The 144,179-nt window shown below is 36.4% G+C and overlaps 1 pseudogene; it reads left to right on the top strand.

Moving 5' to 3' along the window:
• Window positions 1-33,894: 33,894 nt before the first annotated feature.
• On the top strand, window positions 33,895-102,869 carry LOC121325651 (annotated as a pseudogene).
• Window positions 102,870-144,179: the final 41,310 nt, after the last annotated feature.

A 144,179-nucleotide genomic window follows, 5' to 3' on the forward strand; every position in this document is an offset into this window, starting at 1 on the left:
GTGGATCGGTATTACGTTTGCAATTTTCCAGTCTGTCGGTACCACCCCTGTGTCAAGAGACTGCTGCATGATCTTGGTTAGCGGTTTGTAAATTACTTCTTTCATTTCTTTGAGTACTACTGGGAGGATCTCATCCGGCCCAGAGGATTTGTTTATTTTAAGAGCTCCTAGTCCCTTTAACACTTCTGCCTCAGTTATGCTAAAGTTATTTAAAACTCGATAGGAACTGGATAACATGTTGGGCATGTTGTCAGTATCTTCCTTTGTAAAAACTTGTGAAAAGTAATCATTTAATATATTTGCTATTTTTTTTTCTTCATCTACGATTTTGCCATTTGTATCTCTTAAACATTTAATCTCCTCTTTGAAGTTCTCTTGCTGTTGTAATATTGGAAAAACATTTTGGAATTGGTTTTAGCCCCCTTAGCAATGTTCATTTCTATTTCTCTCTTGGCCTTTCTAACTTCCTTTTTGACTTGCGTTTGCAGTTCCGTGTACTCTTTCTGCGTACTTTCTTTTTGGTCCTTTTTTAATGCTCTGTAAAGTGCCTTTTTTCGCTGAATATTTTTTTTTAATTGATCTATTAAACCATTTTGGCAATTTAGTTTTACATTTAGATTTGTCTACTTTAGGGATGTAATTGTTTTGCGCCTCTAGTACTACATTTTTGAAGAACAACCATCCTTCTTCTGTGGGTGTTTTCTCTATTTTACTCCAATCTACTTCTGTTAGTCTCTGTTTCATACCTTCATAGTTTGCTTTTCTAAAATTGTAAACCTTAGCTTTAGTCTTTACTTTTGGGGTTTTAAAAAACACTTCAAATGAGACCATGTTGTGGTCTGAGTTTGCCAGTGGTTCTCTGACCTCTGTTTTAGTTATTCTGTCTTCGTTATTTGAAAAGACTAAATCAAGGCATGCCTCCCCTCTAGTCGGTGCCTTGACAAATTGTGTTAGGAAGCAGTCATTTGTCATTTCCACCATTTCTATTTCATCCTTCGTGCTACCCACCGGGTTTTCCCATTTTATATGGGGGAAGTTGAAATCCCCCATTAGTATGGCTTCTCCTTTGCTACATGCATTTCTAATGTCATTGTATAACAGATTATTTTGCTCACCGTCTGAATCTGGCGGTCTATAGCATGCTCCTATTATTATGCCCTTTGAATTTGTGTTTGTTATTCTGACCCATATTGATTCGGCTTTATTTTCTTTGTCCAGGTTTAACACCTGGGCTTCAAGACTGTTTCTTATGTATAGCACTACCCCTCCTCCTCTTCTGTCCTGCCTGTCTTTCCTATACAGTGTATACCCACAAATATTATATTCGTCCCCATCACTCTCAGACAACCAAGTTTCAGTAACACCTATCACATCATAGTTACTTGTTAGTGCAGTAGCTTCAAGTTCTAGAATTTTGTTTCTGATACTTCTAGCATTTAGATAAATACATTTAATGGTTGTCTTACCCGAGTTGTTGTTCTTGTTTTGATGCAGTCTCCCTTCTGTTTTTTTGTTGATTTCTCCCCCCTTCCTTTCTAGTTTAAATGCTTCTGAACCTGCTCGAGGATCTTTTCTCCAAGTAGACTGGTTCCCTTGTTATTTAAGTGCAGTCCGTCCCGTCTATACAGATAGTCCTCGTTGTAGAATGTGGTCCAATGATCAAGATAGGTGAAGCCTTCCCGTGTGCACCACATCTTCAGCCATGCATTTTGATTAATTAATTCCAGCTGTCCATATGGTCCTTTGCAAGGTGCCGGTAGTATACCAGAAAATACCACAGTTTGGGTTTTCTCTTTTAATTTCCTTCCTAGCTCTCTGAATTTGTTTTGCAGGGATTTTGGTCTGTCTCTTCCAATGTTGTTTGTTCCGATGTGGACGACTACTACCGGGTCGTCTCCTGTTCGTACTAGGAGCCTATCCACGTTCTCAGTGATGTGGTTGACCGAGGCTCCTGGAAGGCAGCACACTGTTGTAGTAAGGGGGTCCAAACTGCGAATTGAACTTGCTGTGTTTCTCAATATGGAGTCCCCAACAATCATGACCTCCCTTCTTTTTGCTGTCTGGTCACCACTGTCAATAGGGTCCTGGATGTTGTTCCTTTCATTCTCTTGTTGTTGGTTTTGCTCATCAAAATTCTGAAGTGACTCAGATCTGTTGGTTGTTTTGATTTCTGGTGGTAGTGTTTGACGAAGTTTCTTTTTTTCCCTGCTTCTGCCTAACTGAACACAGCTGTTCTGATCTTCTATCTCCCTGGTGGCTTTCAGTCTGTTAGGGGTGATGCAGACTTCCATGAATTGTGGGTATCCCAGTTCCTCAAGATCCTGTTGCTGTCTCACTTCTTCCAGCTCCATTTCTAGCATATTTACTAGTTTATGCAAATCCTGGATCACACGGCACTTTACGCACACTTGGTTTAGCTCCGCTGGGTTTTCTCGGATTTCCCACATCAAGCAAGTGTCACAGATTACTGGCTTGAAGACCATGTTGAGGGTTTTTTTTTTTGAAGTTTAGTTTCTTCTGCAGCTGTCAACCTGCTTTCAAACTGCTCTGTACTTTTCCACGCCTGTACTTCTCCCACTTGCTGTCGCTGGGAAGACTGCCTCGTTTAACTGTGTTGTTCTGCTGTGCTGTTGGCTCCTCCCCTCTCCAGTGCTGAATTTGAATCAGCTGCTCTGAGTTTCAGCTTGTTTGTTATCAGAAAAACACACGTGGCTGTTTGACTTTGAGCTGCTGCTGTGTTTCCCCAATGTCCTGTGTTTTCTGATTAAAGCAATTAAAGATGCAATTTCTCCTTACTGCTTCTAAACTGCTCTGTACTTTTCCACGCCTGTACTTCTCCCACTTGCTGTTGCTTCCACTCGCTGTCACTAGTGTCCCTGTGGTTGGAGCACTGGTCACAATGGTGAAATGGAGATCCTCCTTCTCTGCTTTGGCTTTGGGAATACCGGTCATATTGACCAGGTAAGTAACCCCATACATATCCATATCTGTCAGGGGAGTGTGGATAGCTGGGTGGGTGTCTTATTACTGTTATTTGCATAACCATAGTCTCTTGAACCATGTCTAGAAGGTGAGGGAGATTCTCTTTTCTTCCTTAAGTCAAGGCTTTGAATTAGCCGTTCCGTCCTCTGAGGGTCGAACCCGTCACTAACTTGAACCCAGTCATGAGGCTGAGCCTATAACGACTCAGAGAAGTCAGAGAACTTTATTTTCAGGTGTCTGGAGGCCCATAGGGCCAGCCTCAACTCCATAGGGAAGGCTCTTGATTGGAGTCCGGCCAAGGCTCGAATCCTAAGTTGCAAAACACTACCTTCCTCTCACAGCTCTGCTTCCCGTTTTGTCGTTTTTCGTCTTAGGTTCTATTTTCTTTTCTTTTACTTTTCTTTCTTTGATTTCCTCTTTCTATGTCAGTCAGTTCTTAAAGTTTCTGATTGCGCCTCTAAATAAACATGGTTTTAACGGGTCTTAACGCAGTATTCAATTGTCTATTTGCACTGTCATCATAATTCCTTAGGAGAATATCTTAATGATGCCACACCCCAAAATTTATGCTGACATGTGGCGATGGTGCAGGCGATATATAACGGCGCAGGACATGTCTTCAGAATACCATTTCAATGCAGTGGGTTTTTTTTTTATATCTCAGCTTCATTTTTGCACCACAGAATTGGGGGCAAGCGTCGTTTGTGCTTGCCCTCGCATTTGCGCTGTGATCAGAATACAGCCCTATAACCTAAGTTGTGAGGGTAAGTGCTGGTGTAACAGGGTGAGGTTGGGCGTGAACTGGTAACCACACGCATTTCCCCTATGGAAAAGAACCATGCTCATCTGCATGTGTAGTTATACATCTTAGGCTCATCACAGCAAGAGGGGTCATAATCCACACAGCACTGTAGCTGTTAAAAGCACAGTGACAATGTTTTAGGTTTTAAAAATAGATTCCCTACACAACTGACTTTCTCTCTCTCTTGTTCCCCAGTTGTTTTATTGTTAGAATACAGGTATCACTGTGTGTATCTGCTTTAGTGAAGATGTGGGGCAGGGGACTTATCATTTGACTGCCAGGCTAATAGAACATTGACACCCCTGCTGTTCCACAGTAAAAACAAAAATTGACTTTAATTTTTATTAAAATCTTTGTTTTTCATGCCCAGTTTCTTTTTCTATTATTATTATATTATTATTATTATTATTATTATTATTATTATTATTATTATTATTATTATTATTTTTTTTTTATTATTATTATTATTATTATTATTACAACCTTACTTGATTCAATGCTGAGGAAAAAAATAATTTTCTTAAAATAATAAAACTACTGTATATAAAATAATTGTTATTTTTCATCAAATCATGCAATGGAATTTAAATTTAACAGTTTACCCTGCAACCAGGAAATATATGTTTTTATAAAACACTTGATGGAAAGATTGAACATTCTTAAAGAGGAATGTTATCTGATAAATGATGCCAGTACAAATATAAAGTTAATGCGTCTCAGTTCTAGATCAACTTAATCAGACTGCGTTTTGCAAAAAGTCTGCTTTTTAAATTAAACTTGATTGTTTTCCAGCCGTTTGGAAGGAGGTTTGATAATTGCAGAGTGATGGTATTCTGATCACATTACTGTCAAAACATTTGGCAAATTCTTGGCTAAAACCATTATAATGATGGAAGGAATTAAAGGAACCCTCACATCCTTCCTCCTATAAATGAAAGGGTGACAGCGACTTATCTGAATTATGAGATACAAAACTTGGAACAAATAACAAATCCAATTGAAAAGTATGATTAGAAACTTAAGTTCAAACTGTCCTTGAACATAACAGCTGTACAATCTGGATTAGTTCAGAAATTAGGAGAGTATTTCGCTGGCTTGGCTCAAAACATATTAGCTAATTAAAAACTCGCAAGTGAATTGGATTGTACAAATTCATACGTTAATATTATTGACTGACAAAGAAAGCCAAATATCAACAACATTGCTGCCTCTATAATCATAATGTGCAATTTATTGAGGTAGGGATGCATTTAAACCATTTACTGTTGACTTACGACTTATCTGAGCCAACGTGGCTTTTTTCTGGCAACAAATATTTTTTTGATTAAAGGAAAGTAGGAATTGAATTAAAGACACAGTTTAAAGGCTAGTAATTACCGTTGTTGCTTTCATTGAATATTGTGTCATTGCAGAACGTCTTGTACTATTATGCTAAATAAAAAAATAAGCTTGCAAAAGTATGAGTGTAGACTTTCTGTTTTAGCTAACCCAGTTAGTTCTGTGTACCAAGCATATTTGTCTGTTTATTGATGGAAACAGATGAATACTATACAGGTAGTGCAGAGTACACTGAATTATAGCATTTAGCTGCTTACTGTCTTATTAATATAAATAATACATTTAACTGCATGGTAATGTTTTTTGGTTAAACACATGAAACATACTGTACCATTTTTATAGCAGCTATTAAACTACATTAAAAATATGGTTGCAGGACTGGAAACTTATTTCATATAAAGAGAACATCATTAACAAACCGCATCGGTTTCAGATTTGAGAACAATAATTCATTTCTATTATGTGTTTCCAATCCATACTTAAATAATTCTTGGTAACAAAAAAATAGTTTTACAAACTCTTTACATTTGTCTTAACATTTTCCACCTGCTTCAGCCTTTCACTGTAATTAGTACAGTATCCCCAGTCAGCAATGTGTTACGCATTCACTTTAGGGACTAATTAGAACAAATGAAGAAAAAAAAAACCCATAAATCATTTCATTACATCATCGCAGGCTTTTTTTAATCTTGGATTTTATTTGACCAAACTGTATGTCATTATGATCTTTTACATTGTGTTGATTAGTAATACACTCATATTATTAAATAAAACCAATGCAATGGCATAAGACTGTATGTCTATGCCAACACATACATAGTATGCCAGTATGATGTTGAGCAACTTCTTGAACCAATTAAAATAACTAAACCTTCAGAAATGTAGTTTGTGATAAACATTTTTAACCAGAAATGTCACCAAACTATCACAACACAAGTTTCATTTGATTTTAAACACTTAGTTTTTAACTTTTAACCAATATGAATATAGGTTACTTACACAAAATTATGTTAATTCCCCTCCCTATGAAACCAAACTGTCCCCCCCCCAAAGTAATCAAAATATACAAAGTCATTGTGTGACCTTTTGCTTGGTGTTGCTCTCAGTGAAGTAGTCCTTGTCTGTGTGACCGCTGAAGAACTAAAGAACTGGTGCCTGCTTGCTGCTTTGAGAATGGTGCACCCTCTTGCATCATGAAACATGCAACTTATTAGACTGAAGATGAGATTGCCGCCTTTTTTTGTGCAAACACCTCTATTAAAGAAGGCTATCGCATCTGATTGTCTAGCTCGTTCATACTCTATGCTTAAGGTTGACAGTCCTGTCAGTCTCTCCTAGGTCATGGAACTTCTAAGGTAGTTTTTGATCAATTTCAGCTTTGAAAGGGACCTTTCTGCACTTGCCACAGTAACTGGTATAGTCAAAACAAGTTTCAGCACTGTTGCAACAGCCAAAACACTAGCCAAAATAGCGTTATGTTTAAAAAATAAAAGATCAGTTAGATCTTTAATTGTATTGGTCCTTCATTGCGGCTCTGAATGACAGTAGCTGTGCAGGAAAGTCCGAAGATAAATTCTCTTTATACTGAGCTACCAGGGATTTGGCTGATTTAAATAGTGTATCATCATGAGTACTAAGAAGTGCAGAAGGAGACATAAAATGAAACCGCTGTGCTATAGTGTTCATTCCACAGAATAGGGTTTTCAGCTGAGTAACAACAGTGTCAATGTTGGCGTAGAACACAGCTATCTTAAAATTTCCCTCAGGGTTAGATAATCTTTGGTCTTCGCAGAGTTTATTAAAATGTTTTTTTGTATGTCGTAAGCGTTTTTCGGAAAACTTTGGTGCAATGCCCCAACCAGCTGCAAGTGAAGATTTGGTAGCTTTAGTTTCTCCAAACTGCTTCCTAAAACTTGTAAAGGTCTCGGTTACACTATTTAACATTCTAGCAGCTAGAACTTGCTTTTGACCCTTTGCAGTCATATGTCGGACCAGGTCCGGCATTACAATTTTCCCTTTCCAGTCCGATGTCGGACCCTGTCCAACATCAACAAAAAGATGTAAAGCACAGGTCTCTAGTCGTATTTTCTCTGGAAAAAGCAGAGAAAACCTTTCAATGGCCAAGTGAGACCGATAGGAACTGAATGAAGCCGAAGAAAGGGGCGCTTAAAGAATATCACAGACATTTGCAGAGCTTTTTGAGAAGTTCAAGATCTTCAGTTCATCAAAAATGCTGGGGTCTGAGCAGCACGGTTACAGCGTATTGCCAAGTAGTTGTTTTGCACTATTTTTTGAAAAATGCGACCACATACCTAAAAAAATAATTAGTGTTAGACTCCACACTCCATCTTCATTGTTATTTATCTTGCTAGTAGGCTATTTTATTTCTCACCAATACTTGTAATGTTTAATGTTCCTGACGCATGTTTTCATTTAATGTCCTGACGCATGTTTTACTTGTACTGTGTCTGCGTGTGCTCTCTGGCTAAACAGTAGCCTACTGAAATTGACAAGTGGCACTGGTTTTTAAAGGGCAATTACATTTTAATTTTGTAAAAGAATGTTGTCACATAACATGTTTTGATTCAGTTATGACATTTCTAAAATAAACTAAGTAAAATTAGTACAACAGCTGACCTTGTTTTTCCTTCCAAAACTGACAAACTAAACACACAACAGACACTGCCTTTCTCATTGATCCTGCAATCCTAGCAAGACCTCTCGACTTGCTGAAAATAATTGTGAACGTTTAGAAAATTATTTAATGTCATATCAGCGTTTACAAATACACACCACACCTGCTTTGGGATACTATATTGTACGTAAAAAAGGGCACAAGTGTAAGGCTAATATTGTCCATTTATTTATGCTTTCGTTTTTATTTGCACCCTGCAAGTTAGTGTGTATGCTATAGTGTCATTTTGAGGACTTGTCTTATTTGAAAGAACTGAAAGAGTTCCATTGCTATATTGTATTGTGACTGACTGTGCTGTGTCAAAGGATAGTGTGTCATTTTGAGAGATGTCCTGCAGTGTTGATATCAAGCTTTTTCTATTATGTGGGCAGAATATTCTCCAGTTTTAAATAATCATTGTCTAATCCTAAACATTTTTAAACCAGACATTTCGTGTATGCAAAATAGTTGTTTAAAAAAAAAAAAAAAAAAAAAAAAACCCAAAAAACAACAACATTGGGACCAGTTAGAAGTGAATAGTCAGATTGTTTTCCAAATGGTTTCATGTGGATACATCCGGCATTAACATTTTTGAAAATCCAGTATGGCACTGAATGTAGCCTTGCAGCCTAATAATATTTCACAAGACCAGGCAAGGACATCCCTCCTAATTTAGAGAGTGAAGTCATTTTCTTTATTCTGGGCTGGAAACCTTCCAGAGACATTCTACCCAACAGAGAGACTGCCAGCATTTTCCAGTTCAGCATCTTGTACTATTAATTGTAATTAGTATGCTGATTATCTGTAACCTAAAACTTAGTTCCAATCTTCACATAATATAATTCTTTACATGCAAATAAGCATTTTCCCATCCAACTAACAGAATGATTTCTCAAGCAGGTAGGTAATTAAGTTCACTAACAATCCAACAGAGTTTCAGAAAGCTGAAATTTACTTTTGCTATATGTTTTTGTGTGTTTATTAGTAATCTACAGTAGGGCCAAGAATAAGACACAGTGAGCCTCATTCACTAAAGAGCTAACGTGTTTTGCACACAGTATATGGGGTGCCATGTGTAAAAAAAAAAGTGTTAATATTTTAGCATGTCTTTTTTTCCAGATTTAACTTAAATCTGGAGTTGTATGCAAAAGAGCTCCGCCCATTTTGTGCTTTCACACAATTTGATTGGCCTTGTAATACTGAAATCTACATGTTCCCCTGAATAACATTACAAGGGCCAATCAAATCATGTGAAAGCACAAAACATACTGAGCTCATTTGCATACAAACTGCAGATTTAGGTAGCTAAATGTTAAATCTTGTAATTAGCTTTATAAATTATATCTGAATGTATACATATATATATATATATATATATATATATATATATATATATATATATATATATATATATATATATATATATATATATATATATATATATATATATATATATTTTCACAACATTTATAAATCTGGGGAAAAAATATAAGATTTTAGTTAAATCTGGAAAAAAAGACATGTTAAAATAGTAACGCTTTTTTTTTTTTTTTTTTACACATGGAGCCCCACAGCAGTAAGCCCCTTTACTGCGTGCTTTGTACACCTGCTGTATTCGCTTACCAAATACCAGCTTCATGACTGGTGAATTCTTCACACTGTGCAATGACCTAACATGCGAGTCAGAGGCGGGAAGTTTAAAATGGTTGTTTAGATGTTGTTGTTATATTAGCTTGCAGTGTTTGATTAACATTAAAAATGCAGACAGCTGACAAATTAAAAAAAAAAAAAGCTAAATTAATTTCAACAGAAGACTGCGTTCAGAGCTACAAAAAGGTGACGTTGCATGCAGATGGTGGAATTCTGTTTTTCTCAGCTTCTAATGTGTCTTTGGATCATCTAAGAAAAGGTACTATTCACAAGCATCTTGACAGCGCAGTACACAAACACAAGAAAATCAAACTTTATGTTCAGGCTAAACAATTACCAACAAGCAGGTCATCATCACACGATTGTTTAAAAAGAGAGCATAAAGTGGAGAAACACATAATGTCAACACGTTTGAATTAGTGGAAGCCTTTGTGCAGCGAACATACCGATACAGCAGCTGGTCTCTGAAATATTACAAAATGATTTTTAATGAAAAAAATCCCAAATTGTGGCGCCGTGCCTAATAGTGACCCACTCAGATGAGAGTATCTCCCTGAAGTGAATGTTTCAAGTGTCGGAATGTATTTCTGACGTTTGTTTGTTTTTTCACTTATTGTTTTGATTTTTGTTTCCACTTTTATATGGTGTTATGTGTTGGAGGTTTTTTTTTTTTTTTTTTTTGTGTGTTTTTGCACAGAACAGCTTCACTAAAACACTGTTAGTTTTTTTTAACACTTGATTGCTGTGAGTAGTTTAGCACATTCACTTGTGAGCTTTCGACTGTGACCCCACTCCAACAATTGATCAGATGCTGTTCATTGGATACTGCAGCAGGATTATAGAATAAAGGTTGGGGATTGTGAACATGGAAGCAGAGGGGGGGCCAGACAGTTGGAATGACTGTTTGTGAAGAGCAGCAGCAGCAGCTACATGGCGGATTCAGGAACTGGGGTTTTACAGACAGCAAGGTAGACAGTTGGACTTGTTTTTTTTTTTATTCCTTTTTTGTTGAGATATTATTGTTGTGTTGCTGGTTGATGGTTGTACCCTGCAATTGAGAAGTAAGAAAAAAATGAAACGGGACATTGAGAACTGTATTGTATTTTACTCTGGAACTTTTTTTATTTATTTTTTAATTGTTTTATGTTACAAAATACTTTGGTTTAACAGGAACTGGATTGCTCAGCAAGTCTGGTCATATTCGATTTGACAATAATAACCAAAAAGTGGTGGGCGGATTGTATTGTTCCGGGCTGGGGAATTGTCTGCCAGTCTTGAGTTGCAGTGCGGCATAGGGTGGATACCTAAGGAGAAAGAAGTGGGTGTTCAGACAAGAAGTGTTTTGACCAGCCTGGTTAAACTACTTACTGAGTGACAGAGGCCCAGCATAGAAGGAGAGCAAGGGAAATATACATGGGTTAAAGACAGTGAAAAGGGAGGTGACCCAGCCTAACTGGGAGCGTGTGTGTGAAATAATGAATAACCCACCTACCTGTGTATGTCCTGGATCCTGAAGGTCTTTACTGGTTTGCTCCATCCCAGGTTTCCTGGGCTCTCCCACTCCAGCTTCAGCACTAGAGGAGGCCTTCATCCCCGGTGACATCACTCCATGACTTCGCCCTCGGATGACAACCATATCAGAAGCATCAATACAAACATTTATGACACTACGTCCTCAATTCTACCATTTAAGCAGAGACTTTCGAGAAGGACTTTTTTTAAATAGTATTTTAAAAACTCTTAGTGTATTTCCTTGTTGAGTAATTCCTACTTATTTCTGGCTTGTTTAACCTAATAAAAATTGTAACTTTGATTGAACTTACCTCTGTGTTTGTTTTGTGGTGGGTCCTTGGAATCTAAAGAACCTGCTAAGAGAAGGAACGATCTGATTAGTGCTAGGAGGACCTTGCTCTCAAAAGAAAAAAAACAAAGTGACGTGGCCAGCTACAAATATAGAAATAGTTGTTAAATTCATCATTAGTGGTTGCCTATCATTTAACCAGTGACACGTGTGGCATGTATGCCAATTAAGAATATTTAAACGATTGTGAATCTGTTTGTGTGTATGCGACAAGGACACTGATGATCATGGCAACTGTGTATTGTATTATTATGTTCATCCCACAGAGCTTTGCTACTGCTAATTCAGAGGAACCTACTGTTTATTTAGTAGATGCGCTGCATCTTGACTCTAACCACACAACAGTAGTAGGTCAGGATATCATTAAGATGCATGTGGAGAATGGGATTGCTTTCAATTGTGTGTCTACCTTTGTAATAATAGACAAAGTAACAGAGAAACACTAGTCCAATTTATTTTCACATGTGCTGTTTATTTTTCACGCTTTTTTCAGAGTAAAACAGGTTTAAAAATACCTGCATAGCAAAAGGACATCAGTACTGCATCTCCAACCAAGCCCCACCCCTTGTTCGCTGTATTTTTCACAAACCTCTTTACAGACATGCATACTGATAAATCCACACCTGATCCCTTGTTTTATCACCAAACTCCTCAATAATGCGATCCCAGTCATTGTGTTATTACTATAACATCTCAAAAAGCTCTGCAAATGTTCGTGATATTCTTTGAGCACTTGGATGCAGAAGCACCTATATTTTTTTGTGACCGTGTTATCTCTGTGGTGCAAGGGCTATGTGTATTGCTCAGATCCCCCCCCCCCCCCCCCCCCCCCCTTTTTTTTTTGGCTTCATTCGGCTTCCATCGGTCTCATTCGGCCATTGAAAGGTTTTCTCTGCTTTTTCCGGCGAAAAAAACGACTAGAGACCTGTACTTTACGTCTTTTTGATGATGTTGGCAGGGTCCAACATCAGACTGGGAAAGGAAAATTGTAATGTCGGACCTGGTTGGACATAGGACCTCAAAGGGTTAAAACTTCATAAAAATGGTTTCTGTTTTTATAAAGAAAAACACAAAAGCTTTGGTTTTGTCATTTCAGGTTTGCAGTTATCGTTTCTCCCGTGTTTAATATTTTGGGATTAAAGGCAGCAAAAGAGGATATGGGAATTACACGACTGTTTTAATTAATGTGTCAACATACGTTTTAAAGATTTACAAAACTCAAAAAATGTTGCTGAATATGTCATTCAAGGTGGCTTTTAAAAAATCTATTTTGTCTGCTTGTTACTTTTTTTGCAGCCAACACATACCATTTTACATGACTCTTTTTCCAGCAAAAGTTTGTTTAATTTTTAAAGATGGTTTCAATAGTGACTCGAGTTTCAATGATACAATGTACTCTTACATCCTCGACAATCCGGGATATGTGAAGATTATGAGGCAGGTGTACATGCAACTGTAGCGGGGCGAGGTCTGTACTGGCTATCTGATGCATGCATGATTCTGCAGGGGAAGTTGGGAACCCCGTAAGATCCGCCTGTCAATCATGGCAGTGACACGAAGAGGTTGGGTGAGGGTGTGTTGTCTCGCCTGCTCTCTGAGTGGCTGGGAGGCAAGCCTTGGGGGGTAGTTTGACCTATACAATGATGATGTGCTATTCACTCTGTCTTGCCCTTATAGCCAGTGTAAACACCGGGCAAAGAAAAGAACACCAAGGTGGAGCGAAGAGGAAGGCACCCTTCTGGAAAGATCATTTGTAGAAATATGCTACGTGTACTAGATCAGCTGGGGAACGCTTGGGCAACCCGAAAGTATACAGAGTGGGTAACAGAACATAGGTTGAAAACCCGAACCGTATGGATAATGACAATGGGGGACAGTTCTTCTTGAGTACTTAAAGAAATCTTTCAAAAACACAATATTTCACTCTACAACCTTCTCCCAGGTAATCTCCCCCCTGAAATGGATTCAAGGCTGGCTTTATACAGCCAGAACCCCACCCTAACAAGACACAGCTGTGTCCTGTTACACAATTAACTTTGGCCATTTTGACTATGGCCTTCTGGGAAATGTAGTCTTTATAGTCGGCAGCCATATTACCCCACTACACACAGTACCCAGTATACAGACAGTCATTTATTGTGAAAACAGGATTGTTTCATTCTGTTACTTATGTATGCTTTCTTACATACTTTACCATGCACCGGGGTGTTTGGTGAGACAGTAATATATATATATATATATATATATATCTATATAATATATATATATATATAGAGAGAGAGAGAGAGAGAGAGAGAGAGAGAGAGAGAGAGAGAGAGAGTTTGTGTAAACCTCATTCATAATTCCACATGTTGAATTATGTGTGCTGAATTCCTTGCGTTGTGACAACTTGCAAATGAATCATTTAGCACGCTTTATGTGTGCACATAATTAGCTTTGTGAATAGAGCTACCACTGGTTCATTTTTGCATGCAATGTGGCTTCCCCGTGCCATGCGGTAATTCTGGTCATTTACCGCCATTTAGGTTATAAGGCCCAGTACGTATCATCTAAAGCTGCGGGGAAAGGAAAATGTAGTCCTAAAGTTTAAATGGGGAAGTCAGGACTACATTCCCCAAGATGCATTGGGCTTGTTACCTACTGAGCTGGAATGAGTGTCACCTGACAACAATTAGAAAATGGGTATTTAAGATGTCTAATAATGAGTGCGGGTTGGCTTAGTCCTGTGGATAGACCCGGTGATGACCAACAAGCTAATCTAGCATTGTGTGTGCTATTATTACATTGTGAATAAGTGTTTTTTTATAAATTGCCTATTCACACTGGACACAATCCGCCAAGTGACTCTGTTGTACGACACACGCTCCATGACAAAACCCCTCCCAAAAATAGAAAATGTAGTTTTGATAGGAACCATTCATACTGCCTGGTATCTATTTTTTTTGTGCGACAGTTCCAGGGAAGTGACCTATAAGAGGCATGTGCGCCTGTCACCACTGGTGTGAGGGGTAGCGTTGCATCAAAAGTATTACTTTATTGCTTTTGTAATAAATATAACTGGTCTGTAATTTAAAAAAAATACATTTACTGTCTGACACTGGTATTTGCGTTAATGCTGTGGAGCTAAAAGTATACAGTGCATGCCATTTATTGATATAACCAATAAAAACATATAATTATGCATGAAAAAGGCATAGCAGGGAGACACTGAAATAAAACTATATGCCAGCTGGCAGCATTTCTTTACAGCCCTGTACTGTATAATAAAACTAAGTGTATTAGGGTAAATTAAAAAATAATAATAATAATAATATATATATATATATATATATATATATATATATATATATATATATATATATATATATATATATATAATATTTTGTAATTTTGCATTCCGATGTAAGGCGTTAAAGTATACATAAGTAATCTATATTGTATAAAATTCAGTTTTGATCAGTTTTTATTGATAGAGCTACCCAAGAGGACCACTACCCACCTATTCATACGTTTCTGTCTAGAATAGCCAGACTGAGATGTCCCAGTAGGGGTTGTGCTTTTACTTTTTACAGATGCATGGACTGAGGCTCAAATAGGCAATGTGTAAAACCTGAGATCACCTTGAAGCAGTCCTTCTGGGGACAATATGCAAAACTGCCCTGTGCATTTTTTCCTACAAATTTATTGGCTGTAAATTTGAACACACATGTTTAAAACAAACACAAAAATATGCCATGTTTATAAAATTTGTTAGCTTAAAAATTACTTTTTCTTAGGCTCTCCTTTACTTGCCTTCTGCAATCTGAGGTGCTCTTATTTCAGTTACAGCGATGCTGAGTTTTTTTTTTAAATTTTGTGTTAAGGTGCTTTCAACAGAGTGGCTTTGTAGAAGTCACTGGGTTGGATAACAAACGTTTTGTAATCACAAAAAATAACTCTCATCTCTCATTTTCCGAAGATCATTTAGTTTTCCATATATTCATTTACTTTGTACACTGGTATGGAGACTTCACCTGACGCCGTATACGATATTTGGACTGAGTATGATGCTCAGGTCGTCTTATCAGCTGCTGCACAGAAAGGGATTTTATAGTATAAATTGGCTTCACATGAGTGAATGAAAATAAAGTCTGGAAATGAATTTGTGATTTGTTACATGTTGTTTAATTGCTTTAATGCTTTATAAGGAACAAGTAAGTAATGCACCTAGTGTACAGCTATGCAGTAGTATGTTATCTGCATCCTGGCAACAGAATTAATGATAGTTACCATCCATTTATTTTGTGAACTAAAACAAAACATCATCATATTATTTGTGATTGTTGAGTAGATCACATACCAAAAGCTTGTCCAATCTCAAATCCTCATCAGACATCTGGCAAGCAAGTTTATATGAAGACAGCTCTAAGCACATACAATATCCCTTTGAATGCTTTTGATTGTAACAGGGCGGAGACAGGGCAATCCTACAAATCACAAGCAAGGGCTGGGCTCTTCTGTATTTGTAGTTTTAGAGTTTTTAACCTCATCTCACTGACAGGGTCACAACAGAATCTGTAACAGAGTGTATCACACAACACTGCTAGTTACACCTGTGCATTGCATTGCCTCATTGCAACCCTAAGCATAAACTATAATAGCGCACACTTAATAGGGCATTTGTAAGAAATTAACATCTGACCGCCAGTATTTTATAAATGGATCCTCTGGTTAGGTCACTGATGATGAGTGGGATGAATTGGTAAAAATGGATCCATACTGTTTATGAAAAGTTGATGGGTTAGAAATTCACCTTGAAGAAATGCTGGTTTGTACATTATATTTAATTTCTGGAAGCAAGCTCATTATCTAGCCTGTTTTACAATAAAAAAAAAAAAATACTGTAATAAAAGGTAATAGACCCTTTGTTTTGAGTGTTATTGTGAATGGGTTACTGGCAGGAGGCTCAGACACACAGAGCTGCAATTAAAGCGTGGAGTCATAAGTTATTTGCAAAAAAACACACAAAAACACAGGAACACATAAACAAGGTACAAGGACCAAAATAAAGGGCTAAACAATACACAACAAATCATAAGGCAAATCAAACACCAAGCAGTGCTCTCATGGTGTGTCTTACTTGCTTGCTTTGTTCAGGCTGGGCGTTAGCCTTCACTGAACTCTCCTTTTTGTAAACTCCCCAAACAAAAGATTTAGTTCCCTTTTTATACATGTGGCCATTCTCAGTTATCACCTTATCTGGGACTGGCCACATTCTACACATGGCTTTTGGCAGAATGGAATTAACCTCATCCCTGCCAAACTTAAATTCAAAATAAATAATGAATGAATAATAAATCTGTATTTATACATGCAGTCAAACAAAACACTATTTACAGACAGGGCTTCCACCCTGTTACAGTTATACAGTGATGTTTATTTTTCCTTTGAATACTGTAATCATTCTGTGTCAGCTTTACCAAACAGGATGTTTAGTTAGTTTGACTAAAATGGTGTAAGAAAAATATGTTCAGGTTCTGTAATACCAGTGGGGGTGGTATAAAAGCACATGAAAGGAAACAACATGTTTCCAAATGAATAGTATTGCAAACAGTTATTGAGATCTGTCATGACAGTGATATGATAATTACTCCAATGTACGAGACAAAAAACATGTGAAAAAGTAGAACTTCTCTCACAAGTGAAACTTGTCACACTAATTAGCCACTTTTCTTTTAGTATTGGTAAGTATGTGAGGGCTGTCAGGATGGTACTGTAAAGGTTGATTCATAATGCCACATTTTCACCTACCACTGGGGCTGAATTGAAAGAGATTTGAAAAATGGTTTGTTTCCATCAGCAGCAGGTCAAGAATTTTTTTTTTTTCACTTTAGACTATGGTCAGCTCCAAATAGAATTGCAGGCTGGCAGAACCTAATCTCTAAACCCGCACTGCCTTATTTTGATTTGTCACCGGGATTGAGTGAAAAGTTATTCAGAATCTGTGTGGTTCCTTTCCAGCAGCAGGAGAAGGGTATCAGTGCAGATTGAACAGGGACTCTGACAGTACGAGAATGGAATTCGCTCTGACCCCGTTATTCTGGTGAGGAACTGACACAACGAGCGTCCATGTCCAAATCACCGTGACTCAGGGCAAACTCAGAGGTTTCCATGGCAAAGAGTACATGTCTGAATATAACTATTAAATATACAGCTATGGTCAAAAATGTTGCTTCATAAAGTCAAATGAAACTTGTTGAATAATGTTACTTTAACATATTGAATTACATACCTCTTTGTACTTTTCCATATACTTAAAAAACTGACAACGATGGAAAGATTTGACATTTCTAAATCAAACATGAAATTCTGTACTACTATTATGGCTTCCGGTAGACTTTTGCATATATCAACAAACAAAATAACTGATAAAACAGAAAAACACCAACAAGCAGGCTTCAACAATGATCTATCCCACAACAGGGTCAATTAAACCGAGAATTACAGCTCTTAATGGTGGTGCTACATTTAACAGTACCTACTGAGCAATCGGATACCATGCACTTCTCTTTCTTTGCTTCCACAAGACCTCTAGCAGCTGTAGCTCGAGATTGACAATCATTAACTGTCCACTCTGTAGTGCAGAGGTTACCAAACCTTCAGAGATAAGTTTTTTTTAGTTTTGCCCCCCTTCTGAGATGCACTCCCCCTTCTAATAAACAGTACAGTATTTATAAAAAATATGTTTTTCCCAACATAACATTTTTATGAAGATAGAAAGCAATATAAGTAGCACAGTACCACTATTCAAGTATTTAATAAAGTTGAATATAATGTTAGTTGCTTGCTAGTGCACGGTTCATGGTATATCAGCTTGATTTCAGAGAGTTTCAACCTCAGATCTGTCTCTACATTCAAGCAATTTCCGTACTTGTTCTTGATGTAAATAAGCAAAACAAACAAACAAAAAAAACATATATGTTGAGGCAAAGTGAGCAAGTATTTCGAAGGCAGGGACAATTCAGGGAACTGTTTTCACCAGCAATGTCAACCAACTTATTTTTTACAGTTACAGCAATCTTGGTTTGCTCAAAGTTTTCTGCAAACGGGTTTGTGACGGAAACATGAGTTCTGGTGATGAATCTTCCTCCCGACCTGTGAGGGCGCTAAAGAACGAGAGGAGAAGTATCTGGAAGAGCTGGCCTGACAGTTCGTTTCCGGGTCAGGGAAGTGGGTCAGCCTGGAAAGAAGCGCGACTCTGTTGTAAGACCGTATTGATTTGAAAGGTAAACGAGAGGCAGCTGCAAGTAATAAGGCAGCTGCAACCGTTTACCTAGATATCATGCGGGATTACATATAGGAGCCAGGGTAAGGCTGATCTTTTCCTTTGTTTGGGTAACGTGAGGAGAGAAAGACTGAGAGAGGAGCTCTCAGAGTGTATTGCGTGTTGTGTGTTGTCTTTGTTTGTTTATAATTGTCTGTCTTTTTCGCACCACTAGACAGTTAACGCACACCTCCGGAGCTGTCACCACATAAAGCACTATCCGGAGCACCACTCCACAGAGCACCTGCACGTTTGAATATCACCCAGGACTGGTGACCATGCCTTTGTTTGTGTGTGAGACTGTACTGTGTTCACCATCCCCGCGCTTTACACATTGTTGTGTACTGCCAGGGATTTATTATTTGACGGTCGCCAGACCTGGAAACAGCACAAATAAACACTTGTTCACTGAATCACTGTTGTCTGTTCATCACTCCTGCATTGCATCACCGCTACACCTGTTCCCCTTACCAACCACTTTGCCACAGGGTTTCATCAGCTCAAAATAATTTTTATTGTGAAACAACAGTAAAATAAAAATAAAAAAACTGAAATGTCTTGGTTATGTTCACCAACTTCCTGCAGCTATTGATAAGTCTCTCACAGCGCTATGGAGGAATTTTGGCCCATTCCTTCATGCAGAACTGCTTCAATTCAATGACATTTTTGGGTTTTCGAGCTTAAACTGCTTATTTCAGGTCCTGCCACAACATCTCAATAGGTTTTAGGTCTGGACTTTGACTAGGCCATTCCAAAACTTTTAATTTCTTGTTCTTCAACCATTCTGATGTAGACTTGCTTGTGTGTTTTGGATCATTGTCTTGCTACATGACCCAGCTGCGCTTCAGCTTTAGTTCACGGATGGATGGCCTGACATTCTCCTGTAGAATTCTCTGATACAGAGCAGAATTCATGGTTCCATCAATGATGGCAAGTCGTCCAGGTCCTGATGCAGCAAAGCAACCCCAAATCATGACACTACAACCACCATGCTTGACCGTTGGTATGAGGTTCTTGCTGTGGAAGGCAGTGTTTGGTTTTCGCCAGACATAAGTCCCATGTTGGCCAAAAAGTTCCACTTTTGACTCATCTGTCCATAGAACATTGTTCCAGAACTCTTGAGGATCATCCAGGTGCTTTTTGGCAAGCTTTAAAAAAGCAGTGATTTTCGCCTTGCTACTTTACCATGAATCCCATTTTTGCCCAGTGTCTTTCTGATGGTGGAGTCATGAACACTGACCTTAGCCAAGGTGAGAGAGGCCTGCAGATGTTGTTCTAGGGTTCTTTATGACTTCCTGGATGATTCTACGCCTTGCTCTTGGAGAGATTTTGGCAGGACGGCCACTCCTGGGAAGATTCATTACTGTCCCAAACTTTCTCCATTTGGACAATATGGCTCTGACTGTGGTTTGATGGAGCCCCAGAGCCTTAGAAATGGCTTTGTAACACTTTCCAGACTGATAGGCATCAACAACTCTTTTCCGGAGGTCTTCAGGAATTTCTTTTGTGCATGGCATGATGTGCCTCTAGAACAGGGCTTCACAAACTCGGTCCTGGGGACCCCCTGTGGCTGCTGGTTTTCATTCCAACCGAGCTCTCAATTACTTAACTAGACCTTTAATTAAACTGAAAATGTGCTTAATTAGACCTTTTTACTTTTTTTCACATATTTTACATATATCAAACTTAAAACGTTATTAGATTTTAATCTAAGCCCTAATAATAGATAAAGATAAAGTAATTAAACAAATTACGTTTGTTACATTTGTTACATGATACTTTTTCAACATTTATTTATCCACAAATAATTCAACATTCAATATCCATGTGTGAAAAAGTATGTGAACCTTTAGATTCAATAACTGGTGACACCCCCTTGAGCAGCAATGATGTCAACTAAGAGTTTCCTATAACTTTTGGTCAGTCTCTCACATTGGTTTTGAGGAATTTTGGCCCATTCCTACTTACAGAACTGTTTAAACTCTGTGACATTTGAGGGCTTCCTTGCATGTACAGCTTGCTTCAGGTCCTGCCACAACATTTCGATGGGTTTAGGTTCTGGACTTTGACCAGGCCATTCTAAAATGCAGAATTTATTCTTCTGCAGCTATTCTTTTGTAGATCTGCTTGTATGTTTAGAATTATTGTCTTGCTACATGACCCACTTTCGGTTCAGCTTCAGTTCACGGACGGATGACCTGAAATTCTCCTTTAGAATCTTCTGATACAATGCAGAATTCATGGTTGTGTCAATGATGGCAAGCCCTCTAGGTCCTGAGGCAGCCCCAAACCATCACACTCCCACCACCATGCTTGATGGTTGGGATGAGGGTCTTCTGTTTGGATGCAGTGTTTGGTTTTCTCCAAACATAACATTTCTCATTGAGGCCAAAAAGATCTATCTTTGACTCGTTTGTCCAGAGAACATTGTTCCAGAAGTCTTGTGGATCATCTATGTGCTCTTTGGCGAACTTCAGAAACAGGCAGCAATGTTCTCTTTAGAGAGCAATGGTTTTCTTCTGGCTGTCCTTCCATGAACACCATTCTTGTTCAGTCTTTTTCTGATAGTTGAGTCATGAACACTCATATTAGCCAAGGTGGCCTACAGATCCTTGGATGTTACTCTGGGGTTCTTTGTGACTTCCTTGATGATTTTCCGGTTTCTTCTTGGAGAGATTTTGGTAGGATGACTGCTCCTGGGTAGAGTGACTGTGGTCTTGAACTTTCTCCATTTGTAGACTGTCTGACAGTGGATTGGTGGAGCCCCAAATCCTTAGAAATGGTTTTGTAACCATTTCTAGACTGATGAGCATGAATAGGTGTTTTTCTGAGGTCCTCAGAGATTTCTTTTGATCGTGGCATGATGTGTTTTTACACACCTGTATGGTGAAGACCAAACTCACAAAGTGTCTATTCTTTATATAGGGTGGGGTCTCCCAAAATCACCCCTGAAGATCTACCTAATTATTTAAACACCTGATTCTAATCTGGATGGATGGAGATGCAGATGGATCACATTAGTTTACTATAAAGCTACGTCTTAGTTGGTACTTATCTTGGTGAGAGCCGAGTTCAAATCAGCATGAAGTTTTAACATCTACTCGCGTGTAATGGAAATCATAATTTTTTTAAGAAAATACTGGTTTTGATTCAAGAAGGCTATCATTGTAAAACTATGGAATTTCCATAATTATCATTGGGGTTCACAAACTTTTTCTCGGCACTGTACTGTTGAGTTACTATACATATTGTAACAGAAAAAAAACAAGCATTTTGGAAAGTAACAGAAAACAATAATTGCATACAGTACATAAAAAGTGACCCCCCCCCCCCCCCCCCCCCCCAAAAAAAAAAACAATTTACATAAGACTCAAAAATAGCTAAAAATAAGCACTGAAAAATGAAATAAATAAAAACAGAGAAACAGAAGCCCTAATTATAAAGCATGTATGTATCCAGAAGGCAGTACAGTCTGAATAAATACTTCCCACAAAAGAAGCATGTTAAACTTCTTGTTTGATTAGGTAGTAAATTTCCACTTTAGAAACATCTGGAAAACAAATGGCATTCTTCATAGATCAGTTATATCATGCATGATGTATGGATGCCATCAAAGATTAATAGAAATGGAAATGCACAAGCTGAGCAAAGTCATAAAAGTGTCATGACTAGAACTGATCAAATGAGCCACGATCAGAAGGTTGGCAATAGAAAAAATGATGCACAGATTTACAGTTTAAATGTCAAAATAAAATAAAAAAGACATGGTGAGAAATCTAAAAGAAAGTCTGTGCTTTAAAATAAACTTCAGCAACTCGCTAGTAACTGATTGGGTCCTTGTAAATTATATGTGCACCTGTTCATTACCAAACAAAAAATAGTTACAGTGGTAGTATCAGAACTAACTCTTATCTTTTATAACAATTTGCTATTTTATGTTTACAATGTTTATCACAAACAACAGTATTAAAAAGATAATCTTTGGGATAAGAACATAAGAAAGGTTACAAACATCTTGCTTGTTTGGTTGTTAGTAGCATATTAATCCCAGAATCTCATCAAGCAGCTTCTTGAAGGATCCCAGGGTGTCAGCTTCACCAACATTACTGGGGAGCTGGTTCCAGACTCCCACAAGTCTCTTTGTAAAAAAGTGCCTCCTATTTTCTGTTCTGAATGCCTCTTTATCTAATCTCCATTTGTGACCCCTGGTCCTTATGTCTTTTTTCAAGTCGAAAAAGTCCCCTAGGTCGACATTGTCAATATCTTTTAGAATTTTGAATACTTGAGTCAGATTGTCGCCTATTTTTCTTTGTTCAAGAGATTCAGTTATTTTAGCCTGTCTGCATATAACATGCCTTTTAAACAAGGAATAATTCTGGTTGCTCTTCTTTGCATTCTTTCTAGAGCAGCAATACCATTTTTGTAGCGAGGTGACAAGAACTGAACACAATATTCTAGATGAGGCCTTACTAATGTATTGTAAAGTTTTAACATTACTTCCCTTGATTTAAATTCAACACTTTTTACTATATATCTGAGCATCTTGTTGGCCTTTTTTCCTTCTCCTCTCCCAGTTCCATTAAATTTGTCTATTGACTTTAATGACTGTTCTTTTTGGAGACCAAATGGCTGAGACGCTATTGGATTATTTACAACGCAGAAGACACTTTACTTAATATGAACAGGCAACTAAGAAACTCTACACACATTGAAGAAATTATCCTTTTTTAAGGCCGGGTATACATTAGCAAATTTTTAAGCCGTATTTTCTTGGCAACTCAAGTTGACATTAAAAATTGACCATGTGCCATTAATTGACAACTCGAGTTGTCAACAAATTTTCAATTTGCAATTGAGTTGCGAGAATAGACCACTGCTCTATTTTCAGCAATTCATTTGACAATATTTCTATGTGCCTATGTGTGTATTCTCGCTTTGTATTAGTGCTGCACTATTCAGATGTACCTGTGCTGGCCCTGTGGGCACAAAGTGAATAAGCTAAACTAAAACTACATTTTCTAATCACTAGATTTCACTCTCACTTTTGTTAAAAAGGAAGTATGGCTACAGACAAGTGGACACGGGGCAACTTTGCAATTCATCAATTCTTTTCATGACAGAAAATGTTTATGGGATTTTATATGTACGTAATAAAAGAACAAGACAAATATAAGGACATATTTTCAGGAAATCACCAGCAGAGGTAAAAGACAAACTGAAGAACTGCCAAATTCAGGAGTAGATGTACTAAAGTGTTGCCCCTGTCACAATAGTTGCAAACCAGTTACAAATGACTTGGAAGCCCAGGGTGAAATGTACTAAACAAGCGCAATGCTATTAGCGACATGAGATGTACTAAAGCTGCCTTTAATTGTGACACTTGCAATTGCATCAATTTGTTAAGAACTTTTGAAATCATGTTTTAAATAGTTGCAATTTGCAAAACTTTAAAACACAGTGTAACAGGACCCTACATGTAGATATGTGACAGGGCAGAGCCCTGCTGGTAAAATGTGTTATGATTTATATGTACTCTTTGGTGTTTATTTAAAAGAATGGTTTATTGTTATGATTTGAATGTATTGCTGGTGTTTATTTAAAATAAATGCATTTTTATAGTTTAATGTAGGTTGGCAGGGGCGATGTTTGCATCTCGTCTCTGCCAGACTATATCCCATGAGAATGTGCGGTCGGCAGCTAATGACTTATTACAAATTGGCTGTCATCCACGATGTTAAAAATGTTGTGCAGAATGTGGCCATCTCTGGATTGAATGATTACTAATTGGGAGATGGCCACATGTATACAAGCACAGCAAACACTCATAGCGGGGTAGGTGTTCAGAGAGGAGATACGTGAGAGACACAAAAGAAAAAGATTAGGAAAAAAAAACAATTGCAGCACAGTACTTGTTTTGGTGAAGGGATTTTTGTGTTTGTGATTTGTTTTTGTTTACACTTTTATTTTGCTCTGTGAACATTGTTTTTGTAAAATTGTTTTTGCTTCTTTAAAATGAATAAATATGCATGCAGCACTTCAACCCACAATACTTGTCTGGGGCATGGGGATGTGGTGTCTATATGTGGGATCTTGCAACAGCGCCTCCACCTACCCAGGCCAGTACAGGTACTATGGGTACAAATTTTTATTTTTTTTTTGAAGAAGTTTTGTTGAAAAAAAAACAAAAAAAACATGGAGAAATGTGAGAGCTGGCTGAGGGACACCAGCACCCCCCTGTGGCTGAGAATGGATGGGAGACATCTAGTGGGGGACCGCCATCTGGATATCCTTATGGATTTCATGGGCCTGAAATTGAGGTCCAGCTGAAGGGGATAAGCAGAGGAAGAAAATGACAGGTAGAGCAGTCCCAGTTAGCCCAGGCCGTTGTCCCAGAGTGCTCCTTTTTCTTGTGCTGTGGGTGTGAGGAGGAAATCTGCCAGGAGGCCAACTAGGACATGGACACTGACCTGGAATGGGAGGAGCCCGAACTTCCAATGGCGAAAAGGGGAGAGCGTGAGTGTCCAGTTCCTGCAGTCGCCTCCTGAGGGAGTTCCTACCATCACCTCCCGAGGGTCTGCTCCTGCCATTGCCTCCCGAGGCACCACTCTTCCCAGGTTCTGTGCCACCTGGGGATGCCAAATCTGCACTGTCTGAGGTTGCCTGTCCCACGCCGATGGGGTTGCCTGTCCAGCGCCTCCCAGAGTTGCTTGTCCCACGCTTCCTAGGGATGTCAGTTCGTCACCACCTGGGGATTCCAGCTCGTCACCGCCCAGGGATGCCTGTTCGTCATCGCCCAGGGATTCCAGTTCGTCACCGCCCGGGGATGCATGTTCGCCACCACCAGGGGATGCCTATTCTTCACGGCCCCAACCCCAATGTATACAATGCAGCACCATGGTTTATTTTGTGTTATCGGTAGCCTACAGCAGGCTAAAGTAAAAAGAAAGTGTGCTAGGTGTTCATTTGATTTTACTACTGTACTGTATACTGTATAGGCCTACTGTACAGATTTGTATTTTTTACACAATGTAATGTGTAGCTTACCCAAAACACATTAGTGTTATTTCAGCGTAATGATTTTTACATTTTAAATACATTGAGTACTATGTATGTGTGAGATTTTATTTAAACCCAACACCTCCTTATGTCAGGCAAACATGTCCGGTTTAGCGAGTGGTACTGTATGATTATGATTTTTGATAGAAACACATTTATTATTTGGGGGTGAAGGTGGGGGCCCCACTGTAGAATCTGATGGGAAAAAAATTAGGTCTTGCTAAGATGACGCAACAAATATTTTAATTAGTATATTGCGGCTCTCTTCTTTAACATATTTTCTCTTAGTACATGTGACAAAATGTATACTTTGCAAATTTTGTTGCAACGAAAATGCAAATTGTGGTATATTGGCCAATCTCCTCATTTCCGCTGCGGGCAGGGGCTGGTGCTAGCTGGCCTTGACCAGCCCAGGCTAACAGACGTGTTTCTTTGTTTTTTTCTAACGTGGCCAGATTAGGAAGTTCTTGCATCATCAGGTCACTGGGGGATTGTGGGAATGTATTGTGCTGTGTTTTAAAGAAACATGTAGTTATAGAAGTTCAGGAAAAAAACTGTTCGAGCCACGAATGCTGCAATCGAAAAAGGTTTTGTTTTTATTTTCATTCCTTACACCATTGTAGACAGCATTCTCAAGACCCAATTTTCCAAACCAAAAAGAAGACGGATTGACAGTGAATTTGATAGCTCCCGTGTTAAATACAATACATAAATCTAGCACCAGTAGCAAGGAGCGCATCTTTAAACATGCAGGATTTACAAGCAGGTAACATTTGTGTTTTATCTATGCCAAACACAGATAAAACATTCTCAACATTAGCTCAATGCAAATAAAATATTCCAAAAGGGGGCAGACAGCAGCCAAAACAAACAGCTGAGTTCTGTCATTTTTGCGTTTAGCCTGGGCAAAAAAGAATCCTGATCTCTCCGATAAACCTGTCACAACCCCCAAGACACATTTACACTAGAATCACGGTAGTGCACTGAATGTTTACCGAAGCATGATTACTGCTAGCAGACACAGTTTCCTGCTTTCAGAGAAAACAATAAAGTTCATATACCTGTAGAGTGTTGTTCCATCGTTCCAAAACACTGTCCAGTTGTTCATAAAAATAAAAAAATCCAGCTTTTCCCACTCTGATTGCTGCCGTCTTTAATTTTTCTGTAGACAGCCTGCAGTTTTTTTTTAAATTTTCCCAGCACTGATGTGGTGTTCGTATGAATCCGTTATAAATTAGCTTTCGCAATTTTTTCATAGACTCAATTGTTCCGCACAGTGCCCTTTAAATGTTTGGTATAAGCTATAGCAGCTGCTGAAACATGTTTACTGCAAACAGACGTGTGACATGGATGGCTGTGTGGTGATATCAGGCCAGATGTAGGAACATAAACAAGCAGACAGGTACTGAGGGGAGCCATGTTTATTTAAGCACAAAAATAAAATAAAAGGTTTGAATAAAAACACTGCTCACAGAGCAAATAAAACAGATAAACAAAACAAAGTCTCAAACACAAAGTAATTGTAACTAAACAAATACGGTGCTGGAGCTTCCAGCTGTCATAGCAATTGTTTTTACTTTTCTTTTTACACACATACACACAAACACGCACACATGCACGCACGCACGCTCCTCCTCCGAACAACCCACCCGGTACACAGAGCACTGCAGGCTTTTATGCAGGTGACCATCTCCCGATTACCAACAATTAATCAATGAATTAATGGGGCTTCCCCCACCCACGCTTCTAAACAATAACAAAACGGCGTGTTTTTAACTAAACACGAAATACCTTTAACTCATAACACATTAAAATCCCACGTTCAAATCACTCACCAAACAATACATTTGTTTTAAATAACAATAGAGTCATTAATTAAATCACCCATTCTAAAATAAACAAAATACAATACATTTAAACAGCAGGGCTTTGCCCTGCCCCCTTTTCATGTGCAGGGATCCTAGTTCTGTCACAAGACGCCATCTTAAAATAGCTTCAGATAATTGTGAATTTTTCCAGTGTATGTGCGGCACATTTAGGAGGAGCAATTGGGCTATCGATTGTTTGTTGTCAACTAGAATTGTCAATAAAAATTGCTTGTGTATCTCTGGCCTAAAGATTCAGAATTGCAGCAGGACATTGCTGCCTTGCAGTTCTTTAAAACATATGCTGAAAAAATGCAGGGCTATTTGATTTGTATATTACTTTTCTGCCTCTTTTTAGCCTGGAAAGTTCTAAAAGTAGAACATCATGTTTCATGCATACATTTTTTTGTTTTAGATTGGATAATCTATTTTAATATCTTAATTAATCTACTTGGATGGCCTTTTCATAAACTATCTGTAATGTTGCCAATTCATGGTAAAGGTTTATAGAACAAATTGTTTTTTTTAGGTTTAATGTACTGGAACGAAGAATTAATGAAGGCTTTGAAGCTCACTTGTTTTAAAAGTCGAAGGCCACACTTATTTATGATGATGTAATATTTTAAACACAATGAAAAGGTTCTCATAACAGAAGTTGAGGTTGTTTTATTTTATTATCAGGATTTCTCAGACTGTTTGAATGAGAGGTCAACTGACATCAGAACTTACAGTAAATAAAGTGTCAAATATTTTTCCATTACAAAACATCTTTTGGAACGGGAACAGTGCCAGAGGCTTTTCACACTCACACTCACACTCAACATTTTACCCACTCCACTCCACGCTCCCAACAAAATAGTTCTGCTCCACTCCACTCACATGCTGGTAAAATATAATGGTTAGGAATTGAATTTTGATCCGGGATGACATTTTAAGAATGGTTAAAATGCACTAAAGAAACACCACAGCTTGCAATTAATTAGCCTTTACACCTATTAAGTAGCCTTTTGTTCGATTGTATTGCAATATATTTTGATGAAATCCAAAATATATTTTATTATTCTGCCATCTATAAAATATATCTTGTATTCTTGTAGGAATGTACTGCAACATATTTGGAATGTTTTCTGAAATGTATTAGGCTATATTTAAAAACACACATCACTATACAGCATATAATTAGGAAAGAGATGACAATATATTACCATGTATTTTAAATGTATTTCTATTCCTTTGACATATACTGCAATATATTATTTTTCTTTATATGTTAGAAATAAAATGTTTGGTTCTCCTAGAATTCCCCTAGATTAAAAACTAGATTATTGGGGGGGAAACTGGCTGTGTAAGATACAGTAATAATGACACCATCATAAAAAGGGTTTACAGTTTATGGGAGAGAAATACCACCCTAGGAAAATACATAGAGAACATAAAACTACCACAGTTAAAATCATTGTACCATTACACTGTAAAAAACAAATATAGCTACATTATCCTCAGACTGACTTCGAATAAATGCACCTTCATGACCAACATGAGTAAAATATAAATACCACTAATGACCAAATGCCAACATGATGTTGTCCCTTCGGAAAATGAACAGTAGAATTTCACTCGTAAATCTGGCATGCTTAAACTCCAGTTATAGGACAAAACAAAGAATTCTTTGCATCTAGGGTGAGTCTGATTCTAATTATTCGTAGTCTTGTAACCTAATACACCCATGCAGTAAAATGAAGTTTTAATGAAAAATAACATAAATAATTTAAAGAAATTAAAAGTGCCTGAAATGTGATACCTGGCTAGACACTCTGGTGTAGGAAACCAGCTTTTTCAGAGGACTAAAATGAATACACACTTTCTGACTAACAAGGCAATCTGCTTGTCAATCCCCTGGGGGCATTTATAGTGCAGGGACAAGTGTAAATGCAGGCGGTCCTTCTAAAGCTGTATGTTTGGTGGTCAAGTTTGGTGATACATCTTTTTGGGTTCTGCTACGCTGTCTTCTATTTCTGTTATTACTCCTCTTCCCCAACCACAGACTTGCTCTTCCCAAGAATGCCAATTTGAACACAATTAAAAGAACATAAGAACATAAGAAAGTTTACAAACGAGAGAAAGCCATTCGGCCCATCTTGCTCGTTTGGTTGTTAGTAGCTTATTGATCCCAAAATCTCATCAAGCAGCTTCTTGAAGGATCCCAGGGTGTCAGCTTCAACAACATTACTGGGGAGTTGGTTCCAAACCCTCACAATTCTCTGTGTAAAAAAGTGCCTCCTATTTTCTGTTCTGAATGCCCCTTTGTCTAATCTCCATTTGTGACCCCTGGTCCTTGTTTCTTTTTTCAGGTCGAAAAAGTCCCTTGGGTCGACATTGTCAATACCTTTTAGAATTTTTCTATTTCAAGACTGAATAGATTCAATTCTTTTAGCCTGTCTGCATATGACATGCCTTTTAAACCCAGAATAATTCTGGTCACTCTTCTTTGCACTCTTTCCAGAGCAGCAATATCCTTTTTGTAGTGAGGTGACAGTTTTAACATTACTTCCCTTGATTTAAATTCAACACTTTTCACAATATATCCGAGCATCTTTTTTATTGCTTCCCCACATTGTCTAGATGAAGACATTTCTGAGTCAACAAAAACTCCTAGGTCTTTTTCATAGATTCCTTCTTCAATTTCAGTATCTCCCATATGATATTTATAATGCACATTTTTATTTCCTGCGTGCAGTACCATACACTTTTCCCTATTAAATGGCATTTGCCATGTGTCTGCCCAGTTCTGAACCTTGTCTAGATCATTTTGAATGACCTTTACTGTTGCAAAAGTTTTTGCCACTCCTCCTATTTTTGTGTTGTCTGCAAATTTAACAAGTTTGCTTACTATATCAGAATCTAAATCATTAATGTAGATTAGGAATAGCAGGATGCTGCATACTGAAAACCAAGGTACGTATAAAGTATTCACAGGTGTTAGGGTGGTAAACTGCAAAATTAATTATCATGGAAATTTAACATTAACACACACACAAATAACCGTCCTCCTTTCTGCAGCATCAGACCTGTTCCAATCAAAAGAACTCACACTTTCTGCACTGTTTTGTATAGCCTTACCACTGTGGTGTTGTTATACATTTTTAATCTATCTACTGTATAGGCAGTAATACTGGTGGAATATACCTCCCTTCCACTTATTAAGGTATTACTGAGAGGGAAAACATTTTCTAACCATGTTGCAAATTGCCTATCCTTTGGAAAACAGGTGCTGTTGTATTCTGACCTCAGCATACTCATTTCAGTCTGTGTGTTTAGGCCACAGGCACTATGATGCCCCAATCAAAAGAAGATGTCTGATCTCCAGGGACCTGATTCCACTAAACTTCTGTAACAAACTAACTGAACAGGTAATTGATCTTTGTGGCTCAATTAATTTACTTTTTTGTTGTTGTTTGTTACTAATAGGCATAAATCACATACTGCTCCCAATGCTTAAACTGTTTCTGTATAACAAAAGAGAACTATAGCTTACTGTAAGTTCTGTATAGTTTTCACACATCAACACTAGAACTGTATATGCATATGCATATATAAATTAGTGCCAAATTACCAACTGGTTGTCACCACTGAAAATGTCACCTTCTATCCTTTTTCTGTAATTTCACCCAGGTATTCAGCAGAAGCAGCCTTCCTGAATTAAAAACCAATATTTTAAGTCACAAGTTGCCAGAAAGCAAAACTTAGAAAGGCTTACTACTGCAGTTAAAATCTCAGATTAAGAAAAGATTATTTGAAGCTGAAGTACAAGTACAGTCCTCTAAAACAAATCCACACCTGTATTTAATGTTATTGAAAACACAAGCATAATAAGATTCCAACCCTCTGGCTATCAACATTGAGAATGAATAATGGTAGGCCAAGCAGGCTTCTCAGTGTCAATGTGTGCTAATCTTTCAGCAACCGAAGTGCAGTATGGTAACATGTTAGGAAAACAGTTTGTCTCTGTACTGGCACTCCATCCCTAGTGGACTCAGATTACTAACCAAACCAGGCTTTTAATAACAGTCATCTTCTACAGTACCTTGTGCCAGTGAAACCCAATAAACAGAATAGCAATTTGGCTTATTCTTGAATTTCACTGAAATAAAATAAAATAAAAAAAAAAACTTTACATAACCTGATATGATCAATTTGAAGTTGATAATCTTTAAATAGTGAAGTCACAAAATATTTCACTATACACTGCTTTGGAACCAGTTTCTGTACTCCTGACACTACGTGTGTCTGGAATGCAGTTGCATTGATGCAATGCATTTATTCCAAATTCAATTTCTAAATATCTACTTTATGAAAATATGTTTTAATTAAATTTAACTGGTGGAATTAACAGTGGCTCTAAAAGGTCACCCTCCACTTAATTTGAACACTCTTCTAAAAGACTCAAGACTGTGCCTAGACCGAGATGCAATAGAAATAGTAAGAAAGATGCAATAGAAAGACATTTGGTCCACACATTTCATTTAGAATTTCCTCCATGTTGTTGAAAAAACAGGTACAACCTTGTAAATCTACTTATGTATTTCCACAACATACATACTGAACTTCCTGTTGTAACTAAACCGTTATTTTGACATGGATGTTGCTGATTATATTGTCTGCATGATATGTTGATATACAGTATTTATTTGTAACTGCTGCTGTCAACCACCTTTTAACATGCAAAAAAATTAATCATATCACATGTTCATGCGAAAACTATAGGACACAACATTTTGTAGAGTGGATGAGGTTAAAATGATCCCAACACCCTTGTGATGACATGCACATTATAAGTCGTCATTAAGGTTATGCTTGAACCCACAAACAGCCTTCCAGAGAGTTTGCCAAAAAGCAAAATTCACTCAAAATGTTTAATGGCTAAGAATCTTCCCAATTCTTCCGCGCTCATCGTTTTGTGCATCCTGATTAAAAACGACTCAATCTAGAGGCCAAGGATGAAGTACTAAACTACACAATCTAATAGTTTAGTGGAGGAAAACTGCATCCAAGACAGGAAGCACATAGTACACACGCCAGCACTTATAACTTCAACAGTCAGTATATTCTTCCTAACAAAAACAGAGTAATTACTACAAAAATGTTGTGGATTTTATCTATGCACCAGAGGTTGCCTTCCATTCAAAGTAATACAAATAATGTCAGGATTCTGAGATTATAAAGTTAGTGTGAGTTCATGTAATTCCACAAGTTTAAGTTTTGGATGAGTTGAAGGATATTGCAGTATGAAGACGAATGAACTGTAAATTTCTTCTCGAAATATGCAATCAAATTTAGTGGATTACCACATTATACATTATATGTTTATTACTGCTGACTTTAATGACTAGTTATACACTTCAAGAACATAATGCCATTCTACTCAGCGTTCAGTTCAACTGGACACCAAGATTGTATTCTTTGAAAATTTTATTAGGTATCAAGGCAAAGTGTTATTATAATAATGGTGACAGGATGCAGAAGAAATTTGTCGTAAGGGGACATAAGTGTTGCTTGAAGCCCGAGTCATTTGCTAATAAAACTGCCTAAATAATGAAATAATTGATGATTAACTAGGCTCCACCCACAGGTGTATACAAAGGGTAATCATGATGGTGTTAATATCAGAGTTCATGTTGGTGAAGGTTGTTGTTATTGTTAATGTTAGTTAGTGTTAGTTTTGGTTTTGGTGTGTGCTGTGTTTTGTTTGTTTTTTTTTTAGATTGAAGGGTACAGTCGTTTTTGTTGTTTGTTTGAACCCTTTGTTTATTTGTTTGTTTAGTGTGTCTTTGTCTATTTTTTTGTAAATAAACATGTGCAATAGCGCTTAAACCTGCAGCTTCTAGTGTATTCTAGCAGCCAATATGAAGTGTTGTAGTAGCTAATCCATCACATTTACCAATCAGATTTAATTGATGACTCATTGCCAGGTGTTCCTCATTATTAACATCATTTGTTCCTCTCTACACAGCCATAAAGTTAACGGGTACTTTTTGTACTGCAAAATGCAGGTCTATCAGGATTAACTGTTAGCTTTAAACAAAATGGCTAAATTTTCAGTAGAAGCTAGCCATACAATTGTGTTTTGGTATAAAGAAGGAAAAACATTGTGTGAAGAGAGTAGATAAATGCAAAATGTACAATGCAAAAGGACTTTTGCACAGTAGTGTATTTATGGCATAAGCACCCATGAGTATACATTTTATGTTGTTGAAAATTGCACATGGAGCACCCTATCATCCTTATTTTTGTAAATCTAATTTCAGTGCTTCACACACATTACTGACGAGATGTGTAGTGCCTTAGAGAAATGCAGGAAGTGCCATGCCCCGTTTACACCTAAGATATGGTCTGGAGCATGATGTACAGGTGAGTATTGAGTTTTTGCAGGATTTATAGTGAATTTCATGTCATAAATCAAATGTAGAAATTGTAAAATCTTCTGATTTTCTACTGTGTATTCTTCGGTGTATTGCATACAGTGTTAATCTGTATTCCCTGATGCAAGTGAATTTGTGTGTGACAATTTGAAGGATGACCGCTTTTGGATTAAATTATGCCTCAATACAACTTTAAAGGCGAAGAATTTGATCAGCAAAGTTAAAACTACATGTTAGAAATAAATAATCAATAACATCTCAATGACATTCATGTGTAACTGGAAACTTTAAAACACTTCAGTTGTAGTCAGCACTGTTATGTCACCAAATAACTGATCAGTTGACACTATTTCTTTTAGCTTGTTTGGCACAAGTCCTGCTTTTCAAGAGTCCAAGAAGCCGAGAAGAGGGTAAATATTAGGGCTTCTGGTTTTTGGTTCTAACTGATAAACCACCCCCAATTAAAAAAAAAAAAAAAAAAAAAGGTGTTTATCCAGTATACACTGGAAAAACACCACAAAAGGGTTATTCAATTTACAGTGAGTACACTCCTTTCCCAGAGCAATTTTAAAGGAAACTGTTCACCCCTGTGAAAATACTTCTACCTGATCTATATAGAATATAGCATAGATATTTCTGGTGGGGCATCTGGAACCATCTGAGTCAACCTTTCAGCCTTCTGTTAAAGGTACTAATCATATATTTTACGTTGCTCTCATAATAGTTTTCTTTTCTTCAAGACTGTTACTTGTTTTGAGTGCTAACAGAACCTTGTTGTATAAACTAGAGGTTTACTCTTTTTTAATATGTATATGTTATATGGGGACAAAATATCCTAAATTATTTTTTGGTACTATTATTTTCTAATATAGCAGTGTATTCTCATCTGCTTAAAACTAACATTGCAGATATGATACAATTAAATATATTCTGGAAATGACAATGTAGATTTAATTAGTATCTCTCTTTGTATTGATGTATTGACAAACTTGAAGACTAAAAATTGTGATTCATATTTTTTGTCAGGCACAAAGGAAGGACATGAATGACACTAGTGTTGAAGAAGACACTTCCTCTGAAGATTCTGACTTTGATGCTGAATCAGATTGTCATTCAGATTCTGATAAAGAAATCACATGGAAGGCTACCACAGAAGCCCCCACCAAGGCCAAAATTCCAGCATCAACAAGAGTAAGAGATTATTTGGGAAACACATCTAACACTGAGCATGTGCATGCATCTGGTGTGGAACATGAATCAAACTCTTTAGACCTGGGTGAGAAGTATTTTTCTTCTATAAGAAAATATTAAATTGAAGAGGAAGCCACGAAGTACTGAGACTTGTCTTATGCAAACGACCAAATGGAAGTTGAGAGTGAACATTCTTAGACATCTGAACAGCAATGCAGCTAACAAAGTCATTCACCTGCCAGTGTTAACAGAAGCAGGATGCAAAATTATTGCTATGTTTGTGGAAAACCACAATCAAAACTTGCAAGGCATCTGGCAATCCATACAAAACAGGAAATTGATATTAGCTAAGACACTGAGTTACCCAAAGGGATCCATACAAAGAAATGAAATGCTAGAAAAACTGAGGAATAAAGGACATTTCCAGCATAATTCAGAGGTCTTGAAGAATGGAGAAGGATCTCAAAGTAAAAAGAGACCAAGGAAGAATCAGATTTTAAAAATCACCAGCATTGGGTTTACTGCAAAGGGCTATTTGTATGTAAGGAACTTTGGAGGCACATGAGAAGATGCAAGTGCTCCCACAAACCTGCTTCAGATGAAGAGCATAAAGGAGAGTCTTGAAATTAGCAACATTTGCAGAATCTGTATTGTCACCTCAGATGTCTGAAGGAGTGTTGAAAAATGATGCGTGTATACTTAAGATAGCACAGTCTTTGTACAGCACACATGGACTTGACCAGACCAAGTACAAGTACATTAGGCAAAAAATGAGAGAAGTTGGGAGGTTCTTGGAAACAATTCCCAAAAAGTCATCAATCTGAAACTTAGAGAAGGCTGTTCTACCAGCTAATTTTAATCATGTCATCAATGCTGTCAAGGAATTGACTGGATTTGATGAAGAAAAAAACAGTTACAAGATACCAAGCCTGGCACTGAAAATAGGCCACTCATTGCTTAAGGTATTTGACATTGTACAGTGCATAGCTCTTATGACCGAAGCTCACAAACTTAATAAAAGCTACAGAATCTTTTCAAAAGCTTTACAACGCCAAATGGTCTGAGTACATTTCACACAGTGCTCTGTATACTCTCAGTGTTTGAAAGTACAACAAGTCAACTACACAACCATTTACAACAGATGTTCAGAAGCTTCACAGACTTCTGGAAAACATTTCAGGATCATCCATTAAAGAAATTAAGAATATTCTATCACCACAAGTCTATGCCAGCCTTGCGAAAGTAACCCTGGCACATGTCATATTATTTAAGAGGAGACGTGCAGGAGAAGTCTCTAAAATAAAATCTAAAACTTTTCAGAACAGAAATAAATTAGAACTACATGGAGGCGTTGCTGTGATCAGCTCAGCAGGATTGAAATTATGGGAAAAAGGGGACGCAAGGTAGCCATGCTACTAACTCCAAGCATGGTAGAGACATTGACACTGCTAGAAGAGAAGGGAGCAGAATGTGTTGTGGATGACACAAATTAGTTTGGGAGACCAAACTGTGACAGTTGCTATAGTGGACAAGACTGTCTGAGAATATAGTCCAGTCATTGTGGAGCAAATCATTCAGAACATCTGAGATCAACACAATTGCGCAAGCAAATTACAACAGTTTCTCAAGTCCTCAACCTCAAGAACAATGAACTGGACCAGCTACCAGATTTCCTAGGCCATGATGTTAGAGTCCACAAAGATTATTACTGTCTTCCAGAAGCAACGCTACAGTTGGCAAAAGTTTCAAAACTCCTTATAGCCATGGAAAGGAGTTACCTACCAGATCTCCGAGGCAAATCTCTAGATGAGATTGAAATCGAAGGTGTACATCTTCTTTTTATACATAAGGAATAGATCTTTGGTGCTAAGAAAACTATATAAAAAACCATCTATATTGATATTGTGTCTGTATTTTAATTAAATTAGTTTTCTCTGAGATATACTGGTATTGCATTTAATTAAAAAAAGAGAGATAGTACTGAATCTAAGCCTTCATTGGGTGGGTAGAAAAATGAGGCACAAATACAGCTTCTAACAGGTCTTAAGTGCAGCAATTGCTCGCTTTATTTGACAGAGAACACAAAAAACAATCCTAGCTTAGTAAGAGTGGTAACAGCAGACACACAGAAAGCTGGTTCCCTAAACACAAGCAGACTACCTCCTAACTACTCAGCACTGATGCTCTGCCAGGAGGGCACCAAAAAGGGGATGCTGCAGCCACCCACGGCAAATGCAGACAACCGCTTGTCCTCCACTCTACCAAGTGCCGGACTCCCCAAACCCATGCAGGGCTCAAATATTTATTCTCCTTGGGGGCTGTGACGCTTGGAGGAGGGGCACAACAACGGCACTGAATAATTATGTTTGTAGACTCAGGGAATACAAGCTTTTTAGTGCACCTGTCAACATTTTTGGAAGATGTATACTTTTACTTATTTTTAAAGCTGAACTTGCTGCTTGTTCACTTTAGGCGATGTATCACGTTTCACTCGGATTTCTCCGTTTTCGCTCTCTGCTCCTTCGTTCTACTCTCCAGTCCTATTCTCCCTTCGCTAGTGTTGTTGGGATATTGAGTTTTTTAATATAATGTGACATCTGTTTTACATTTTTATTATGTGCAATATTAAAACTATTGTACCATTTACATACCTCTCCTGTGCCACAATATACTTATAGCAGATAAAAGTGAACATTAAGATAATTTCATTTTAACAAGGCAGCAAGATTAATTTAGCTATATTAACAGAGATTGTCAAAAGGTTTATCATAGATAAATTTGAGTGCAGACATATATTTTAAGTAGTTATGTCAGTGCATTACATTTGTTCACATTATGTAAACCAGATGCCACTGACAAGCTTGTGACCAATAAATGATACATGAGTAATTTCCTTTTGAAAATTAACAAACTAGTCATAAGCAACTGTAAACACTTCAAAAGTTCCATTTATTTACACAACGCCAGAACACACAGTACCATCTTTGTTTTTTTGTTACATATACAAACATCAGAAGTTAACTTTACTTTTTTTCCAATAATTAACTATAAAAGGTGTATATACCACCTTTCAACAATCTGTGTTTAACAAGCATGTCAAATGTAAAACTATCTAATAGAAAAAAGCAAGTCATTTCAGTCAAAATCAAATACAAATCTAAATAAGTTTCAATGTAATCATTACCAGAGTTTGTTATAAAAGACAATGACGTACTAGGGAGCTAGCAGCACTTAAAATAAACAAATCCCTTGGGCCTGGTGGAATCTGTCCAGGAGCCCTCAGGAAAACTAGAGAACAGATTTTTAAACCAATATGTTATATATTCAACTAATATATAAATAAAGGAGCCATCGCACCGGACTGGAAAATTGGCAATGTTGTTCCTATATTTAAAAAGGGAGATACATTTGATGCTGGAAACTACAGACCTATAAGTTTAACATCAATCATATGTAAGATTATGGAAACTATAATAAGGACCAAAATGGAGGAATATTTATATAGTAAAAACATTGTAGCAGACAGCCAACATGGCTTTAGGAAGGGTAGATCTTGTTTAACTAATTTACTAGATTTCTTTCAGAAGGTGACTACCAGACTGGACAAGGATAATGTGTATGATAGAATCTACTTAGATTTTCAAAATGCATTTGACAAAGTAGCGCATGAATGAATAGGAATAAATAGGAAAGTAGCAGCATGGATTCTGGTTACTGGTTACAAGATAGAAAACAGAGTTATAATTAGAGGCCAGGCAACAAACTGGAGTAACGTAACAAGTGGGGTACCACAGGGATCAGTATATAAAGGCTATATAAATGACTTGGACCAAGACATAATCCAGTAAATTATGCAAATTTGCAGATGACACAAAAATGGGACGGGTAGCCAACTCCCAATCAACAAATTTAATGATACAAAGATATTTAGACAAGATTCAAGCTTGGGATGACACATGGCAGATGACATTTAATGTGAATAAATGCAAAGTCTTGCACATAGGATACAAAAACATTAGAGGCAAGTACAGCATGAATAGTAACGGAATAGAGGAAGCTATGTACAAAAAGGACTTGGGTGTAGAAGTGGATGCGCTAGACAGTGCAGAGAAGTTATAAAAAAGCAAATACAATGCTAGGTTATATAGCCAAGACAGCTGAATTCAAATCTGGAGAAGTTATATTAAAATTATACAATGAACTGGCATGACCACACCTAGAATATTGTGTAATATTAATTCCAGGTTTTAAAAGGCATGTCACATGAAAATAGACTGAGAGCTGAATCTATATAGCCTAGAAAGAAGGATGGTCATAGGCAACCTAATCGAGGTATTTCAAATTGTCAAGGGGTTTAACAAAGTAAGTGCTGAGAAATCTTTTTCACAGGTCACAGAGAACAGAAGCACAGGCCATGGGTGGAAGCTAAAGAAGGGCATATTCAGAACTGAGGGGAGGAGCTTTCTCACAGAAAGGGTGATGAACCATTGGAACAGGCTGCTGTACAGAGTTGTTGAAGCAGAGACTATTGGATCTTTCAAGAAAAGATGATGCTGTCGTGAACAATATTGTATAACTCTCTCTGTGACCACAATAAGACCTTTAGCTAGCCGTCTGGAGGAAGGGCGGTCCGTCTAGCCACAGATTCCGAGAGGTTTCATTTCCCCTACTAATCTGGTTGTGCTAATGGACACACTGGCACTAAAGCGAGTGAGCATAGGTGGGTCAAATGTTCTGGAATTTGTTATGTTCTTATGTTCTGTAATTAAGTTAATGTGCATAATGTTTTGTGGCTTGGCATCTAAAGGTATGCTGTCATGATAATTCATTTTCTGCAATCTAACTCATATAGTTCTTCAACAAGTTAAAACCTGCATTATCTCACATAACTTCCTCCTTGCTGTAAAACTGTTGGTATTGTAATACAAGAACATTAAAAATCTAAATTAAACTAGACATAAGTTTCCTAAAAATGATTAGACGTTTTTGTATACAATATTAACCCGCAACTACTATCCACCAAGAAAACCCTTTGTTTATTTGGTCTAAGACAAATAAATCCATTTAACAAAAAATGTCACTATAGCAAAAGAAAACAACACTATTTAAATATTTCAGAGCAGCTTCATTGCTCAGATGCAATTTGGACACATGTGATGGGCACTGTAACAGGGTGAGGTTACATACGTTGGTTGTCACTGAATAATACTGAGGCAGACACAGAGCATTGGGTGTTAATACACCGCACAGGTGCAGATTTAATAACAACACAAGTGCTGCCACTAGGGTACCAGCAGTGTCAGATTTAATAAAGAAAAGAAAACAAAGCTAAAAATAAAAGTTTGCCACACATGACAAGCGCTAGTCCCACTAAAAGGAATGTCCCACTACAGGAACCTACTACTCTACATAAACCCTTTCTATACTGTTTGGGATCAACCTCCCCTAAACTAACCTACTTCTGGGCTCTCGTAGTCCCAGCATCCTCACGACGACTCCGGCCTCTTCAAATGGCCTCGGCTGAGCAATGCCTTCACGAGCAACATCTTGCAGTTGAAAGGTTCCGTAGTAGTTATCCTGCAGAGCGGACACTGTCTTCCATGTTGTAAATAAAGCGTCCCACTATGTAACATGACGGTGTAGCAGATATTTACTACATTAGGTTAGTATATACATTAATTATAGCATCTCAAATTAAAATATTATATAAATTATCAGTCAATGTAAATAAATTCAGTTAAAATACAAAGCTCTATCTTAAATATATAATTTTTCTTTTCATAATATATTGCTAATTTAGTATTTTAAACAATATTCCCTGTTAACTTAACACGTATTAACAGTACTTAACAGTACTTTTAACATCCAAAAATAAAACCAGATAAGTTAGTTAAAAAGTAAAATTACTTTTGAATATTCCAATGCTACAAAAGTTATTTGCTCCAAGAAATTCAATAAATGGTCATATAGTTACCAAACTTTTGTTCAAAAATAGGCTTAAAAGAGTCTTGTAACAAAGTTGTTCACTACTTGCGGTTCCAAGCGCATGAGAACTTGAAGCACATTATATGGAAGCTACTGTAAATCAAGGGCAGTGGAATATGGTATAAGAAATGCTGTCCCGCTTCCTTAATTAGAAGAATCTGTAACTTTTGGTTTACAAATTAACTCCTGCATGTATGGGTGTCGATAACTGACAAGCTTAGTGGCTTTAAATTAATGCTTATTCCAAATGTAGGCTATCATCTCCAATAAATACTTATCATAACTTTGTAGCTTTTTTGTCCGATACATCGTAATCAAGGACGATATATATATATATATATATATATATATATATATATATATATATATATATATATATATATATATATATATATATATAATATATATGATCATAATCTTGTTAAATTTTAATATTAATGTTTTAGTAAATTATTTGTAAACGATAATGTACATATCAATTATATATCAAGTTCAAGTGTTACATACTAGCATAACAAGGTATTTCACTCAGCGTATGTAGTTGTAGTTTTTTTTTATTTTTAAATAATAATAATAATAATAATAATAATAATAATAATAATTAGTATAAATATATACATAATTTATGTAGTACTGTCTATCGTGTTGTTAAGTAAGGTGTAATCAGTGATGCATACCAAGGTTCTTATGTTTTACGTTATTGCAAAGTGGTTGTACCCAAGGTGACTGGGCACACTTTGTGTAGTATTCTTTGTACCCACACTTATCTTCTCTGTCTCCTATGCCTTGTGTTGGTCTAATCAATATACTATAGTATTTCTTTATATTCCTCAACACTGTCCCTCATCTTACTGGAAATAAAAGTGGGCGTGTACTAAAAAAGTTGATTGGCATTTGCTGTACAGTATATCAGAGCCCTTTTTCATTCTGGTGTGAACGCTCCATAAAAGATTTATGGTTATCATTATCGTTATCATTCCAGGTGTGACCGGGACTTTTGTTGCACGTTTTTCTTAGAAATTCAGTGTTATCCCAATACACATTGCAAACAGATCTTTGAAAAAGCAGGACAGAATAGAGTGTTTGGAATTACTACATATTTTACCAAACAAGATTCTGATGCAGCAAAGATGGACAATGTGGTAAGTGCACTGCCTATTGAAAAGCTCAGGTTCTGTGTGATTTGTGCAGCACTTAGACTTTGTAAATGATTGTAAATGAAGCCCACTCTGTTCAAATGTTCATTTATTCATGTAATTCTGATTATAGTATGTTTGTGTATAAATGCATAGATTCGGTTGCACTTTGACATTTAAGTAATATAAACCCATTTATTAAAAATTATTTACATCGTTTCAGATGTACAGTTTTTTTTATGATAGCCAAAAGCCAGCAAGAAGAAAGTTACAATAGTCCAATTTGAAAAGTACAAGAGCTTGGACCAGGAGTTGAGTGAAATAAGTAGTGAGAAAAGGACAAATTCTATAGATGTTGCTAAGAAAGAAGTGGCAAGTGAGTGATAGGGAGATGTGTTGAGAGTAGGAGAGGGAGGGGTCAGGAGTAACATCTACATTTTTAGCAGAAGGAGATGCAGAAAGAGTAATAGTCAAGTGAGACTGTCAGAGGAGAGAGAGAAATCTGAAGGAAAGTAGAGGAAACCAGATTTACAGGTTGAGTTTGAGGTGATGTGAATGCATACAAGTTGAGATTGCTGAGAGATTTCTTCCATCTCTGCGCAGCAAATTACAGGACGAGCAGAGTGTAGAGGATAGCTAGGGCTGGGGAGATGAGTCGCGAGCAGGGCAGGAGACGATAGGACAGACAGAGTCAAGAGTTGTGGTAAGAGCAGAAGAAAGAGTCGTGGTGGCTGAGTCTGCTGAAAGCTGGGAGAATGTGTAGGGGGAAGGTAGGAGAGAACAAAGGAAGTAAAGGTGGTTGGGGAAAGGAAGCAGAGATTGTGGTGAAAAAAGGGGGGAGAAATAGATGGGAGAGAGGGTAGAAGAAGTAAAAAGGAGATTAATAATTCATCTGAGGAGAGGGGGGTGACAGTAGGGGAAGGACAGTAGTTTCTGGAAAGGAATCAGGTCCTGTTGGCGGCCAGCTTTGTGAGTAGGAGGTGAGGGGAGAGTTGAAGAGAGAACAAATCAAGAAGAGAGCGGAAGCCAGCAGAATGAGTAGAGTTGGAGACATGAAGCTTCCCCTAAAAGAGTGCTAGGAATACAGTAGTGATACAAGAGAGTAAAAAGTCAAGTATGTCAAAAAAGTGAGCAGGGGGCATGAAACTCAAAAGTGCTGACATTGGGAGGGGAAAGCAGAGGGGGTCGAGAAGTTCTAGTTTTTAAATGTTCAGACAGAAACACTGCAATTTGTAATTTTACAGCTTTTTGATATTTACTAGGTATAATATGTTGTATGTGTACACCATAGAGCAGAATATAGTATAGCACTCTGCCCTTAATGCACTTTAACTTGCATTTATCTGCTCTCTATTTTATTGTATTTAATCCTGCACTTAATCCAATCTGTAGTGTTTTGTATTTCACTTGCACTCATATATAACCCTGTCTAACCATCAACACTGTTACCTGCTCTTGAACTGCCCCGATATCAAATCGCACTGTGTTTTGTATTTCTTCTATTAGGACTGAAGTCATTGTATTTTGTATCTTGCTCTTAATTATACTGTATTTCTTGATATTTATTTTTTGTATACAACTGTAAGTTGCCCTGGGCAAGGGCGCCTGCTAATAAATAAATAAATTAATAATAATAATAATAATAATAATAATAATAATAATAATAATAATAATAATGACTGCTGTTTTTTAAAACAAGAGTTGATCCAATTTAAATGCAGTATCCTGCCCCAGAACCTTTTTTCTGTATGCAAACAAGAACTTTGGTGATAATGAGGGCGCCGTTTCATGCATTGTTTTTGTTGTTTATCCTTTTCCATGTTTCTACCATAGTTTGTTTTCTCCATTAAATACTTTACATCTTATCTTATACGCCATTTCAACCTGATCCACACTAAACCTGAGCTACAGGGCTACTGCAGACTCACGACAAAAAAGAGGTAACACAGCAAGACTAGAGTTGCTAGCAACTCTAAAGGCTTCCAATAAAAACATGGTTCCTATAATTAGTTAATGGGCTACTTAAGTTGTATTGTGAACAGAGCATAATCTTACACTGAAGTTTAAGTGCAATGATCTGTGTTAGATACAGCTGACTTTGTCAATTTTGGTAAAAATCTTGGAATTGTGGGTTAGTAGCCAATTAAAATGTTGTTTTGATAGAAACAGTATTATAACTAATCTGTAGTCTGGCTGAAGACAGAGACATAGTACTGTGACAGCAACTTTGAAAGCAATGGATGAAATAAGGCTGACATGGTTTAAAGGTTACTGTTATAAACAATTACTGACATAGTGATTACTTGATAGTGTATAATGAAATGGTGAAGTTTAAGAACATTGATCTGTTGCCATCCATTGCTTTCTATAGGGATGTATCACAATAAACATTTGAAAGTAATGGGGATATAATTTTCATAGAGCACGTATGACTTCCTATACGTGTTCTATATGAACAATGACCCTAACTGCGTTCCCTGAGGAGCTATAGGCCAATGCGTGGGTTTTGAACCTTAGCAGTGGTCAAAGTTTATGGGTGATGACATTTTTTTATAGAGCACATATAACTTCCTATATGTGTTCCATATGAACCATGACTCTATCTGTGATCCCTGAGGCACATGGAGCCAGTTTTTAGTTTGATCTTTTGGAGAAGTCAAAGGTCGCGGGGGATGACATTTTTTTCATAGAGCACATATGACTTCCTATACGTGTTACATTATAACTATGATCCTATTGGCACATCCTAGGAGATAAAATGTAAATGTTAATTCCAATATGGCTGCCATACCAAGTGACCAATCTGCTTTCGATTTTAGTGGTTATTACTTTATTATGGGCTGCACAACTGTGCCAACATTGAAGAGCATACGTGCAACACTATTTTTGTTATGGGTCATAAGTCGTTTTTCAATTATCAATATGGCCGCCAAAACATGTGACCAAAACATGGCATTTTGAAATCGACAGTGCTTCACGTTACCCTCTACTATCATACTCAGTTTCATGTCTCTGGTGTATTGCAGTATGGATTTAAATTTTAATATATGTGAATATAGCACTTGTGAAATTGTTGTTTTGCTTGCTGCATCCATGTTTTTTAACGAAAAAACAGGGATTTTACAAAACGTAGAAAGGACCTTGTCCTGAGCAAATGCGATAGTTTTGGTGCTGCTCAACATTGTGGTTTCAGACAAGAAGATCTTTGAATATTTTACGCAAATCCAACGCGACGGGCAAACCAACCACATTTTGTGTCAACGTTTTGTTTTTATAGGCCATTCGTGCGCTATATGCTAACATTGTCAGCTCTCCATCTTAAGTTGTTTTTGTCCACAACAGTTTTGAAAATTGTCCAATATTTTCACAAGATCTATCCTTGTGGCCAAACTCTGATCTTTTTCGCCAAAGGACCACCAGTTTGGTACTCTGCCCATAGGCATCTACCTCCGTATGCATTTTCATAATTCTGCGACAAACTTTTGGTGGAATAATAATAATAATAATAATAATAAATAAAAACAATAATAACAATAGGCTTCCCCAGCCTTTGGCTTGGAAGCCTAATAACATAAATTGTCACTTCACATGTTTAAACATGTATTTATAAATATAAATGTACTTTTTAAATCTGTCACACCAGCTATTTAACCAAACAGTTGAAAATGTCAGGGTTTTGGCCAGATGATTACAAATTGTATGTAGTAATTTGCACAACTGACTAAAATTAGCTTGTCTAACAGAAATACTGACATATAATGCAATACCAGACCTGTTCTCTGTGTAGCACAACTGATAAAGGCTTTGAATCCTGCTATGGGGATGGTAGTATTTCTTTAAAATTGCATTTGTTTAGAGTTAAGAGTCATCAATATTTTGCCAGACTTTTTTTTTTTTTTTTTAACTATATATTACTCAAGCAACACAAAAGCTTTGATGCTGGTGGCAAGCACATCGGCTGAGGGAGATCCAAAAGTGTTCTTCAATTAAAAATCTAATGGAATTAGTAGTATTGGCACAACTTCAGAACAGCACATTAACAATTATTTTCTGCTATGAAGTAATCTTAAGGGAAACATTTAACAATTATATTTAAACATTCTGAGAGAGACAGAATAAAACGGGAGAGGTTGAATGCATGAATCACATCTGTTATAAACCTAGCTGTGCAGAATTTGGTAAGTACATTTTTTAAATCTTTTTTGTATGGTCCACTTAAAACCTGGAGTGAATGTGCCAGATATAACTTTACGGTATATTCATTTATAAGGTCTATTTTGGTCTTAAAAAAATATCTTACAAAATCTTACAAAGTAATTGTTAACACCTTTTTTTTATAGCAATGTGCATTTAACTAATAGGTTCTTAAGATGTGTAACATCCAACATATTAAAGTTGTTGTAAACCTAGGATTTTCAATAATAATAGCACCACTATCAAATTGTGCTCTCTCTATTTTTATTGTAAATATATTCAAATTCTGTTCCCTAGATGAGACAAGAATGATTGGAGGAAGAGTAAAATGTACTGTATTACATGTTGTTTTATGTAACTGTTTTTTTAAGACCCATTACTCATCAGATTTTCGTATTACATAATTAACTAATGTAATTTAATATCCCAATAAGACCTCCTGTAGTTTCCTTGTATGTACCCATATTGGAATATGTTAATAGTCTTGTTATTAATGATATATTTTAGAAACAATAAAAGGCACAGTTTGCTTTCCCTATGCTGAGCGTGGGAAGAATAACTAATTGGCTACAATTCGATACCCATTGGATTAACATTTAAATATACTGTAAATGTAATTAGTGCTTTAAAAAGTGATCATTTACAGTCTTCATTCTCAAGCCCAGCTAAGATATTGAGCTGGTGACAAAACATATAATAGTTGTAATCATTCTCAGCTGTTAAAGTAGCAAACACAATGACCTTTGAATCGTTACTGCTTTAGACAGTTTTCTCCATGAAAACTTTGGGCATTGCTCTGTTGTGATGAATGTATAGAAGTGGGAACAAAAGATCCTTTCCATTCTCTTTCCAGCCTCACTGGCTTTAAAAGGCAATAATGGCTAAACTTGGTTTATGTTTGTTATGGTTTGCTGCCTATATACCACGGTTATTCATACCAATGCAAAATAATGGGGTACACATGATTATTTACAATGTGTATCTCTTTTTTCGTTCTTTTTGTTACATATGAAACCTAGCAGCTGCCGTTAATATATATTTAGGAAAGTATGAACTGTCAGTTCATAAAAGCTTTTCAAAGCATGTTAGGTGTGGCGGACTGTTGTTATGTTTTCAATTAATATTATAGGGTTTGTTAACAAAAGATCGGTTCTAAAAGCTGTGGAAAGGGGTAACTAATGTATTTGATTTGATTTTTTAACAAAAAGTAGGACAGAGATCTTTGAAACGTTTGATAAAAAAAGTGTTTTGCCAAAAAGTCCGGTGGGATATAACCCTATTATTATTATTATTATTATTATTATTATTATTATTATTATTATTATTATTATTATTTTGACTGGGAATTGAAGCTTGCGCGAGTAATCATAGCTCAAAAGTAAAAATGAATTTCACCATGAGCTGAAAGGGGTTCTAAGGTTATGTCATCGGCAATAAGGATGTTATGCACATGGCCAAGTCATGCAGTTAGGATTAGGGTTATCATTCATTTTACAGACATTTTGCGGACCTGTTTGAAGATAATAATTCTTAGTACTAGATAATATTTCATAGTACTATAAAAGCCTAAGAATTGTGGTACTTGCTTCTTTACTAAAACAGAGTGCTGTCATTTGTTAAAAGGCAAGCTTGCAATATCTTCCAACAGTTGCTGCTGACATTCTCTGTCTGGTGTGGATTTACCCTACATTGAGACTACACGCCTGCATCCACTGAATTGGCTGGAAGCGTTACACCCCGTTCACACTCGCGGTTTATCTCATGTGTGAACGCATGAAAAATTTAATGAAAAACCAATGCCGCCTCAGGGCCGTCCTATCTGCATGTGTGAACCCAACGCAGGCCCTGGGCCGGCCTTAACACGTCAGTGCGGTGACGTCACTCAAACCACTCCCCTACTAGGTCGAGCGTAGTAGATCAAAACAACGTCGGTTTTAAGGGGTAGCACCTGGGACGATGCAGAAATGAACCCTTAGTAGTCCGTTTATTCAACGCTTGTCAGGCGCGTCGGGTCCAATTTATTTTCACACGTGCTGTTTAAATTTTTTTTTTTTCCCCCAGAGTAAAGCAGGTTTAAAAGGTATTGAATCGCAAATGGGCAGTCCTGCGTCTCCAGTCAAGCCCCACCCCTTGTTCGCTGTATTTTTCACATACCTCTTTATAGACGTAGATACTCTCCCGATCACTCGTTTTATAACCAAACTCCTCAATAACGCAATCCAAGTCATGCTATAACATCTCAAAAAATCTCTGCAAATGTCCAGAATATTCTTTGATAGCTGGATGCAGAAGCAGCTGTCTCCTTTATGTCTGCGTTATCTTTGCTGAAAACCTGCAATATTGCATATTGTCACCATTAGTATAATAATCTGTGTTGTGACTAATGTAATGTACACATCCTTGTTTGCTGCATTTACGCATGATCTAACACGATCGATTCTTTCCATAGTAACTAACTGCACTATCAACACACGCCTTTATCGTATCTTATGCAATAAGTACAGTACCATCAGTGTTGCAAAAAATAAGATGTCCATATTTACGTCTGCAAATTTCCGAGCTCAATCTCCGATTTTGACTTCCGGGAATGCAGTGTTTATGCCACTGTTTACATTCCCGACAAGCACTTCGCCGCAATTTAGGCTTTCTTTTCAGCCACATATGTGAATGCACTTAGGCCCCCTAAAACCTCAACTGTGAACGGAAATTTTGAGGCGGCCCAAGGTCGACTCAGTAAGTGTGAACGGGGTGTAAGGCAAAGTTATACAGATGTGGAAATCAATTAGAAACTCGGCTACCCAAAAGCATCTGGTATTCTTGAATAAAGTCCATATATGCAGCACATTCATTGTCATGTTATTTGTCCCATCCAGGAATTTATTTTAGCTGTACTGAGTCAAAACAAGAAAATGTGTCTATTCGGGTCTAAAATTCTAACTGCGTTTAAAAAGTAAACAACAGGTTGTTTGAACCGAGGTAGCTGAGCTTGATTGTATCTGTAGTGCTGATTTAACTTGGGTACAACCAACACAGGAATACTTTTTTTGTCTGCACTGACTCCAGTTTGTTTTCTGAAAGCTGGTGTTTGTTTTTCGTTCTGTTCAGCAGGCTCTGTAGTAGCCTTTTGTTTAATGTGTAATTCTGAAGCTAAATCGATCGATCGTATTTTCTTTGTCACAAGATGTACAAAACAATTACCTCCATCTGCGTACAGTTTATTTGGGAAATATCGTGACACGATCCTCAGCTGAAATATACTTTGTTTGTTTTGCTTTGTTGTCCATTTTTTGGTATTTCGTTGTCATCTGAACAGTAAACAAGAAAGTTAAATGCTTTGGAGTTTAAAACAAACATTGTATTTCTCTAACTTTTTGTTTTTGCCTAAGTGCAATGCACACAGGAAGACGAAGGAATAAAAAAGCCTATCTACAGAAGAAAGATACGTAGTTTGCGTGAATTGCATTGTGCACTGTTTCATTTAAACAAGGTTTCTTCCCTTGCGTACCAACTGAAAGTGTCCTGATTTTTCACTCTGCTATCTGGTCACCCTAACTATACACAAAATGAATCATTTTGTAGTGCGCGAAAAAAGGTCCCCTTTTCAAACACTGATCGGGCCTTGCACTGGGGCTCGATCAGTGTTTTTTGCAATACCAAGCAATAAAACATCTCAGTATGGTCATCTGTTTTGCTTGTTCAAGGGAAGTTGCTACTGTGAAAATCATAGCAGCCATGCTGGATGACATCATCTGCATACGCCACTGCCTATAACATTTAAATGACTGGAGATAAGGGTGTGGTTGTTATGTAACATGTATAGTAACCCATATATGCCATATAAAAAGTGTCATTGCCTATGACCTCTGACCTCTGCTAAAGGTCAAATTTAAAACTGGCTGTAAAACTGCCTATAACTTCCTATTGACTGCAGATGGTTGTTATTTTACATACAGAGTTCTGAGACTCACTACACATGTTAAGGAATAGTCCAAGATTGGGGCACATGCATCAGAAGCTGATCGGTTGCGTGGTATTGCAGCCATGTTGCGTAACATAAATAACAAACAAACATCTTTTCAGAAACTGCTTATCCGATTGAAGCAAAAATGAGCATACATGATCTAAGTATGATTATCTTTTACTCTTGTTCAAGGGAAGTTGCTACTGTAAAAAACATGGCTGCTGTGGGCCAAATATATTTCAGCATTCTTCCTTTTGCACATTGTGACAGGCTATGGCTGAGAGGTGACGTCAGGCCAGAAGCAGAAACTGAAAACACGGGCGTAACTGCAGTTCAAAGACGCGTGGTGTGCCGTTTATTTTCAATAATAAAAAAAATTAGTTCAATATTTTAACAAAATATACTGCTCACCGAGCAGAAAATAAAGGTTTTAAATAAACAAATCACAAACACAACACAAAAATACAAATATAGGTCAGGCTGGGCGATTGCCTTCACTGTAGGAAACTGTACTCACTGACACCTTGGCTTTCTTTATAATTTCTCTAAAGGAAAGACCTACACTTTTAAGGGTTATAATGATCTGTCTGTCCTCCTTTGTTAATTGCCTTTTTCTCGCCATTATGATAGCAATATGCTACTTCCTGCAGTACACTACTGTTCAAATAATGCTTAAGAGAGTGTAGTAACACAGTCTGTTCCAACACTGCTTTTATACAGACAGAGGGTTTTTAAGTAATCAACAAAAGTTGGGACACCTGTAGGAATTGTTAGCATCAACTTTCAAGGGTTAATTTACTTCCATTGCTGCAGAACAGCTGTAAGTTGTTAACCCATTACTTGTTCCCTGAAAAAGGCCTTTTTGTATAACTCTGAAATGTACATTATTTTTCAGTTTTTGGTAACCTAAACTTTTTTTTTTAACCTCTGGCAGTTTACCGCTTACCTTTGTACCATTTCAGGTTATTCACTGGACTTGAACTGCTTAAATTTCAATAAAAACTGGAAAAATGGGGGTGTTCTAAAACTTTTGACCAGTAGTGAATACAAATACATTCATAAATAAATCATAATTAACAAATACGACACAGGGGCGGAGGGGGAGGCCCTGTTCTAAAAATAAACAAATACGTTTAAACAGCAGGGCTTTCCTACCACCCTGCTACACACATATTGCAGTATATGTCAGTGGTACAATGCAGTAGACTTATGAAACTTTGTATAATAGTAGAGGACTATGAGAAGTAATGTCAGTAACATAATGAAGCTGATTGGTTACATGGTTTGGCAATAACAGCTTGGAAGCCGTAAAGTTGCTTGCAACTCTAGTGTATATTGTAACGCTCCATGAAAATAAACAGGTTCACACAGGCAGTGTTCGTCCAAACTGTTTATTGTGAACACAGGCAAAAGAAATATAAACAAAAGGACTGCTGTCATTTTCCTTCATATAAAGCTACAGATATGTCAAACTGTAACAGAGCAAGTGGAGTAATAAAATATGTCTAAAAAAATTGTCTGCCGAGGATGTCATTAGTTTAGACTTGACTGCAGAAAGTGTTCAATAACGATATATATATATATATATATATATATATATATATATATATATATATATATATATATATATATATATATTTTTTTTTTTTTTTACTTAATTGCACTCCACCTTGGGTGCCCACCCAGCAACTTCAATTTAGGATGCATTACTTATTACTACTGCTCCCAACATATTCACAAGACTGTGCACTTAAACACAATTTACATAGGAACCAACAACACTAATTATTACAAAATGGTATTTTTCAAACCACATACATAACACCATTTCTCCAAAGTCACGCTATTTCACCCCAAACATACAATAACACTACTGCCCATAGGAGTCAGACAGCCCCAACCCCAGAAATACCACATAAGAATGCCCTTTGCTTTTTTTTTTAAAACAGTGTGGACAAGAAACATAAGGCAGTAAAATATTTGGCACATGAACATTAATACAGTATAAATAACATATAAAAATCTAACAAGGAATTTACCTTCTTAGCTTTGTTCAGATTTATATTGGATTACAAATGGGTTGGGTCACTAGGGTTGGATTTTATGGAATCGCTTTGCAGAGGTTTTTAAAGTCTATAGATATGATTACCTTAAATAGTTCCTTAATTAAATATGATATACTGTACAGAATGTGAGTGATATGTCAAATAAATGTCAAATGTGTTTATGGTCCCTTTGTATAAAATGTCTGTCAAACATATCAAATTACCTGCCAAAGGAAAAAGATCTTTGCCCAATTTAGGGGTAGAATATTGGGTTTTATGACAGTCAGTAAAAGCTACGGTACATATTTACTAGTAATAGGTTCTACAGTACATCCCGAGTAAGTTGAATTTTCAGTCTATAACTGTTACCATATGGTTGATATAAAATGCAATCTACTGTATTGAAATACATTATCATGCAGCAGTGAAACAAAATTGGGTTGACACATCATTACAAATGTTAAGGAGACCGAAGTTCACTGCACACTAAAAAACCAAAACTGACAAATACATGCGACAAGCTGGTTTGGAAAATATGGTCCACTAGAAATACCTCACCATGTAATCCGTGACTATCCCAATTGTTTAAATGCTTATGTTTCTTCACAGATCAAGACAGATAATAATAATAATAATAATAATAATAATAATAATAATAATAATAATAATAATAATAATAATAATAATCTCACTTTAGCCTAGAACAGAAATGTAAAAGAATAACTTACATTATGCGAGCTTGGATTCCATCTGTCTCTACAGTCATAATAAACATTGCCTTCTCTGCAAGTATTACATATCTTCTAAAATGACAACTTTGACCATATGCAACCATTTACATGGAAGATCATTTAGGGTATGTTGGGAAGAACCTTATTCCCTCTATTCTGACTACCAGAGGTAATGAGTTTGAATGACACTTTTATATTACACTCCCAGAGCTCTGGATAGTGTATGGCAGCCATGACTACAGGTGTTTGATATAAATCTGTTGCTATAAAAATTGATGGTAAATGTATTAATATTTTAAACTTTATTTATCATTGATATGATGGGAGCTGTGTTTCCAACATAGAGTTAGTAACATGTGATGTATTACTTGATATTGCCAGGGGATACTACTATAGAAAGGAAAAGATTGCCATATTGTGCATAAAAATGATGAGACATGGTAGTTGTTTGAGAAGTTTAATGTCTTGAAACACATCCCAGCTAACGTGTACAGTATATAACAAGTCTGTTTGCCACTTTCAAATAAAACAACAATGCTGTGGGCTGTATAATTCCAGTGTGTTTTCTTAATAATACTTGAAAGGTAATGCAGTTTTTTCATTGCTTCTTCCTCATAACACCATCTGTAAAATTCATTACAAGCTTAAAAATACCAGGTACATCATTCACACGTGTTGTATACATCACCCTAAATGTAATGAACTTCTCTGCCAATATGTCCATCTGTTGTAAGGTGAAGTACGATATACTATGGCTTAGTGCACCAGTTTGGAACTGCACCTGGTCACAACATAGGTTTGATAAAAAAAAAAAAACTGACTAGAACTATTTGAAACAAACCTCTATCTAACCTAAAAATCTATGGTATTATACTGAACATGTATGTGCTACTGAGCTTCTCGCAGCATTCACTCTTCCACAAATAAACAATAGTTGGTGGTTCCTCCTTTCAGCAGCTGAAACCACCTTTTACAAGCCAAACAACACCATCGTCTTTCCTCAGTGTCCCCTCCAATTCAAGATTTAAGTATAACAATCATAGAAAAATGTGATTCAGCGTTATTCTACCGTTAAACATGCCTTTCAGCTGGTTGTACTAAATATCACATTTCCTGCCCTGAAGGCTACAGATTGCTTTGAACATTCGGTTGCTGCTTCCTGTTATTCAGAACTTACCTACTGCTTTCATTTCAAACAATAGGTTGGCTAGATGGCAAAAACTGAAAACCATTTTACTACAAGTCTGATGTCTAATCTTTTAGGTGGTACCTCAGAATTAACGATTTAGGAAATATAATTCTTCTGATTTGCTAGACAAATAACATAAGCCAGTGAAGGATTAGATCTTTTGACAAAGGCTTATAACATTTTTCCAATTACTGTATTCATGTTTGTATTTTTAAATGGGATTTTATTGTTGAAAACTGCAGACAGCTTTTGGAACTACTACATGATTACTGACAATTTCTGACAACAAGGCGGGGCTGGAGCATGATGGTAGGTATGATTATGCCGAGGGGTTCCTCTCTATCCCAAAGATGAAGAGGTGAGAGTGGGTTTGAGCCTCCAAAGCTGGAAGAATGGGACATTACTCCAAGATGGGGAACACTTGTTGCACATGTGGAAGGGGGAGGCAGAGGAATCAAAGGAACACAACAAAACATGGGCAAGATCAGATTTAATGAAATAGAGCTGATGTTTAGGTGTTATAAATATATGGTGTCTCAACAAATTAATATGTGGCCGATAAAGTTATCCCATTGACCAAAGAAATTACAAGGGGTTTATGTAGGTATGTACTGGCAGAGCTTTCCCCCTGCCAAATTCCTCCCCTCATGTGCGCAATGCCCCCCCCCCCCAAAACACCAACCCCCACCCTCATGTCCATCTTTCCCCAGATGGATTCTTGTGGACAGGTTGGTGATTGGAGCTGTGGTGGTGGGGGCCTCACCTCCTCCTTTTGCAGGGGTGGCCATAACGCTAACAGCGATGCGAGGCATTGTGGCAGTGGAATTGCTGAAAAGGGCACCACTAACAGCGACAATGCTGGCAGTGGCGGGAGGCACTCTGGCAGCGGAAATGCTACTAGTGACAATGCTGGCAGTGGCAACGCTAACAGCGGAACACTCCGGCAGTAGTGGTGGAGCTGGGCACAAAGTGCCCCAACTCACCACAGATAGGGCACAAACATGTGGCCTCAAGAGCGGTAAGGCAGCTGTCTTTCTTTTTGGTGCTGGAGATCCTTTGTCCTCCTCCTGATATGGCCACTCCCCCCCCCCCCCCCTTCATCTTCAGGGCAGGTAGCTGGGGTTGGATTTCTCCCTGGAGGAGCCATTCCCACCAGAGGGGGTCTTCATAATGCACACGTCCGGGAGGTGCCCATACTCCAGACAGACGAATAAACCTACAGTTCTGTCTCTGAGTCTCCAGGGCCGCTATCTCATGCTGACTCCATATGTGACCAGGTAGCATTAGCAATGAGACTCAGAGACCAAAATGCTGCAGTTTAAGTGCTCTTGCGTGTTTATTTACAAATCACACAACTACAAAAACAACAAACACAGTCCAGCACTGCACTGTACCTTCCCCCATCACAATTCTCAACTAAAACCTGTGATCACCCCTTTATACACTAATAATTTAATGTGGCTACAGCCACATTCCCACATGGTTTTGCAGGGAGGCACTGACAGGGCTTTCTCTCTGACACAGGGTCTTTAATTACTTTAATTATATGCAAATGTATTACACAATGTTGCTTTGAAAATATGCCCCAAGACATTATGAACAGAAAACATATTTTGTGCACAGAAACTCAAGTACAGTAGCTTTATTTACCTGATGATTTTCTTTTTAAATTGCTTTGCTGTAGTTCTTTAAACGTAGTGTTACAAGGTGGATGTACCCAGTCTATGTTTTAATGTTGTGTCCCCAATCTTGGCAGAGTGAGTATTAAGGCTAATTTTGTAAATGTTGTGGTTGTACTGAATGTGGGAAACACTCTGTTCTTTAATTGGCAGATAAGCTGTCCAGCAGGTTGAACCTGAGGTTACTTTTGAGATTTCAGGCACCTGCGATCCTCACCAATGAATTGCCTCATTAATTAGGTGCTGTATGAAAAGTCACCTGAAGCCACGATCCAGGGATTTAAGCCAGGAGACTGCTTTCCTGCCTACATTGAGAATGTTACATTCCTGCCTACATTAAGAATTCCGTTTCATTTCAATCAGTGCTTGAAAGAAAACAACTATTTAAACAAAATATTTAGTTTTCCGAATGGATTACATTTTTCTCGACTCCTATAAAAGAAAGACTCATTGTTTGAAGCAGAAAATATTGTTTTCATACTGCTCTCAGGAAAATTATGATTATTATTTTTTTTTCTATGACCATTGATGCTTGATTTGGGGTATTTCAACAACAAATCTGAAAATAACATATAAAAGGCTTTCACTTGATATTCCAGCTGCATTAGCTTTTTAGGCTACTTTGCATGTTTAGATTGTCAGGTCTTCTAGGATTTATTCATTACTTTTTTATACTTTTGGGGATCTGTGATGGCCCACCCCACCCTATTATTATTATTATTATTATTATTATATTATTATTATTATTATTATTATTAGTAGTAGTATTAATAAAATGTATTTTGTGTTAAAAACAATGTATTATTATTGTTAATGTGGGTTTTGGATTGGCAGGGAAGCAGACAATTATCTTCCCTGCCAACAATAACACGTGCAGAATGTGGCCATCTTCAAATTGGTTCATCGTTTGCCAATTTGAGGATGGCCATATGTATAAGAAGTAAAGCAGCTAAGCGCTGCGGTGCATGAGAGTGGAGAGAGAGGAGAGAAAGAGGAATGTAAATAACTAAAAAGACAATTGCTACCCGCGCTGGATTTGCACAGGCATGGTACTTATTTTACTTTTCATTGTTTTTGTTTTGGGCAACAGGCCTTTTGTTTAGTGCACAAGTCTCTTGTTTGTTTGTTTGTTTTATTTATTTAATTTAATAAAGGAAGAGCACACTGGTGACTCACCCTGCAGTCCTTTCTAAATAAGTCTAAAATATGAAAACATTTGTTGCCATTATGGAAGCACCTTAAATTATGTATGTTGTGAAAAAAGAACACACACACCTGCACATTACTGGCTTACACACATTACACAAACAACAACTTTTAGATCAAACTTTAAATGCATATTGAATGCAACTTGTTCCATATTAAAAGTACAGTACTATGCAGTATGTTTCAGATTACACAATCTTTGGTCTGCCAAAGGTATTACTGAAAATACCTTTAAATCACCAGTCTTCAGGCATCTGAATGATCTTTTCTAGACTCATAATTTATAATAAAAAAAGAAGTGAAAGCCAGTACCATTAATAAATTCCGATACCATGTTGTTGTCAAGAGCAACAAAACATTTGAGTCTGGCCAAGAGAAGTAGAAAGTTTGCTGCTATTACAGTGGTGTCTGTTCTTTACTCCAAATTATTCATGGCTTGGAGGACTGTAGCCAGACTTGAGGTACATGGGAGCTCAGCTGAAATCACAAGGTCATCTGCATAAAACACAGGGAACACACAGTGGAAGTGGCCTGTAGTCTACAGCGAGGCTCAGTTTAGACCGATTCTGAATACATACATGTTTTACTACAAATAATTGCACAGCTTCTCAAGAGGTTGGTACATATAATGCTCCCTTACTTCATGCTTCTTTCGTAGTTGGAATAGATTTTTTTTTCCTTTTTTCTTAGTCAATTAGTTATTGCTTTTGCATGTTAAGCACAGGTGTTTCTCCACATTCTCACATACTTAGAACAAATAATGCACACGTGTACTAGTGTTACATGCTTGTTTAGGGTCCTCATTCAACAAGTGGGGGCCCTTATGCGCTGATAATGTCCATCTGTATGTCACACTATGCTGAGGGAACACAATAACTGCCTCGATTTTGCACCAAACTTTACAATGTTTTTGTCATACACTCCTGGCCTCATATAGATGTTTCAGATTGCACTTAGCTATAAGCTGAGCTAATGCACACTCACAAAACATACGGCACAGAATAGAGAACACTCTGAAGATATTCAAGTTACTTTGGGGTCTACACTAGACCCTAGTATTTATTACACAAGCAATATACATAGTCGGCTACTTCCCAAAGTAAACACCCAGGGGAAACCAGTTATCCCCCAATCATTGCAATCATAAAAATATCCCAAGATGCATTGCAGACAGTGTAAACATCACGTCCACTAATCTTTTTTTTTTTTTTTTGCAAATTGTAATGTGAACATAAATGAACTCAATCCTGAGAAAACACAGAAATGAACCAAAAGATACACTCCATTTTACACCCAAACAATCAGTACATTTGCTTCAAGGTACGTTTATTGCAGAACTGTTTGTGTCTGCACTGGTTTTATGTTGCATATGTTGTGTCTCAAAATGAAACCAAAATCCAGTTCATAACAAACTTCTCCTAAGGAAAAAAGTTGAAATTATATGTAATCAGTGGACCAGTTACACATAGTACCTGCTGTCAGTTTCAGTGTAGCCCGAGTGGGTCTCTGATTCATAGAAATATTACATGTATCCCATGACCTGGCTGTATACTGAAAGAGTGTTGCAAACAACACAAGGTATCATTAAAGAATCTTTAGCAATCCTGATGGAACACATTCACAGTTTTAGTTCCTTTTTTTTATTTGAGAGTTCCTGAATGATTACACTTGTATTTTTCATTTCATGTCTCCACATAAAACTGAATATATTTATACAAATTTAAACACACCGAACCCTAATGAGCACATACTACCTGAGAGTGACTCAACAACTGACAATTTTAAGTGCAGTAGATTATTGAAGCTGCTTGAAGAATGACTTGCATTATATGCTAACCCCCCCCCCCCCCCCAAAACAAAAAAAAAACTGCAGAATTTTATTCACATAATAACATTCTGAACTCATTGATGATTTAACAACATCTATTAGGAGAGCTAATAAGATGAGATGGGTGTGGATGCCTCATTCTGAGCAAAACCAACAACTCCAGGTCTGGCTGCCAAATTAAACCATGGGTAGCAAATCATCCACTAGATGGCAGCAATGTCCATGTCAGAACTGTCTGTACTGTGCACAGATTAATAACTGAGGCTACTACAGTCACCATAGTTCGGGGCTACTACAGTCACCATAGTGTACTGTGTCCACTTTTATTAATTTGAAGCATAGACCACATTTAAAAGAAAAAAATGCTCAGGAGAAAAAAAACATTTCACACATACTGGGCCCACTGTGCTTGGATGAATTTATAACAGTTTTGTGAGTGTTCTAGGCTGTTAGCTTTCTCTCTTTTACCTTCTTTGGTATACCAAAGGAGATGTTGAATATAAGTGTTCATAGGGTAGCACACAGCTCTGGAGTTGGTATAATCAGGGTATTTCTCAGTCACTTTTAATTATAGCATAAGTACTGGTAGTAACTGTTTGTTTCTCTGCAATGTGTTATATATATATATATATATATATATATATATATATATATATATATATATATATATATACACACACATTCCATGTTCATTTAGCTGTATTAAATTACAATTTTGTGTACAGTAAGCAAATACTGTAATTACTGAAATATTTTGAGTAATTCTGGGGGTTTCCTCAAGTTTGTGTGGTTTAATCAATATCCTGTGAAAGCTGAAAGATGTTTGGACTGATTTTGTTTTTAAATGCTGCATTTGCATTACATATTCGGGCAAAAATAAGAAAACATTCCCTGATTGTATTAGTGGTTGCAGGCAGTGAGTAATGGTCACATACTGTATTCCTAAAGAACACCTGGCAGGCTTGACACCCCAATTTGGTGCTTTAATAGCTGCCCATGGTGGCCCCACACTTCCTACTGTGTTACAGCAGGTGTTTCAATTGTATTGGCTCATTATGATATGTTATATATGGTTCACAAGTACACCCAGTAAAGCAACATGAAAGTCCAGGGGGAACTTTTTTGTTCATCAACTGTTAACAGCAACCATACTAATATTTGTGGTTGGTTGATTAATATATAGTAGCTATTTACCAATTCCTTAACTTGAAGAAAAGGGCGAGTTAAAACTGTTCAGCAAATATCAGAACCCTACTTTCAGACTTTCAACTTGACAGTGATCGTGTAGTTGAAATGGGGTTATATGTGTTTAAAGATATTACTTTAACAATGGTTAGTATCTTTTAAGTTTGTAAACTTAAAACATAATGGACATCACTTGTTAATATGTTAGCTAGTTTTTAACAGTTAATAATAAACAAAAACATATTGCCTGGTTTACTCCACATAAATATTCTTTAACTACTATATACTTGTGATACAGTACTTGTTGGCTTTGCAGAAGGGTGAGATTGTGTGTTTTTTAAAACCAGTAGGATTTATGTGCATACATTTTTATTTCCTAGCTGACAGCCTTTGATTGCATAACTTTTCATTTTGAGCTTATATGTGCACTATTTCTTTAGTTTAATGCTCCTACTGCTAGTTGGTAATATGCCCTGTCACATATTCAATGGGTCTACAGACTTTTCAGGCCTTAAGACCTAGTAGGTCTAGTGGAAGATCACTTCTTCCCTCCAGAGACTGATTACAACTGCATATAAATAATATATGACACCAATATTCATTACATTCTTACACAGTTGTTGTATTATTAAATTGAAATGGTTCAGCGAAACATTCTGTAAAAAATAAGGATTGGAAACTGATGACAAAGTGAAATGTGCAGTTATTGTCACATAACAAACTTCCAAGTTCCAAGCTGGTTGCTGCTGGTCTAGAGCCGGTCAAGTTAAATTGGAGAGGGTCATGCTGGTGACTTTGTTTTACATTATGTGTGTTTAACTGCTGTGGCATTGCACTGTAATAACATGACCATTACACCTGGTTGTGTAATTACAATGCAACAACATGTTTAATTACAGTATGAACAATGAGGCAGTTGCTACCATCCTTCCTACCATCTTTGTAAACTAAAAAAAAAAAAAAATAACTGTACGTTATTAAATATTCAGGATAACTAGGAAGATATTTTTTACATGCATCTTTCTCTCACAAGGCAAACCATTTTGAATGTGAACTAACAGGATTTTCGTTCAGTAGACAAGCACAAGCCAGCCAACACTATCACTAACTGTACCTCTAATTAAACACAGCTAAACAGCACATGTATAAAACGTGAAATGTATGTCAGAATACATTTAAAACAAGCTGCGACAAAAGTTTTAACCCAGGTCTGAAAGAGGTGTTGGAGTCCACTGTGAGAGAGTGAGTGAGAGAGACAGAGGGATTGCAATTGACAACGTTACACAGACACACAGGTTTTATTTACAATATTTACAGGGATTACAATACAATTGCAGTTGGCTGCCTCTATGATACCAGCAAAGGTAATATCTAGGGTGGGGTTGTGGAGGAGACTACCTGATTTTACGAATAATGTTATTACACACAACGTGTGATAGAAATATTAAGTACACAATTCCAAAAATGAAACAATAAAAAAACTCAAAGTTGACCAAAAGTGGTTGAGTGCTGCTTCCATTGTAAGGAACCTTCTGCACTGACACACCTCTCTTTACTGTTGCATGGAAATTACCCTAAACTAAATCTAAATGACTGTATCCTGGTCCACATACGGTTATAATGCTAACAGTAATTGTGTGTGTGTTGTGTCCCCCCCTCCCCCCTCCCCCTCCCCCTCCCCAATACAGTTGCGCACTCTGGTTTAGGCACAAAGTGCTGAGGATTCACAACCAATCCCTCGCAGACTTGCAGAACAAAGGAACTGGCTTTCCAGCTCCTTTTCATAGCATGGGGCCAGGGCTAATTGATAATCAATTAGTGCCTAGTCACAGTCCACATATGTTTTAGAGGGAAGGGGATTCCAACCCAAGACCTGCCATATTTCACCAAAACTTTTTACAAAAATGAAAGCAAAACAAATCAAATACGCTATTGACATGTGCAGGGCCGCAACCCTGTCATTAAGAATATTTGATATGCACCCAGGCTAATTTAGTAGCTTGATTGCAGCTGCAGTGTTCAATTTCAAACGCACAACTGACAGTTAAACCCACAGACTCTGAATGGGAAGCCTCACTGTAACATATCAGCTTATCACTTCGCTTTCTCCTGGTACCAAACAAGTCTCCATTACTAACTGTGGTAATGTATATGTTAAAGAATATATATATATATATATATATATATATATATATATATATATATATATATATATATATATATATATATATATAAAAGCAAAATTAATTCAAAAGTTGTGCATGCTGATGCGCTGGGGAGACCATATCAAGGCTGATCCTCAGAGCCAGCATTGCATGATAATATAAATATAAGTTTATATAAAATAATGTTAATTAGAATTAATATAGATTTAAAGATATAAGTAAAAGTGATGTCACATATAGAACACTATTACATCATGTAAGAATAAATCATGGATTTGTATATAAACAATAACAAGTAGTTGTCATGCCGTCAAACACCTAGAAATACCTCCAATGTTTTGATTCAAACACAGGCTCCCTTGAGAAAGATATGTACAGCATATTGAAACGTTGGGCAGATGGCTCTTTGAGCTAATCTATATATACATGCAATAGAAACAGAATACATTCCACTTTGTAGTTTTCCATATAATTCAAGAAAAACTGACAAAAATTTAAAAAAATTGTCAAAATCTGACATGAAATACTGTACTACTATTATACAATATTATTTTGTATTTTCTTTGATTACATGATTATTTTGATTTTCTTTGATTACATGATTGTAAGTAAAACATCAAAATTCTGTTCAATATATAATATATATATATATATATATATATATATATATATATATATATATATATATATATATATATATATATATATATAATATTCAAATTGAGTCAGGAGGCCAAATAACCGGTTTACCCCAGTATGGGGTTTATGAATTAAAATTCAGTGTTCATAGTTTAACTTTCATAGTATTTACAGCCTTTTTTTTAAACTATTTTACCTTACCAGAAATCATTTTTGTGCTGTGTTTTGCTGTGAATGGATAAATTACCTATGCAGAATGCCTGAGTGACAGTTTGGAATGACTAGGCTTCTGGTTAGGTAAAGGGCACGACATAATAACTGAACACTGGGACCTCAGCTCAGAACCAGAGTGGTCTTAGTATTTAATTTACTGTATACAACTACTGTTGTAGTAGACATGTTTAGAACATTTTCAAATGTCGTTTTAAAGTTGCATACTAATATTTAAAAAATTATGTCTAAAACAGATAGCCCATTGAGTTCATGGAAGTAAACTATATCTTAGCAACCTGAGGAGCTACTGTCTGTAAAAAGTTAGCTCGGGGGAAATCTAGGTGCATCAACTGACTTATATACGACCTAACCAGAAAGAATGAAGACACTAATTCCGGTACTGCAGCTAAAAATGTAAACATACCACCAAGTTTCTGGATAGACAGGAGTTGCCTGAAGCTTTTTTTTTTTTTAACTGCAATGCTAAATTCTCCTGGGACCTGACCTATTTGACTCTAGGGCTCTTATTCTTCAAAAATGCTGTGTTGTCTTGCTTAGTTGGATTTTCTGAGTTTACTAAATGCTTCCATATGTTTGCTTTCTCACTCTATTAGAAAGTAGACCTTGTTAAAAGTACAATTTGTTTACAGCTCCCAACTTTTTCTATGTAGGAACAAAATCCACCCATGCTGTACAGTAGTAGATTCCCATTTACTCAGTGAGTCAAAGAGTATTGAAATTGAAAGATTATTGCGTTTTTTAACTTTTCAGGTACTTTCGAGTTTAACACCCATGCTCTATATTGCTTATTTTTCCTAAATGTTTAACAACCTTTTCTGTAGCTTCCTTATAAGAAATGGTACAAATGACACAACCACATACATAAAGAGACATCTAACCAATGATAGTCAATTGCAACAAACTTGAGAATGTAGTCTTTAGTTCTGTACTTTAAGTTGAGTACTAGCTAGTACGGTACTATCTGGGGATCATTCCCAGCTCTGTACTATCTTAGTACCAATTGCAACAAAAACAAAATACAAGGAACAAAGTTTGGGATTAGCTGATCCCCATCTTTAGTACAGACCCCCGGTTAAATGTATTATTTCTACTTTGAGTATGAATAATGGTGATGAGTGGGGTGGGGCCAGGAGAGTAAGAGGAGTGCTGTATTCTCCTTGAGAATCTTTCAACTATAATTTTAAAGTTTTAAAGCACTTTTTTCATTCTATATTTGTGTATAATACATTGAGAGGAATGGTAGTTCCTCGTGCCAAGTTATCAGCGAAGTACAAGAACTGCCAGACTCGCTGTACAGCAAGGATAGTTTATGTGTTTTCAGGGTATTGGTGCAGCAAAAGAAAATCAGCCAAAAGCACCATTTCACTTTTAATTTGTAGTTCCCAACATTCTTTTTGGAGATTTTTCAAGTCATCATTCATCTTCATCTTCATCAACATCATTCTGAGATTCTGATCTTGAGCTCTGAAAAATTCTGGTTTCCTGTTAGTGTAACGCTCATTGTGGTCCCTATTGGTGCAAGGAAGTATGGTTCCTCACTTTTGAAAACGTTACAGTATCAGTGCAACCAATATAACATTGTATGCTGTGTGTGTTTGCATTTTAATATTACCTCCAAGAACGCCTCCACCCAATCTAATTTGTTGCATGATGTCCATAAATAAGTCAACTTCATGTTTCACTTGGGTGCTTTTCAAATTGCAGCTCTGATTCACAAGTCAATTGACAGCTAAGCAAGCCTGACAGCAAAACAAGTCTGGATTCAATTTAATTAAATACCCTGTTGCAAAAACTAGATTGTTTACTGACTAAAAGTTTAAAAATGTTTTTTTTTTTTTTTTTTTTTTTATCTATGAAGGGATGGACAGTATGTTTAATAAGAATAAGCAGAAAGGCACTGACAGTTACATAGTGTAGAAATAATTCAGCTGTCATCCCTAATGATCCTTTAAACAGTGTCTTATTTCACAGATGTTAATACTGTTTGTTGTTTATTCTTCATTTAAATACATCTCTCCTGCATTATAAACATTACCAGCCAATGTACTTACTTAGTATCTGGCTACTATTAAACTAGACTGGAAGATGAATATTTCCTATTGTTGTAACTATCTTGTATAGCTGACTGCTAATGTCTTTGGAGATGTCAACTACACTTGAATTAAGAGCTGTATGTATGCATTACAGTATATTTAAAAGGAACAAAAAGTTATGAGTGAAGAAATGAGCAAGGAGAAAAGATTCCCTCACATAAACAAATAGAGATATTGAATTCAGTTCCAAGGGAGGATTGTAGATATGTCAATGTTTGGACTGGCACATGGCAGCATTTTCACTGGCAAGTACTTGGAATGTTATGTCAAAGACTGATTGACACATGTCATAAACCTAGAGCTATACTGTAGCTATAAATTAGTTAATACATAAATAAATAAATAATTTGTGAATATCTCAGTAGGGGTGCATAAACAAATGTGTGATCCAGCAAAGCAAAATGAATAAAATGACACTAGATAGATATATAAAGATTGAATTAGTGTCATCAAGTTAATTTGGTTAAAATCTTTGTTATCATTTTTTTTTTAGTGAGAGCTCAAGTCTTTGTTTCAGTTCCTTGCTCAGTGTAATTCAGTGAATTACATATGCTAAACACTACATTGCTCCTACCGTTTCTGTCATGCCTGAGGCTCACATCTCTGCTAAAAGTGGAGAAAAATCAGTGCATGAATCTTAATAAATAAAATGTGACTATTAAAAATAGTTTTAGCCCAATTAATATGCAACTGTGATCTTTCTTCTGCACGATTTAAATTACATATAACTGACAATAGGACTCAAACTATAGATTGGTTGACATAATATTGCAACAGAAAAAAAAAAAAAACACTTTTACCAAATTGCCTTGACTGAAATCATATGACAAAAGCATATAAACCAGTCATGAATGGCCATCTTGTATTTGCACAGATATTGCATGTTATATGTTCCAAAATAATTGGAAACATAGTTGTATTTCTAAAAAGAGTACATGCTCCTTAATCAAATATGTAATCATTGAACCATATATATATATATATATATATATATATATATATATATATATATATATATATATATATATATATACCTCATCTATGGCCCTTATCGTAAGTCATTTGTTTGGTCACTTGCCACTTGTCCTGCCCACTGTCATTAGATATTAATCTAATTCATTAATATTTCATTCATCAGTTTGCCAGCATAAGGGTGGCATCAATGGGCAAGGCCATGGGCCAACCTGTTTCATTCCATTGGTGGTGTCTCCTTTCTGAACTAATAATGGTACTCTGTTTATACCACATGTGTATATTATAGTTTATTTTCCTTAAGAATTCAATTGAAGTATAAATTACCTTTGTTGGCAAAGGGGACTTTTTTGCTTCTTAGAGGAAGCAGAGTGATAAGCTGTGATGTCACAGTAATTGTATTTGTATATGCTCACAGGACCCATTTTGCAAGCTACAACATGTTGGCTTACGTATGAGACCGCTACATCAGTCAGTCAGTCTAATCCACAAATAGTATTACCATAGTGTATGGTCATTTCATTTGGTAGGGCTGACCTGTGACTGACTTATAGCTCAAAACATATATGTCACACTCACTGTGTGAACTGGGCTCTTTTTAAAAGATGCTGAATGGAATGGCAGCTGTGAGCCCTGGATTTCACTGTTTGATTTGCAATTTCAGGCAGAATAAAAGAAAGGAGATTCACCAGAACAATGAATTATGCTGAAATAAGGACTAATCCCGATGAGTAATGATGCCCTTTATCATGTGCCATCATCAGCAATCCTGTTTTCTCTTTTCCTGCTGTTCTGGCAAATTGTAAGTAGTAGATGACTGGTTGTTTTTGCTCCAACAACATGGTTGAATACTTTATGAAAAATGGCATTTCAGATTGTGTTGAAAAAACATTTTCCATAGTAACAATGTAAATATATCATGATACCCGAAGGGTTTACCCAAACTTCCCACCTCTCAGATGGGCTCTAAATTCTCATATCACACGCTACCCCATGCATATTCTCTATATAGTACATTGATAGTAACTATATTAGCACTGGCCCATGCTAAAAAAAAGTCTTGAAAAAGTAATCATGTAATGCGACTTTCTCTGTCAATCAAGACACTCAACATGTTGTTCCATTTTCAACACCCAGACGACACCGATGCTCGAAAAACTTTTATTCATCAACAAGAAAGCAAACCTTATCTAACTGTGATCGAAGTCCGAGCTTGACACACACCTGGCAAATTACATTTTCTGCGTAACGTAAAATGACGGCAGTGAGTATGAGCTCTGTGTTGTAAAAGCCTACTCTTACTCCTTGCATCGCTGTTCCCTGTTAGCAACATTGCTTTCAAGGGGCAGGCAAGATCTTCCACAGAGGCTGTGGTCAGACTGTAAGGCTACAGATTGCTGTCTAATAAAGAGTTACATTTCCGTGATTACTAATAAATAATAGTTTTTCTTTATAGACCCGGTAAGTGTCATCTTTTTAAAGATTGCTGCAATACTACAGGTATTCCAAATTCTACACTTATTATTGTCATTTATGCACTGCAAAACGATATTTGATCATATTTTTTTAAATCCATGTAATATAAAAAATAACATATGGCCTTCATTGCATTGAGAAAATATTCCATCTCAGGGTTCTGCGCTTTGCCCTTGTGGTTTATGATGTCACATATCCCCTAGATTAAATATGTTCTCGGAATGCACTACAGCCCTTTGTCTTTTATCTCTCAGTGTCCAACTTGGTCCTAGTGTCTGTGCTGTGCTTAAAGTGTTTGCTTGGATTTTGTCAATGGAATAGAGTTAAAGATTGGAGGTATTTCGATTCACTACTGTTTAAATTATTAACGTAGACTCCTGTGTCTTTTAGGTCCAATGTTCAATAATTCTTGTGACTTCATTTTAGATTCGCTGTAGAGCAGGATGAGCCAGTTTAGGAATGAATAAACCAAGACAAAAGGTAATTTACAACAACAATCTTTTCCAATCCATCCTCCTATAGTGATGCCCTGATTACATTGTATTGTCATTTGTTGTTATCAAAGTGATTAAACAATCAAAATAGGTTATGGACCATGACCAAAAATAAGACAGTAAGGAGTATGTCTTAATTTAAGTCAAAACACATTTTCAAAAAATGTGCAATTAAGAAGCAGCCAACTTCCCATCTCCACTTTCTGAAAAACTTGTTAAACAAAATGTCTAGGGAAGCTCAACCTTGTATCCAAAACACACAAGTTCCTATCCAGCTTCCTGTCTGAAGATAATGCTTCAGTCATTTTGGATTACTTAAAAAAGGTTTCAAAATTAAAACCAGATTTACTCTAGTTTACACAAAGCTCTGCAAAAATATATACATTTTTGAATCAGAACATGGGATTCAAAATCATACTGAAACAGTGCATATTTAACTAATGCAAGCCTACATGACTATATTTACATTAAACTGCCAGATGCCAGAGACTAAGCTACAAAACATTGATGTTGAGAGACAGTTAACTTCTGCTGCTTTTAGAGAAGCATAATTCTGGTCACTGAAAATATTTAGAAAATCTTGGTGCCTAGCGGAAGTCCATATATTACATCTTCGGTTGCAGAATAACAGTGGCACCTGGTAAAATTTATATTGGCTGTGATTTTACCCCACTTAAACTGCTAAGTTAAAGCCCAAAATGCTGCCAGTGAAAAGTAGGGTAAAAGACGATAAAGACATGTTAAATAAAAGTAGAGCTGACCCTCTTGCATAACAACAGATTACAACATTTTGTCTGAAGAAACTGAAAACTCACATTGTCCAACAGAAGGTACATTAAAATTGAAAACGTGTCTATATCAACATCACAGGGTCAAACTCTTTCAAAACAGTGTTTTCATAATGATAAATAACCTGCGATGTTCAGCACAGAAACCTACAGTAACTGTTCATTGCTAAAGGCTACCTTGGTGCCCTGCCTCTGGAGGAGTAAATTAAGTGTAAAGCTCATTGGGAGTCTGCTGGCAATGGGTTCTGACATAAATAAATATATACTTATGGTTAACAATTAATGTGGTTGCAGCACTAGTGGATTGGTTTTGTTGGTCTAGGCTTTTGGAAGCATAATTGGATGGAAGGTGTTAAAAGCTTTCTAAAGTGCTACTTCATAATCTGTAGCAGGTTTTTAGCTTACATTGGTTTCTTTTCCCCCCATACTTTCCTGCCTGATCCATTTAAAAAAGGTGCAATGATTTCAATACAATAAAATTTGGAACATTATTTGTTAAAACAAACTTCATGTAGTTACTGTACATTTTTTTTAACTGTATAGAACAATTTTCCAGTTCTTTGGAAGCACTTTTTGGGTTTCAACTTTACAATACTAGTGAATGCCAGTTCTGTCAGACATGTTCTTGAGAATGTTACTATGAATGTAATACTGCACTGGTGGTGACTAGTGGTTGAGAAGAAAAAAGGTAAAACAGGACCCAAAGACTTAACTGTTACACACTGCCAACGTATGTTTAAAATACAACATTAATATAGGATTTAGACTTCAAGACCACATCACTTTAACATACTTTACATAAAATATTTTCTAAATAAAGTTGTTAAAGCAGGAGAAAGGCAGACAAAAATAAAGCACACCCCATCGACTTAATTTGTGAAAATAAATGGCCAACAAAATAATTAGATACCGTTCTGTACAGTAATATAAAATAAGCAAATAAGACAAACTTTAGTTCTGGAGCAATGTACGTTACTCAGCTGTATCTCTTGAAGCAAAGATGGCTGAATGGAAAACCTACCACAAGTAATTAAAAAAACAGAAACAGTAATTTAAATTATAATTAAAAATATAAGTACCACATTGTTCATTACAACCCGCGCCTCTCTTCCTTCAGTGTTAGCATTTGAGGTTATCAATGTGGGATAGCACATGTCTGGTGATTGGCTAAAACAGGCAAAAGAGGATGGGAAACATGCTGCCTTTGGCTATTGTTTTAGATGGCTTTACTCATGTGTTCCATGCTAGCCATCTGAATAAATGGAAGAACATGATTGGCTAATAGACGTGCTAATCACAACTATAGAGGAGGCAAAACTGCGTCTGCCTGTGCCTGCCTCCTCCAAATATACAGAGGTGACTGAGTGGAGAATTTGGATCGGGTAATTGTACTAGTTGAATAGTAGAAGCCATTTTATAGTAATTTTATCATCCAATTTATTCAAATTATACAAGAAAATGTGACCAGTACAGTCCATGGGGATACAGATGTAGCATGGTACTCTACCACTTGTTAAACATGCTGTATTATGCAACATTCATATTCCACCTGGAATTTGGGAGTGGAGTATTTCAACAAATATTGTCTGTAATGTCCCCTCTTGACCAGATATATAGGTAGCATTACATTCAGAAGCAATCTTGAGGGCTGCCTGTTTCATATTTTAGTTTCATGCTACTTCAAGCTGCGTAGTGGATTTCGCAATAGTGACTTCTGCAGTGAAAGTTTTTGTAGGAAAAAAAAAGGTTCAAACTTAATCCTGCCCTATTTTCAACTGTTGCACTACAGTAACTCTCACCATAACAGTAACCCCCATACCAAAGTTTCTAGAAGAATAAACATCTACTGTAGTGGTTGCCAGATGTTCTACTGAAGGAAATTATTTAAAAAGTAGGTAATTAGCATTCCCTGAGGTAATTCGATCTAACTTTATAATAACTATTTATTAAATTACTGAATAGCAGCTGGGGGCAGTGAGGGAGCTTTTTCTTTAATAATGATTTCATTTCTTTCTTTTCAATTTTTTTAGGTAGAGCCCTGATTTTAAATGGATACCACTTGGCTCTGCAGCTAATGTGCAGAAGCCAACAGTATAGAAATCAAATGAAAACACTTTAGTCTTCATAGTAGTTTAGTTATATAACTGAAAAAAATGCTAGATAAAAATGGAGTGTTAGAGAAAAAAATGTAAATTGTTTATTGCCAATCAAGGTCACTGAAAGTCAAGTTCTCTGTTGAACATATCAAGGGAGGTAACATGAGGTCGTATACAATTGTCCAAATGCTCTGGCGTGACACTGCATTCAATCTGAGCCCCGCAGTAAAGTGCATTGTAGTTTTGGAGACAATCCAGTGAAGAGCTACTAAAGTAATCGCATGGCTAAAAGGCATGAGTTATTACGACTCAGGGAACTGAATAACTTTTAACAAAAAGTGGTCAGGAGAGTTTTTAGAAATCCTTAAAAAAAAAAAAAAAATCAGCATAGATACCAGGACCAAAGGACACAGCTGGAAATTGAGAATGTTCAGAATGAGACTGAGACGGCTTTTATGGTGAGTGGTGAGTTCATGAAATACTGCAGGTTGTCGTGCCATGTTGCTGCTGAGTCATTGGATCCTTAAAGAGACGACTAGACAAAGTTCTGGGATCAGTTAGCTACTAGGATCTGATACTTGGATGAGCATTTAATGGGCCGAAATATCCTCCTCATATTTGTAGCTTTTCTTATGTTCTTGCACGTCATTCAAGTAAAAACTTCCTGGTTTGAAGGACCATACAATTCTCGCTATAGTTCTTAAAGAAAAGGTCTAAAGAAAAATTTTCCAGAAAGTGCTTTAGATTTGTACAAATAGAAACTTCTTTGAAGTCAAACAGTTTGCAGATTTTACTGAGCTGGTATTTACAGCCTAAACCAAGATTGGGTTCTATTATCGGGCATAATTAAAGGTTTAGTAGATTCCAGCAGACTTTTTACAGTGTGTGAAACTGAAAAATGTCACATTTTGTGTCATGGGTACAATTATACACAAGCAATACTGTAAATATTGAAAAACAAATGTGTTTTGGTATGACACTTATGGAAGGTAAATGTTGATAGATCCTCTAGATCTAGGATTTAGTCAACTGTGGCAAAGAAATCTGTGATCCCATTTGTGTTTTAAATCAGTGCCACAGTGGAGTTTCTTTAGCCTATTAAGGCCACAAGAGCCACAGGAAAGGAAGCTCTAAATTGAGACCAATGGTGAAGTATCTACTGTATATAATTGTGTCCTTGCTTGAGCAACATCAGGGCTTTGGTTCCTGCATGAAAGATGACATGTCATCAACAACTGACACGAACATATGCAGTCCAAGTCACATGATCGTACTTTTACGTAATTGGTAACTTTAATGGGTGGGGTTCAGTAACTAGTAACTATTAATAAGAGTATACATACTAGATTTGAAGTCAATTATTCTCATATGTCTGATGGTAAACTGTCATCTGGAATGGTTGTGTGACGATGTGAGGTGACCTTAAAACACACTACTCTACAATTTTGACTTTACCACCGAAACAATTACATGGACGGCTGCCAAAATTTTTAATAGTCGATACCCAGAATCCAACTCTCTAAGAGATTCGTACCTCAAAATGACTGATATGAGGTGTTGAAGGTCTTCGTGGAAGCACCTTTACTAAAACACAAGTGCAAAATAGAAAAGTGTTCTTTTTATGTATTTCATTATAGAACTCACCATGTGTAATTTTGTCTATAAGGTCCCACAGATATTAATAAGACATTGTTTTTTTTGTTTTTTTATCTTCAAAAGAATCTACTGGGCAAACCATGTTCAGGAGTGTGGGCCCCATGAGAAATACACCAGATCTTGAAATCTGCAGATGTAGCATACAAATTGTTTTTGCCCCCTTTTTCATCATTTAATATCTCACCACTGTGGTAACAACATGTCTTTTTTTTATTGTATTTTTTTAAAGTCTGGAACAGTCACAGAAGATTTTCAGAATTCTGGAGGAAGGATCTTTCAATGTAATTTTCTATGCAGATTTCTCCCACGTATAGTTGAGTGTGTTCTCATCTCCAGCTGAGTCAGACTGGTGTGAAAACCTTAACCAAAAAGTGCTCCTACCTCATCCTTTCTGATCCAAGTGCAACATTCAGTGCTGGTTCTCAGATTAAAAATAAACGAAAACACTGCAGTGCAAGTTTAATTCTCCACCCCATTGAATAGCATGTGCACATATTCTTGTGAAGCATTACCCTTCACTTGTGACCTGGGACAAAGCTCCAGTGTTATGGCTTCACTGTTTTAGATTATCTAGTTTAAATTATGGCGTAAGAAAAATTAACCCTTGTCAGTTATTTTATAAAGCTGCCATTGCCACAGTGGTAACGCCTCATATCCTAGAAACCACTGACATTATATTTTCAAGTTTATATAAACCCTCCATGCTAAATTTGTTGGTGATCATGACATTGACATCTAAACTAATATGGCTGCATATTGAAATCATATGACATATATGCATAGAGAAAGGGAGGTTTAAGGGAGTTATAAGAGAGATATTTTTAAACGCTGCCAATTTGACAGAACAACAATGTGGTGTGCTGTTGTTGTGTATTTAAACCAGTTACATTATTTTTGTTATATTAAGTGAATAACAAAATCCTGAAACACTTTAAGTTTGCAACAATTTATGCCAGGTTCTGGTAATGTATTATGCATGTCATAATTCCCAGCAAGGAATGGAATAAGTTGGGAAACATAAGTACCAGAACGTACACAAGGGACATAGATGCCTGCCAGGCCAGGAATTTATGCCTAAGATTTATTTTTGCAAGCCACACATTTATAATGGAGTTCTTCACATCAGGTTGTGACAAGAACAACTTGATCACTATAGAGGTTGAAACCAGTTTTCTCAACATGACGGACTTTATGAAAAAAGGTACTATTTTTTGGTAGTGAAAGGACACACTAAGTAGTGGGGAGTGACATTAACAATTCATAAGATTAGGTTAAAAAAATAAATAAACAGAAGATCTGTTATGTTGCTGAAAGGGAAAAAACATCCAGAGTAAAGATTGATCAGTTCATGCATAGTGTTGTAGATGTTTTCAATTTCAATGTTGATACTCTTGGAGCCACGGATGTTACTTTTTCAGTGGAATGTAAGAACTCAACCTCAGACTCAACCACCGACACATATATATGAATAAGAAATAATTTACAACACTTTGTCTGATCAGCGAGATTGCCGTAATGAATGTGAAATTTATCATATAAATTTATTAAAGCTCTGACAGGCAAGGGAGGTCTTATTTATAGCCCCAGACAATCTAAAGGATTAGTTAAGCCCCTGTCTATAGACTCCTAGCACTAAAAATGGGGGAACAATTGGTTCCAGATCAGCAACGGGAACTGCATAAGTTTATTGAGTTCAGATATGTTTTTTCTGATGTGCCTGGCAGGACTAACTTGGCTGAATATGACTCTGTCTTTCCCACAGGCGTCACAGTACGAGAGAGACCTTACCAGATCCCGGAAAGTCGACAAAGTGGCGTTCGCAAAGAGGTATGGGATATACTCGAACTTGGGGTGATTGAGCATTCCAGGAGCGAGTGGTGCAGTCCATTTGTCATCGTGGCCAAGAAAGACGGCACCAATCGCTTGTGTGTGGACTTCTGGAAGGTAAACGCTATTGTCAAGTTCAATGCATACCCTATGCCTCGGGTCGACAAACTTCTAGATAGACAGGGAAAGACAAAGTTTATCTCTACTCTGGACTTGCCAAGGGACACTGGCAGATCCCCTTAACCCACAGTTCTAGAGAGAAAACCACATTTTCAACACCAGAAGGTCTGTTTCACTTTAAAACCATGCTGTTTGGGCTACATGGTGTGCCCGCTATCTTTCAGAGACAGATGGACCAGGTTTTACACCAATATCATGAATATGCAGCAGCGTATATTGATGACATGGTTATTTACAGCTCCACCTGGCGAGAGCATTTGGCTAGGGTTACAGCCGTCCTTTGCTTAACTTGAGAAAATGTGCGTTTGGAAGATATAAGCTCAATATTTGGCATTTTTTATGGTAAATGGAAGGGTGAGACCCGTGGTCACCAAAATCCAGGCTTTGGTCGATGTGGCGATCCCAAAAACAAGACTCAGGTGAGGTCACTACTGGGATTAGCCCGTTATTACTGCCGTTTTATCCCCGAGTATGCCACAGTAGTTAACCCTTTAGTTGACCGGGATATGTGTCAGAAAGCAGTGAGAACAGAGTTCCTTGGACGGGCTGGCCTGACAGTTCTTTCCCAGGGTTCAAGGAAAGTCGGCCAGCCAGGACTGGAGAGGCGGTTGCACTTGTTTACCAAGGATTCATGTGTGACAGCATAAAAAGGGATGGAGAACGATAATCTGTTCCTTCGCTTTGGTTTAAAAAAACAACAAGTACTCGTGCAGTATTGAGACAACGTATCGTGAGTGTTTGTTTTGTCTTGTCTATAATTGTTGCTTGTTATATATTAATAGACGGCTAACATGTTCCGGAGCTGTCACCAAGGGCCAGCACAAAACCCGGAACAGCACTACACTACTGCCATTAAACTGTATCACCCACTGCGAGCACTACAGAACACACCCAGGACTGGTGACCGTGTCTGCACATTTCACGCTACACTTCCGACTGGTTTGCATGTGGTTTGCAATGGTTGCGACAGATGCAACACTTTAGTACATCTACCCCATAGTATGTGGCATACAAATTATATTTTGTATGAAATACTAAAGACTTTTTTTATTTATTACAGTATAGCCGTTTATCGGACAGAGCAAATAAAATCAGGAAGAATTTGATGCAGCATTTTGCATTTAATGGTTCTAGCTATCATAATTACAGTAATCTGCAAATAACTGCTGAGGTTTCTGTTTAGATAGTGTGTTTTTAATGTCATGCCCTGTATGGGGTCTTCGTGTTTTGGCGTAAGCCATGAGATTCAAACAAACTCAAAGACCATCACACAGCCTTAGCATGACTTCATACTGTATAGTTGATGCTGTGTTTTACATTGCAAGTACTAATTAATACTGTTTTAGAGCTCCTGAATTATGGCATGCTCTGCCTTCGTTTGTCAGGGAAGCTGAGACTGTTACAGTTTTCAAGTAAAAATTAAAAATGCACTTTTATAAAATGGCCTTCTTATCTTAGTAGGTTTTAATGTAACTTTAAAATTCCTGCTTTTGATTATTATTATTATTTATTATTATTATTATTATTATTATTATTATTATTATTATGTGTATACTGTTATTTAAGTGATCTGATTGTGGCAGTTGTGACAAATGTATTGCGTTTTTTTTCTGCTATGTACTGTACAGTGCTTTGCAATATTTTTTGTATAAAAAGCACTCTATAAATGCAAAAAATAAATAACCTCACATGAGTTTTTATAATAATCAACCAATTAGCCTATCTTTACACTTTAAATGTAATTTAAATAAATATGGATCACTAAATGGGAATCTCTTCTCGGATGAGTGCTGCGTTTACTGCTGCAAACTGTAAAATGTGTCTGCATTCTGCAGTAGTAGAAAGTGTGCTGTATGTCCCTAATGTATACTCCTATCCCGTAAACTTTGGGTAAGGTATTATTTGTAGAAAAAAGTAGAACATCCATGAAAATATAAACGGTGAACTATAATTAAATCTTACTATATACATCACAAAGCTTGTAATGTTATCTTTGTCAAGCCCACTACAGTCTTTAATAACTTAGAGCCCCACAATACAGATGATGTTAATATTCAGGAGAAACCATTCCAGGTCCTCAAGGTAAACTCAAATGACCATTTTGGATATTGTAAAAATGCTCAGGGTTCTAACTTCCAAAATTTACAATTTTATGACATGCATCAGCAGACAGTCCATTGACCTTTGGCTGTAACCTACACTAAATCCCCAAACTGCTACAATCAAGGAACATGTCTATACCACTTCAACATAATTACAACATCTGAGGATGCTCTGGGCTTAAATTTTGTGAAACTGTCTGATTGCTACCAAGGAATTATTTACAGACGTGTAAATCAGAACAGCTGCTGATTTCAGCAAAAGGCCTGCCTCATGGATTTGGGACAAGGCTAATTAAAAGTAAAATAATATCTTGTGCAGGCTACAGCCAGGAAATTAAACCTCAAGCCACATTTTCTATAAAAAAAAAAACAAAAAAAAACATTTTTTGGTGCGTTTCTGTTATCAGTTGCATCTTTTTTAAAACTTCTCATGCTCCTAGCTAATTGAACTAAGTGTTTATGTGAATAGTAACTGCATCCAAGTCAGAATACAGGGTGGATAAAAAACCTAAATTCTATATACATGACTTCACATTAAATTTGTGGCCACTGTATTGAAGCTGCGGTTCCTGCGCATCATAAATATAAACAGTTTGCACACACACACACACACATACACATATATATATATATATATATATATATATATATATATATATATATATATATATATATATATATATATACACACACACACACACACACACACACACACACACTTGCTTTCAAGATGGATTTTTATTTGTTTGTTCAAAAACAACAAGAAAAAATAATATACAAATAGATAACCACAAAATAAGCTCTTAAGACTCCCTCTTTATCATCATTTGAAATAAAATGTTTTATGATGTGTTTCACTACAAGTTAAGAGTTGTAGCTAACAGTAATGATGCATAACATACAGTACCTGTATAAGAGTAAAAGCTCACTGCCAAAATTGAACAGCCACTACAGAATTTGCAAACCGGCAATAAACCTTCAGTCACAAAACTTAACAGTAAGTAAGTAAGTAAGTATAGTACTTGCATCGCGGCCCACAGTCTTCTTTACCTTTGCTAACCATAGCAACGGGAAAGAAGATCACTGATTGGCTAGAGAGGATGACAAGACATACTAATCCCCCACTAGCAAAAGACAATGTGAGAGAGATGATTGTAGAGATGTTTCATTTTATTTTTCATCATTATTTTGCAACAACATTACATATAAATAATAGAAACATTATAGTCACATTAAAAGTAGCGGCAACTATAAAAAGTTGTGGTCTGTGTTAAAAGTTGCGATACCGCAACAAGTTCACGGCCCGCGATTTTCTTACAGCCTTACATATAATCAGTGGTGAAAGTAAGCCAGTATTGTCTGATACGTCGTACCATTAAGAAATTTACTACCAGTACGGCGTACTGGGAAGAAGCATTTTACCAATAAAAAATAATAAATATATTGTTGTGTTACTTAACCATTTTCATGTATTTAATTATAGTAAATAACGTAGTCAGGTGTACAGTATTTCAAATCCAATCCATTATTTAGGCCTACTGTCCTGTAGAGAGAGCGAGCGAGCGACTCAGCCTGCATTCTCTGTCATCTGTGTATGTACACTTGATTTAGAATCCTAATTGTCATGGTAACGCGTCTGTGCTGCATCCGCTCATGCATTGTGCATAAATTAAATACCTGGACAGGAAACGATCAAATTGAGAAAACAAATTTAGCTACTAGTTTATTTTTCTTTAAGTGGTTAATTAAAGGATCGATCACAATGTCATTGCAACAAACATGTTCAAACGTAAAGTAGAGTATGGAGAAAGCGGGCCCTCCGAAAAAAAAACAACAATGTCGAATGAGCCACCTACAAATCAGTCACCGACTCATTCTGAAGCCACACAAAGGCCCGAGGCTGAGGGGTCTGCTGAATTGTGGGGTAAGCCTACCAATGAAAAGCTACACCCAGCTGTGTGGTCCAAGGTTCAATTCAGAGAATTCCAAAGGAAAAACAATTGGCTGTTTGCTTTGGGTGGGAAGCTAGGTTGCACAAAATGTAAAGATGTTTCTAATTTAAAGCTTCTATCTGCTAGAGGCGTGAATATCGCTTCTAATTGGGCTGAATGCCAAATATCCTCTTTCGGGAAAAACAAAGAAACAGAGCTCATATCCCTTCGAAAAAAAATCATCGAACACAAAAAGTCAGCTGCTCACATTGAAGCTACAAAAATTCTAGCAACCGCTAAGAAAGACATTCTTTTAAACTTCAATGCAAAAAGTGAAGAAGCAGCATTTGAAACCACTGCTCGTGTGTTCAGGACAGCATACTACAACGCGAATATGAATTGCCCATTTACTGACCATGAGAGCCTGATTGACCTGCAACAAATGAATGGGGTTGAGATGGAACGATTGCTTCAAAGCAAAACTGTCTGCAGTGATATCATAGCGCATGTCTCCTCAGAAATGAAGAAAAAAATTGTATCGCAGATAATTGACAACAAATCCACCATACTAGTTGACAAATCTACCACTCTTGCTTGAAAATCGACGCACATAATTTTTTTAAAAGCCAGCGTCGACTGTGTTATGAATCCTGTAGCATTTCCTTTGGATTTGAAAACGCGTCTGCTTAGACCATAAAGGGAGACATAATAAAATGTTTGCTGCGCTATGGATTCTCTGTGGGATTACTGACTGAGGTCTTTGTCAGTTTTTGCAGTGGTGGTGCAAATGCCATGTTTGGCGTCAAAGCTGGGGTAGGAAAACTCCTACAAAAAGACTTATCCAATCTCATTTTATGGCATTGCCTTAACCATAGACTTGAACTGGCTGTTGATCAAGCTTTGGATGTTACTGGGGATACAAATGATTTCAGGGCATTTTTAACCAGCTTGTAAGTGCTGTACAGTCAGTCACCAAAAAACGCCTGTGAGCTCAGTGCACATGCCAACAAGTTGCATGTTGTACTTTAAAAAAATAGGCAGAGTTTTCAATGTATGATGGATAGCATGTGGAGAATGTGGAGAGCTGTCTATGCAGTCTGACAGCCTTATCCAGCATTAGCTAAACATTTCGAGGAAGCTTCACAAGACCAGTCAAGGGACACACGGGATTGAGTGAAATTTCAAGGTCTGTGCTCGGTCAATTTTGTGAATAACCTGTCTATAATGTTAGGTGTGCTCACTGAGCTCAAGAATTTGTCTGAACTCTTACAAGAACGAGAACTGATGATCCCAAAATCAGACAACCGGATGAAAATATATGTGCAGAGAATGGAGAGCCTACATAGAATCCCTGGATTGCACACGGAACAGGCACAGCAAGCCTTCATTCTTCCCAATTCATTCAGGCAGTTGTTGACAACATGAGGTGTAAGTTGTTCACCACCATCGCTAACAAGTCCTCACTGTAGACAGTCTTGCAGCGAGCAGTGCTGACTGTGAATGAGGTTTCAGTGTTATGAACAATATAATCACAGATAAACTGACTGCATTGACCACTTGTCATGTAGCGGATCTACTTTTCATTTCAAGTGCTGGGCCTCTACACTGAGTGGAATCCTGTACCATATATCAAATCATGGCTGGCCAAGGGACGACGGGCTGCCCATTCAGCTGAGGGCCTGGCACGATGATACCAAGCAAAGCCACAGGCTCACACCTACTACGTACCGCTGTGGAATTGTCTTTCATTTGGTAAGCTGCTTTCATAAATTAAAAAATACTCTACTTTCTGAAATTGAATAACTGAATTAGCTATTTGATTTGTTATCAATTGCTGTAGTAGCTAGCTAATATGTTGAGACGCTGAGGTTTTTGTGTTTGATGATGGCAATGGAACTTTTTATTTTTAGGTATGTTGGGGTGTATACTACTGTACTGGTAAGAATTAAAATCTACTTTCACCACTGGATATAAGATATAAATAAAAGTAAGTGACTGTGTAATGTAACTCACAAACATGCTGTGATATAAGTTAAGAACAGACAAATAAAAAATGTTAATGTTTATTAATGTGTTCATAGAAAAATACAGTTAAAAACCAAACCTTTCCTGTACCACTATAGTATAGTCGTAGTTGTCATATTATTATTATTATTATTATTATTATTTTTATTATTATATTATTATTTCTAGATTTGCTTATGTTTAAGTTAAGTTTTTTCTAGAACAAATACACATTTTGCGCAGGTTCAGAAACTCATTAGGCCAATATAATTTTGAAATAAGGCCAAAGAGAAACCCTATGAAACAGAAGGCAGTAGTCTAAACAAAGGCAAACCCTTAAGTACCTCTGAAATCAAATAAGTTTGGCAAAGGATTATTATGACTTATGATAATAGGTAAAAGCCTAGCATGCAAGACCCGGTAGATAACTTTCTCTAACCCCATGACCCCTGGCAGTGATACAGACACACATACTAATCAATCTTCTCAAGCAGCCAAATAGTGGCACAGTTATGTGGAAGTAATTAGCAAAAGTTGGTACGCATACTGCATTATAATTCATTATTTTGGCCGCATTCATTTTGTAATACTCTATGTAGACTACAGTAATGAGTAATGTAGAATAAAGTAACTTGATTAAAGATGACACTGTGCTTATAGTACATGTAGGTCAAGACTTCAGAGGCAATAATTTTTTTAGCTGATTTGATGAATCTGGAATAATCAAACAAGAAGAATTCCAATGAATGAAGAAAAAACTAGTTTCTGCTACCAAGGCTTTCTGCATTTAATATACACACAATCTTACTTGAGAAAATGTATGTGAATTCATATTGTACAAGCATAAATAATAATGCAACAACTCTGACTGTTGCCAGGTCGATGTGTGAATAAAAGCTTGCTTTCTACAATGGCTGGTCTCAGCAGATGAATCATCCTGTAAATTGAAGGTCTCCTAGATGGGTAGAGGTTGTGGAGCAGCTATCTCTCAGCCAACTATCTCTTCAGTGTCACTTTACCAAGGTTTCCAATCAGCAGTAATGGAGAAGAATAGCAAAACAGGATATTTAGTAGGAAACTTGCCAGGAACAGGTCACAACTGTTTTTTTGCAGTCAACCTGCAGTGTTCCTCCTGTGTGGCCTATATATCTATACTCAGACTAAGTGGATAACAACAGCTGTCTAAATAATAGAAGGACAAGTCTTGCATTGTGCAAACAAGAGTTACACCAAACGAATGCCAAGTCAGTAGCATATAGTATGAGGTGTAATAATGAATGAGGTCAGATATCTATTTATATCCCCAAAACCACTCACCATGGAAGCATTTGAAACATTATGTGGCACCAAGAGGCAATGAAAGCACGACAGAGTAGACTTTGTTGCTGCGGTTCTGCTTCTAAAAAAAGGTGTGTGTGTGTGTGTGGGGGGGGGGGGGGGAGGGTCAAGAGACAAGGACCAGTGCCCAAGAGACAGGGACCAGTGCAGCAAATTACACTTGAAATTAACCGCATAATCCTATAATTCTATATACCGCCAGGACTGCAACAATACTGTACACACTAACTATGTATGAAGATCACAACCGGGAGTGTAACGCACAATTTGTGTTCAGAATTTCAACAGCCGATTAGCAGGTAGAAAGCAAGTATTCATACAGTTTCATAATTAATTATAATTTGATCAAGTCAATGTTGTTTGTCTGTATCTGTGTGTCAAATGGGAAGGCACTTACAGCAGGATTTTCAAAAGGTCGTAAACTCAAGTGATAATCAACAAAACGGTATGTAGCATTGATTTTTCAAGTGGTCGTTATGCCTATTTCGTTATTAAATAGTCATGCTAACGTAATTTCTGAAATTATGTTGATTTATGAAATAATGTTAATATCTTAACGAGCAGTGCTTCTTGCGACTATTTCTTTTGTTTACGTGGGAATTTAAAAGCAAATCTGTTTTAATTGTCATAATTTATCAGGAGTTAGTTTGCATTTGGAAAATGAGGGTTTTAATTAATGAAAGACTATATAACTCACCTTGAAACAAAAATTTAACAGACCGCGGCTGTGACGCCGACAATACAGAGACTACCTAGACAATTCAATATTTGTAGTTATGAAAATATTTTAGACTTTTATATACTTGTGGTTTTGAATGAGATTTATTCACTTGTTTTAACAATTTGTAGCCCTGAGCCCGGAACAGGCTGCCCGATAAAATCACAGGAAGTGATGCATGGATCCATAAAGTACAGTGGCAATGGGGCAAATTAATAGGTTAAAAGATAAGGCTATGGCAGTACTAATAAATACCTACAATATTGGCTAGAACTTAAGGTGACATGATCCTGAAAACCATATATGACTGGAGACATGCATTTATTTTCTCTCTCTATTAAATACACACACACACACAGTATTCAATTGCTTGTATATAATGTCCATGCCGATATTTTCTGAAAACATGTCCTGACAGCCCCACATTGTACTTTATAACTATTAGACGAAATATTTACAGAATAAAAACTGCTGCTATAATCATTTATTACTAATAGCATTATCATTAAATTATACCAAATCACGTTTTTATTTACAATGAAGGGAACCTATACTCTGTCGCACCAATGCTTATAAATTCAGTAATTCGTTGTAAGTAAAAACGTGATTTGGTATCATTTAATTAGAGTGCTACTAATAATAAACAAATCATGCAGCATGGTCCTAATAGCAGCTGTTTAGTATTCTGTAAACATTTTGTCTAATACTTCAAAAGTGCAATATGGGGCAGTCAGGGCTTGTTTTCAAAAGTAATCTCGATGAACATGATTGTATACAAGCCAATGGAATACCTAATGTGATCGAGATCGTTGACGTGGATTTTGCCTAAATGTGTTTGAAATATTGTCTGACTTCCCACACACTTTATATACAGTGTACACTTTCACCTTCACACGTTTGTATGCATATATTATAACATCGTTGGCTAATTATAATCATGTTGAGTTTATTTATCATGGAGGCGAGTAAACTGTACCAGAGAAAATGCATGATTAGAGAAATTCACCGAACAATTAACTGTAAACAAATTATGCATGGGTTATGGAGTTCTATCGTAATTTTTAAATCTTAATAAATATATAATGAAGTGCTACATACATGGTATACATATACAATAACTAACAACTATAATAAAGTGTTTATTTACAGCCTACAATCTTACTGAAATACATACATAAGAAAATTAATTTTCTTTAAATTTTAATACATAGGCCTACCCCGCCCCATCAAACATAGAAATCTTGGCCATCCGATTTTTACCCACACGTCAGATAATCATAAATCAGCTTTGTATACTGTATGTGAAGTTATCTAATTAAATGTAGATTCTGCATGATAAAATGTACAATTTTAAATGAAGTTTACAAATTATCACAAAACAGATATTCCTATTATTTTTGATTTCCATTTGGCTGCTGCTCACTGGTGGGAGAGAAGTCTCACTGGACGTTAGTAGTTTCCATAACAGCGAGTTATGCTTCCATTCATTTTTCTTCATCTCGTTAACATGAATTTTGCTTAACGAGTTGTCCTTATTTAGTTGTTGAGACAGAAAGTGATGTACGTGACCTGTGACAATTAAGCTTTTTAACAATAAATGCGTTCATTAACGACGTTGTTGACCTCATCGACTCAATTTCAAAGCATTAATGGATTGATTTAATTAACACATTTAATTTGAAAATCACTTGCTGCTAAAGCTCTCATTACTATACCACGAGTTTGATACAATAACACTGTTTTATGAAAATCCTGCCCTTAACTTTCAATAGAGAATACAGTAAAGAATGACTGCTTTACATACTCGAAACAGCAGGCTAACCAAGTGTATGCACACTAAATATTCATAACATATTCCCATTTCTATTTATATTTGATACAAAAGACATAGAACTGTATTATTTAGTTGTCATGAGATAGTATGTATATTACAGTACTTAGTGCTGAAAGACACTATTTTAAGGGGAATGTTGAGTTCAGTGACAGGGCTTCAGATTGATTGACAATTTGCTATGAAAAAACTTGATGGCATCAAAATACGACGGACACTGATGCTTTGACGCGATGCACTTGGTGTGAATTAACCTTAACCAAAAACAAAAATGTCATCCTATATAAAAAGCAAAAGCACCGAAAAAAAAAGTTACATCGAAAATATCTAAAAATAAGCACTGAAAATTAAAAGATTATTTTTCTGAGATTAATAAAAACAGAAAAGGCATACCTAATGAGGTGATTGACAGGTAGGAGGAGGGATTACAATACTTTGGTTACTACAAAGATTCTGTGAACAATATATCTGTTAATATTCAGTTAGACATTAGGAACTGGTAGAATTAGATTTATGTATTATGTATTCTCTTGCCTTGTCTAATCTGATCACACACATAAACAGACAAATAAAGTTGGAATATATGGTAGATTAATAACAAACTATGCCAGTTTACAACATTAAAACTAAAAAGTGACAAAAATATGGCTCCAGTAATCAAGTAAACAAGTGTGGGGTTTTTTTTTCACTCGAGACATAATGATTAAGTCAAAGAAAAATTAAGTATTTGGACATTTTTTATAAACCATTTTCAACAAATACAAAATACTGAGAAATACTGTATGGATAACACTTGCCACATTTACCCACAAAATCAATATAATGAACAAAAAATTAATTTACTGCTGGTTTGGAATCTACTTCAACTAACTTTAACCATTTTCATGTTAAACTGTTTCTTCCATGAAAAAGTGGGCGTAGATACCAATAAGATACCAATAAGATACCAATAAGCTGGTTTGAAGACTCAACACATTTGTATAGTATGCCTCTGCACTAGAAACAGATATGATATGCCAGCTCACACATTACAGATTGTGAGCTGATTTTGGTTGCATTCCTACTTGAGCAATATTACTTTAGATTAAGAAAAGTAAAGATCTTAATGGCTGATTGTCACAGATAGGTTGTGATGTCAGACCAGGAAGGCGACACAGAGAGTACTTTGAGGTATGAAGCACTGATGCACGTGTTTATTAAATTATAAATAATATGTTTGAAGAAAACATAACACAAAAACACTATACAAAAGCAAATGGCACGATGGCCAAAACAGACAATAAAGCAAACAAACACTAAACAAACAATTATCGTGTTAGTCCAAATCCAGCACGAGTAGAATTGTTTAATTTTGTTTATCTTTCACTCATGTCTCTCTCCCATTCTTTCTCCTTGAACACCCAACTCCGAGTGAGAGATTTCTGCCTCTTTTATGCATCTGTGCCTGAGCTTGATTGCTTGTTAATCATTCAATCGGCTCAGGCACATTCTGCACATGAAGTGATTTGACAGGGAAGGTAATTAATCCTTCCCTGCTGACCTAAAATACATGTGCACAACAAACATATATTTTAAACAATAATAACACAAAAAATGCATAGAGGCGGGGTGTACCCTGCCACACTGATATAATGATAGGGTAAAAAAAATATTATTCATTAAGAAGTTCATGAAAACCTTAGAAAAAAAGACACCCTTTTAGCCATGCAAAGTTCTTTATCACCACAAATCTTGATTGTTTAAGGGAATAAGCCACAGTGTTTGCTGTGCGTCTGTGGGTCTATACTCAAGTCCTTTAGATCAGTATCATTGTTGTTCCCATGGCAGATAAGTAGGCCACTTTCCCAGAGTTCTCAATTTAGCATGATCTGGGACTGGTTAAATCTAAAGGCACCAATGCTAAGTGATTTGCCCTTTAATAGATTTGTGTAGAAAATAGAACCCCATTTACGCAGTTATGAAAATGTAAAGCAACCCTATGTGATTTGTATTTCCAATGTTCATCATCCATAGCTAGTATTACTTACAAGTAACACCATAGACAAACATTCCAATTAAAACTATTTATTTATTTTTTTGCATGTGCAGTGTTATGTGAGAGTAGTGTGGACGGGGTTCCTCTTATTTCTTGCAAGTGCTTCAAATTCTTTTACAACGCCAAGCTTCATTTGGGGCCCATATGTGATGCTCTATATACTTTATACTTAAAAAAATGAAAGAATATGTGTGTGTGTGTGTGTGTGTGTGTGTGTGTGTGTGTGTGTGTGTATATATATATATATATATATATATATATATATATATATATATATATTATGGTGGTGATGTGTAGAAGTGCAACTTATGACCAATAATGTTACTTTACAGAAAATGTGTGACTGTGTCTGTGGCACACCGACACAGATGCGTCACTAAACGTCACGCGTTGCGCAATCTCACTACGGCACGAGTTCTGTTCTGAAGTTGTTTCCTGACACTTTATTACCAAATATGAATATCTAGGTCTCAGACTACTGTTGTCATTTGTATTTCTAACACACATCTATATGTATTGCTCTGTTAAATCCATGGGTTCAGTCCAGCAATAATATACACAGTATTTTTAATGTCTAATAACATATTTTAGACAAACAAAACACTCATGACATATATTTACCTTCTCCTTCTCATTCAGCAATTAACCATACACAGGAAGAGATCACCTCGACGTCCCCTTGACGTCAATCACGCCCCCTTGGTTAATGACTGCAACCGCTCCTCCAATCTGTGGCTGCCTGTGACAAAGTGCCTTATTGTAGACCGGTGCAGAGGTGATGCAGTGCAGGAATAATCACAGACAGACAATTGTAATCCGGTTTGTAATCCGGGACTTTTATTTTTGTAATTCCTGATCTGGAAACCAAACAATAGGCTCTGGCTATACACATCAATGTGTAAAGCACGGAGAACAAAAAGACAGGGATTGTAGCCCAAATAATATTGATCTGGCTTTGTGCTGGCCCAAGGCGACAGCTCCGGGTACGTGTTAGCTGTCTGGTGGTTTACAAACACAGGCAATTACTAACAGACACAAACAAACAAACAAACTACGTCTCTCACGGTACTTCAGGCTCAAGTTCACAAACCAAGATAAGGAACAGATTACGATTCTCCGTCTCCTTATATGCTGTCAAGCATGACTCCTTGGTAAACGAATGCAGCTGCCTTTACAATCTGCGGCTGCTACATTGTTTCTCGTACGGGTCAATACATTCTTGCAATGGAGTCTTGCCTTCTTCCAGACTAACCGACTTCCCGACCCGGGGAAAGAACTTTCAGGCCAGCCTGTCCAAAGAACTCTGTCCTCGCTTAGCACCCTCACAGGTTGGGAGGGAGATTTACAACTAAGCGTCATTCGATCTCTGTCACACTGCCACATCGTTTCCCTTCCGGGTCGATGATTTAGTGTACTGTAGCTCCACCCCCTTTCTAGATGGCCTACTTCTGCCTAAGCCTGGGAATGAATTGTCTGGCCACCCAGTCCAGGGCACTCTGTTCCCTTTACACAGCGCCCTCACAGATCGGGAGGGAGATATTTATATTTTTGTCACAGTGGCCAAAAATATAAATATGTCAGCATCTAAAAAGCAGTTACTGTTAAGAGTTTAAAAGCTGAAGGTATATCAGGGGATGTGGTCAAGCAATCTGTGACCTGGAGGAGTAACGAAAAACCATGAGTGTTTAGTGTTGTCTTGTCTGTTTATTTAAATGTTCTTGTTTTTCATTGTAGACAGCTAAATATCCGGTAGCTGATGTTAATAAGCCGGCATGAAATCCGGACTGCACTGTAATCACCGTTTATGCATTCACAACACGAATTGCTCCCGCAGCACTCACTGTTGGACTGGTGATCGAGCCTGTGTTTAAAAGTGTGTGTTTGTTATTATTATATCGGGACTGAATCTTGTTGTTTTGATTGGCTGTACACATCATTGTGTATAGTCAGTCTTATTATCTAAAAGCAATTAATGAAGCTTTGTTTTCACCCTTGAGCTGTTGTTGGACTGTTGTTATTAAACACTGCCTCACTTCTTTACCTGTGCAAGCCACTTTGCCACAAGGACATGAAATAGTTTATCCATAAAGTGTTTGGTCTGTAATCCAGTTCCACAGAAACCTTTAATATGCATCCCTTCCTTGCAAAACTACTCCATAAATATTTATAGAAATCTATACAAATATATTGACTATAGAAATCAACAACTATGGCCAGGAGTCATAATAGTCATACAGTAGTTCTCATGTTAGATTTCAAAATATCACATTTTTCAATTGTTGCCAGTTTTTTTGTTAAGTACTATATATAAAAAACTACACAGCTGTATATAACATTATTCAACAGGTTTCATTCGACTTTATGAAGCAAAATGTGTTAGTTCTATAGGGAGATGCAAAACGTTTGGCCATAGCTGTATAGACATAAAATGATACACAAATATGCCAACTTTAGAAACAATAGACATATGCAAACCATACAATTATAATGCAACATGTGGTTATTTTGTAAATTAAACCAGAAATAGGGTGTTAAGGTTATTAAATTAACTAGCTGCAGTTTTTGTTTTATTCCTTGACCACATGGCTTCTGAGCAACCAAGTATGAAGATGATTGTTTACTGAGAGCTCTGAAGTTCCCACTTCACAGGCAGTTCCTGTTAGTTTGGGTACTCCAGTAGGAACCCATTATCTTTTCAGCTTACATTATCTGGCTATGTCTGGCTTGAAACTAAAAGGGAGATGCAACATGGTTCATATAGATTGATTTTAAATGAAGTGTTTATGGAGCTCTGGCTACCTTCCTGTTGAAATCCATAGATGAATGCAAAGGGAGAGTTTTGACCAGAAAAATAAAAGCAATACACTGTATTGCTTTTATAATATGTTGTGTATATCTTTTATGCATGTGCACATGTTTGCATGTATATGCAGGGGTGTGCAATTTTTGAACAACACGTGCTGTCCAAGGGACAAAATGCTAGAAAAATCTACTTGTCCTTCTTAAAAATCTACCTTCCCCCTCCCCGTCGCACAAAACAAATACAAAAAAGTAGAATATAACTTGTAGAATTTTGGTTTTACTTAACAGTGAACATAATCCATCAATTGGTGATTAACAAGGTTGGATCTAACCTTGTGGCTTGACTGGTTCACTAAATTCTTTAAGATACACAAAAGGTTCCCTGTGACCCCACCTCACTTCAACAAATGTATAACATACTTTAAGTGAATGTTCCTTTCAGTGCAGTTTGGAACACATTTGCTGGTAAATTTAAATAACATACTAACTATAATAAGCAAAACTTGGGAGTTATTCAAATATAAAAAATAGCTTATGCCTGTTTTTTTCCACTCTTTGTCTATAAGCTGAATCAAACTCCTGATGTACTGGTGTTTTAGTTTGTTGCACCACATAATTAAATCATTGCCAACTATTACTGCTGCTTTGTGGAATTCTGATTTTTTTGATTTTTCAGTTCTGTAACTGCTGAAATACCAGATTTTTAAAGGACGTGTGCATAACCTGTCCAGCTTCTCTGCATTTAGTACTGTTTTTCCACCAAACTCCACACAATAGTTACATCAAATTTTGCAAAGACAAAATATGTTTTTTCTTTTGTTTATTTCTGTTATATATTTACTTTTTTTAAACAGTGTATATCATTTTACAGATATCTGTCCTTATTTAACATCTTGTCCCATAATGGCTAACTGGATCATTGCTGCTGGTTTCATACCCAATTTTTTTTTTTTTTTTTTTTGGGAGGGCATCGTTCTTTCCCTGCACTACTCTCACTGAAAAATAAATACATAAATGAATTAATGCGTAAACACACTGCCATGAGATTTCTGTATTTTATTTAAAAATAATAATAAAATATTGTACAGATAATCTCATATATAAGCATTTCATTTCTATCACTATAAACAATTTGACAAACTTCATGTTTTAATAGTTTCACAAATGTAGGTTAGCAACACTAAAATCAAAAGAAAAAAATTGATTCTTATAAGCAGTTGATTCTGAAAAGCTAACCGATATGATTACAATTATCAAAAGCGTGTCTCTGTCAGCAGTTTAAATACAGTATACAAATGTCAATGGTACTCAATCACTGAGGACAATACATCAAAACAATGAAAACATGTCCTTGTGGGTAAGTAACTTGTTATATGATCACGTTTATGTTCAAGGTTGCAGAATCCCATTTTACTATAGTATACTTGAGAAGCGATCGTCTCGTGAGGGTGTCTCGTTTAACTGCCGTGCCGTGTTACATGTAACGGCCTTTGAATTAAAATGACATAAATGACATTACAGTACGGTATTTTACTGTCAGGACTACCACTGCATTTAACCATCTGTGGCTTGCAGTTTTTCACTAAGCGGAGATGCACAGCTCTGCAACCCCCACCGCACCGCTATGCAACCCCTCTTCCTCCACCAGCATATCACACAATAACAGTGCTGTATTCACTTTATTAAAACAAATTGTCACAAACAGAACACATAAAATCCCTACACAATGCAGTCACATGTTTTTCTTTTTCCTGCTATGTCGACACACATAAACTGCACGACTTGCTTTTTATCTACTGGGAGTCGCTGCGGACAAGGGATTATACTGCACACGCTGTGGACATGCCTAATCACACGAGATGTGATCAAATTCAAATTCAGAAACAGCTTTATTGATTGTACATGTCATTGCACTTGATACAGTATGATATTACATGCAGTCAGTTTGCCCTGACATGATTCTTATAAGCAGATTGCTTGATTCTTTCTTGCTTGAGTATTTTAGCAGGGTTACTGTAAGGATGATTTTGTTCCAGTGGTTTTGATCACTATATGCAGTTGATTCTTATATCACCAATTCTTATAAACGGACTGCACTGTATTAAGAAGCATAAGTAGCATCACTTATTTGCTAATTTACAAATAATGTAAGTAAAACTTTAAATTTAAAAGATTAGTCTGTGCACTGCCCAAGGCTCTCTTGGCAGCCATTTCTGGCTCTGTTTGTAACCCACAGAAGATCAGATTTTCCCAGCTAGCTAATAAGAAGTGATAGGGGTGGGATATAAACCATTTTTTAAGCTTTTGTGTGTAGGCACTAGACTTCCGCAATTCAGTTTTCAACAGAAAGAACATAGGAACATTAAATAAATAAAAACTATTTGTCCGACAGGCAATGTATAATGACAAAACTTCTTGTCCCTCACACAAATCTTCTTGTCTCAGGCACTGGGCGTTATGAATTGCACACCCCTGTATATGTGTATCTAAAAGCTAAAACCAGATTCCATGACTTAAGGTAGCAGTAACGTTGATTTATGCCCCCCCCCCCCCTTAATTTAGAATTCATTTAAAAACATATTTTAAACTAACTTTCAGATTAAAAGCATCTGTTGTACAATTTTTACCACATGTGAGATGTGTTGTGTAAGCATTAAATCACATGGTCCTTGACTTGGTACAGTTAGACTGCATTTATATGGTAAGCACACAAAGTAAATCAGATATAAGCCCAGAGGCCTGATCTTTGGCTCTTTGGTCATAGGCCTCATGGATTATACAAATTGTTTAAAAAAAAATAAAAATAAATAAAAAACATATCATGGGAGAGAATGCTTGAGATATTTGCTATTTGCACACTGAAAACAAAATTCCCAGTTTTTGATCCTATCATCAAAGGGATTCCTTGTAAATTGTGCACAGATTATATAACTAGAAACCACAGAAAAAGAATGCTTTAGATTTTCTTAATGCATTTAAAATAATCCTCCATTAAAAACTCCTGTTTTGCCCTGTCTAATGGCAGGCAGTGGGATTTCTTATTAATCACTCTCAAGGGAAATATCTTTCAACATCAACACAGGCCTGTGGTGGTCCTTTTGAGTTATGAGGTCTTCTCAAGGTTTGGGTTCAATATCTTATTTCTGCTGCAGCCATTATATTTTAGTGTCTTTTTTTGACCAGTGGGGATCAGCTGTTAAATCTGTCCCTCAACAAGAAACAACATATTTTGACAGGACATTGAAACATGATCAATTATATATTAATACATTTTTGTTTTAACTATTAAGGAATATAGACGTTATTTTAGGAATATTCTTGGGATTATTACCTGCTATTTTTCTCTAGCATTCACCAAACTTTTGCAAACTCTATTTTAGACTGTGTAAGGCAGGAATGAACAGCTGCCAAAGAACCCAACAAGCACTATTTTAATTATCTGCACAGTGGCAGTATTTAAATCCACTGCTGTTTAAATCAATTAAATAGACTCCCTGATTTGGTGGCTGTAGAGGTTTGGGTAACTGTGGAACACAGGAGTCAAAGACAAAAAATACATGGAAGTTTATTAGAGACAATACGGAGGTAGACAATACAAAACTTAAAAAAAAAAAAAGAAATCTCTTAATTAGAGACGGATTGTTCCATCATGGCTCCAACATGGCTGTTCAAAAGATGGTCTTAACCTAGTAGTATTTCTTCCACTTGGGTGGCATTGTTGTCTTTGTGTAGGGGTGGCAATGCATTCAGTAAAAATTAAGACTTTCCTTTAATAGAGGGTGTCCTCTATGGGTCAGAGTAAGGGCATCATGTTGTATCAATGTGCCTGCTCATGCTATGTCTAGCCTGTAGATAAACAAAGGCCTGCTGTCTCTAGCAATGTCAAAACCTCACTTTTCACAAGCTATAAATCCAACACCAAAAACATAGAAAGGCATCCTGAAGACTAGTCTCATTAAATGATTTGTTGGAATGGAATAAACATTGGTGCTGGCCTTGAAAAACAAGTTTTATTTAGAAACTATTTGTAGCTCTATCAGTACTGGTACCTCAAAAATTCAAAGGAATTGGGATGAGCAAGCATCTGCAATTGATTGCCAAGGTATCAATGGTTTTAATTATTTTTATTACATTACCTAAGTTGAATTTGCACTGAAACACATGAATATACACAATAATTGACAGTGGGTAAATTATTTCCAGGTACTACGTACAATTAATGTAAAAAACTGGGAATTAGGTTCAGTATGTATGTGCACAATATAATTGGGTTAACCCTTTGTTCCATGGGTCAAAATATGACCCAATTTTGTAATCTATTTTAATACAAAAAGGGTATTTCTCATTATAATGACGTATATTATAACGTCTCTTTGAGAAATGAACTGATTTGACGTTTAAAATGGTCTATCTTTTATCAGACATTTTTAGACATAATTTGAAATTCATTTTTACTGCTGCTGGTACTGATCACATTGCTGAGTGGGGAAGGGTAACTGCATGAAAGACATTAATAGCAGGTAGTTAAAAATAAGCTTCAGTGTGATTAGTAGCCATATTCTAATTGCAGAACTTTAGAACATCACATTAACACATTTGTTGTATGCTGTGAGGGAATCTTAATGGAAATATTTAACAAATAATTACATTCAACCATCCTCAGAAATAATAATAAAAAAGCAGAGATGATGCTTGAGTTACATCTGCTTCAACTCAACCACAATTATGTAACACTGTGATGAGTCAAAGGGATTTCGGTCTGTGATTCAGCCTCCCGACAGTAGATGGCATCAAACCAACTCAGGACTTCCCTTACCAAGATCTCGTGACCATGGCAAAAGTCATCTTTTGAGGGGCGGCACCTTGGCGAGGGGCGGAAGTAAGAGTATGTAACTTCCAGCCACTGGAGTCAAGTGAAGGATAAGGACACGTGTCGGTTGGGGATTGGTGTTCCACTGACTACAGAGGCGGGACATTACATACTAAAGGGAACGTACTACTGTGTTCGGGGTTGGTCCGAAAATAAAATAGGAGGAGTAACGTGTGGAGGGAGAGACTAGTTTGGTGCAGCGGGATTTTAAAAAAAAAAAACACTAACATTTCTTTTGTCTTTTTTTGTTTATGTATGGTTTACCACGAAGACGATTAAACACGAGTTATCACGATCGGTTTTGGATTTCACCCCTGCACTCCTTCCCTCACACCATTTTGTTTTCTTTTGTTATTTAATTATTTTGTTGTGTATAGATAATAAAAATAAATTATTTTATTTCTGTACACATAAATTACTGTCTGGACATTCCATTTAATACACTCTCTCCTCACAAACACATTTGGAACGTTTCTGTAATATCATTCTAAAATCTTACAAAGTCATTGTAAACACCCCTTGTAATGCAGTGTGCATTTAAGTAATGGTAAACCTTTATGATGCATGATGTCCTCTGTAATTACCATAAAATGACACCCAATAGGGAAGCACATTAAAGTTTATTGTAAGTCCATGTCATAATAAAAAAGGACAGGGTCAAGCAGATGATTATTTTTTTAATAATAGCATTACAATCACAGCGTGCTACCTCTATTTTTGTCCTAAATGTACCCACTGTTAACTTTAAACCACTTTGTGTATGATCCATACACAGCAAATACAGTAATTCTAGAACTCGTTCAAGTTAGGATGTTTCAAAGGTAGAAATATAACAATCACCCCACATGCCACATTTAAAGACCACACTAAGACATTACTTAAAACCTTTACTTTAAATGTCGTTAATTTATGTTATGTTTAGATTATGTTTGTAAAAAAGTGTTGAAATCCCTCAATGTTCTGTGCTACTAATACTGTACAATACATTTGTATGCCATTCAATTGCCTTTTCATTAGAAAAGCATCCTTGAGAAAGGGCAAACAGGAAACAGTAATTAATTAGTGACATTGTCACATTAAAGAAAACAGATACTTATTTTTGTCTGTCCCTGGTTTAATTAAATTACTAATCCACGAACAATCCGATTTAGATGTTGTTTCCATCACTATAATCCCATCCATAAATGCAGATGGCGACCTTAGCCTTGACCCGAAGGTGTAGAACAAATTCAGCTTTATTTTCCTTTTACAATAAAACTTTTTCAAACAATTTAGTGTAAAATTCTAAAGGTATTTGTGCTGTGTTCTCTATCAACAGAGATAAGACATATCGCATTGAAATGTACCTGTATTGAAAAATAGACTTCAGGTCCCAGCATTAATAATGAAATAATGTATCCATTTCATTAGGGCAAAATTAAGTATATTAATATTGTCATGAAACAGGGCCAGGGTCCCCACCTGGATCCAGTATTTATCCTAACCTCACTCTGCTCTAGTTGGGAATGAAACATGAGAAAACAACCCAAGAACATAAAACAAACCACTGGGATTAATTTAGCAAGGGTCCATCCCTAATTGCGGATCTGACAAACACCCACAGCTGGCCATGGATACTTTTGCAATCCAGCTGGCTGGAAACTAGTCCCTGAGTTATGATACCTAAAAACTGCTCCCTTTCCAGCAGGTACAGTATAATATTATAGTGATCCTCCAGGAAATTAGTATGCATACAAACCACATTGTGCATACAAATAAATATATTTGACCTTCTCTTTTACTATAGTCATATCACCATACACCATGATGATGAGAACAGCTAGACAAGTGAACTTTTGAAGTGTAAGTTAAAAGCAGAATATTTAGGGGAAGGTCAAGGTTTATTTATTAAAGACACAAACTCCACACCTAAAAATGAGATCTGACACTGTGTTTCTTATCAAATTATTTCACATGTCCCACAGAACTTTCAAGAGCCCTTTTTAAGTTTATAAAAACATGAAAAAGTCAATAAAGCAATTTTATACAGATGATGATATGTGACCTTCTCCTTATCTTATTTTAATTCGATTAGTGTGTGCTAAGATCACCTTTACATGAACCCCAAGACACAAACATTAGTACATATTGAAAACATGTTTACACATATTATCACAAAATAATAATCTAGGAATTACTTTATTTGTATATTTGTATATACTTTCTATATGGGTTTATTATTAAAAAAACAAACAAACAAAACATAAATAAATATTTGCTAGACAAAAATATTGGAGCATACTAGAAATATTTCCAGGGAATATAGGATTGATGATGACATTTTAGGAATCAGACCTACAAACCTCAGGAGTCTGGAGCTATGCATTTTGGACAAATGATATGTGACCCTACATTTTCTAAAGAACATTAATGCATACATAAAGAATGGTTTGTAACAATCACCCAGTCATTCTTTAATGTATAAACCCTTCATCAATCTAAATATGTTTTAAACAGACACATGTTACAAATTAGAACATGGGAAAAAGGTCCCTTTCAAGTACACATTTAAACAATAGTGGATATTCCTAATAGAACTTTATTCAATCTATGTGCTGTGAAAAGATTATTGAGGAAGACATACCCACGTGAGTCTAAAGTACAGATCAGCGTGTGAAATTAAAACAAGACCAGCTTTATGGTTGATATGAGTCCCCCCCATTCAAATAATCAACATTACATCATTTACAGTATTGACACATCTGCTTTTCCCTGCATTTGTAAAGTGGTCTGACTATATTAAATCAGGCAACAGTTACCATTAACAACAAAGTTAATTAGTGGTTATTACTTATATGATGCAATTAAATGTTATTCTCTCTTTTACACAGTAATAACTGTTAATTAAACAACATAAAAAGTACTATTGCTGAATACATACACAGAATATACCAAATCACTGTTTTATTATGGTGATTTTGTAATACATTATTATTATTATGATGATGATGATGATGTTTCTAACCAAGTCATAATCATCATTTATTTAGTATTACTTGGATCTAAAAAATTTTTACTATGGGGTGGATTCAATCAAAAAATACAGCAGCTCTTTATAATGTTGTTTCCTATGGCCTCACTCAAATAATGCACATTCTGGATGGTGTTTTATTTTTTTATTTATTTTTTATTATTATTATGTATATTAATCTTGGACACCAAAAATGTAAAATCCTCTTGAAAACATGTAATTGGTTGCTATGAAAAAATCATATAAGATAAAATAAAGGGATAATAGGATGCCAAACTATGTTGTTTTATGTTGTGTTTACTAAAGTTGAGGCCCATAAACAACTACAGAAAACATACCCCTTTCTCACTGAATCTACAAAGAGTATACAAGTCTGATATGGCATTGTGGCAAAGTGGTTTGCAGTGCGCAGGTGTAGAGGTGATGTGATTAAGAAATAGAAGACAGACAACAAAGTTCTCGATCCAAACAAACGTTTATTTAGTAATCCCGGTCTGGCGACCGCAAAGAATAATCCACATCCCTTTTGTACCGTCGGTCACACCCCCTTGGTTAACGAGTGAAACCGTTTCTCCTCCAGTCCGTGGTTGCCAAGGACTCACAGATGAGGTGCTAGATTCTCCCCACATTTTTTTATTTTATTTATATGTCTTGCAATCAGCAGAGATAATTTGCACATTTAACCCTACCCTTTTGAATCTTGTAACTAAAAGCAGAATTCCAATAGATTACAATAGATAGGCATCTAGCTCATATACAAACAGGTTCCGTTTTTAAACTTCGCTTTATGAAGACCGCAGCTCACACATCAGTGTCAACAATTCCTTAAGGACGTAACCAAATCTTGTCTCCGGCTTAGCAAAGATCCCTTTTAACAACAAGAAAGTGGCTTCAGAATCTTCACCTAGCACTAATCGTTCAAACCATCAGATTCTCACTTTAGTGTAGCATAGTCACACTTATTAAATAACCTGTCATAATCATCAATTTTATTTGATCAAATGCCAAGGAGCTTTTAGGGTGCAAGAATCTTAAGCCTCCAAATAACTGTGAACAACTGTGATGCAAGGTCAGGTTTCCTGCAGTGGTGGTTATGAAATTGCAGTTTTACTCGGCGTGAAACAGAGGGGGGTGACTGTGAACAAAAGCCCCTTCTATGTTTTACTGAAAGAAGAGATTACGTCTTGCTTGAAAAAGTAAATAAAAAGAGTTTCATAGTCATAGCATACATATAGCAATGTATTTTTATTCCAGGGAAGCAATATATATATGAGACTGTAGTTCACTTTATTAGAGAATATATATATATATATATTATATATATATATATATATATATATATATATATATATATATATATATATTAGTACCAGGGTACAATCCTGTGGAACCAAAAATCTCTGTGGGGTCCTGACTTGAGATATAAACATTATAGCAGTTATATGAGTTTCACTGTTATAATTTTTTGTTCTATTTGGGATCATCTTAAAACAAAATGAATTGCCCTGATCATGTCCATCTGTCTTGCACACTCTAAATGGTGACTGAGATAACTGCCCTGATTTTGCACTTGTATCATACACTCCTAACCTCCTATAGATGTTTCACATCTCATCTGGCTAAAATGAGATAAACTTTGGATTCTATACAAATATTTTAAACATACTGTTTGATAATTACACTATTATGAGGACCCTCTGTATGTGCACAGGCTTAATGATCTAAACAATGGCATTTCTCAATAAAAGAAAGATGAAATGTTAACAATCAGGGGAATACATCAGCAGGATTAATACAGTTAAAATGGAGCTGTATTTAGAACCACCTTGAGGGCAAATGGTTGACTCCCTTAATACTGTATGTAGCCAATTTGAAAAAATAACGACCTTAACTGAAAAGAGGGAGGACTTCCATTGACACATTGACACATCTTAAAAAGTATTTTAAGTTTTTAATAATTCCATTGTATTTTGGCTGTGAAGATAAGTATAGTTTGTAATACTATGTGCTTCAACTGGGATACTAAGTTTGATTATACTATATGAGTTACTAAGAGTACGAAATCTAGCCTACTGAATGATTACATACAGTAAGATTTATTGTGACTCTTGAACAACTGAATGCTTATGAATTCTTTACTGAAAATAAAAACTATTTTGAGAACCCCTTTGTTTGTGCTTACCACCAGCACATATACACTTCTCTTAAGACAACAGCTTGATTGTGTAACTTCAGTCTAGCATAGATCAAGTGGTCTGAATAGACAAGAAGATATCTGTTAAAATGGTGGATAGCATTTGTATTAATCTCATAGTAAGCATATTCACTAAGCTTATTTTATTTCAATAATCTGTTTTATGTTTTACAAAGGTAAAGAAAATCAATTCATATTTAAATACATGGGATCATTAAATGACAGATGAAGAAACATGAATATTCTATGTAGTTATGAAAAACAATATTCTGTATGGTTCTGCTAATTAAGTTTACTTGACTATGTGAATTCTCTATGGGAATGTCCCTAAATAGCTGCATTTTGGAAGGAAGTATAGGATATATTTAATTTATTCTTGGCAGCAGGATAAAACGGCCCTGAAGCTGTGTATTTTAGGAAATAAAAGAAAATTAGAAAATAGGGTACCTAAAAAGGATGCCAGTGGCCAAAAAAATGATAGTGGTTAGTAGTTGGAAATTTGCCAACCCACCAGACTGGTAGAGCACAAATAATAGATTGTCGGTTGTGTGTCTGGTGAAGATATGTTCTAGGATATCATGGTCATTAAAACAACAGTTACATTTGTTTAGAAAGACAATTACGGACACAGATGTCTTATTTAAATTTCAAATATATGAAATTAGATTAAGGATGTCAAGAAGTTTAAAAAATTCTGCTTATTTTTTAATCTTTCAATTTCAGGCCCTGGGTCACTTATGGGTTTTCTCTGCTTAAAAAATAACTGAATGACATTTGTGCGCACTAAAATGAATAGGGCATTTGTTTCTGTCTTTACTTCCTAATACAAATATGCAGTAACTATAGGAAGCTGGGTTACAAAACCAGGGAAGGGACTCCAGGAAACAATAAAAACATATATACATATGCTTTATAATATAATAAAAAAACAAAACAAACAAAAAAAAAGATAATGGGCCAGATAGTCAAAAGAGATGCAAGTTTCACAAAGGCAGTTGTGGGAATTATCATTAGAAAGGCTACTATGTAATCACTAACTGTTATGACAAATGCTGACACGTTTAATGGTAACTTGCACATCCATAAAAAGAATAACGAGTTTTACTATGCTAGGCCTGGTCTTGTGTATCCAGTAATATCAAAATACATACTGAATCCTGTATTCTACTGGATTCAAGCAAATCACTATAAAGAAAGCATAACATTAGAAATCACAAGGTGCACACCTTTATGTGGCAGCATATTCGATGCAAGTGATAATAAAGTAAACAGAAGTTTAAAAAAGTAAAGCAAAAGCATACAATTCAATGCATTATTACAACCAAACTGGATTTTAACAACAACAACAAAAAAAATTCTGACTTGTGAAATAAGTTGTGCCTGTGCATTCCCTCTCCTCCTCATTTTTTTCTGCTGCTCTCTCACACCTCCCCTCTTCTCCCGACTCTCTGTAGACTCGGCTACCTCCACCCTGTTCTCCTCCCTCACCTCATGCTTGACTCCCTTTGCCCTCTCACCCCTCCCTGCCTGTCACTTCCCACACCAGCCCTGGCTCTCCTCCGTGCTCCACTCGGCTCGTACCGAACTGAGCTCTGCTGAAATGAAATGGAAGACAACCAAACTCCCTGCTGCACTGGATTTCTATCACTCGCTCCTCTTCCTTCCCTACTACACTCACGTCTGACAAATACTACTATCATTCAGTCTTCTACCAAAAATCCCTGTAAACTTTTCTCTACTTTCTTCCACCTTAGCCCTTTCCCTTCCCATCTTCCTCTATCTCAACTCACGACTTTGCATCCTCCTTCTCCAAAATCAATGACACCCGCAAACTCCTCTTCTCACTCACCCCCTATTACATTCTGCCACCCCTACTAATTTACTCTCCTTCTCCTACAAACCCACCATGTGTTCTCTGGACCCCCTCCCCACTCATCTTTTCCAGGCTGCTGCCCCTGCTATACTCCCTTTCATTTCCTCTCTTTTCAACACCTTTCTACTTTCTGACTCCTTCCCCTTTAATTTCAAACAGGACTGCATCACCCCCATCTTAACCCCCCCCCCCCCCCCCCCACACTTTATCCCTCAAACCTCCTGAACTATCATCCTGTCTCCCTTCTCCCTTTTCTTTCTAAAACCCTTGAGCGAGTGTGTACATTGCCAGCTCTTTGCTTTAATCGCACATACCAGGTGTCCTGGCGTGGCTCAACCTCTGCCTCTTGCGTTCTTTCTACAGGCGTCTCCCAAGGCTCAATTCTTGCACCCCTCTATTCTTCCTCCCTGGGTCTCCTCTCCTCCCATGGCTTCTCGTATCATTTCTATGCTGATGATGCCCAGATCTTCCTCTCCATTCCCCCCTCTGACTCTCACATCTCCACCTGTCTCTTGGCCATATCTTCCTGGATGCACTTCCATCTACTTAAACTCAACATCTCCAAATCAGACCTCCTTTTCTTCCCCCCTCTTCCTCCCCCACTACTGATCTCCATCTCTATTCTGATTGAATCAACCACCCTGTCTCCCTCTTCATCCACCAAGAATCTTGGTGCTACCCTTGACCCCTCCCTCTCCTACTCTCAGCACATCTCTGGCACGCACCTGTAACTTTTTCCTCTGTAACATATGCAGAATTTGCCCCTCCACACAGCTCTTAGTTAAGGCCCTGGTACTGCCCCGCCTTGACTACTGCAACACCCTCCTGGCCAGCCTCCCTGCTTCTGCTATTCGTCCACTCCAGCTCTTCCAAAACTCTGCTGCTCACCTTGTCTTTTCCCTTCCTCGTTTCATCCACAATATTCTGCTGTTCCGCTCCCTCCACTGGCTCCCTATTGCCGCTCGCATCAAATTCAAAACTCTTGTACTTTCCTATCGCTGTCTTGACCTTTCTGCCCCCTACCTCCAGACTGTTATTTCTCCCTACACCCCCACTCGCCCCTGCCTCCAGAGCCCGCTTCTTTTCCACCCTTGCTTCTCAGTAGTGGAATGACCTACCCACAGATATCAGGACGGCTCACTCCCTGACCACATTTTTGCGCCTCGTCAAGATATATACTTGTTCAGACAGCATCTGTAAACTTCACAACTACGCTAGACTGTATCAGTACTTGCATCATCTTGTACTTGCAGAGCCGTAATTAGGGGTGGGTGAGCAGGGCAGCCGCCCAGGGCAAAAAGCCGCTTGAATAATAATTTTGTTCAGCAGTTCTCAAATGTTTTCATTTGTCAACTGTCAGCACCCCCCTAGCATAGTCTGAAGAGTCACATGCGTCACTGTACTAGAAAAGGGAATGCGTCACTTCCTTAGCAATGGTCTTAACGACCATAAACCTGTTTCTACACAAGCCAACTCCCTAGCGTCACCAGTTCGTTATTATTATGGCATATCTGTGTTGTTCAGCTTCCCCTGCAGAGTGCATTGCTTATTTATTTATTCGGTCCTGCAGCCTTCAGGACAAGCACTACTATAAATGTACTGAAATACAAAGGCACATTTCATAACATGCATTAAGCACCTACACAATAAAGGTAAACCTATACATTACGCTAGGATAGACAACAAGTAAGAAATTAATTTATAAGAAAATGCAAATATATAAACAGCCCTTAAAAGTCAACATCCTGAATGACAGGATCTGAAATGTGGTACCGGTATTTATTTATTGGAATAAAATTCATTTGCAAACATTATAAAACAAGATAATTTGATAATTATGTAGCCCTTATAATGCATTACAATATGTCTGTATATAAAAAAAAAAAAAAACACAAAATCTAGTTATTACATTTAATGACCTTGTTATTTTTTGTTTAAAATAGCATACAAACCTGCATGGCTCTTGCTAAATTCGAAATTGTTTTGGATCTTTAGGGAAATGGAATTTACTTTCTGCTAACTATATAGATGGAAATGCGAGTTTATGTCTTTCTGAATATGCTTCAAGTCATTACATCCAAATTTATGATATGATTATTCATCCATGCTTTTTTACAGTACCAGTCAATGATTATGAGAAAACACCACACATGAACTTAATTAAAAGTTTTATATATATATATATATATATATATATATATATATATATATATATATATATATATATATACATACAAGGATATATAGAGATATTAAATGATTTTGTAAGGGTTAATGTGGCTGCTGAAATAATCATACAACAGTTTTTATTTACAGCAACACTGCTAAAATTCCAAAAATGACTGCACTTACTAGTCAAGTTTTAATTTGATCAGAAAAAAAGAAAACCGTCCTTATTATAAGCACATAGCTTGATCTCTGCCTTAAATATTACTGTGGAGTCAAAAACTAAACTCCAACCCAGACTAAAAAAAAATACCATACGTAAAATAAACTCATTATCATTGACTCGTACTGAAAATGCGTGGCTAGAATATATATTTTCATTCTTAAATATGTATATGACACATTCCCTCTAAAGATGTCTACAGCTCCAAAAATGCCAACAGAGCATGATAAGTTCTCAGTTTTAGAAACTGCTGGTACAGTGAAAACAGATGTTGGTGGCGCTGATGGTAGCTGAATAAAATGCAGAAAGACATAAATGTATGACTATACATAAACTTTCCAGACAAGAGGAAAATGCCTGCTCACTGAAAAGAAAGACAGCAGAAAGGCAGGAGGGGCAATAGTGACCGGCTCTTCAACTAAAATTTCAAATCATAACATCATTTTTAATATCATCTCAATCCCTTGGAACTGTTGAAAAAGCACTTATCTGTGGAGTGGGTGAAAACCGTACAAAGACAAAACTGCCCAGACAGGGCATTAAAACAATGTAAAACACCTTGCCACTCAATTACTCAGCTTCTATATATTAAAAAAAAAAAAACATTATTATTATATGAGTTCATACTTCTTTAATCATTTAGTGTAATTAGACGTTTCTCGTTGATTTACTTCCCTGTCCGGACAAGTTTATTGTGGTCTGGAAACACGGAAATATGTAAAAAATCTGAAAACTCATATAATAATAATAATTTTTAATATGTAGACTCTAGTGACGGAGTAATTGCATGGTATAGTTTTGCATTGTTTAGTGCCAAATCTTTTTTTTATTTTTTATTTTTTTCCCTTTTTGTCAGCTATTATTATAATCTCTTCAGTAGTTGCCCTTGCTATGCTTTTGAACACTTTAAGCCATCATCTCACCTCATATGTACATACACCTGCATCAGTTGGATGTGGTCTTAGTTGTGATTCATTTCCTGTTAAATTCATTTAAACATATTAATTTCTGCAGCCTTGTGATATTAACAATTTCCCTGCATCTCTTTTGAATGTCAGACTTGTGAATATATGCAAGATATTTTTACCTTCAAATGTACATTTGTAGATTTCAGCAAAGCTCTATTGGTGCATTAGGGGAATAAATAAATATAAGAATTCATTACAAAACCAAAGCAATGTTTTCTGGATACTGCAATTAAATTACAAAGTTTATTTTATACAGGACAAGAAACTGAATTGTCTTTGCTGTTCCTTTATTATATCATTTTTATGTCAAACTGTAGTCAGTAGAGTGATTTTATAACAAAGATATATTAGCAAGATGAATCCGACACATGCAATTCAGTAAGAACTGACAACTGCTCTTTCTATAATATTGCTTTCTCTTTTTTTTTTTTCAGAGCCTCCGTGATGCATGCTATTTCTTGAAAGGTCTTTTTACATCTGTGATGGACTAAATGCTCCAGGACTTTTGAGAATGCATGATGATATCTAGCTCGACCATTTTCAGATGGTAAATTAATGTTTTCCACATGGGACTGTTTCCATTTCTGGCCTATTTGTTGGTAGCTTTATTTGGTAGGCCGGCCCCAGGCATGTTGGTGTGAGGACTGCACAGTCATCAGATACCTCTACATGGCTTTTTGATCATCTGTCATTTTATTACCTCACCACATGAATGGGGATGTAAGCATAATCCAGAGGACTGCCTACATGCTCAGGCATTTGGCAATAATATCAAATCACTGTACAACCACAGGAGGCTGTGCTTTCATTTTTTAAAACAAGAATGCTATTTAATGAACTCTTTGCATCAATAGCCATAACATCATGAGCATAGTTGTGCTGCTATGACGATGAATCTCTTTTTATAACTAAATTCTACTGGGTTTACACAGTTTAGTTAACGATTAGGAATAACCAAGATTATGCAAGGATGGTGTATACAGAGCCTATACTGTTCAGTACATTGGGGTCTAGTAAATGGATCTAAAATCTAATATTAAATTGTACAAGCCTGAATTGAACTGGCTACTGACCAAACGTGTTTCCTGTTTGTATCTTTCGTTGTGAATCTTTAGACACTGGCAATGTGTGTAGTGGAAGGATTTTCTCTTGTGGATGTGTGTGTGTGAGTGCATTGTGGGATTTGTTTATTTACTGTGTGTGAGAGACAAGAATGAGTTTTCTGACCGTACAAGGATTTCTCAGAAGTTATAGCTGTTGGCTATAAACAAAGCCGCGGATCCCCTCTTTCATTCTGCAGACCGCAGCTTTAGCAGACATAAAGCTATCGGGTCCAGAACTGATACAGAATTGTTGACCCGCTTGCCTTTCTACTGTCTTTCTTTTCAATGAGCAGGTATTTTCCGCTTGTCAATAAAGTTTGCGTATAGTCATACATTAATGTCTTTCTGTAGTTTATTTACATTATTCATTCAAAAACGCAATTCATCATATTTAAATGTATTCAAAAGTGTTTTTTTTTGCTGTTGTTAAAATTTGGTTATAATAAAATGAATTCTATGCTGTTGCTTTACTTTTTTAAACATTTGTTTTTTATTATCGCTTGTACCTGTATCATTCCTAGAATGTACCTATATTGCCCCCCTCCTTGTGATTTGTAATATTATACTTTCTTTGGCGTGCTTTTCTTGAATCCAGTAGAACACAGGATTCAGTATGTATTTTGATATTACTGGATACACAAGACCAGGGCTAGCATAGTAAAACTCGTTATTCTTTTTATGGGTGTGCGAGTTACCATTAAATGTGTCAGCATGTTATTGACCTATTCATAAAAGTTAGTGACCATAGTAGCCTTTCTAATGTGGTAGTTTGTCATGGTCGTAACCTTCAAACAGCTTGTATAAATATCACCAATACCATAAATCAAGAACATGCAGTAACTGATACCTTTAGACATCTTATTTACCACAAATTATAAGCTGTAGCACCAATATAGTTAAGGTTTAAATGAGCTTCCCATGTTAAACCTGTTTTTGCACAGCTCAGAAAGGGGGTTAACATTAATCGATCTGGCTGAAATTTTGGGGTGTAGTTCTGTTTGGTAGTTTTTGTTTTATTGACACGCTGAAAAGATAGTATTTTCCCGTAGAGTAATATTACCAAAATATTCACCCTAGTGGTTCACTAAAACTACCTCATTAATTAAAATGAAAATTACCAGACATGTAGATTCTATTTTTGTGACGTGATTTGTGCTATTTTCATTTTAAGATTACATTTCCCACAGTTCTCTTGAACTTTGCGCAGACATGGAGAGCAGTTTTCAATCTGAAATGTCCATTAACGCCGCTATCTTGACCAGGTTTAAACATACATCATGAAATGTCCAAGTCCTCTTGGGCTAACTGGGTTTGCAAAGGTTTTAAAATCTAGTGCCCAGCTTGTCTGTGAGAAGGCCTCTGTAGACAGCACCGACCAGCGTCACAGGGAATAAATAGACATTGCCCTGACATTTTTTAATGTTGAAATATTTTTTATTAAAAGTTACATACCTGTACATAAATCAGAACATTTTAATAATAACAATTTTATAACAATGAAGTAATATAATAAAATAAATAGACTATTATTTATTTTATTATCTCTTATTACCTCCACAGTAGTTGGCCTACATACTACCCCACTTACAGATACTTGGGAAACACACACACTGAGTTTAGAAAAATAACCTAGTTGTAGTAAAGCAAAACACAGGTGAAAGCACACAAAAGTATGATACTGTAATATTATTTGTTATTGTACATAAACAAATGTATTTCATAGCTGTCGAAAAACTATAAGCCTGTTTTATCATTGTTGGATATCCACGATGTAATTAATAAATTGAAAATGATTTAACAATGCTAATTACAGCTGTAAAGGAAGGTACAGGAACAGACAGAAACAAACGTCGAAAAGTACAAAGCCTACTTATATAAGTATACTTCTTATCTAGAGCAGAGAGTTTTGTTTTGTGTTGTTGTTTCAACAGGAGATCTCTTAATGACATGTCTATACACTTTAAAGGTACAGTTATCGACACATAATGAAATAGGCCTACTTGTGGGTATGTACAATGAAAAATAACATTACACTATCATACTGTTGTGTGCTTTCACCTGTTTAGAAAATGCAGTAGTGAATTGAACAAACAAAACAAATCCCAATTTTTCAATCTGGAAATCTGGTAACCCTGAATGTAGCCTATAGGCCTAATGGTACAGTAATGTAAACAAAGTAGGGTTTATGAGTTGTATACATTGTAAAACACTTTGATAAAAGTGCTATATAAAAACTAAGAAATATATAAATAAATCTGTGTTGTAATTTATATAATATACTGTACGTGATGTGTGATTTGAAATCTTCTTAACTTTATTTATTTGTTTATAAATTTTTAACAAAAAAAAAACAAAAAAAACAAAGGAAATTAATTGCAAAAACTGTGTTAAAGTAACGTTAAGGTTACTCAAGCAAAACCCTCAAAAGTGAATAAATTGTGAGTTAAGGCTGACACGCAATGACATCACTGATGACCAGGGATCCTAGTTTTCGGCAATAAAAATTAAATTAAATTAAATAAGAAAAATCTGCGTTATTCTGTGAGTAAAATAAAAGGGCAAAAAAATGAGTTTTCCTTGCCCATTATAAGACACACAAACAGTACTACCGGGTAACAGTTAACACAGGTAGTATTTATTGTTGTTCCTGTTACACTTGTTGTGTCTCTTTATGTTGTATTTTAGTTTATAACTTTAATTATTCTTGAACTGTAACCTTGTATTACAGTGTAACATGTGTAAGTCGCTTTGGATAAATGCATCTGCTAAATAAATAAACAGAATAAAAATTATTATACTTTCAAATTCTAAGCAAGTTACAAACTTACCAGTGTCATTAATCAATAAAACAAACAAATAGAGCTGCAGCATTCCAGCTACAATTGGTCTGACTTTGGAATGACACCTCCCTAGTGTGCTTGCTGAAAAAATCTTGAACTACCAGTTGATCCAATTTGAACAGAGGAATATCAGCTTTTACACACATTTTGACAAAATCTGAAACAACACTTTCACGCTGTTCTTTGGCAGTTTCAGTGTTTTCAATGGCCCTGATGTTTCGGCCTCTGCTTGTTTACATTTCCTTCCATTCAATTTATATTTAGCGCTTCCCATGTGTTCTACAATAGTCTACCTACGGGTGTAAGAGCACATTACCATTGACATGAAAGTCGTCCTTGCCAAACTCGATGACTTGATCTTTAGGGGTGATTTTTATTGTTTTCAGCATCTTTTGACAGCTCTGAATACTGAAGTAATCTGAACTTTAATATGGGAAGCAGTTTTATTAGACCGGCATGTTTACATAAAGTTAAAACAAAGTTGCATGTGTTAATGTTTATATATTATACAGGTACTGATTTGGTTATTATCAAACAAACAAAACAAGCCTTGCACGTTTTTTGCCCCTCACCAAGTGTAAAACTAAAAAAAAAATCTCCTAAAATATACAACATCTGTGTTTTTCTACGTTATTCTGCAGCAAATGGATTTCTAGGATCCCTGCTGATGATTTAACTAATCACACCCTTATGGAAAAAACATATATTTTTAATATATGGTAGTAAAGTATGATCTTTATATTTTTCATATATAGAAAATGGCTCCTTTTTATATATTTAAAATATATTTTAGTCTGTAATCCATATATTTATTTTATATGTTGAAAATATATGGTGCACCATATATTTTCATTAGAAAATATATGGATTACAGACTAGAATATATTTTAAATATATCCCATATATTTTAAATATATAAAAAAGGGGCCATTTTCTATATATGAAAAATATAACAAGCATACTTTTCTACCATATATTAAAAATATATGTTTATTCCATAAGGGCATGACAAATGCTCCCTGAAGATTGGTCTTAGGAACATAACCTGGGTGAGTCTGCTAAAATGTATGTTCTTAAAAAAAAAAAAAAATGGGGAAGGGGTTCCATCTTCGTGCTACTCAGTGAAGAAATATAGCCATGTTTGAAGTACAATGTACAGACATTTAATCTGTTTTCTGTCTCCCATAAGTAACAGAAGGTACAATACTTTATATGATATATCATTGTATTCATCATTTTTTTTATTACTCATTTTACATTCATTTTTTTATGTTGTTAATTCCATATGCTGGGATGTTGTTTCTTTTATGCCCAAAAGTAACTGGTGGAACCGTTGTACAATAGATTTAGTAGGCTAATTATATAAATACATTTGTTGAGTTTTAATTACTTTGTAATGTCTATCTAAAATTATGTTTCACAGTTGATACTTATTTTTCTCTTTTTTTTCATCTTTTATCCATATTAATGTGACAATTGGCTAGTCTGTTATAACTCCACAGACATTGGTGCTCTTAATCACTATGGCAGCTTTCTCAGTCTCTATTAGTCAGTGCTTGGCAGTTCTGGCCTGTGATTGGTTAAAACCTCATCATAGGAGCAAAAACAAATTTAACTATTGCCCTCTCATCCTTACACCATCAGGCAATAGTCTCTATCTGCCATGTGATTGGTTCACATCACTGTCAGTCACGCCCATTTTCAATCTCCACTCCTAAACAACAAGATAAAAATGAAAAAAAACTGCTGACTGGCGATTCTGTGATCTAACAGGACATGAATTACAAATCATACTTCAAAAGAAAGACATTGCAGTATGAACTTAAAAAACATTTTCTGATATTTATTTATGTTATTCAATTATTTACTTATGCTGTATCAGCTATATATAAGCAAAATATTCTAAACCCATAAATATTTGCGAAAAATATTTGGCAAATCATACCCATAAAACCTATTTCGCTCCAGAAATGTTGGCGCCCTGTTGCACTGGTAGTAGTATATTACTTCATTATATGTACAGCACTAAGATATTCATGCCAAACATTGTTACATATTTTTTTTCAGACGGGAAAAACACATAATAAAAGATTTGCAAATATTTATGGCTTTACAGTATTTAAAGTTATATTTACTATCCAACCTTGCCACTCTTATTATTTGGACTGACTCATGTATTAAATATGTACTGCAGACTCATAGTGGAACATTAAATGTCCCTCTGGAAGACTATTGTTACCTCCGCCGAATGCCTGCTCCCTCCCCCATGGCACTGCTGTATGTGTTTTTTGTTTTGTTTTGTTTTGTTTTTTAATACAAACAATACATGATAATTGGAGACTGGGCTGGAAATCCTAATTTGTCATCCCATGACACTTCCAGCATTTAGTACCAGATAAATTGACAACTTACCTTCAATACATGTACGATTGTCAAAATGTGTGACATCTAAAATATTAACAAAGCTCCTCCTTAGTCATAATGAAATACAATGACACCAACTGGCATGGTACCTTGAAGTTTGATGTAAACTAATGTTGTAGTAAACAACCGGGTATTTTTTTTTTTTTGTGCTACTGTACCTCAATTTTCACTGTAAGCATAAGGAAGCTACATACAGTGCATACTAAAGTTACATTTTTATTTTTTAATTACAGCTTTGACTTGTACACACAAAAGCTACAATCTGGATCTCTTGTTTTATTAACATTGTCCTATTGGCATATATCAATAATTGGCACCCATTGTGAAGGGAAGGATGCTTTGTTTTTTTTAGTTTTTCTTTTGTTTCATGAAGCCACAGCAACATATGGTTTGAATGTACCAGTATAGCGATTTAATAATAGCTATAAAACATCCTTAGAATTTCATCATAAATTAGTATTGTAATCAGTATGCTGCAAACCAGCAGTAAAAGATTCCTCAAGGTAAGAACCCGATCAGAAAACTAATGGAAAACTTTGCTCATGTGCAGCAAGCAGTCCCATTATATTTAGCAATCTGTTCTGCTTTACTGAAACTATTCCACTGCTTCATGATGCTTAGATTGAGCAGCTTTGAGCATACTTTATGTTGACTGATGCCAAGCATGCTGAGACAGACATTAGAAGTTATACAAAATAATTTGTATAACCATTTAGGTTCTTTCAGACCTTAGTGCTGTGTGTGATACTGTGGATCATGCCATTTGAATTGATTGTTTTAAAAGTTGGGTTGGCCTGACTGGAACTGCTCCACACTGACGGACAGTACTTTGTTACTTTAAGGACGTTTCTTGTTGATTTCCTTTTATCGTCAATTGTTTAGATTTCATTTTAATGGTATTATTATTATTATTATTATTATTATTATTATTATTATTATTATTTTTGTATTTTTGTTTATTAAAAATGTAATTTTTACTACTTCTTGATCCTACATATTTCTTTCTGTTTTAAACATACTTCTTTCTGTTTTAACCGACACTGTGTGTACAATATATATATATATATATATATATATATATATATATATATATATATATATATATATATATATATATATGAAATTGAAATTGAATTGAAATAATATTACACTAAAGGGCTTGAGAATTGTTTTGGATAGTGGGCTAAACAGATAAGAAAATAGGTGATTAAATGCTGCTTCTAAATTATATTGTGCTTTGCTTTAGTTAATTGTCAATATGGCCCATGACCACATCCTTCACAGCATGTCTCAGAATATAATAGATGAGATAAAAATAATTACTGTAAGTAAAAGTCTTATGAATGTAACTTTACATTTTACATTATTGAACTGGACTCAGTTAGGAGATTTTTGTGCCATATTAACAAAAAACTAGATGATCTCACAAATGAATGTGGGTGCAACAAAAAGCAGCTAAACTTTACAATATGGCTCAGTCCAAAACTCAAGAATCACTGAAATCTACCAGAACAGTTTACCTTCTGGTAGGTAACAAAGTTTGTACTTTATTTTCAGCCCATATCCAAAAGAAAGCTACTACCAGTGCAAACACTGTGGTACTACAATGGGACCCTCAAAATAAACACAAATGATTTAGCATTAAAACTAGTTGTCTATCATCTTTATTTAAAAGGAGCTTTACATTTTGTAAAAGCTCAACCCCTGGTAGAGATCATTTGCACAGTGGTACACGCCACACTGTGACTTATTAAATAAAAACACAGATCTTGTTCAATGCATTGATACTACTATTGTGTTAATCCAGTGTGTACAACTGTAGTTATTGTCATGTGTCTTACCACCACCCCTAACTTTTTAAAATATCAATTTTAGATAAGTTACATAAGGCTAACAGGCTATATACAATACTGTGCAAAAGTTTTAGGCAGGTGTGAAAAATGCTTTCAAAAATGCAGTCAAAAATAGAAATGTTAATAGTTTATATTTATCAATTAACAAAATGCAAAGTGAGTGAACAGAAGAAAAATCTACATCAAATCAATATTTGGTGTGACCACCCTTTGCCTTCAAAGCAGCATCAATTCTTCTAGGTACACTTGCACACAGTTTTTGTAGGAACTCGGCAGGTAGGTTGGCCCAAACATCTTGGTGAACCAACCACTGTTCTTCTGTGGATTTAGGCAGCCTCAGTTGCTTTTTTCTCTTCATGTAATCCCAGACAGACTCGATGATGTTGAGATCAGGGCTCTGTGGGGGCCATACCATCACTTCCAGGACTCCTTGTTCTTCTTTACGCTGAAGATAGTTCTTAATGACTTTCGCCGTATGTTTGGGGTCGTTGTCATGCTGCAGAATAAATTTGGGGCCAGTCAGATGCCTCCCTGATGGTATTGCATGATGGATAATTATCTGCCTGTACTTCTCAGCATTGAGGAGACCATTAATTCTGACAAAATCCTCAACTCCATTTGCAGATATGCAGCCCCAAACTTGCAAGGAACCTCCACCATGCTTCACTGTTGCCTGCAGACACTCATTCGTGTACCACTCTCCAGCCCTTCGGCAAACATACTGCCTTCTGCTACAGACAAATATTTCAAATTTTGACTCATTAGTCCAGAGCACCTGCTGCCATTTTTCTGCACCCCAGTTCCTGTGTTTTCGTGCATAGTTGAGTCGCTTGGCCTTGTTTCTGTGTCGGAGGTATGGCTTTTTGGCCGCAAGACTTCCATGAACCACTTCTGACCAGACTTCTTCGGACAGTAGATGGGTGTACCAGGGTGCCACAGTTTTCTGCCAATTCTGAGCTGATGGCATTGCTGGACATCTTCAGATTGTGAAGGGAAGTAAGCATTATGTGTCTTTCATCTGCTGCAGCAAGTTTCCTTGGCCGACCACTTTGTCTACGGTCCTCAACGTTGCCCATTTCTTTGTGCTTCTTCAAAAGAGCTTGGCAGCACATCTGGAAACCCCTGTCTGCCTTGAAATTTCTGCCTGGGAAAGATCTTACTGATGCAGTATAACTACCTTGTGTCTTGTTGCTGTGCTCAGTCTTGCCATGGTGTATGACTTTTGAAAGTAAACTGTCTTCAGCAACCTCACCTTGTTAGCTGAGTTTGGCTGTTCCTCACCCAGTTGTATTCCTCCAACACAGCTGATTCTGTTTCAGTTAATGATTGTGTTTCAACCTACATACTGAATTGATGATCATTAGCACCTGTTTGGTATGGTGCTAATGATCATCAATTCAGTAATGTTGTTGAAGCTGACACCCTGGGATCCTTCAAGAAGCTGCTTGATGAGATTTTGGGATCAATAAGCTACTAACAACCAAACGAGCAAGATGGGCCGAATGGCCTCCTCTCGTTTGTAAACTTTCTTATGTTCTTATGTTCTTAATTGTTTAATCATACACCTGACTATATGCCTACAAAATCCCTGACTTTGTACAAGTGTACCTAGAAGAACTGATGCTGTTTTGAAGGCAAAGGGTGGTCACACCAAATATGGATTTGATTTAAATTTTTCTTCTGTTCACTCACTTTGCATTTAGTTAATTGATAAATATAATCTATTAACATGTCTATTTTTGAAAGCATTCTTAGTTTATAGCATTTTTTCACACATGCCTAAAACTTTTGCACAGTACTGTATATATATATATATAATTTTACCACATTAACAATGATTTACCCACACTACAAGGACCTAGTCTGTCCCAAAAACAGTGAAAATTATCTATACCGGGGGTTGATGTCCATCACCAGATTTGGAGTACCACGTTTGGCGCTCAATTCAAAATACTGATATACTGAAAGCGAAATATGCCAGCCACTTGTCTCTGTAAGGGGTACTATTAAATGTACATAGTTTTATAGGGTTTGAAAAGTTTTGCATCACCATATATAACTAATTTTGCTTCATAAAGTTAAATGAAACCTGATAAATAATGTCACATTAACATATTGAATTACATACCGCTTTGTAGTTTTCAATAGTACTTAACAAAAAAACTGACAAAAATTGAAAAACGTGACATTTTGAAATCTTAGTTGAAATACTGTACTACTATTATGGCTTCTGGTAGACTTTTGCGATAACATTTGTTTTTGTTTTTTTTTATTACATTTTGATTGTTAAATAAAATACGTGAAATCTGTGTGTGTGTGTGTGTGTGTATATATATATATATATATATATATATATATATATATATATATATATATATATATAATTATGAGTTCTGGTTTCAATCTTAATTCTAGGTGATGCTAACTTTTGCAAACTATTTAGCATCTTTACAGCCAATATGGCTTTAATGTAAACTATGAATCATAAAATCTAGAAAACCACATTTGGAAAATGCAGTACAATCAGTGCATTACCTTGTGCCATATGTACAGTGGCTCTCAAAAGTATTCACCCCCCTTGGACTTTTCCACATTTTATTGTGTTACAACATGGACTCAAAATGGATTTAATTAGGAGTGTTTGCCACTGAACAACACAAAAAAAGTCCATAATGTCAAAGTGAAAAATAAAATCTAAAAATTGTTCTAAATGATTTACAAATATAAAACTGAAAATATTTGATTGCATACGTATTCACCCCCTTTGCTCTTGTGCAACCAATTGTCTTTAGAAGTCACATAATTAGTTGAATGGAGTCCATCTGTGTGCAATTAAGGTGTTTTACATGATTTCAGGTTAAATATACCTGTCTCTGGGAGGTCCCACAGTTGGTTAGTACATTTCCTAACAAAAACTACAACATGAAGACGAAGGAAAATTCAAAGCAAATCCGGAATAAGATTCTTCAAAAGCACCAATCAGGGGTAGGATATAAGAACATTTCCAAGGCACTGCATATCCCCTGGAGTACAGTAAAGTCCATTGTTAAGAAATGGAGAGAATATGGCACAGCTGTGAATCTGTTTAGAACAGGCCATCCTCAAAAACTGAGTATCCAGGCGAGAAGGGCACTAGTCAAGGATGCCACCAAGAGGCCTATGGCAACTGTAAAGGAGTTACAGTCTTCCACAGCTGAGCTGGGAGACACTGTGCATACGGCAACAGTAGCCTGGGTGCTTCACAGAACTGGCCTTTATGGGAGAGTGGCAAAAAGAAAGCCATTGTAGAAAAAAAAACTCACATCAAATTTCAGCTAGAGTTTGCCAGAAGGCATGTGGGAAACTCTGAGACCAAGTGGAAGAAGATTCTATGGTCTGATTAGACCAAAATAGAGCTTTTTGGCCTCAACGCTAAGCACTGTCTGGCGCAAGCCTAACACCGCACATCATCCTGAGAACACCATCCCTACCATGAAGTATGGTGGTGGCAGCATCTTGCTATGGGGATGCTTCTCTGCGTCAGTGCCTGGAAAGCTCGTGAAGATAGAGGGCAGCAAAGAGCAAATGCAGCAAAGTACAGAGAAATCCTCTAGGAAAACCTGCTGAAGTCTGCAAGAGACCTGGGACTTGGGAGAGAACTGTGATAAATGGATAAGAACAATTTCAAAAAAGGGCAGTTACCAAAAACATGAATATGGATATCTAAGAGTAGAATCAAGTACAAGATACAGTGAATAATTAAGAGCAGTAGTAGAATACAGCAAGGTATGGAGCTGTGCGGAGAATAGGAGAGGGAGGGGTCGAGGGTAACACCGAAGTTAGTCACCACTGAACAAATTAATAAACTGCAGGCAAACAATGGCCTGTGCTTTGAGATTTAAACATTTATAGGTAAAGTTGCACAGACATTCGACAAACCCGGGCTGCATAAAATATCTATAAAAGCCATTAGTGCAACTACATGATAAGTCACACTTTCTTGTTAAACTGAGAAAAAACTCCAACTATAAGAGTTTAAACGCTCTTGTTCTAACTAGTTACCAGAAATACTGCTTTGACACCTTGACATGTGACACTTCAGCTCTGTGGTATACCTGCTGTTTAAACCACTTACTTGCAAGACTTTGCTAACAAGAGATGACAAGTGTATTCACAAATAACTTCAGTTAAAATCAGTTCCTCTACACTTCATTAGCTGCAGTACCCTTTTACTTCCCCCTAATCATTGTTTAGTTTACCTTTTCTCTAATAAAGATATATATATAGATATATATATATATATAATTATATCTATATATATATATATATATATTTTTTATACATATGGCTCGTAACACTCTATACAGCTATTTATTCTTTTTAAAATAATAAAAAAAAAATGCTGCTGTTTGGGATCTACTGTATTTGGTGTATCTTGAGTCTTTTATTTTCAAGTTAGGATCACACTTCAGTATGAGGTAATGTCTGACATGCAAATAAGGATAATTGTAAGCACTAAGATTTAGGATAAGTAAGCTATGCACAGCCCAAAGAAATGTGTCAACTGAAGTTTGTTCAGTCCAAAAATATACCCTTTCTAATTAGAGCTCCTTTTCTGGTCCAATCAGATCAATGATTAGCCATTTAGATCAGTCTAACAGTCTAATCAGATCTGCATGACTTGTTCAGAAATTCTCAGTGCAATTAGGTTTGTCTATTCCAATCAAACATACCCTGTTCAAGTAGTTCAGTCCATTCATACTAGTCTTGTTTAATCACACAAGCTCAGTCCAGTCAGATTGTACTTGTTTCTATTAGAAATTTCTAGTAAATTGGATTGGATAAAGGCATCTGTATAATAATAATAATAATAATAATAATAATAATAATAATAATAATAATAATAATAATAATAGTACAAATTGGATTTGTCTGTTCCAGGTCATTCTACCTTGTCTACTCAGATATGGCATACCTGAGCTATCCACATTACACATCACCCTAACCTAGTCTTACTAGATATATAACCAGAACCCAGATTTATTGTACCTGTTAATCAAATATATACAGTAGGCTGTTTAAATATGTTTAGTCAAATACTGTTTATTTCACTTAGCTGGGTTTGGATTATGTAATCATAGATCAGTCACTCCTTGGAAACTTTATGTTTTCCTTGGAAAAGTTATATTTCTGAAAGGAGAATCCGCCCACAAATCAAACATGTAATCCTTGAACCAGATACTACATATATCCCTTTCTGTCTACGCCTTCTTGTCGTGTTTTTGTTTGGTCGTCCTCCTCCCCAGCTTCCACCTTGCGACGTGTTTGTCTAGGGGGAAGGTGGCCTAAGTGCCACTTGTCCTGCCCGCTGGCATTAGTTTTCATTTAATTTTTTATATACTTTATCATCATAGTTGTGCCAGCATAGTAGCCGCTAACATGCTCCTATGAAGAAGGGCATGGGCCAAAATAAAATACAATGAAATCCATTCAGGCAATCTTTTTATTCTTCTGTCAATATAAACCAATCAGAATGTTTATTTACTTGATTGAGAGGAATGGTAGTTCCTCACACCAAGTTAAAAAAAGGCATCGAGAACTGCCAGTGACTCTCTGTACAGCATGGATACTTTATAAGTTTTCGGGATATTGAGGAGGCAAAACTAAAAAAGCACCATTCCACTTTTAATAAGTAGTTCCAACATTCTTAGGTGAAATAAAAAATAAATAAATAAATAAATAAATAGAAAAGCCAATATCTGTTATACAGTAAGAGAAATAAGTCACCAAAGTAAGGTAAAAATGTCCTCCTTCTTGTTCTTGTGCCAACTTATACATTCTGTATTAAACGAGACATTTAAAAAAATTGTATCGAGGGGTTTGGTTACAACATAGAAACATGGACTGCAAAATATGCAGTTAAATATTTAATGCAGTTTTGAAAGGCTAAATGTTTCAAAATGATTGCTTTGACTTCAGGCCTTTTAAGAAAACAAATCATTTTAGGAACAGATGACCCTGTTCTGTACAACATGTATAAATGGTAGCACTTTAAAAAGGACTGTGCTAAGCTAATTTATTTATACTTTTAAAAAAAAATGAAAGTAATTAAAAAAAAAAAAAAAAATCTAAATATTTGGTTTACGTGTTATGCCTAGCACAAAAATAATCCATATGGTGTCTTTTTAGCAGACCAGCTGTGAGGCTAATGTGTTATAGTTTTAATTTTCCTTCTCTTGCACTGCTTTATCCCATATAGGTGATACATGTCTTGCTTTCCAGTGACCACAGCTTTGGGTGGCCAGAAAGGTGTAGCTTCATTCAATAATAATTTAAATGTGCACCATTACCCTAGGAAAAGACCATTGTTATGAAAATACATAAACCTGGCCAAGAGGTAAATTCTTTCCAGTGATTCCCAGTTCATCCCCAATTGCATTATTAAAAACACATGTTTTAGTGTGAACACCTCTTCCTACAGGTTCTTATAAATTACCCAACATCCTCAAGATCACCTGGGAATCAAAAGTAAGGAACAACTTAACATACCATGTTCCCGACTGAAGACTGACTACCCTTGCCAGATGTTAATTTTCAGATGTCATTGATAAATCATGATCGTAACACATGATGGGCCATGCAAACAGATTTGACTTAAGTTTATGGAACACAACTTCATCATGTTCAAATATGATCAACCATTTTTCAATTGTAGTGTGAATTCTCCTTACAAGATTTTATTTATTTATTTATTTTTTATTGTCAATCAGCAAACTGATTTTTATAATCCTGAATGATTAATAGGATAGTAGGAAATTCAATGAATCATATCCATGCATTGCATTTGGAAAGCAAAACCACAATCACAACCACATTTAAATGAAGTCCCTATATATAGCCTTTTAAAGCTATAGATCTGCATTACTGTTCCAAAACAATTTAGAGAGCTAGTACAACTAAGAGGGGCAAGGAAGGGAATAGATAAGAGTAGCTGTTTTTGGAATGTTGAGTGTTGTGGTGCACACTGTCTATAATTAATTCAATTTGTAAAATGGAAAAGCATTAATTGCTTTTGGGCAGCAGCTTCATGGAAGTATGTCAGTATGCTTATCATATCAATACTATCAATATTATCAGCAATGTTATCATTTTTATAGTTAGCCACAACACTGTATTTAACAATTGTTTTTATGATTAATATTAGATTAATATTTGGATAGTACTCAGTTGGCCTCCTAACGATAGCTCTTCATGCCATATTTCCTTAACAATGGATGTTAGAGTCAATAGCCTTCTCTTATGACCAATGCCTGTCAATACACAGACAACATTTTGGTAAAATATTATCTAAAATAATATTCTTTTGAGTCAAATTAATTCACCTCATGACAGAGGAAAGGGCCACTGTAAGTGTAACCCTACCCACCCAGAAGTGAGGCTGGTGAATAAATGAAATGAGGAGGCACAAAAAAGGCAGAGGGCTTGGGGGGCCCCTTAAGCCCCCAGCAGCAGTAGAATCATATTATTGTATTCTGACTGACAACACTTTTCATATCTTCTTAACATTTTACGGCTATCAAACACATTTCTCCACTAGCCAACAGAGAAAAGAAAACAGTAGCCCTTCATAGTTTATTCTAATAAACATAACTGTTACACACTGTCAGTGTATATTTAAAAATGCACTGTATCAAACATGAATATATTTCAAGACCACGTCACTAACATACAGGGCGCGATTTGTCAAATTTCCATTTGGGGGGGATAATGGCAAAATATCCACTAGAAAACAAGTTAAAACATTATATGGAAGCAATTTTCTTCCTGTGCTTAAACATAATTAGGGAGGCATGATGCTTTTTCACTAACTATTGTTGCATCTAGGGATACACTCGCGGCATCTGGTATTTTCTTTAACTAGCTCACAGCACACCAGTTTAAATGGTGCAAAGCTCTCTTTAGGGTTTAGCACTGCCTAAATGAACATCTGGAACCTTGGCTTACAGTCCCACCACTGAGGAGGTCTGCATCACTGCAGCCATTTAGCCTGTGGATAAATTCAATTTCTCTGCAGAAATAAACAAAGTTTGAGTACTGGCAGAATCATTTTGGACTGCTGTTGCATTAACTTGAGATATATTTCTGAGCCAGGGATTTATCTTGTCATTTTTTTTTAAATGGAAAAGTGTTGTATGGGAGTAAGTGTGGGAGTTGTATAAGATATCATCTCATTAGACTGATTAGTGTTGTCTATGGAAACTAATTATTGTACTATAATTTGGGCCATGTTGAGTAGTAAAACATAATATACAAAGTTTAAAAGTGTTAAAACAGCTCACATTATTTTGGGGTAATCTGACCTTTTATAAGACAAAAGGGTTGCAATATAATTGCTTAATAAAATGCAATACAGTGTAATACAAAAAATATAAAGTATTCTACTATCTTACCTTTGAACCTTCAGACAGGAATAATGTCATTGTGCAATTTTCCCAATGAGAAACAGAATATTTTATATACTGCTACAAAAAATTGATAGATGGAAATCTTGTGTCTTCAGATGTTTTATTAGTATAATTATCATCATCAACAACAACAACAACAACAACAACAACAACAACAATAATAATAATAATAATAATAATAATAATAATAATAATAACAACTACCACTATACTACAGTGGTCAGGGCAGGTTAAGCTTTTTAAACCTTATTTTTACATGAACACATCTAATAAACATTTTAATTTTTTATTTGTGTATTTTTTAATTACCTCACTGCATTTTTGTCAGCTGCGTTACACAAGCTCTTGCTTTTTTTAATATATGATACGGTGTGTACTTTATATGTAGGGCTCTTCGTTTTTGGTTCTTAACTTTTAAAGTTATATTTAGCTGACTCCTTTTCTTAATTAAACACTTGGAAAAGCTTTGATTGTGAAACAAGTTAACTTTAGTTTTTTCTCCCATAGGTTGATTGAGATTATGATTCTGTTTCATTGATAGCACAAAAGGCAGCTCCTTGTTTTTTTTTTTTTTATTTAGTTGTTGCCAATTATTTATATTTTCTCCCAATTTGAAAATGGCCAATTATTATTTAGGCTCGGCTCACCGCTACCAACCCAGCGCTGACTCGGGAGCGGCGAAGACGAACACACGCTGTCCTCCGAAGCATGTGCCGTCAGCCGACCGCTTCTTTACACACTACGAATTCACCATGCAGCTGCCCAGGAGCTACAGTGTAGGAGGACAACGCAGCTCCTGGGCAGCTAACAGGCCAGCCCACAGGCGCCCAGCCAGACTACAGGGGTTGCTGGTGCGCGGTGAGCCGAGGACACCCTGGCCAACCTAGACCCCTCCCCCCTGGCGATACTCAGCCAATTGAGCGCTGCCTCCTGGGAACTCCCATCCACGGTCGGCTGTGGAATAGCCCAGACTTGAACTGGCGACGTCCAGGATATAGGGCGCATCCTGCACTCACGCAGAGCGCCTTTACTGGATGCACCACTTGGGAACCCCCATTTTTAATTCAAGCCAAACACAAAAGCGAGTTCAGTTAAACTGCTTTTCCCAGATTTAAAATCTTAACGACTTGCTGCAAAAAATGTATAACTTGTTTTACAAATAATAGTTTCCTCTTAATTACCATTTAATTAAATCAATTTTTACAATGAAACAAAATTGTAGTCTCAATCCAGTTACAGGAGAAAAAAACTAAAGAGAACTTGTTTCACAATCAACAGTTTTCCAAGAGTTTAATTGAACGGAGCTGGTTCAAAAAAAGGGACATCACGTGATCAAAAATAAAAACTGAAAACGAAGAGCCATATTAATGTTATCATAATTGTGATATTTTGCATCATGGTGCATTCTAAAAATATGTGAATAAATGACACTGTGGGAGGCTGGCGAGTGGATAAAGGCCCAGAGACAGTCTGTAGTTCAAAAAAATAACTATTTTATTATAAATAAACACAAAAATGAAATTGGCACAAGGGCCAAAATAAAGGATTTAAACACAAATAAAGCAAGACAAAAAGCAAAAATAACAATTTCCAGGCTGGGCAATGCCTTCACTGGATTCAAACTTTCAAACATACAAACAAAACACCAACCTGCTTCCTCAGCTCCCTCTCCTGAAATGAGAAGCAGAGGCCTCCTTTTATGTCAGGTGGCTGGGCACTGATTGATTGTTAATTAAACTAATCATCTAATCAACCCCAGCCACCTGAACACAATGAACCCAGGCAGGTAGGGAAATTTAACCCCATCCCTGCCAATTTCTAAAGGGCAGAGCTGTGCTCTGCCACAGACACGTATTTAAAAGCTAAATACATTCTTACAATAAAGTATTATCCGCACAGGACTTAATATCCGGTGTCCTCAGAGTTGGTCAAACTCAGAGGACATCTAGTAACCTCTCAGGAGTGGAGTAGTTTCCATCAAGGCAAGTTGCTAAATTCAAAGCGGGAGCCTGCCCCTTTCATGGCATGCAAATTAGCAAAAAAGGATGCTGGGAGTGGTAATATTTGTATGGGAGTATTTATTGTTGTTGTATTTCATTGTTGTTGTGTGGCACAGTTCTGTAATTGTTGAACCTTTCCTGTGTTGTCTTTGTTTTGTTGCAATAATGTCCCCTTGAGAGTTGGCATAGTGCTCCGGGGTGGGTAACATAGGTCTCTCTGTGTGTGTGTGTGTGTGTGTGAGTGAATGTGTGGATGGTGCTAGCTACAGTTAACTGATTTATAAACCGCATTGTACCTGAAAGCCTTGGTGTGTGCATCCTTGACTCCTGTGCTTGCTACAATACATCATTCAAAGCATCCGTTTTTAAGAGTCCCCAATGTTGTTACTCAGGACAGATTTGTTTATGTTATAGTATGGTTTATTGTAAAGTCTGGTATTGCTTTGAGGCAAATACCCCAGAAATGCTTATAACGATTCTAATATTAATAGCAGCACATGACATGTAATTGGTGTGACTTTTTTTTTTTTTTTTAACAAAATAAAACATAAGTCCCCAACATTTATAGTGTGCTAAAACAAGTGGTAATAATTTTACTATCACTGGTGTAGTCCAGCAGGTATTTGATTCTGTAGGCAGAACCTTGACTTAAGAACTAACTTGCAATTCTTTACCGATTTTGTTTGGAAAATGCTTAATGCTCTAATTTCAGTGCCTGGGTATTGATGAAGTGATTTCTGTTCCGTTAGGAAATCAGATTAGCCTTTCTGTGACTCCTCATTGAAAAGGCACAAAAAAAAGCAGTGTCTGATTCCCTATGTGCCACTTTCTTTTTGATAATACAGTCCGATTCAGAGTCTCTGATAACTGGCACATATTTTAATGTTGGTAGAGTTAAGACAGATTCACACACATCTCCCGCACCATTGTCTGATTCAGCCAGAAGTCCTACCGATGGAATGAAGAGAACATTAGGAACTTATTCTATTACAAACATCTACTTTTTAAAACTAACATTTTTTTTTTTTTAAATGCTGACGAAGAAGACAGGAAAAGTGCATCGACTAGGACTGTGAACACAAACACAGCTTTATTAAAAGTGCATCGACTAGGTCTGTGGACACAAACATAGCTTTGTTTTTTTAATTACCTGTAACTATTTAAAGCTGCTTGTATATCACTCAGTGCAGAGACTCTGGGATTGGAATGAACCACTGCCCTTGCAACTGGCTTAGTATGGCATTTTGTGCCCTGGGGGTAACACTGTAAATTTGCAGGAACAAAAGTGTATGTTAAGCTATGATTTTGTGGGGGAGGAATGAGGTGCTGGTGGTCTGGGAAAGGAAGAATGTCTGTCCATGTTTTCCTTGTCTCTCTGACCTAGCTGGGGGAGGTTACTCAAGGGGGAATAGCCTATAAAAGTTGCATAAGTCACACATGCATTACCTATTAAATGTGTTACCTCAACTTCAACGTACAAATAAATAGTGAATTTGTATAATAAATGTGTGTTTAAGAAAATGTACATTTTATTGGTGTTCTGGTTAGGGTTGCCAACTTACTGTTTTTTTAAGGGAATTCTTGGTGGTGATGTCCGGTTTTGAAAAAAGAAAATGCTTTCAGATTTAGGACTACATCACTGTTTACAATGGGTATAAAATGTATGGCTTACTATACTGTGGTTTTTATTGTTGTCAAAAAGTTATTGAGCCCTGTGGTGCACATTGAAATATAATTTATCTGTACTGTGATGTGGAAATACAAACTTGCTTTTATACCAGAGTAGAAACACAGTAAGTACTAAAATAACATTCATTCCTCAACATTCCATCATGTAATCAATGCAATCTGTCATGGTAAATTCCTCTTGGTAGAATCATTTTTCTTTCAATGGTCTCACGGTGTTTTCATAAGAGTCTATCTCAATCAGTTGCCATGTGTTGGTAGGTAATGTTTATTTTTCTGTTCAAAACCTAAGGTAATTGAAGATATGTTTAGGAATTCACTAACATTCATGAATATTCTGCCAAAAAAAGAATATTGTATTGAATATCTTAACCAGTACCCAATTTAAAAAATATTTTTATATAAGCCAATTTGCTGCAGACTAGGTGCCTTTTACTTAATTTGACAACCTTATAAAAATACCATAGTAAAAGCCTGTAGTAACTCAACGTTAAAGTACAGGTTGAAGTTTTAACTGATAATAACTGAAAACACACCCTCTTAAGACCTACTTCGAAAATTCGTTTTCTGTTATTTTAAACTGATAAACCTGGGTTACGGCAATATATTTATAATAATGTCAATCATTCTCCACTCTTTCTACTAAAGAAAACGTCTTCAGAAGGCAGGCAGCATACAAAGACTTCTGATGGATGGGCTGAAAAAAAAAACTTCCATAGTGTTGTAGATTATTTTTGTTATTGTTTAGCGCCAATACATTCGGGACCAGTAATTATTTTAAAGCTAGGTTCACATTTATATTTACAAAATGAATAATTCATGTAAAATATTCAAAAAAAATAAAACAACATCAGTATTACGATAATAAAATAATAATTGTTTTATATATATATATATATATATATATATATATATATATATATATATATATATATATATATTAAAAGACTAATACATTAATTGGTTAAACTTAAATCGTGTTAACGTTATGCTTGCTTTGCAGTGGTGTATTGATTGTTTGCATACAGTTTGCATACAGTTATCTCAGGGTCTTGATAAACCAGGAAAGAAGTGAGTTGGGTTGAGAGGTTGGAATAATAGATGCATTTACACTGCCATTTGTGATCCAGATCAAATCAGGGCTCTACATTTAGATTTTTAACTACTGGCCCTGTGGGCCACTGAGGTAGTGCTTTCACTGGCCCAGATGCAATTTTATTGGGCCCAATATATTTATTTATTTATTCATCTTTTTTTCATGATGGTTTTTATTTTCAGTATTTTTCTCTGTATGGTAACCAAGGAGAGCCCACGTCTCAAAAGAAAGTGGCTGAATGAAGCCTTTCAATATACAGACGTGCTCAAATTTGACCCCTCCACAAAAAATGAAGAATGCACAATTCTCTGAAATAACTTGAAACTGACAAAAGTAATTGGCATTCACCATTGTTTATTCCATATTTAATAGAAATCAGACTTTGCTTTTGATTTTTTATTCAACATAACATTGTAAATAATAAAACAAATGAAAATGGCATGGACAAAAATGATGGGACCGCTAACTTAATATTTTGTTGCACAACCTTTAGAGGCAATCACTGCAATCAAATGTTTTCTGTAGCTCTCAGTGAGACTTCTGCACCTGTCAACAGGTAGTTTGGCCCACTCTTCCTGAGCATACTGCTCCAGCTGTCTCAGGTTTGATGGGTGCCTTCTCCAGACTGCACTTTTCAGCTCTTTCCATAGATGTTCGATAGGATTCAGATCAGGACTCATAGAAGGCCACTTCAGAATAGTCCAATGTTTTGTTCTTATCCATTCTTGGGTGCTTTTAGCTGTGTGTTTTGGGTCATTATCCTGTTGGAGGACCCATGACCAGCGACTGAGACAGAGCTTTCTGACACTGGGCAGTACGTTTCACTCCAGAATGCCTTGATAGTCTTGAGATTTCATTGTGCCCTGCACAGATTCAAGGCACCCTGTGCCAGGCGCAGCAAAGCAGCCCCAAAACATAACCAAACCTCCTTCATGTTTCACTGTAGGTATGGTGTTCTTTTCTTTGAAAGCTTCATTTTTTCGTCTGTGAACATAGAGCTGATGTGACTTGCCAAAAAGCTCCAGTTTTGACTCATCTGCCCAATGGACATTCTCCCAGAAAGATTGTGCCTTGTCAATATGCATTTTAGCTAAATTCCAGTCTGCCTTTTTTATGTTTTTCTTTCAAAAGTGGAGTCCTCCTGGGTCTTCTTCCATGGAGCCCACTTTTGCTCAAAAAGCGACGGATGGTGTGATCAGAAACTAACGTCCCTTCACCTTGGAGTTTCGCTTGTATCTCTTTGGCAGTTATCCTTGGTACTTTTTCTACCATTCGCACTATCCTTCTGTTCAATCTGGGGTCGATTTTCCTCTTGTGACCGCACCCAGGAAGGTTGCCTACAGTTCCATGGACCTTAAACTTCTTAATAATATTTGCAACTGTTGTCACAGGAATATCAAGCTGCTTGGAGATGGTCTTGTAGCCTTTACCTTTACCATGATTGTTTATTACTTTCTTTCTGATCTCCTCAGACAACTCTCTCCTTTGCTTTCTCTGGTCCATGTTCACTGTGGTGCACACAATGATACCAAACAGCACAGTGACTACTTTTCTCCAATAGGCTGAATGACTGATTACAATATTGGAGACATGTGTGATACTGTGGCAGCCTGTGCGTAGCGGTGGTGTAAAATCAGGAGACTCCAGTCCAGTTTTTGTGCCTGGGGTTTTTATTTCCTTCCCCAGGTCAGGGAAAGCACACTCAACAAAATAATAAGTATAATAACAATAATAATAATAAACAATAAGGAAGCCGGGATACACAACGATGTGTAACCCGACCACATAAAGTCTAACGGGGTTGCAGTCCCAAACAATAAATAAACAAACGAAAAACACTCCATCTCCCCTTCACAATCCACGTCACAGAAACGACATGCTCCCCTGACCCCAGCACTTCCGGGTACTCACTCCCCCGACGCACTTCTCCGGAACGTCCCGTTAGTGCTCTAGGATAAAAAGGACAGGGGTTAGCAGGGCCACAATAAAACCCGTTCTATCTTTCTTTTATTCTTTTATTCTTTCTTTCTCCCTGTCTCTCGCTTTCTCTCTTTCTGTACCTTGCCAGAAGGAACAGAACCGTGGGCCACGCCCCCATTTGTACGCTCCATCCCGTCCCGATTGGTCAGCGAGGGCAACCACCGTAAACCAATCCCTGATTGCCACTGCGCTTCCCGACCGGGTCAATGACGTTGCACACTGCAGCTCCGCCCCCTTTCCAGGTGGCCGACTTCCACCTCCCCTGGGGAAGACTGCTCCTCCTCCCTAATGTCCTCACCGGTCTGAAGGGAGATCTAAAACAAGAATCCATTCTCTCTTTGTCACAGATACTAATTAAAGAAACTAATTAGTTTGAAATATCACTATAATCCAATTATTTATTATCTTTTCTAAGGGGTACCAACAAATGTGTCCAGGCCATTTTAGAATATCTTTGTAGAATAAGCAATAATTAATCTCTTTTCACAGCTTCTTTGCTTTATTCTATGACATACCAAAGGCATGCAAGTATACATGACAAAATAGCTTTTAATTTCATCACTTTTCAGGAGGAACGAAGCATTATTTCAATGAGCTGTAAGGGTACCAACAAATTTGAGCACATCTGTATGTTAATTCAGCCATTTAACACATTTGTGTGCTTGTCAGAAAATGCAAATACTATATTCACGATTTAAAAATATATGTGTACAAATGATTCTCATTTTTTCATAAGCAAACCCACAACCACGCTATTACCATATGGTCACAGCAACGCTAAAACGGAATTATAATAATCCTAATTAAGGATGGATCAGTGTAGTCGAATACATGATTACACAAAAATAAAAAAAAATAAAAAACTATTCGAATAGCATATTACATATTCAAGTACACGAAAAAAGCCTTATACATTATTTACTAGTAGAAGCAAATGCGTCTTTATTTTTTTAATGCTGACACTTAACATGTGTTATGTCAGTTTTAAACCTGTTGTTATTTGCATATTAAACTTAAGGACCCTAATTAATTAAGCAATGCTTGTGATAGCAACATTCTACAATAATTGCATTCTGTTTGAAAATGTTGCCAATTTTGTTGCCTTGTTTTTAGCTAATGTTAACACATCCCTGCATGAGTTCTGCTGTAATAACTGTACACAGCAGCTTCTGCAGCTGTTGCTAACCAGTCGTACAACAGCTTCTGGGAGCATGGCACCAGCGAACTTTGAATGTGTGAACTGGAATAAAATAATGTATATAGCAAGTGCTAAAAAAAGTAATCCAAACTTGGGTAACATCGGAATTAGAAAGGTAATTTAATGTTATGTTAAGATTATAAAGACATACAAAATGTTAAGCAGAACAACACAGTGACTTAAAAGACAAGATACTTGGAGTTGGAAAAGAGTTATTTTTTAACTCTGGACTGCAGTTCAATGTAAAATATCTACTGTTGATTTTCTGTGAATGGATGGAGTAACGTCAACATTTGCACTGACCATTAAAAGTACAACCAGGTATCCTTGTTTTGAATTATTTACAGGTTTTTGAATAAACAAAGTAACTTGACTTAGATTCATCTGATGTCAGTACTTGATGGCTAGTTGCAATTAGCAATGTTAAACTATTGTAATGTTGGAATGTATTTTCTATTATTTTGACCAGGTTACAATATTTACACTATTATGATTATTTTATAAATATTATTTGTTAGAATTAAACAGATGTAGAATATTTAGGTTGCCATATGTTTGGTGTTATTTTATTCTTAAAGATTACAATATTATGTTACTGTTGCTTTAATTGGAAGAGATAGGTGCTGTCATGTTGCTGCTCACTGAGTTATTAATTTTAATTCAGTAAACACAACGAAAAACGCGTGCCTAAGGAAATAGGCTATTGAACAAAGAAATCTTGTCTTGGACATTGTTTGTACATTTTGTGAACCCGGCTAACCTTTACTGGCTTACACTGTCATGCTGTCTACATGCATACATGCATTTGCCTTTTATTCTTGGGAGCGTAAGGGACCAGAGTACAAAAATGTTGCGTATTAAAATATATGTGTATTAAAATAGGAAACTATTTGAAATTCGCATCCCTAATCCTAATAATTAACACCATTAAAACAATATTCATAATACAAAATAAAAACAATCCTTCTCAGAGCATTATCGCTTGTGTAGCCTCTCCCATGTCAGTGGCAATCTTGCTGAGTGACACCAACGAGTCCTGGAAAGATGGGGAATGGCATTTTTAACCTGAACACATCGGATCCCAAATCAAAAAGTTACACAATTCGATTGCGTGTCTGGGTATCCATCACGACATCTTACTATGAGACTGGATACGATGTAAACAAAATGTTGAATTCACAACAAATAAAGCTGCTGTTTATCTGCAAGTCTAGGAAACTGATGCCAAACAAGGCAGAATGTTACTTTTTTTTCGCTGTCATAATGAAGCCTCCACTCTAAATGTTCATCTTCACTTTTTTTTGCATAATTACTTTCTTTATGATTTGTTGATTTCAGCGCTCTCCTTTTGGCTTATTGGTTGCTTAGTTGTAGAAAACCCGATTTGTTAAAGATTTGCCATGTCGCAGGAACGAGTACCAACACAACACTTCGGTACGCAGTCTCAGATTCTGACTGTACAACAAATATGACGTGTGGTGGGAAAGTTAAGATTAGTTCATAGTTATGTTTTTAAAAAATGCTTTGTAAATTAATTTTCGTCTTTTGTCACACTGACCCATTTTCCTGGATTCGTGAAATGGAAGCCATGTGCACTGTATATATATATATATATATATATATATATATATATATATATATATATATATATATATATATATATATATATATATATATACTAGTTAAATGTAACTGGCCCAGTTGGGCCTCTGGTGCTTCATAACTAGTGGCCAAACTGTGATCTCTACAGACCCCCGGCCACCGGGCCATGGTTAATCTTGAACCCAGCAAATACATCGGTAGCATTGATCCTAGTGGTGGGTATCAATTCCCAGAAGAGTCGATTCCTGATTTTGACGTTTGAAATTTTGAGAATCGATGAGGAGTCGATTCTTTACATGACGGTGGTGTATGTTTTGCATAGAGCTGACCTGCAGTCACAAACAATATTACTAAAGATGCTTTCTGTCATCATGAATACATGTCTAAACCAATGTAATTTATGTTTAAAACTTAACATTTCGTTATATAGAATGAAAACTGTATTCTAGACACCCCTATTTTTTTAGACATAGTTTTGCTCACATTTTTTTTTCTGCTCTTGGGCTGGTCACATTTTTTTTAATTGTGCAAAGGCATAGGATAAAAAATGGCAGAAAGTGGAGGAGCAAAACAAAGCAAAATTTCTTTGGAAAGGCGAGGAAAGGAAAAAGGTGAAATGGCAAATGGATATAATTAAACGACTTCTCATGAAACATCTAAAAATTTACCACAAGGAAAACATTGGGCAGGATCCACAGGTACCGATGTGTTTATTTGTGTTTACATTTAAATGTGTAACATTTCTTCCCTTATTACCGCTACTACATAGTATTAATAATGATACCCTTATATTTGCAAATTATATACAGTATAGTCAATCATTCAACATTTGCTCACTTTTCAGGGTATACAATACTTATATTCATACTTTTTCTTTGTTTTAGAATGTTGAATATGATGGTGATTAATAACAATTATTATTTATTATTATTATTATTATTATTATTATTATTATATTATTATTATTATTATATGCAGTAGCAGTGTCCTGACCTAACGTATTATTTGGGTTTGAAATGTCGTCTTTAAATCTCAATCAAATGTCATCTTTCAATCTCAATCAAATGTTGTTAAGAGCATCTTTCTGCATTTATTACAATATATGATTTCATTCGCAGTTGAAAATATACATATTTGTAATAGATGCTTAATAACTATATTATAGAGTGGTAATAAAGCATTGTGTATAGTTTATTACCATGTAATAGCCATAGACAGAATTACGGTTAAACATCCCAGAGCAGAATAGGTATCTAAAAACTGTCCCATTTATAAAACTGTAATTCTGTGTATGGCTATTGCATGGTTAAACACACCAAAGAAGATTAGGTGGCTAAAAGTGTCCCCTTTATAAAAAAAGTCTATGGCTATTGCATGGTTATAAACCATATATAATCTTTATTAACACTCTATCACATAGTTATTAAGCATATATTACATATTTATAAAACATTTATAACATATTAACAAGCAGCACCTTAATATAACGTGTTACCTGCCAAAGGTGACAAAGTGACAGCTACTTTTGTTGTTTGGTTTTAGTTTTGTTGTGTTTTTTTCCAATTTTGGTTTAAATTAAAAAGCAGATCAAACTGTAAATTGTTTTGTGATGCAATATATATGCTTGTGGGAGTTTCTTTATCTTTTATTTATTAGAATAGGAATCCACAGGAATGGCTTTGGGAATCGATCCTTGGAATCGATCCCATCGATTCACAAATTAAGTATCAATCCTGGAATCGACTCCAAAAACTTTGGAATCGAACACCCTTAATTGATCCTGCCAGTGTAAACGCTCGACTGGATCAAGTTCCAACATGCACTGACACCCTTTGTATTGGCACTCTTTCCATTCTGGGGTCGTATTATAAAAATAATAAGCATTGTTATTATTGCTTGCATTATAAAATAAGATTAATTACTACAAACATTATTACTAACACAATATATTATCACAAGAGTGATCTGCAGGGAAAAACAACAACTGGGTTGCATTTTGTCTTAACTGTGTTTAATTTGAGATTAACATTTCAATTTAATCCAACCATAGTCAATAGATAATTTCACAGCACAAAAGTTTATACTGGAGTCATGTTTTAGCTTGCGTCTTTTTTAAAACATGTACTTGATGTCTTTCATTTTTCCTGGACCTTTTTTTAAAATTTTTTATTATCCCGCCAACACGATTGCAACAGTTTGAATAACTACCTACAGAACTTCTTCACCACATCTGAACCCCAACATTACAGTAGATATGGGGCGTTAATGGTATGTACAATGAAATACTACTCACAATTCTGGAATTCAAAGTGCATCCAATGCACTTCAACACATTAAGATAATTTTTTATATGTATTAGTAAAACATACGTGCACTGTATTATAGAAACTGAAAACTGAAAATTGTTGTGTTTGAGTGCTGTTTATTTTTAATACCCCAAAATAACCGATTTTGTTAAATGATAATAAATACCTAAAAAACACACCCGAACCCAACAAAAAATAAAACCCGAAAAATTAAAGTGCTAAGTATAGGTAAGCATTGTAAAGCCCAGAGAGGTATGTTAGATCATATTTAAAAACATTGCAAGCCATGGTAAACTATGCTAAATGCATAGTATAAGCAGGGTAAAACTGCAAAATTAACATGCACATGTACTGTGGGAAATGCTTATCAGCATATTGCTGCTGGTACAAAGGTAATGCACAATTCTCCTTGACTTCAGGGCGCTTTTTCCCTTACAGGGCAACAGGAAACCGTATGTAGAATAGTGATCCCATTGTTCAGCCTTAAAAACCTCTTTTTGATTGGACCTCCTCATGTTTGCTGAACAACTCAATTGGTTGCTTTTTAGCCTATTCTGTTTATTTGATTTATTTGCAAGCTGATCAGTGCTTGTTTAAACAGTTACAGATTAAATATATGTATTAAAGAAAATGATACGTGCCTAAATGACAATGACTATGTTTTGACCACTTATCAATACTAGCCTATTCCTATAAATGCTCAGCTCCAAAATGAATGTGTTATTACAGTCTAAATTCTGACACTGATTTTATAATATGTCCTGTTTTCCTGTTTGAAACTGAATTGCAGGAGAAAAGAAAAAGGTAACGAATTACAGCGGGAACAAAATGATTTGACAAATACAGAGAAACGCTTCTGCTTTGACTGTGAGCCCACTAAGAAAGAAAAATAGCTCTGCCAGTACAGTAAACAAGCGCAAATAGACATCCGACTCCAAGATGCACAAGTCATCTTGTTTCATGAAAAGATCGCCTAACCCAAAACTTAAAAGGTTGCAGCTACAGAAATACCCACAATTGAAATACCTAACATTGCCAAACACATTCTCTTCTTTAAATATCGCAGAAGTATCTGAAAACAAAGCTAAAAGCAGACATCTTCCATTTTGTCAGTAGTTCAGCCAAAGGTATAAGCTGAGTGAGGACTGATTAATACTAAAATTATAAAATATAGCTTGGGTATTTTTTTGAAGCCAGTTTTTTTTTTCATGGCATTTCTTTTAACATCTCGTTTTTTAGGCAGTTGATGTCTGATCTTATGGCTGTGAAGTAGCTGTAAATGGAAACTTCACCTCATGCAAAGTAAGATCTACCCACCGCTCCGGGGGGGGGTTTAGGGGGGGGGGTTGCGTCGTGAACGACAGGGTGTAACTCGACACTCTCTAAGATTATGGAGGGTACCAGCGCTTTCACTGAAAGTGTGGAAAAAGAAGAAAAGGGCTGTAGGAATCTGTACCTTGGACTTCCTCAGCTGGTTTTTATTAAACGAGAAGCCTACATTTACTACAAAAGGGGGTAGCCAGGAGACAAATGAATACATTTCTGTACATTACGATAGATACAGCCGCCATAAAGATTTGACAAATACTTTATTTCATGCCTACATTTATGTTAAAGCAATGTGGGACATAGTATTTAACGATTTATCGCAAAACTTCAGTCAGCACTTGATTTAGGGCTCCCACATGACAGATAATTGTTTTTAGCAGTTTTTACATTCAGTGTTTATAGCGTTTGTCAGCTGTATCACTGGTTACTGCTGATACAATTAAGTTTCTAAATAAAATCTAGTGAACATCACATACAAACAAGATGTACACATTTAAGGATTTTAACTGATTTAATCTATCAGTTTAGGATTTTCAGTCAGTGTTATTGCTTTCATGCAGACTCTTACATGACTTTTTACTATTAAATTCAAAGGAACTGACAGTGGTTTCACTGCTACTGGCTATCAAATGTTTAAGAAATGATACATTTCCCAACCCACAACACACACAGCAAATTTAGAAACCTAAAAACTACTTACAATACTGCAGTTTTCCTTTTATAATGTACTGTAAAGTACTGATTACCAGAACTTTTTTTTTTTTAAACAGATTTTCTTAACACCATATTCAGTACTGGTTGTAAGTCTGAGACCACCACCCAATTGTCCTTTAATTGCCTAGATTTTGAAGAAATCACAAATGTTCTTATTGTAAAACTCTACTAACATTACAAATATATGTAGCAATATTGATATTTGCATTTTTATCTTACGAAACTAAGATACTGGCAAGGAATTCAATTTAAGCTTACAATAAGAAAGCTTGGGATCTAAATCTAGGCAATTAAAGGACTTTTTGGTGGTGGGTTCAGACTTATGACGTTACTATATATATTATGGTAACGTTTCGAATCTGGAAAATCTTAAGTTTTACCGGTAACTGTCAACATTTATCAAATAAGATGGTAAATGTCTGGAATTATGAAGAAATATATTGCTTCTCGGACATTTACTAATTAATCAGTTAAGCTTATTGGTAACTGTTTAGTTTGTTGCAAACTTGCGGTACACTAGCTACAAGCTTGCCGCAAACTATAAACTTTTGTAAGGGATTTCATCAAAGAATGTAATTATCCCTGCATATAAATTGTCAATTAACAAAATAATCATTAATGTTGAAGAATATATTTATTTCTGCATACTAACTTTCGATTAACAAAATAATCCTTAATGAGCTTACAGTAATGGACAATTGAGCATAAATGGAAAAGGAATTAGAAAGACATTCGGTCATTAGCCAAAAGCAATTTGAGATTTACATGTAAATGTCAGAAGTAAAGTGTTCTGTTAATTTTGGATATTTACTGCTTTTCTTGGTAAATGTCGACATTTACCAGTAGATCTTGATTTGCCAATATTCAAACTTTTACCGCAGCATATATACTGCATACATAAATATATCATATAATACACTATAATATAATATACATGTATCCATGGTGTTACTTGGTATGATCTACTTTTCAATTAAGTTAACAGTAAACTATAAAAACCCAGCTGTATTTATAAAGATTGTAAGGTTCATACAGATGTTGTTTAACATTCCTTACAGATTCACTGCTGTGTTTAATTCATGCTTAATATAGATATTTAGAATTTCTGACATTCACAGGAAATTCATTCTCTTGCAAGTAGTGGTTGATGCCAGCAAGTTATGCTGTTTTGAAGCTCATGAATGGAACATGTTGTTCAGCCCTACATATGTTCTGCACTTCCATCTACATGCCAGATGGGCATTCAGTTAGACTTTGTATAATACGTATCCAAAAGTCAAGCCCACATCATAATAGTCAGCTGTTTGATATATAATATAATGCAGAATTTACAATGCATTCTTGTTATTTAATAGGCAGCTAATTACTGGATTCAAACTAGTGAACAGCCGGTAAGCTTTAAATAATGTCATCCAGTATAGATTATCCTGATTCATTTAAGGTAGGGCTAAGGAAAGGCTTTAGCCACTTCAACACCATGAAGTACGCGTGTATGTCAAATGAAAACCCTCTTACAGTACCATGCCGTACGTGTGTACGTCAAGTTTCCCACTCTATTCTATGAGTGGTTTCTCAGTCTAGCGTTTCAGGTTTCATTCTCTAAGGCAGTGCTAGTACTGTGGAATGTGCAATGAAAGTCGGGGGAGGGTCAGGTGACAATTGTATCCAATTGCCTGTCATGTAGCGATTCCAATCTACCTGTGGCCATTTAGAAGATTGAGATACATTGCGGGAAGCCAATTAAACTTTTACAAGTGTGTGTGTGTGTCTATACATTATATATATATATATATATATATATATATATATATATATATATATATATATATATATATATAGTGTTTTAAATTATTATGTTTTGTTTTATTATTAGTTTTACTTGTTTAGTTGTAGTTTATATGGTTTTTAGCGAACGCTAATAATGGCAACGTACGTGGAGAGCGACAACGGGAGTGATGAAGATTTCGAAGATGCTTCGAAGGATTTCGATACCAGCGACAGTGATGCTGACTTATCACTCAGCGATGATGATGAAGAGGATGTGGAGCCAAGAACAGCAGGAGACTGGATGTTTATTACTGATCCCTACCATAATGCCAGTCCTCCATCATTTGATTTTGCTCCTGTTTACACAGATGTGCACCCTGCCATGGAACCTGAGAATTTGTGTTCTCCATTGGGGCGCTTTTCGGCTTTTGTTTCTGAAAAGCTTACTTCATCACTTTTGTGACTGTACAAACAAATGAACATGCAGCTACTTTTATTATTTAACAAATCTGGTACTTGGGTAGGGATTTCATTTTTACATCTGGAGTTGAAGTGGTTAAAATAATGAACAGATTTGTTTTTCCTTTTCTCACCATTCATTATTTAAAATGTCTGAAGTAAATTACAAACAATTAATTAAGATTGGGTCATTTTATATGCATTCTGGGACCAAAGGTCAAAATTCAGGGTAATGCATTTTAACAAGACCAATACATTATAAAATATGTGTTATGTACACTGGAATTAATTTTTTGCACTTTTGCAAAGACATACCTCATTTGTTTTTCCATACACAAAAATAATACTCACATCTGCTATTTTTAGCCTTGTATGCCGTACAGACAAAACAGTAATAAGGTGACCTTTCAAGTTTCTATATTTAAAACATTTCTGTACATCTATTCTTTTAAGCAAAACAAGCAACATGTTTTCTGGAAAAATATAAAGATATAACAAATTATATGCTGTAAAAACCATTCGTGAGTAAGGGTTAGTCAACACACTGATTTCCTACAAGAAATCAGTTTATTAGGAATTCAAAAATGTTCTCCAAGCCTCTATTCCTCATAGTTACTTGGTTTTAGAAGCAGTGTTAGCCCATTCAGTCCATAGTTTTTGATCACTTTTTCCACTTATGTGCAGCACAATTTGCGTTGACATCGTAGCAAGATTTCTGAGAACTGCCTGCTTCAGAGGGGTGTTTTTTATCCAGTGTGTCTTCTTTTGCATTTGTGGTGATCACATCAACTTCCTCCGCTGCCACTTGTGTGATTGAGGACATTTTTCTAAACAGAATGAGGTTTAAAAAAATGTTGGAAGCAAACTTTTCTTCCACTCTGCACTGAGCTCTTCATGAGCTGCCAGAAGTACCATAAATCATACAAAACATGACAGAACACATGCAAATTAGCGACCTTTCCTTAACCGTACCTTAAGAACAGGTCTGGAGTTCCATGGACTGTATTTGTAAAGGGTCAAGCTGTTTTGCAAGGGCCCTCATAATCAGTGTGATAAAAGTTTGTTGAAGATTTAAAAATCATCACCAATGTGGATCGTGTCTGATGTCCCTTTTCATTTTTTCTTTTATTAGCTTTCTTATGGAATAGTCTGTAACACAATTTTATGTCAAACCTTTAATGTAAATGCCAGGTACAATGCAAACACCTATATATACACTCTAAACAGGGCCCTGCAGGGGATGTGGTTGGGTCACATTATCTAAGTCTGCATTTGTCTGACTAAATTGGCATCCCTGTGGCCCTGTATTTAAAAGGGCCAAAGTTCGCCACACAGTATTTCTTCAGTCTTCAGACATATCCCCAGGCAACAAAAGATGTTCAAGCTCAGCCCTAAACTTCTCTTGAATTACTTAAGTAAAATATGGGGTTATCATTGATTGACATTATGGCATCTATAACATATTCCCCATTTTCAGTACCAATGTTAAGTCAAAACCATATCTTAATATCCAGATGTACACACCAAGTAAAAAGACAAATAGTATTGGTACTGTATGTGTGTGTTCTAAAACTGTTCTGCATTTGACAAAGACTGTTTAATCCGTTCTTGCACTACCATGGCCATCACAGAGGGGGATGAAGCTGCACACAATAGAACTATGTTCTCAATGATAGCCATGTAATGGATGTAAATGGGACGTAGTTCCCGGTGGTGGGTGTGTTATGTAAGAGCATACACGTGTTGCGCAGCAAGGGCTTGGAATAAATCTGCCAGACAGCATTGCATGCAATTGTGTTTAAATGCAAAATTGCAAATGTGATTTAAGTTTTTGACATTAAGTAATCTACTGCCTGGTATAATGATTGTTGAAAATGGAAAGTTTTCACGCAAAAAAAGCCATCAATAAAAAAAAAATAAAAAAAAATGATAAAAAGATAACTTGAAGAACATTAATTCCTTACAACTAAGGCTGTAAGAAAATTGTTTACAGACCACAACTTTTTATAGTTGCAGCAACTTTTAATGTGACTACAATGTTTCTACTATTTATATGTAAGTTTGTTGCAAAATAATACTGAAAAATAAACTGAAACAAAAACGGAAACGTCACTCTCACACTGTCTTTTGCTAGTGGGGGATTAGTATGCCTTGTCATCCTCTCTAGCCAATCAATGATCTTCTTTACCATTGATATAGTTAGCAACGGGAAAGAAGACTGTGGGCCGTGATTCAAGTGTTGTACTTACTAACTTACTTACTGAGACAGAGAGCGAATGAATCCTAGCCAACAATCTCCCTCCTGACCTGTGAGGACACTGCATAACCAGCGCAGGGTGCCTCGGAGCGGAATGTTTGCAGTGCATTCCAGGGTCAGTCGGAAGCCAGCCAGCCAGGAAGTGAACAGAGTCACAATGCTCGACGTCATCGCCCTAAAGCGGTACACGATATATCATTCATGGATTGGAGGAGATGTGACTGGACAATTATCGTGTTTCGTGTTTTGTTTGTTTGATGTACTAACTGATTGTCATTGTCTTTGTTAGATGGCTAGACATTAGCCAGAAGCTGTTGTTATAAACCAGCACTAAATCTGTTTCACGAACTGTTTGTCTTTCACCACACCTGCACAAGAGCACTCACTATTGGAAGAAGTGACCGTGTCTGTGTTGTGTGTTAATTATTAGTGTCTTATTGTTTTGGGACTGAAAACCTTTTTTTGCACGGAGCGATACACATTGCTTTGTAGCGCCCGTGCTTATTATTTAAGTGTTGTTGACACGCAACCCAGCCAAATAAAGGAGCTGTGTTATTGAACTTCCACTGTCTTGTGTGTGTGTTATCTCTGGGCACTGCACCAACTACACCTGCACACAGCAAGCCACCATTGCCACAATATAGCATTTAGATTTCAAGACCATGTCAATATTTTCTAAATAAAGTGGTAAAACAGATGAAAGTCAGACAAAATTCAAGCACACCCTATTGACGTGACTTGTTAAACTTAATAAATGGCCAACAAAATAATTAGATACCATCCCGTACCTACAAAACGTATCTATTTAATATAAAAGAAGCAATTCAGACAAACTAGTTCTGGAGCAAGGTACATTACTCAGCTGTATCTTGAAGCAAAGGTGGCTGATGGAAAACCTCCTGCCAAAAGTAAAAAACAAAAAAACCCAGTAGTTTTAATTTTAATTATAATTAAAAACATTTATTTTCATTAAACATGCCTTCTGAGCATATTTGATGGCTATGGACACCCTGTCGGCCTTATTGCATAAATATATACAATGGCAGCTGGTAGCCTAACAAACTAAACTTTACTAACATTGTGCTCAGCTAAAATGGGTGTTGTACCTAATGACATCATAAGCATATTAAATGAAAGCCTGCCTTATTTGTAGAGGGACTGAGCTCTTCGGTTTTTATGAGAAGAAAACACTTCTATGACCGACCTGTTGGTTAAAGTCAGGATACAGCGGATAAGCTCCTTTTCGATTACAAGTGCACCAAGTGCTTTAAGTCTGTCCTGAGTCATTGTGTTGCACAGGAAAGTCTTTACATGTTTCAATGTTGAATTCACCACTGCTGTACAAAACCATTAGTTCATTTTTAAGTTTTTCTTTGCACAACATTGGGTAACACTTTACTGCCATGTGCAGTTGTTTATTGGGAAAATCCACATTAAACTGATCAAAGCATTCGGAAATCAATAACATGAAATGACATCAAGTAATTCATTTTGCTGAAGCTTTCTTTTGCCTGCAAAATCATAATGTTATAATGTTTCAGCTCCAATTATAAGGCTGCAATTTTCCGTTCAGTCCTTTCAGTCCCGAACTTCCAAAGAACTATGAAACCTCTCAACTACAGATCCCGAAATGATATACCTCAGCGCAATCACTAGTTCAGTTGTACATGACACATCTGTCATTTTGTCGGCTTGTACTGACACCAAGCTTGCATTTGAAACTTCAGTTTTCATTTTCTTCTTGTACACTTCCAGCATACAATCTAGAAGTTTGTTCTGTATGGTCTTCGATGTATTTTTAGACACAGCTGCATTTGCAAGATGATCAGCTAACTGATTGTCTAGTTGAGAAAACGCATGGACCAAATCTAGAAACGCTCCCCAGTGTAAAGAAGACTCTCTCTCTCATTGTGACCACTCAGTGGCAACTCATGACTTCCATAGAACCTGATGCAGTCAATTATCCTGGAAATAACACACCTATTCTTTTGTACAAGCTCATTATGCCTTTGCATGGAAATACACTAAATACACTAACCTTCATTAATCTGAGTAGCAATATTAACATTTCCAGTCATTTTCAGTTTAACACAGGTGTTTTAAATAATGAATTCCAGTTTTGGCCCAAGCTGTATCCCCTCCAAACAAGATGCAGGTATAACAAAACTGTTTTTTTAATTTCTTTACTCACTGTCAGCCAATCCTTCCTGTCAAACCATGACACACAAAAGCTTCGTTTTTTGTTTCTTGTAATTTTGTGTAATTTTAATATCATGAGGCTGTTGTACACCCAGCCTTTTAACCTACAACTTGTCTTCTATGAACATAGAAAAAAAAGCTTCTGAAGCAACTTGTCCATGTAATTCTTTATACTCTACTAGCCATTTACCCTTATCACTCATTGAATAACTGAGAAACTGGCGGCTGAAGGTTACATCGGTAGTTTTTGTAAATATTCCTGATGTGCATCGCGTCAACTGTAGGGAGTCCCTGCGAGCCCCGACTGATGAAGTGATGAACACATATTAACTCGAACAAAGACGAGGGCTAACAAAATTTAGCCCTCTTCGGTCTGATAACAACACAAGTCAAGGAATGTCAACAACGTCCTAACGCAAGAGGACGCACATTCCCTGTAAATTTAAACAAGGGACTGAATTTAATGAATTCATGATAACTAACCACGCAACCTTAACGCTGCACCCTTATGTGTATGTTTCCCATGACAACAGCAATTACTTCACTAAGCACATGACAAATTCTCAACCGAAGCCCGGCTATATGGACTTAACACTAGGAAATCAGTCCTTGGTAACATGTTCAGTAACTGCATTAGCATTCCCACAATGTGCCATGGTATCTCATGGCAGGCACTAAACTAAGCTACACCCGGACATTTAACGAAAACCTGTAGTCAAAACAGTATGTTTATTTTAACTTACTAATAGTGTTTACTTTCCAATTTCCTCATATTTTCCCATAATTTCTGTTTGTATTCTTTATCGAGATATTACATGTGCTGCTTATCATAAACAAGATATTCTGCACTGCTCCCCCATCTTGCCTGCGATACTTGACGCACCAGTCTGAATACAAAAATAGCATCGAAACGTCAGGTGTAATAAAGGCTATAGTGAATAACCCTTAAAAAACATATTTTTAATTTCATTGGTAGTGGTGCACTTCCTTCATTTATGCATTGTATTCTGCCTAATTAGTTTGAATCTATCATAAGGTGTACACATAGTGGCTAATTATGTTTGTATTTAATACTTTGAGTACTTGTTCATTGTATACCATGCATTTTATTTACTTAAATTGCTCTTTGCACATAAAGATGGTGTAGAAGGGTGTGGGTATTCACTGACATGGGAGACAGAAGTGTATTTGCAAACACCGCACAGGTGCCCAGTTTTGTTGGTTTCTTTTTGTATTTCTGCAATGATTTATTTCAGCCCGCAGAGGGCGTTGTTGTCTGTGGCCTGAGTAACGACAACAGTAATCAGGTCCACCATAATACCAATAACGGTACAGTCCATTGCTTCCGCACTCACAGGTTCTCAAAAGAATAATGAAAACCAAAGGTGAAAAAAAAGGGAAAACACAGTAATGAAACTACAAAAATGCAATGTTTGCAGTACCCCCACTGCCACTATGCCCTCAGCCCGGGTCTCCGTCCTACGCTTCGCTGTGCACTATACACTGGGGTGGCCAAGGTTCCCCTATCACTACACACGTCCCCTTGGGTACGTAAGCCTATATTTTAATAGGCAGTTTATTTCAGGCTGGCTGTCTTCCTCAGCCGTGCTTGCCTGGTTTAGGTCACTCTTTCCAACCAATGGCCTTCTCTGCCGGTGTCTGTCTATTCTTGATCATGGCCACCCGAATGTACAACCAAGTGCAGTACTTATGGGGCGAGCAATCCCCCAAGGCCTGCCTCTTAGCCACTCAGAGAGCGGGAAAGCCCACACACCCTCTTCCTCACCTCTCCGTGTCATAGCCATGACTGACAGGGGAATCTTACGGGGATGCCGCCCTCGTCCTGAGGTACCATGCATGTGTCAGACAGTCAGTACAAATCTCCGTTACAGATGGTAAAAGATTCCTGACAACTGTCCGAGAACAGTTCTCTTTGTTGTGTAAGGTTTATCATGAT

The sequence above is a fragment of the Polyodon spathula genome, chromosome 1 (genome assembly GCF_017654505.1).
Source record: "Polyodon spathula isolate WHYD16114869_AA chromosome 1, ASM1765450v1, whole genome shotgun sequence".
NCBI lineage: Eukaryota > Metazoa > Chordata > Actinopteri > Acipenseriformes > Polyodontidae > Polyodon > Polyodon spathula.